The following is a 124350-nucleotide window of genomic DNA, read 5'->3' as shown; positions in this document are numbered from 1 at the left end:
GGATGACTAGTGTCTGATGTAGCTCTGCATTGTGCTAGCTTTGGTTTTTGCAGCTGTATTGTGCTGCTGAATCCCGTTCAGCTGGCAGGCCACTAAGACATCTAGATCCTTTTTGCACATGCTGCTATCTGATGAGGTCTTCCCCTGTACTTGTCTCCAACTTATTGTACCTGTGTGCAGGATTGTACATTTGTCTCTGAATTTCATCTTATTGGTATGAGCCCACTGATTAAGCTTCTCAATATCATTTTGAATCCGGATTCTTCCAGGGTCTTGGCCCCCCTCTGCCTCCAGTGACATCTGCAAACTTATGAGCAGCCTGTCTCCCCCATCATTTATAAAAGTGTTTAACAGCACAGCTAGTGTGGCATCCTCCCACCTTCTCTCCACATTGCCATGGAGTTATTTATTAGCATTCATTAAGAATAGTTCAACCAATTTTGATATATGGGAGACTGTCAAATGCTTTAAAAGCTAGGTATACATGTCAAAGGGATTCCCATGATCTCTGACTAGTCACAATAAAGATGAGTTTAGTTTGGCATAAGTTGTCCTCAACCACACTGGTTTGTAGAAATCATCATTTCACCAAAACATTCTGCTTAATTATATTTTCAAGGTAGTGATGTCAAATTGACCAATGTACTTACTTGGATCCTTGTTTTCAAAGAGTGGGGCGATCATGCTGCGCTTCAGCTTTTGTGGCAGCAGAGCAGCTTGCTCCACTCTCCCTTTCCTAGACCTGGGATGCCCTGCAGGTGCTTGCACAGGGCTGCCTGCACACAGGGATAGGTGAGTGCATCCTGGAGAGTTTGAAAACCGCAGCTTTAATCCATTTCTGCCCAGCACAAAGATGTACACATTTGATCCTTGTTGTGTATATGCAATGTTGGGCTGAAATGGCTGAAGTTCCCATCCATAATCTCCTTCAGGCCATGGGCTGTAGTTCATCTGGTCTTAATTACTTTAAATGAATTTAAGTCTCTAACAAGGTGGTCCTTTGAGTTGTGATGCTCCCTTCCTCACTGGTGCACCTTTCCCTTTTTGGGGGAAGACAGAGGCAAAAGAATCGAACAGTTCTGCTTTCCTTGACCCGAACATACCCAATACATTGTTTTTCACATCCCTTGCAAATGTCAGTTAATTCTGTGCCTTAGCCTTCTGGACATGCTGCTTGCAGGTACAGATTATGCTTCTGTAATGTTCCTAGCTGCCCCCCTCTTCCTCATATACAGTAGAACCTCCAAAGTTTACCACCTCCTTAAGTTGACCTAATTTTCTAGAGCCTTGGGTTTTTCTAGACCTAATTTTCTAGTGCCTTTCCGCCCCTGTATGTTGACCACTTCCCTACGTTGACCAATTCCTCCAGTCCCTTGGGTGGTCAATTTAGAGGTTCTACTGTATAGTTGTCTTGCTTCAACTTTTTAGAAAGCTCTCTGTAAAATAACTCTTTTAGAAAGCTATGCTGGTGGTTTCTTTAGATCAGTGATTTTCAACCACTGTGCTATGGCTGATCTGCAGATGTTCCATGAGACTTTGGTTATTTAATAGTAGGGCAACGGAGAATTTGAGCCCCCTACAGCAGTATGGTGTGCCTTGATCATTTTAGCACCTTGGCAGTATGCTATGAGATGAAAAAGTTTGAAAATTGCTGGCTTAGATGCAAGTCAAGTCAGAACTAGATGCTCTGTAAGAGGAGCCACCAAAGCTCACTACTGTGAACCTTGTCACTCCCTTAGCCCTGTAAGCTGGGATCACTTCCACTGTGCCCAGTTTTTTTGTGAAATTGCTGTGCTAACACAATGGTAAACTCCCATAATAGAACTGTAGTTGTATATTTCTTCTCACCTAGACACCTGACCCCCCCTGGATTTTTGTTCAAAATCTACTCCCCTTTTGGTTGATCTGTTCCTTTATGGAAGGGGGAAGAAGGGTCCTAGTGGTCAGGCCATGCCAAACAGCTATGATTGGCAACAACTCCCTGCACCAAGAGCTACAGGCAAGCAGTTGAGCCTAGGAACAGGTTGTGAATACACCTCACACTTGCAATAGAGGACCTAGTCTCCATGTACAATGCAAACCTTAGAAACCAGCAGTGCACTAGCCAGATTGGAATGCAAAAGTTGCTTGTCAAACTCATGGCCAGGAAGTCTCCCCAACAGACTGCAGTGTTTCCATATTAAAGCACCTTTTGCTCAGAAACAGGTTCACCCACATGGTCTAGGAATGGCCCTTGCATCCCAATTCTTTTGCAGAATGAGGAAGAAACGTTGGAATAAACCACCCAGCACCTCTGATCCCATGGAATTGGTGCTATAGCATGGATGGCCAGAACTGTTCCCCTGGAAGGTGGACAGAACATACCATTTCCAGGCCAGCCTGAGAATCATTGGAGACTGCATTGGCTGCTGTTTTTACCATGCCAGAGCTAGAAGCAGCTTCTACTGATTGGTTATTTCTAGGTGCAGCTTCTGGCTCACTTAGTCCTGAACCTATCCTGTTACTTTGATCTATAGATACCCTAAATGCTTGTACTACTACTATACACAATTTGCTGTGATCCTGTCCATTCCTATATCAAGGGTTATACTCAGGACCAAGCTTTTTTCAACACTATTTTTCTCTGAACTATGCCCCTGCAAGTACAACATAGAAGGTGCTGGGAGATCTTTGAGACTTATGCAAAGCGGTCCTGAATATATGTTTTGCTTTTATCAGGCTTGTTACAAGCTTAGAGAATAAATGCTGCCCTCTTTTGCCAGTGAATTGCTACTACACAGAACTTTAATACATTGCTTTAAATTGTGTCCCAGGGTTAGTTTATGTAAGGTGGTTTTGGGTTTCAGCTGTTACATGCTAACTAGGCCCCCATTCATTTCAAGTTTTATATCTTATTACTAGCTGGAAGCATGTCCCAGTATGGCATAGCTCCTCTCCCACTCAAAAGGGAGTTTTAGCTGTTCATTTCATCACAACCTCGGTGTATTTATAGCAATTCATACCTGACATGGAAAAAAGCAAATTAAAATCTTCAATTAGATCAAATATTTATACACTACTTTAACCAAAACTTCAAAGCTGTTTACACAGAAAATCAATAGATTCTCTAAGTATACATGCACCTTAATACAGATGCTCAGGACAAAGTGTAGGTCATAAGACAACTATCAACTATTATCTTGGTCTCAAAGGTGAGAGTGAACAGGATTCTACTCTGTGCTATTTGCAGGTTAGTGGGTGGGTTTGAGGTTTATCCATTGTACACTTGCAAAATCTGAGAACGTATTTTATCTGAAATAGGCTTTGAAGGTATCTAGAGTGTCAACCTGAGAGTCCAGTTTTAGCAGCAGAAGCAAAGTTCCTTTGTCAATGAGAATGGAACAAAATTAGAATTAGTCTACTTTCTTCCTCTCTATTTGCTACATTACTCCAAGACTAAGTAGGAAAAGGACTAGAAACACCACCTCTCATCTAACCATTTGCTATCAGCCTGGATGTAATGGCTTATAGCTGCTGTTTTCAAACACTGGGAGAGAGTAATAAGTAGTAAGTGCTTGCAGGGGAGGGAGGCAGCAGGCAAGGGAAGGCAGCAACACAATCCCCAGCATAGCATTGCTAACTGCTGCAGGAATTGGGATGTACTTACCAGTCCCTGCAGCAAAGTCCTGGGGGTGCAGGGAGCCCTGCACAAGCTTCTGCAGGGCTCCCCAGCCTGCAGAAAGTGGAGCAATCATGCTCCACTTCCGCAAAACCAGAATAGCAGTGCAATTGCTCCACTTTCACTTTCTGCTGAATGGGGAGCCCTGTGGATGCTCATGCAGGGCTCCCTGCACCCCCAGGACACTGCTGCAGGGACTGGTGAGTACATTCCATTCCCTGCAGCCCTGTTAGCAATGTGATCCTGGGGATCACCTCACTGCCTTCCCCTTGCCCCCACCCCTTATCTTCAGGATTTCTAAGCTGCACAGAAAAGTTCACACAATAGGAGGCAGGAGAGCAAAAACATACTAGAAAGCTCTCACCCATGCTGAGGCACCTGCTCTAAGTGTGCCCCTCAAATACAGTGGGAGTCTGCCATAGAAAATGCTGTCCAGAGAGAGGCCTTCTCCCTGTCATCTGAAATGTTGTAGCCCAATACTCCAAGTAATTTCTTGGCAAAAGACAGGAAGAAAGGCTTCCCACATACAGAGTCTGATAGTGCAGAAAGAGGGTGGGGCTTCAGGGGTGCATCAGCATAGGGGTGCAGCTTACCAGCAAGCACTCTTGCACCCTGTCATGCAGACCTTTCTATGCAACTTAAAATGCCTAAAGATAGCCAGAAAGTTTTTAGCATTGCAAACGCATCATTTCCCTAATAAGTCCTTTCAGCTCTCTCAGTGTGAAGGACCAACAGTGTTAGAGGGAGGCATTGTTTTAGGAAGAACTGTAATTACTGCAAACTGACACCATACAATATTAAGCAGTCTAGTCCCTGCAGAGCACAGCAATCTTTAAGTGTGCTCACCATTTTTATTCATTTTCTATAAATGCTCTTCTGCCTCTAGTTTATTTAGCAGGAGCCCTGCTATACCTTTGGCTGTAATAAAATTCAGTAGCATAGAACTGTAATGTACTCGAGAGAAAAAACTTATTTCTGGAGCTCCTGATTAAAGTGACTCAGTGCTTGAGATCCATGTCTATCACAGCACACACATTTGAAGATCTAAATAGTCAGAGGGAATAGTGAAGAGGTAGCTTCCTTGCTTTTGCTTACAGTACACAAGGCTGCACCAGTCCTCACTGAGCTTTAACAGAGTCTTTTCTACATGTCCCATTTCAAAGATAGGTAATTGTTTTGCCAACCCCCCAGACTGGTATTTTGGTCCTCCAGATTCCTCTCTGGTTCTGGACAGTCATGGCATGGAGATGGAACTTTGATGGGTGGGGGAGACTTACACATACAATATTAAGCAGTCTAGTCTAATCTTAGTTCAAAAGTCTATTTAACCTAGTATTGTAAACTCCAAGCATTTTAGCAGTTAATCATGAATACATTACAAAAAACAATCCATCATGAACTTGGTTGAAACTTCACTGAAATAAATATGTTTAGTTATCTATAGTGCAGTTATGTTGCAGTGAAGCTCCCCCATGTGAACTATTTGTTCTTTATATAGCCTGTTTTGACACACTTGCCCACTGTTACACAAACAGTCAGCTGCCAGTTTATCTTCCAAATTATAAATTTTATGCAGCCCTGTATTTCCACATTATAAATCTTTCCCTAACACAAACAGTTGATTTAGAACTTGTATGAAGGGATAAGAAAAAGTAGCTACTTGAACTGCAGGACAGAGCTGTCCATACACATCATACCACTGGTCACTTCTGCTGTGCCTTTGCCATACTAAAGATTACATTTTCCTTCCCTAACTGTTACCTTTTTTTTTTTTGAGTTGGCTGCCAAACACACCAACAGCTTACATTTCCTGAAAGTAAAATGAACTGATGAAATAACTAGTTTATCATCATTTGACAATGAAGTTTAGTGTAAAATAAATCCGTCCAAAGTTACTGAGACTGACTATAGAGAAGGTCTGACTCCCACGTTATTAACAGACAGAATATTTCAGTCATTGATTTTAAGCCTAGTTCAAGATAGAGAAAGAGAAAGAAGGCGTATCTTCCATGACAATAGCAAAAACTATTAATGAGTCTAGAAGGAATAAATTTATTGTCTTACAAAAATCATTGTCTAGAAATATGGGAATACAAAGAAACAAGGTATTTGCAGTCAGATGCCTGGTGGTCAACAGCCAGTAATGATTAAGAATTACCCAAATGCACAAAACAAAAGCTTTGTAACAGATGTTAAAGCTTTTAACCAAAGAAAAATATTCTTTCAAGCATGTTGCAAGAGATCAAGATTTCATAGTTAACACTGATTCCTTTTCACTGAATATCAATAATACCACTTGGACTAGAAGAGGTGTAACATGATATGAAGAAAAATTAATACATTAAATCATTGTTATAGGCAAATTATATATGTAACATTGTCTTAGTACTGTAGTGTCTAAGGCACTTTCTGTAAATATCAGTTCTTGGCTACAAAACAAAGAATACTAGCTAGGTGAAGTTAACACTGTCCAAAGGAAAGCTGAGAAGGGGGCAGCTCCACTGGCATGTCCATTTACAGACAATGTCCCCATGCTATCCTCTGAGACACTGATGGGCACCAAGACAGCTGCCAAGAGCTTCAGCTCTCATTTACATACACCCCCATCTCCAGCATGTCAGTCCAGCAACTGAGCAGTTGCTGCATGGGGGCAGATATGGAATGTAAGCCCATTTCTACGATGAGGCTTTCCAATTTGCTCTGAGCACTCTGAATATGTAGAGAACCACTAGTAACAGATCTGGCTGCTCTCTGCCAGACATACTACTAACCATGCCTGGAGAGGACATGCATTCAATTAAGCAGCATAAACAGCTGGCTAGTAATGAGTGTCACTTTACTACCCTCCCCAGCCTCTTCACAGTCAATGAACTGATTAAGTCTGTCATAAATGATAGGAAAAGGGGTCCTGCAGATGAGCCCAAAAGAAATGGAAAGGTGTTGCTGTACAAGTAAGCATGCATAGAAATAAGAAGGGGCCAGCTGCCAGAAATGTCTGCTTGGGAATGACATACTAGAGGGAGCACCCTTCTGTCATTTGGTGCTTTAAAAAATGGCTTCACAACGGATACCTGGAAACAAAAGCACTGAACAGATACATTAATACATGTAAAAAGCAGTGGTACCTATATCCAAAGCGGGTCATAGCATGGCAAGGCAGTCAACAGTGTGCTGCAGCTGACTTGCAATGTCTGAGCAAGTAGTGTGCCAGTTTTACCTAAGGCAAGTCTGGGGCCTCAAGGCAATGTGATGGCCAATAAGGCCTTCCTCTTCTTTTCCTCTTGCCTCATTCTCTTCTTCTCCCAGATGCATGGAAGGAAAGTCTCACTAGTGGGAGACACTCTGTACAAAATCGTAGGGCTCTTTATTCTGCTTGGGCAGCCTGTGGCTCATTGATATCACTGCCCTTACTTTCTGCATCATCATCAGAAAGCTCCAGGGAAGCCCCTTCAATGTGCAGTTGGCGCCTCCCAGATCGGGTGGAGGAAAAAGTGATTGGGCCACCCCTCCTGTAAGAATGTACAAAGAGTGATGGCTTGAGTACATGGTCCTTTGCTCAGACAGGGAAACCACCATCCCACTAGGCTCCCCTATGTCATGGTCAACAGCATTGACAGCTCAGTCACAACATTGATTCAAATATTCATGCATCCAACAGAGATGGACCAAAAGTATACAGCTCTGTCTAGCCAATGTGTGTAGTTAGATACCTCAATACACTTCACTTGGGTTCTACGTATGGCTGCCAAGGGGTGCCATTTTTAACTAGCCATCCACTTCCAGACAAACACAGCAACAGCATGTGCTAGTGACCTCACCAAATGGTCACTATTCTTCCATTTTGGTTACTGAATACCATCCCGCCGTTTGAACATGATCCACATCAGTAGTGAGCTATCAAGGACCCAGTTGGGCAGGGCGGGGAGAGAAGGGAGAGAGACTCACAAACACAAAAGAGTAACCAGAAATGAGAATCAGTGAGAATCCAGCATATCCCAGGGGGCTGTGCTGAAGCAGCCCACACTCCGCCCACCCCCTTAAGTCAAGCATTACTCACCTTAGTCTGTTTTTCAGAGTGCTGACTTCCCTGCTAAGTCCCTCACTGGCTTCAGTGGCATCATCCAACTCACGCTGGAGCTTACGGCGTGAAGCATTAGCACGTGTCGCTTCCTCCTCTGCCTCTTCTAGCTGGCGTTTGAGCTGTTTCATCCTAACATTGGCTTTTTCCATCTAGGAAATCAGATATATTTTGTAAAGGAGGAAACAGCCATAAGACACACCAGGTCAAATAGGGCTTTGCTCACACAAACACAATCATTGTGCAGGAATATGCTCCCTTCCTGAGACCTGGAAGGGTCTCATCTACAGAGCTGTTTGTGTTTGCCCACTCTCAAACACTGGCTAACTTGACTGCTTGTACACTGAAAAGAGCTCTTTGCTCCCCACAACTGCCTTGAGGGGCATGTGTGCGTGTGTTAATCAAAGCAAAATCTCATGCCAACTACACATGTCTGCTGGATCAGGATTCCAATTAAGTCTTGCTCACTCAGGAGCCAGGATCCCAGAAAACAAACAAAAATGCAGCACTATAAGAGAACTCATCTTATCATAAAGAAAACAATTGCACTGTTTAAGCAATATGCTTAGGTTACTGGCAGAGTAGAAGAGTCTTTTGGAGGATGGGTGGCTACGAAGAGGAGCTCTTCAATGGAGCTAGCAGTAACTCACCTGTTCTTTATACTGGTCTGCATGGCGGCGCTCATCCTCCACCTGCATGAATACCTCCTTCAACTTCTTCTCAGTACGACGTACTAATTTGTTGGCAGCTGCTCTCTCTCTAAAGAAATTCAACAGCACAGAATCGTACACTACAGTAGCAGAATGAGGCTGGACCAAGTACTAAAAGCACATCAAAATGTGTACTGATTCTAGCTGACGGTGCAAGTGGCAGTGGAGTAGTTCATACATCTGACTGTATATAATAAACCCAAGGTACTAACCCTGAAAATCTGATTGTTTTCAAAAATTCAATTTTTGGGGTGTCCTGGAGTATTTACAGGACAACAGCAATGAAGTTCCAGATCAAAACATAGTCAATTCTCTCTCATACACAAATTTGCTATCTGTGAATCTGCTTATCTGCAAGAGGCAGAACTGCCACCTACCTCTTGTTATCCGGGATTTTGTTCTCGTTATCTGCTAAAAGTGTGAAGGAACACTCGGTGGTGGTCTCGGTGCAGCTATGAGCAGGTAGGTGGGGTGAGAGGTTGTAGGAGGAGGAGAAGAGACAGTGGCCTCCTCATGAGCAGAAAACACCAGCACCACACAAGGGGGAGAGAACACACGCCTATACAGTATACGGCTGACAGGGAGAAGATTGCAGTAATCATGTCCAGTCAATTACGTATATACCATTTTTTAGAAAGTTATCTGGATTGAGTAAATTTTCTGCATCAATTAGGCAGCGATATTGGCCTGTGGAGAATCACATTTGTGTCCATTTCCAGACATGCCCCACTATTTTGGGCACCATTTTGGGGACTCCAGCTGAACCTTCATAACCCTGATAATGACCAATGATGAGAGGGCTCTGGAAGGCTACCAGAGGGCTGCTCTGGGTCTGGGAGAAGCCAGGGGAAGGAACCAAGAGAAAGTTGGAGGAGGAGGATGTGAAGCAACCCCCTCCTCACTGCTGAACTCTGACGCCTCACCACTGGGCCAGCACCCTTCAATGGGATATCCAGCACAGAGGAGGAAATATCAGATGTTGATGAGCCCTCGCTATCAGACTTCAAGATAAGATTCAGGTTATAATGTCAATAGAGCGTATGATGAAGAGGGTCCTCTGGAACCTAACCCCATTTTTCTCAGAGGCTCAGTGATTCAGGATCCACTAAATCGGTATCCATGACGTTTTCCAAGAACCTAACTGTAGCAGATAACAAGAACTGACTGTACAATAAGAAATGGAAGGTATTACTACACCAGTTCTTGCACTGACTCATCCTTCAGATGCATAGCCCCCCTTTCTGAATAACTAACCAATCCCATGATAAGCCTCCAGAAAAGAGATTCTAGACTTGATTGTGTCCCCCCCCCAATTCAGAAATTGCTTTCCCCAATATTAAAATCAAGACTATTTACTTTGCCTCCTGCTCCAGCTGTTCTTCTAACTGCCCGATCTTTGCTTCAAGTGCTGAAATGGTTGCCTTGAACTTGGACTTTACTGAACCTTCCAACTCCTGAAGCTTGGCTTTCAGTTCTTTATTATGACGCTCTAGCTGCTGACGTGCATTCTCACTCTTCTGAGCAGCACTCCGCTCTGCAGCCAATTCAGAGTTCAGCGTGTCAACCTTTGGGAAGGCAAGCACAGTTTAGATAGCTCTCTCTTTCCTACAAAAGCAGATGAAGAATATTCAAGTAATACACCAGGGAGTGTGTGCACACAAATGCACACTGTTTTACCTGTAGTGTGGTTTTGCGGAAACGGTCATTGAGAAGTTCCATGTTGCTCTGTTCCTCCTCCAGTTCCTCTTCCAGTTGTGCAATTCGGGCTTCCAGCCGGCGCTTCTCATCAAGCAGGGCAGATCTACAGAGTTGAGATACGCACTTGACATCACTACAAATTTGAATCAGGAATTTTGAGATAATCACGGTCTGTCACATCATGAGAAAGGTTGACAGAATATTTCCATCACATAACGCCTGCTGTTAGCAAAGCCATCTAATGAAACTTACTTCCCAGAGGCACTGTTGGCAATTTCATCAGCTAGTTCATCCCTCTCCTGCTCTGCATGACGCCTGGCTCTCTCCGAGGCAGCAAGCTCCTGAAAAGATAATAATAATAATATAATAATATACAGTATTTATATACCGCCTTTCTTGGTCTTTATTCAAGACTTTATTCAAGGCGGTTTACACAGGCAGGCTTATTAAATCCACGCAGGGATTTTTACATATTGAAAGAAGGTTCTCTCTTTCAAGAACCACCACATTCAAGATGTTACACTCCGATCTGGTTTTAACATTCTGGCCTCCATCCTCCCACGCTCCGAGCAGATGGAACAGCTCAGCTGCAGCTTGCCGGCTGCTTCAAGGTCGCACGGTGCCGGTGGCCTCGAACTGGCGACCTTGTGGATGTTAATCTTCAGGCAAATGGAGGCTCTACCCTCTAGACCAGACCTCCTGCCCAACAAAGATATTTGTTGGTGTCTTGCTAGGTGTGGCAAGCAAGATTACTTTTAATGTCTTGATAAAGAGCCCTCACATTATTCTATGTCACTAGAGTCTGCACTGGATTAGATCCTCTTAGGATATAAAACATCCCCCCAACCCAAAGTCCAACTAACACATGAACCTGCCTATGTCATCTCCCCACAACCTGAACTGGCTTGACTTTGAAGCCTGACTTCCAGCTCCTTGGTCACAAAAGACTTAAAAATTTTAATGCTTTGCAGATGAATACATTTAGTTCCATATTTCAAACACTCCACAAAACATTCCCACCCCCCAGATTGCATCAAATGCACATACTCCAACACAGGAAAAAAAAAGGTCTCCAAGATTCTGCTTTAAGTCACAGGCTTTTCACAAGTCAACTGGTTGCCTTCTCTAGCATGAACATCCATAATGCCACAGGACCATACCTCTTGCAGTTGAAGAATTTCTGCTTCTAGGCTTTTGAGTTTTTTCTCATTCTCCTTGGATTGAGCAAAGATTTCATCCCTAGATGCACGAGCTTCTTCTAACTCACGCTGATAGTCTTTCATCTGAGTCTGGAATGTAGAAGAACAACCATGTTTAGATCAGGATGAAATATTTGTTTAAAATTTTTTTGTTAAACTAGCCATGCTGCTCAAGTCTTCTCTACATATCCAGAACATCATACAAGATACCTGGATCCTGTTGCCACTCCCTTGCGTTTGGCATTTAGAGACAGATGACCTCTAAAGCCCAGAGGATGCATACAGTCAGCATGGCTTGTAACCTGTTATGGACTTTTCCTCCATAAATCTGTCCAACCCCTTTCAAGGACACCTAGGCCAGATGCCTATGACCACATCATGTGGCAAGGAGTTCCACAGACTAATTACATGCTGAATAAAGAAATATTTCCTTATATCTATTCCAACTCTCACAGTCTAAGCGGCAGTCTCCTGATTCTGGTGCTGGGTGAAGGGGAAAACCCTTCCCTCTATCCATCCAATGCATAATTTTGTATGACTCAATAATGTGCCCCCCTCTGGTGCCCTCTTTCTATACTGAAGAGCCCCAAACATTGTAGCCTTTCCTTGTAAAGGAGGTGCCCAAGCTCAATTAATAGTTTTGGTCACTCTCTTCTGTGTCTTTTCCAGTTTCACTATATCCTTTTTGAAATGTGGTGGTTAGAACTGAAAACGATACGCCATAGATTTGTACACTGGCATAATATTGGCCATTTAAGGAGGGGCAGAGGAAATGTTCAAATAAAGAGAATGGGTTCTAAGGATCACTCCCATGCACATCTTGATTTGCAAAGCAGTTTTGCCTACCTGCAGTTTGCGCAGTTGCTTGATTGCTTCATCACGGGCCTTGTTTGCAGCCTCTATCTGAGATTCTAGGTCTTTCAGGTCTGCCTCCATTTTCTTTTTGGATGCCACAGCTAAGGCCCGCTGCTTCCTCTCATCTTCCAGTTCTGCTTCCAACTCCCTGACCTACAGAGTTAACATGACGCATAAAACACCAAGACAAAAAAGAAAGAACCTCAAACAGAACCCAGTAGCTGAAGCTGCCTGTAATGAAAGATGAGATCCCAGAAAAACATTTTGGATTTTAGGTTACTTAAAAATACAGTACTACAAATTCATGTTCCCTTGTGGGGAAACCATAAAGAGAAGATGAACAATTGTTATTAGTTCTTCCAAAGAAAAAATTATGCCTAATGGAGGCTAAGAAGAGCCATAAGCAGACACAAATCTAAGACTACAAAAAGGCTATAGCAGGGGTCGGCAACCTGCGGCTCTAGAGCCGCATGTGGCTCTTTCAGCTGTCTGCTGCGGCTCCTCCCGGTGAAAGTGGCAAAGGTGTTAACAGGAGGCACCTGTGTTGGGAGGGCAGGCTGCTTCCCTCTGCCCCCTGAGCTCACTGCCCTCCTCTCCCTTCACCCCCACCTGCCCCGCATTAGTTTCCCTTTTCAATTTTGCCCACTCTGCAGGCTTAAGGCCCCTGTTTTTCCCTTCCCCAACTCTCCAGCAGGCTCAGCCAATCAGCATCCAGCAGGCTCCTGGCTTTTTCTGATGGAATGACTCAGGGCCCTTCACTGGCTGACCACCAGCCAATCCTGAGCTGCCCTCCTCCTCAGCCATTGCAAGCCCTTGCAGCCTGCATTTCCTTGAGCAGGTCCCCACTCAGTGCAAGGAGAGGCTTTTCCTCCACAGCAGAGGAGACATCCTGTGTGTCTACTCAGTAGTAAGCCCCATTACAGCGGATGAAGCTTACTCCCAGGACAGGGTGCCTGGGATGGCAGCCTTGGAGCCTGCTCAAGGCCAAGTGAAAGGATGGGTGAGTGGGTCTGTTCGAGAGTAAGCCCCTGGGCTACTCCCAGGAAGGTGTGGAGGGCTGCAGCCTCAGCCCCCTCCTGTGCAGGTCTACTCACAAGTAAGCCCCACTGTAGTCAGTGAGGCTTCCTCCCAGGAAGGTGTGGAGGGCTGCAGCCTCAGCCCCATCCTATGCAGGTCTACTCACAAGTTGTCAGTGAGGCTTCCTCCCAGGAAAGTGTGGAGAGGACTGCAGCCTGAGAGCTCCAACCAACTTGTCTGCTCAGAAGTCCCATTGTAGCCAATGGGGCTTACTCCCAGGATAGTGTGGAGAGGGTTGCAACCTGAGTGAGGGAGGGCAGGCAGGCAGGGCAGAAGCTGGCCTGTGGTTGCCCCCCCCCACCTTTGGCTTCTTCTCTTCCCCACCACTGGAGTCTGTGTCCTTTTTTCCTTCCAGCAGGGTGCCTCTGGAAGGTGGGGGGAGTTCTTTAGTATCCATGTAAGATAAGCAGATGTCATAACCGCCATTTGTATTGGAATCCTGGAAGATCTGGTGAGGAGGTAGATGTGGTGTCAGCAGTGGCCCCTTTAAGGGTAAGGCCTGGGCATCCAGCAGCATGTGCTGCACAGCTGCAGCCACTTGAAGGCAATAGGGCCTTCAGGGATATAACAGGCACCTGAGGAAGGGGGTGTGGGTTGTAGGAGTGCAGGTTGGAGAGGAGACTGACTGGGCTTATTGACTTGGATACTCTGACTGATTTGACTGACTTACTTTGGAATCTGATCTTGGACTGTGACTTGGCTTATTGACTTTGGACTCTGCCCTGGATACTCTGACTGACTTTGTGACTAACTGCGGGAGACACTAGCGTTTGAAGTGTGGCTGCTGTGCCCAAGACCTGCTGAGGACCAAGGGGCTGCTGTAGTGGTGGGAGACTGCTGGCAGGAGAGAGGACCTCTGCAGGTTGAACAGGTGAGCTACCCTGGAGGTGGGGTCCAGCAGGACTGCAGGGCAGAACCAGGGTCATTTGTTGGGGGAAAGAAGGGGAGCTAATTTGCTTAAAGTGGGCATAATTCTCCAGGCAAAGAATGGCCTTGGAATCAGGCAAAACACCATAGAGGACCAGGTGTCTGAAAACACAGGACAAGAATGTATGACAAAACTAACTAAAAGCTACAAGAGGGGGCTACATTATAAAAATGGGACCTATGAGAGCATAAAGGTAAAAAAAACTATATATGCAGTGTTATCTTCATTTTAGATGTTAAAAGGGTTTTGCGGCTCCTGAGGTTTTTTTTTCCTCCGGAAAATGGGTCCATACGGCTCTTTGAGTGTTTAAGGTTGCCGACCCCTGGGCTAGAGAATCACCTGTGGGCTAAAATCAAGATACATTTCCCCTGCTCAGTACCTCACTCCCCCAATATAAAATTGAATTTTATAGCCAGGTTTTTCCACTACAAGCTTCAGACTCTCTTCATTCATAGCTCTTGCGTACAGGCTAATACTGCAGCTTATTAAGTCATTTATAGGCAAAAGTAGTCAACTATAATTGTTAATCTCGTACTGAGACCAAAATGATACTCTTGTTCTTGGTGCATCTGTTCCCAAAATGAGGACAACAAGGCTTTATGTCATCGCTATTAATTCTTCAAAGCAAAATTAAAAGCAATTTCAGATCAACTAAGCAAGAAGCTAAAGAATTGGTAATGACAATGTTTATAATCACAAGCTAAAATTAAAAATTCTGGCCAGTGACCCAGAAATTTGGTGTATTTCCTGATCTGAAACTTGAAAGACACTTTCTGAACACATTATTAAATTGTACAATGAACATATTTAACACAACCCTCATTCATTGCTTCCAATATTCCTGGAACTTAGTGCCTCTATACATAAATCTACCAGAAGCAGTCTATCCAGTGACCTAGGTAGGCCCCATTCCACCTGCACTCCTGTGCGTACATAATTCATAAACTGATCTCCAGGGCATTTTTGAAATGACTGTTCACATATGAATTCACATGTATTTATAAACTTACAATAGTGATAAGTTACAGATTTAATATAAATTTAAGAGTCTAGCTACCTGGTTTACTTCTAAAATACAGCTGGGAATGACAGGACATAAACCCAATGACACTGAAGTATGAAATAATAAAGTAGCATGTGTGCATGGAAAAGATTTTAAGACCTAATAGAACAAAGCTGTATGAGGTTTCATGAGTGAGTGGCTACTGTTACACTTAGATATTCCAAGACTTACTTGTTTTACCAAGAGCCTCTTCTTCTCCTCATTCTGCTCATCTCTGGCCTGAAGGTCCCTCTCAAACTGTGCTTTCATAGCTTGCATGTTCACTTCCAGGCGCAATTTGGCATCTTCTGTGGCCTGCAGCTCATCCTCTAGCTCCTCCAATTGTGTTCTCATCTCCTCCACTTGCTGCTCCAAGGTGCGCTTGGATTTTTCCAGTTCATGAACCTACAGCCCCAGTACATAAAGAACACCCGACCATTTCAGGTATCCTGATAATGGCAACAGAGTGGGTGCAAGTAATTTATGCTGCAGGGAACCAGGGAAGCTTAATTCTCAGTCCCTTGGGGGCTATGCTACACCAGCTCATTAAAAAGTATGCAAAAATACAGTAATGAACAAAAACAAACTCTAGAACTATGAGAATTTATATTTCAATAGTTGGGTACACTGTGTACACGCAGAACTAAAAAAGTCAGTTTACAATATTAGAAGGCTCACCTCTCAAAGTCCATTTTACCACAAAAAAATTAAAGCACTTGTTCAGTGTACTATCAGTTCCAGATATGCAAACAGCACAACACTCACATTTTTGCCCACATCATCTTTGGAACTCATCAAATCCTCCATGTCTGTACGGAGTTGCTTGTTCTGCCTCTCAAACTCTTCCTTTGACTCCAAAGCTTCCTCCAAGGCTCGTGCCAGAGAAAGTGCCTTGGTCTCTTTTTCTCGTGCCTCAGCCTCTGCACGGTCTCTTTCTTCTGCATTGCGAGCAGATATATTCTTCTCTTCTGCCAGCAGCTGAGCATTGTAAATATATGAATAGCTAAATACTGTAGGTTGGATACTTTGATTTTAAACTTAATCCCCAAGATACTATGGTTATTTAATACTTTGGACTCAATGCTGTCAGGCACTTTGCTAAGGGACAACCAACCAAATGCAGGACATCTACCAGAGATTGAGGGCACCTATTCTCTTGCCCCTAGTTCCTCAATAATGACCTTCTCTTAAGGCATCATTAAGATCTTCTACCCATAAAAGGCTCTAGTTAAGCAGCCATACAAGAGCCTTACCTAAGTTCCAGCTGACCCATTCATAGGTGGACCACTGCAAAAGTATTGCACTCGCATGGATAATTTTTAAAGGCACCTTGTATGACATTTCACTGTTGCAAGATTAACTACCAGGGGAAATAATTAACTGATATATGTAACATCAGAAGGAAAGCAAGAGGTTTTAAGTACTGGCATACCTGATCAAACTTCTTCTGCTTCTTCTCCAAGTTGGAAACAATCTGGCGTTGATGATCAAGGTCTACCATCAAATCATCAAGCTCCTGCTGAAGACGGTTCTTGGTCTTCTCCAATTTATCATAAGCCATTGCTTTCTCTTCTAGACGCTGGTTCAGAATTTCCATGTCCTTCAGTAACTTCTTCTTACTCTCCTCTAGCCCTTCAATGGTCCCCAAGTCATCATCAACCTTCTTCTTGGCATCAGCCAACTGAGTTTAATATCGAAAAAAGGTGCTTGTTAGGACTAAAATGGCACATTTTTACACCACAGCCTAGATCTTGCTCGGCTGGCAAGGTTGTTTAGGCTGTAGCACTTCACAGTGCTGGTGGGGATTCATGTGAATGGATGTTCCTTGCATGGAAAGTGAACACATCAATGAGGTGGCTAGACTAGAACTGGTCTCCTTGACATGTCCATTTTCTATAGGCAACATATTTCTTGTTTTTTTGCTGAATTTTCCTCTATCAGCACTTGCAATGGTACGGCCTAGATGCAGATTTACCACCTCAGAAGAACCAGACCCATATTAATTGCAATTATTACACTGCTTGAAAGATTCCCCACTCCACATACTCCAACTGTTCAAGGCATCTGGAAAAAAGGGTCTAACCTTGTATGATGTAATAAAAAGCTCTAGTCCTTATAGCTTCTTTCTGACAATAGTGCAGAGAAACACACCTTAGATTAGTTCAACTGAAGCATAAGTCTGACTGGAGATGAACCACCGTCACATATAGTGGGTACAATGGCCTGTACATTCATTCCATGGTTTCTCACCTGACACTGCAAGGCTATAACCTGTTTCTCCAAGTTCTTCCTGGCCTCTTCTTCTTCTTCCTGCTGCTCCTGCAGATTGTTCTTCTCTTCTTCCAACTGCCGAATCCTGCTACTCAAGTTCAGTTTCTGGCGGGTTTCCTCTTGCAACAGCTCCTGTTGTGGAGTGAAAGGTGCACTCTAACACTTGTCCCAACAGAGATTGAACTTAACCTCATGCAGATACCCTCCAATATGGATTATTTTTGTGCCAAGGAATGGTATGGGGCTGCCTAAGGAAGCAGAATTCATGCTGGTTGATCTTGGCAGCATTACTCATCACAGTGAAATTTGATAATGGGATACATCATTCCAGATCTTAAAGCAGTTCATTAAAAGTTTGTTCCAAAGCTAGAAAGGTCATCTGTTCAATGCAAAAATGGCCAAGTAACTTACTACCATCAAGCAGAATGAGATGTGTCATCTTTCTAATAACAGCAATCACACAAAAGATAAAAGGACAACTTAAGAATTGCCAGAACTTGTCATGCTTGTTTAGCACATTAAAGCAGAAGCTAGGCTCTGCTGGCAAAGACTACATTACAGTCCATCAATTTCTGAAAGATTAAAATGCTCAAAACAATTAATGGATCTTGTACCATGAAGAGCTTTGTTGGTCAGATGTTAGCATTTAAACAAGATATCACAAGAACTGAACCCATTATTTTATAAATGAGCACACAATTCAAAACCTTGCCCTGTCCATTCTGAGCTCTGAGATGGGTTGTTCCCCCACCCCAGGGGAAGCTGGAGAGCAAAAACCAAGGTAATAAAATATGTTGCTCCATATTCCACGTATGAAAGACTCACTATATTACTTGTAGACTTAAAATTGAGTGTTGGGAGAGTTAGGACAGACAAAAGAAAATATTTCTTTACTCAGCGTGTGGTTAGTCTGCGGAACACCTTGCCGCAGGACGTGGTGACGGCATCTGGCCTGGACGCCTTTAAAAGGGGATTGGACAAGTTTCTGGAGGAAAAATCCATTACAAGCCATGATGTGCATGTACAACCTCCTGATTTTAGAAATGGGCTATGTCAGAATGCCAGATGCAAGGGAGGGCACCAGGATGCAGGTCTCTGGTGTGCTCCCTGGGGCATTTGGTGGGCCGCTGTGAGATACAGGAAGCTGGACTAGATGGGCCTACGGCCTGATCCAGTGGGGTTGTTCTTATGTTCTTTTGAGATTAAGGGCCCCAGTTAGACACTTTCAGGGACAACGATCCAGACAGATAATTGTCATTATTCGTGTAGAAGTTATTTCTGTGATATTACAATATACCATAGACATTCTTATTGGGTCAACATGTCTGCTGCTGCTATGAATACCATGTACTGTTTTATACTCCTTTGTTCTTTGATTATTCCTTTTGCTGCTTTCGCTAATGCCATATTCTGTTTTTATATTTATATATTATTTTAATAATGCTGGCTCTTCCTTGACTGACTGTTTTATGGTTAGTTCTATTACGTATTTTTTATGTTAGCTGCCTTGAACACACACCCCAGTAGGGGAAAAGCAGGATAAAAATATTATCACTAAAATACAGAAGCCCAAACTTTACTTTTGCAAGAGAATGCACGTGATTTTTTTTAATATCTGAAAAAATCATGGTGGATATGCAATTTCACTGGAAGCACTACAGTACAGTCTGCACTACAGTGATTCAAACCAGAGAAGGAATGTGCAATACTCAAGATAATGAACTGATTCATTCTAACAATGCAGGCATACCTGTGTATCCTGTAGCTGCGACTCGAGGCTGGCAGCATCTTTGGCAAATTTAATGCCTTTTTTCTCTGCTTCTTCCAGGAGACTTGAGACATTGTCCAGCTCATTCTACAAAGCAAGGAACCTAGATGTAACATATCAGTATGTCACTTGCCAGGGGCAAAGTCTTTTCAGAGTTGTGCACACAGTCTAGAATATCCAAAGTAATATCTATGTAAGGAAACATTTGAGAGAAAATGCATCTTGCAGCAATGTCCCATGGATAACTGTAGTCCTTTAGATGGCACATCGTTTTATGAGGTGATGAGAAATTGCACTGGACAAAGGAAATTTGTCATGTTTTTCCCCTCTGTAACATTACTGAATATTTGAGGGCCACACTTCAGTTATTTGTTTATTTAGACTTTCCAAATGGTGGTCTTTAGTCTCGGCAAGTTATTCTTCTTGCAATTATTTTAGAATGATCCTGTCAAAAAGTGGAGGCACTCACACTTTAGGCACATTTGATTTGGGTTCTGCAACATTTTCCAATGAAATCTCATCTCAAAAGTCAACTACATTGCTTCAAAAGGTTTTAACCCTTCAACACAACTGAACAACAATAAAATGGGACCAGACAGAATATAGTACAGGCAACTCCTACTTCACAATGGTAATCTGTTCTGGAGACACTGTATTGTAAAAATAATCTATTGTCAGCCAATAACACATTGTCTTTTTGTAATTCGTTCCAAGGCTTCAACTTCCACCACAGAACTAATTCCCCTCTCCAAAAAGTGATTTTGAAAGGTGCCTGTTGGGCTTTGTAGGGGCCACTGTTATACTTAAAAATCACTCTTATTGGCCAAGATGCGACTTCAAAGGTTCGCATTTGCATTCACCTCAGCTATATCCTTCCCTCAACACACACAACCACAACATTAAAAATGTTGCTAGCAGCTGTGACATTAGAGCTGAAAAAGCCATTTCAGAGCCCAAACTTATCTTCCCCACCCCACCCCACAAGTGCAAATACACCAAAAAGGAGTATGCTGTATTGGGGGGGGGGGGAGAATCTGGAGGCTTCCCTCTCCTTGATCCTCCCACACTACAATGGGTCGCCTCAGATCTTTGCCAGCTCTTGATGTCTGAAGAGGGAAAATGGGTGAGGAGGCCGCTGAAAGAGGATTCATTGCATGCCATCGACACAGGATCCACTTCCTTCTGCAGACTCCCGGTCCCACTGCTCCTCACCCCTCCCCACCCCCACCTCACCTGCTTTGCTGTCAGCAGCAGGGTCCAGCAATAGAAAGGGAACATTGCCACATCTAGCAGCAGCACTCCCAAAACAGCCATCAACGGAGCACTCTGCACACGATTAGTAGCTATTTGCAAGAGTAGAACCACCACTATCAAAGTGCACCATCTGGTGATCCTGTATAGTCTTGTATTGGCTTTTGCATCAGCTCTTTCCCTCAACACACACACGGACACACGCGTGCACGATATTAAGTGCCCTGCTATAAAGCAGAGTTGCTAAAGCTGAAACACTACTTCAGAGCCTTACATATACACTGACTTTTGCACTGGCACCTTTCCTCAAACACAAAGAAATACAACATTAAATACACTGCTATTGGCTGAGATGCTACCAAACACTTGCAGTCACCGATTGGCTTCTTTACCACCCACAAGATTCAGTTGGTGGCAATCATAAGCCCATTACATAGTAAATCACCTATTGTATAGTGAGCCTTGTCTTGCCATGGAGTGTCCATCATAAAGAGATTTGGTCTGCAAGTTCATCTTAAAGCAGGGACCTACCATTATTTTTGTACACTGAAATTGGGATATCAAACACATTAGTGCACGGGCATGAATTCCAAAACAGATTCAAACAGAAGTGATGACTGTTTTTAATGGGAAAAATCCTTTATTCAAATTGTTGTGTTTTAAATATGTAAAACACAATTACAAAGTTTCACTAGAGCAGATTTTTCTTAAAGCAAATTGTGAAAAGAGGTTCCTGTCCCTTTAACACCCAATGTATGTTATGCAGAGGCTCAGAAGTGTTATAGGCACACTTTTGCTCTATCCTCAGCAATCGTCCTCATTGTCTTTACTCCTCCTTCAAACAATATACTCTAAAACTATGTTCAAGTTATCACAAAATTCAGACTCTGTTCCTTTGTGCAGGGGAAGGAAGTGGCATAGACAGGAAGCATGCATTTAGGGATGAGGCGGCACAACAGGAGCCACAAGCCTCTACCATGAGGCAAAAACAACACTATCATATGCTTCAGTTGCTGTCAACTGAATGCTTTCTGCTGTCAGAATGCTTTCAGTTTTACCAATACCAATCATTTTTGTTTTTTTAAATCAGGCACCAGTACCATCCCAAACAACCATATGTAGGATAATCAGTGGGGTATTTTAAGAGGTTGTTTAATTATGTCTTTTAGCCAGTTCATTAGACTATGCCAGTGGTTGCCAAACTCTGAGCTGCGGCTCCCTGGGGAGCCGCAGAAACCAGCCAGGGAGCCACGGAATTCTCATGAAAAACCTGCTGTTCTAAATAATGTACAGGTTCAACCTTGTTATACACAGATTTTTTATACATGGATTTGGCTCATTATGAATGGCCCCTGCAAATGAGAAGGAATGTGCTGATCCCTGGAGAAGGGGAAAAATGCATCCCTTTAAAATCAGTTTAAAAAACTGCTTTTTACTGTTGTAGGGAGACAGTCATGCAAGGGATTACAGGTATAACCTAATTATTATATTTTTCAAGGGGGCAGAATCCACTGATTTTTCTATCTCAACGCTGATGAGAAGTACCTTAAATTAAAGGAAAGCAGCCGTTAGCATTGTTAATGTGAGAGAGGGCAGCAGGCTGACAATCTATCAATCATTCTCTCACCTCTCCCTTCCCCCTGAGCACATGAAAGAAAGCTAAATGGCACTGATTATCACCCATTCTTTCCCCCTTGCTGGGGCTCCTGGTGAGGGGAGGGATTACTGCCTCTTAGTAAAGCTTAAGTGCCTAGACAGAGACTTTTTGCCTCTGTGTGCATTTCAAAAGATCAGCAAGGTTGTTTTTAAATCATCGGGAGCAAAGGGTCATTGTTTTTTAAAATTGATTTGCTTTAGTGCAGCAAAATATATTTGCTTATATATAGCCCATATAGCGCAAAGGTTTTTAGCCATTCACAGTGTTCTGGGAATGGAACCATTGCGAATAATGAGACTCAACCTGTATAGGATCCTACCCCTGATGAGGAGCAGTGACCAATGGCCCAGTAGGTTAAAGGAGCTGCCAGTCAAAAGTTTGGGAACCACAGGACTATGCCAAAGTAGTGCAAATTAAAATCCTTACCTGCAGCTTGTTTGCTTTTTCTGCCAGTTCTGTCCTCAGCCTCTCTCCTTCTGTGACCTTAGCCTGCAGCTCCTGAACCTGGCCATCTAGCTTCTTCCTCTTGTGTTCCGATTCTGATCTAACCTGCTGCAACACTTTCACTTCACAGGCCAGTTCTTTATTATCCGTCTCCAAACACTGTTTGTTCTTTTCAAGATTTGTTTTGAACTACAAAGAAAGAGAAACTGCTAGAGACTGCCCCACAGACTTTCATTTGCAGCAGTGATGCACCCAACAGACTTTCATTTGCAACAGTGATGCACCCAACAGCTAGGAAATTTTCTTAGCCAGATTCCATTGGAAGTTCACCAGGTTTTTCTTTGATAGGAAAATCTGTTTTGTTCTCCAATTTTACGTTCATATTGAAAAGAGGCAATTGTGAGATCAAACCATTTTGCTATTGCAGTATAGCAAAACTGTTAATCTTTAACCTACTGGTACCTGTGAGCAGTTTCCAGCATCAGGTGATTCATGCTTCAACAAGTTACCAGTGTGATTATAGCCCATATAGCACAAAAGCAGTAACAAAATTTGTCCTATCAACTGAAACTGACTGGGAAGCAGTCTTTGGAAAACAGTATGCAAAATCCTCATACATTCAATTAAATTTTTCACTCACTCTTTTGGCTTGTTCAAGCTGTTCTGAGAGCTCTTCCAAAGCAGTTGCATGCCTCTGTCTAATATCTTGAATTTGGGCTTCATGATTCTTGGTTTCTTCTTCAAGTGCTTTTTTCAGTTCAGCCACTTCCTGCTCACGCTTTGTCCTATGAAACAACCGGAAAGAGAAGGTCGAAATTTCTCATAAAGGAAGAAAATGTCTTTGGAGAGAATGAACACGAACAAAGCCCCGTGCAAGCCAGCCTGTTTTATGAATTCCTACTGTCAAACTCAGGTCAGTTTTACAGCCAGTAAGGCAACCAAAATGATTAAGGGGCTCATGTACCTTCCTTATAAGGTAAGAACATTAATGAACTCAAAATTATAATCAATATAGAGAAAGCGAATAAAGATGTTCTCTCTCAACACTAGAACCAACCAAGGTCACGCAACAGACTGGCAGGAGATTCAGAACGGACAGGAAGAAGCAATTCTTCACACAACATACTGTCACACTTCCTGGTCACACTGGCCAAAATGATTTTTTAAAGGGATTGCATAAATTCATGACGAACACAACCATCACTGGTTACTATCATGGCTGCATACTACCTCCAAGACCAGAAGCAGTTCATCTCTGAAAAGCAGATGCAAGGGTTCACTCTTCTCTCCTGCTGGTGGATGTCCCAGAGACACACTGTTGGTTACAGAAGGCTAGACTAGATGGGTCTTTGGTCTGATCAAGTATGGCTCTTTTTTTTTTTTTTAATCTCGAGAATGGTGTGAAAAGGGTGAGATTTGGTGTTTGTTTTCAGAATTAACATATTATCCCCTGAATAGAACTTAGGCAGCCTTATTTACTGAATGATAATACTTAGTAGCTTAAACAATTGTAGGGGAAATTTACCTCATTTATGGGTATGGACCTAATTTGTGCAAGAAACAAGTGTGGTTTTCCATACAAAGGTCTTCTCAGGGTCAAGATCTTAAATCTAACCATCTTATTGATAAAAATGTCCAGCAATTCATATGGGGAAAATCTAATAAGGTAGCAAATCAGCCTGGAAAAAAGTTGCATTCTCTTTTCATTAAAATGGTTGAGGATTTTTAATATTTAAAAGCCAAAAATAGAGAACTACAGCATTTCAATCACTTTCTGCATTATAAACCTAACGCGTCACTAACCTTAGCTCTTGCTGAGCTGCAGTGGTATCCAGGGTATCTTCCAGCTCTGTTTTCAATGCCTCTAATTCTTCACTCAAGTCTCTCTTCTGCTTCTCTGCTTTGTTGCGCGAGGCTTTTTCTGATTCAAGGTCCTCCTGCAATTCCGCAATCTGAGCTTGCAATTCACGTATTAGTTTTAGTGCATTGTTCTTTTGCACAGCTTCATCATCACCCCTGGAAATGCAATACAAGTTCAAAAATAAGAACAATACTCTACACTCTCTCGGAAAAAGCATAATCATGAGAAGACAAGTTCTGGATTTCCACAAATATGTTTATCAGAACAACCGATCACATGGCTTCAAATGAAGAATGCACCAAAAGGAACTGGAAGTAGCCATAGCCTGGGCCAAAGTGCATCACAGAAGCTTGGTTTTGCAGACAACAAGTAATTAGGGCAGTTACAGGATATCAACAGGTGTTCAATATAGCAGTGTCTAGTTATTCTCTTGTGTACTGTTGGCTCCAGAAAACCAGAGTACCTGAAAGCACAGCACCCCAAGAACTGAAAGCCTTGCAATGTCAAAAAAGGAAGCACATCTTTAAGATGTTCAATATGTAAATATTTGCTTTGATATTCATCCCGTAGTTGTCACATATTGCACAAAAATTCTTGTGACCTACATCTCCGAACACAATGCAAAATGCCTAACTCTCAGACACAACTTTGAGGAGGTCAGGGGTTTCAGCAAGAATGAGGGGCTGGAGAAGATGGCTCATATAAACACAACATTCAAAAGGAATACAATGTCTCTGATGGACACGCCCCACAAAAAACCAAAGTGCTGTAAGAAAGTTGTATTCTTTTACAAGCCAAGTACAATTTTTACAATCATGAATCCATCAAAGCAAGGCAGAATGCTCCCCCCCTTTACTACAAAGTTGCAAAAAAGCAGTACCAGGTGGGGATCTAGTGCAGTGCTTCTCAAGAGCTAGGACCACTTTGAGCCCCAACCTGTAATAAAGAGCCAACTTAGAAGAGCCCATACATCCACAGGCACAGCCAAGAGTTAAGGGTGGAGCTCACAAGCAGAGCCAAGGGCATAAGGGGCAGAGCCCACAGTGAATGCCAGTTCAAGGTATACAGCTTTTCCAGTCCCCTGCCATCTAGTAATACATTATACCAGGCCAACATCCAGACCCCACCTGAGTCACAAGTAAAAATGTAGTCTTAGGGTGCAATCCCATCCTGTGCTGGAACAGGCAAGCCAAGAGGCTTCTGCTGTATCCAGCGCAGGATAGGGGCCATAAGCAAGAGGAAAAATTTCCCCTTGCCCCCGGGTAAGGGCCACTGGCCCCATGGGTCTCCTTTGACTTGAGTCACCTATTGAGGTGGCGCAAGTCCGAGGAGAGCGGAGCAGCTTGAAGCTGCTCCATTCTCCCAGGGAACAGGGGTTGGGATCCAGCATAACTGCCAGATCTCAGCCCCCCTCCTGCTCCCAGATTCCACCCACCCTCCTCCTGCCCAGGAATGCCTCCCTCCTGCCTCCTCCCCACCTCCCCCTACCTAACTTTGCTCCTTGAATCAGCCCAAGTGGGCTGATGCAACCTGCATGGAGACTTGCACTGGCCTCCACAAGCCAGCGCTTCCCTGAGTGCCGGCCTGGCTTCCTCCTGAGGAGCTGCAAACATGCCTTATGGCACATTTGTGACCCTCCTGGGCCAGCGCAAGGGACTTGCACTGGTTCAAGTCAAGGGCTGGCTTGTGCCCTAAAATGCAAAACTCAGCAAGCTGAGTCCAATTACAGGTTATATGTTAAGTCACACATAAATAGGTACACTTGCTGCATACCAAGAACTTATGCCTTAAGTCATCATAAAAGACAAATGTACACTTTTTAAAGATAGGAAATACAGAGTTCCAAAGGACAATTTTGAGAATACATGACAGCAAACAAGATAGAAAAGCTGGACAGAAACTGACTGCTTCAAGCATGCTATCACTGCCTCCTGCCTTCCTCTGACTGAGTACAGCGTGGCTACCCTAAGCCCCTCAAGTGGGCCTAAAAGTGCAGTGAGCAGGCAAGAAGACCAGCAGGGTGGCTGCTGAGCAAGGTCCTCATTCACAACTCTTCCACTCCACCCAAACTGCCACAGTGTGTACACATGTCACTGCCACTTCATCTCTTCTACTTTCCAACTGTACAGTATCAGCATGTGTTTGCTCTAGATGAGCAACTAACTGGGAAGGGTCAGTACAGCCTGGCACAAGCCAAGTGGGTGGTGGGTTCTAGGCAACTGTCTTGTGTTAGTTCAACAAGACGGTGGCAGCAGCAATGCCACACTCTACCCAAGGACAATTGGCAACTCACTTCTTGATCAGGTCACATACAAGTTGAAGACTCTGACCTAGCACACAAGGAAATGGACAATATTTCAGCCAAATTAAATCATCATTAAGATATGAGGATTTTGAATTTAAGGAGCAGTTTACACAGATGTTGGTCAGTAGCAACAGAAAATCAAGCACTCAACTTTCTCAGTAGCACCCTTTAATACAACTTCAACAAGAGCTAGCATTGCCACAAGTTAGAGGATTACCTGGCAAGTGCAGCCTGCAGCTCCTCTTCTTTCTTGGCAAGCTGAATCTTTAACTCCTCAATTTGAGCTTGGAGCTCAGCAATTTGGTCCTGTAGATCTGTAGTTTCACCATCGAGTTTCCTTTTAGCTTTTTCCAGCTCTTGACGAGTCTTTTCTTCTTTTTTCAAGCGCTCTTTAGAGAAAGAGAGATGATATGGGGAATTTTTGCCTTACTGAATGCTATTTGACATCAATCTCAGAATGAATCTGCTAAAGACAAATTTAATTAAAAGTTACCAAATTGTCAGCTTAGAATTTGCTGGACACAGCAGCAGAAAGGAACCAAATGCACATGATGGTCTGTCACTGGAAGACATCAAGTAGCAGAAGCTGCTAGGGACACACTTTGTTAGTGGCACCAAACTAAGATTAATATGAATGAGATCATCAGTGGTTAGTGCAACTTTTGGATCATCTAAGATTATTCTGCAAAGGGAAACTTAGCAATGATTTAAACAAAACAAAGCAATACACAACCTCTGAAAATTTTGTTCATTTTTCAAATAGCACCCTACCTCTTTAGCGTGAATAAAAATCAAATCAGTGTTTTACAAGTGTCCCAACACTTGTCCCAAATAAATAAAATGGATGTTTAAAGAAGGGATGTGAATCCTCAAGATGAAACAGTAAATTCTATTTCTTTGATGAACTTTTGTTCTACTCTGAGGCAACAGAGTAGTCAACACCAGACCAATCCTATCTCATACATTAGGCAGGATACAGATGTCAGTCTCAAGAAACACATTCTAGGGAAGCAAAATGTCTGTTTAATATTGACATGTTAACATGGTGGGGTTATTAGGCTTTTCTGACCCCAAGACTTAGAAATCTTGGCCTCCTGTGTCCAGAACCTCAGAGCAAGACCTTAAGTTACCTTCTTGAGGAGATGGATTGTGCTTAAGTTTTCAGACACACACATAAAACCACAGATTAATGACAAATATGCAAACCACATTTCAAAACGGGACAGAACCAACAGAAAGAAAAGCTTATAGTAATGAGGTATGACTGCTCTGTCCTGGTTGGAGGTGGCAAGGTTTAAAGAAATGGAATTGAAATGGCCCTGGGATATCTGCTGCACACCCACTTGTCAGATATTCCCTCTCTAGATCCAAACATTAGCCTCTGTATAACATCTGGAGTGTATGTGTGTGGGAGAGAAGAATCTGGCCCAAGAGGAATGCTGCTGGTTGGGGTCACACTTTTTTTAAACCATAGGAGCTCTTGAAGCAGTAGTTGAGACAGCTTGCCTGATTTCATTTAAATCATTCTGGTAGAGAGTAGAAAGATGTAAAAGTACTAACAAGTACAACTAAATGATTTAACAAACCAGATGTATTTCAAGTTAATTTTCACTAATGGATATTTAGTTCCAAAAGTTTCTACTCTGAAATGAGACTAGATGGCTCCTATTATTTGTCTCTTCACTATTGCATAGTTATAGCAAATGTTTACAGAGAGATAGTAAATGACTTTGTAATTAGAGCTATGACTGGAAACCACCGAAGTTTACATTTGCACTGAATTAAGGAAGCAGGCAGATGAATCTAGAAGCTGCTGTAGGACCCCACCCTCACTCACCCTAGTATCTAGAAGTACTGCATGACAACTGGTCACAAATATGATAACTTAGAAAAGGCTGAAAATATTGAAGCCCTTAGTTCCATCATAGATTATTATACATCATAGAAACCCCCCATGACACAGAAAGATTTCGTGCAGCACTTATACAAAATACACAGCCCATGGTCTGTAAAAGGAGGACAAAAAGACAAGATGCATTTCATTTTCTTAAGTGGATCTTGCTGGACGGCAGACTATCTTCCCCCCACATACATACTACACCAGGAGTGGCCAACCTTTCAATACTTTAGGGCTCCTGGTCCTTTAACAATTGTGCAGAAGAGGGAATTTCAGCAGGTGTAGCTTGTCATCTGTGAAATTAGCATAAGCTCTGACTTCAGAATGAGTGGGAGAAGAGAACCCATATTGGATACCTTCAACCACCACAGAAAATCAAAAGTAAGTCAGGGAAAGTAAGAAAAGAAGAGTCTGTCTTATTTTTGTTTGCCACTATTGTCTGCTGCAATATGGGCATGAAAGTACCAGTCTTTATTGTTTTCACCATCATCCCAGTGAGCATGAGGCTGGTTACATCCAGCTTAATGCCATAACAACATGAACTATAAAAATATGGCTCATGTCATGTGTTAGGCTGAAATGAGTAATGCTCCCTGGCAACAAGTAAAAAGACTTAAAACTCCTATAATCAAGCTAGTTGGTCAGAGTACTGCGGGCAAGAAGCTATTCCCAAATTTGGACACAAAGATCAGTAAATGTGTAACATTAGGAATCTAACATGAAGTCAAAGTTCTACAACACATCATAAGTTCTACTTTCAAGAATGGCATCTAAATCTAAGAAGAGGATTATGTATACTGTTGATATGGCACTGCAAATATTTCAGGCTATTTATTCCCAAAACATGATCCATGAATTGTGCCAAGAAGGAGAACTGTTATGAACAGAACACTTTGTTAAGAATATTCAGGAATAAGTAACAAAAATAAAGTTTAAGGGCACAATCTTATCCTTTACCTCCCCTGCCAATGCAGACACACCGCCAGAGTGTGTGCTGCATCCTGCAGGGAGGGCAATTCTGGAGATCTCCTTTGGGTAAGAGAACATTTGTTCTTTTACCCAGGGGTAAGTCTCTAGAGTTAGATCTACACAGATCTATACCAGTGATTTTGCTGGTGCAAGTCAGAGTCGACCTTGGAAGGCGAATTGAGAGCTGGAAAGAGGGATGTCAGAAGCACCGCTGCCAGCAATACCACCCCCTTACAGCTTTTGTTCAATTTCCACCTTTTCCCCCTTCACACCCTGTTCCACCATCTCCCCACCAAAACTTACTGGCATGGTGGGGCATGGATTCTCCATTGGCAGGATGCTGTTACTGCTCCCTGCGGCGGCCCAGCTGCTCCCATCAACACACTTTATTTACTATAAAGTACTTTATGCCACTGGAATACTAGTTCCAGTGGTGCAAGGATACCTCAGGATTGATATGTCAGCTACTATGTATTATATATAGGAGTGCAAAAAGGCTTCAATAAAAACAACTTAGAACAGTGGTTCTCGAACTTTTCTGATTATTGTGGCCATTGGCTGTGGCTCCCCATTACAACACCTCACCTCAGTTACCCCCAAAATGGGGATGAAGGTGTTATAATTATACACTAGAAACAAAAAAAACAGCTGCCAGCACTCTGAGGCTGCAATCCTAACCACACTTACCTGAGAGTAAGTCCCATTGAACAAAATAGGACTTACTTCTGAGTAGACCTGGTTAGGATTGTGCCCTGAGTTTGTTAGCAGCACAACTGGAGGGTTTTGGAAAGGGAGGGGGAAGTGATGAATTTGCTGGGGGAGGGGAAGACTTTATTTTGTGTGTATCTGCTAATTGCAAACTGATGCCAACTGAGACCCAGAGACTGTTTGGCTGCAATCATAACCTCACTTTCCTGGGAGTAAGGCCCACTGAACACAATAGGACTTACTTCTGAGTAGACCTAGCTAGGATTGTGACTTTTGTCTTACAATAGCAGCTAACATGGGAAGTAACCCCCCCCCCCCCCCAAAAGGAGGCAGGAGGAAAAAGGGGAATGGCTGAAAAGGAATGGGTATTTTTATTTTTTAATCAATTTTTAGAGACAAAGCCACCAGGAGTGGCTTTTTTTTCTTTTTTGAAGGGGAAGGAAAAAGAAAGGTGAAGCTCCTTGGTAAAGCTGACACAGACCCCAGCCTATGTAGGTCTACTCAGAAGTAAGTCCCATTTGAGTCAATGGGGCTTACTCCCAGGAAAGTGCAACCAGGATTGCAGTCACACAGAGTAAGATTCCAACTCACCCAAAAGTAGATGGGGGCATGCTCACACACACACATACACCCCAGCATGCAGATGCCTCCACTATTCCCCCTCAAGCAAGACGGAGGAATGCAGGCTGAGCTCCCCCCTTCCCAAGTGGAGGAAAGCACTGCACTGCCTGTATTTACTCTTCCCTCCCAGTTTAAAGCCTGCCAGGAACATGCCCTGTGCTGATGAGATGCAGCACCTCTGCGCTGTCCAGCCAGCCTTCTCTCCCACTTCCCCCCCCCACCCTGTTTCACATGCCCTCCCCACCTCACACTGTCCCACCCACCTCGTTCACAGCTGCAGAAAAGCAGCAAGTCAGCAGGCAGCATGTGCAGAGCAGAGCAGCTACAGCCATCTCTCTCCCTGAGATGCCTCATGAAGCCCCTGGCAGCTAGCCACGCCTCCCTAGGGAGGCACAGATTGAATACCTCAGTCTTAGAAGGTAGCAAAACATAGGGAGGAACAGATCAAGAGGCCAGAGCACACCAGTGAGTGGAGTGATCATATTCTTTTTGGCATATTCTAACAGTCCAGTAACAATAAGGAGCTACAGGCAGATACCACAAAGTGCTGCACCCATGGAAGGGGTGAAACACACCTTCTGCGCTCTCCAGCAACCCTAGCACCAGTTAACAGGTCCTATTTCTTTTCAGATGCTAATGGGCACCTTATATTTGCACTCCAATATCAAAATGACTTAGTGCAGCGGTTCTGGGACCCATCAGTGGGTCGTGACTCAATTTTTGGTAGTTTGTGAAAACAAGTTGCTACTTGGTGGGGCAGGGGGGGGAAGCACTGCTGCCCAATCACCATTACAGCCACCTCCCTTGGCATTTAAAAATCAGGCAGCAGCCTCCAGAGCCTCTAAAAAGTTTGAGAACCATTGACTTAGTGGTTCCAGCAGAAAATTGACATTTGGAAATCCAACAAAATTTGGTACAGTACAAAAAAATTATTCTCTTCTCATTCATTGAGGCCAACAGCACAATGTAAATGCATAGTAAGAGTGTTTCATCTTTGAAGATGAATGCATTTTTACAAGAATCATATAGGTCATTGCTCCTCATCTGTGGATTCAAGACCCGCCAATTTGACCCAACATGAGTCATATTCATGGGTCCTGACCCACATCAGGAGGGATGACCTGTAACATCAATTAGACAAAATAAGAAGTAATGCCACTCAGGGACAGTATGCTCTGGGATGTATTTCGTGACTAGAAATTTAGATGGTGCCCTGGCTAATCAAATACTTGGGAATTTTAATTCCTAGAGATATAACACAATTGATCTGATTAAATCTTGACAAGTTGATAAGTGAAATACCACTTGATTTAGACCAATGGACACCACTTAACATGTCCCTCTGGGGTAAGGTTAATATACTTAAAATGAATGTTATACCACATATATGTAATAAACGCTATTTTTCTACATATACCTCAATGTTATATCAATAAATTTTATACCTTGTTTAGAAAATTTTGGGCGGACTCCCCCACACCCAGAATATCCTTTAAAAGAATGCAACTGTCCTTTAAAGAGAGAGGATTCGGACTCCTGATTTCAGCCTATACCACCAGGTTTATTTGCTGGGTTTTTGTAATCGGTGGGATACTTCACAAGCGGAGATATCATCTTGGGCTAGACTAGAAACATCTGTAATTGCCCCTCTGTGGAAATGGATAGCTTTGGAGTCCAAATATGCAAATGTTAAACAGATACCAGTAGCTATAATCTCAGTTAGATACACCTAGAACATGATGGGACAAAAATATAAATTTTAGCCTTATAAATTTGACTCATGCTAAATTAACACTATGGTCTAACCCTGAACTAACGATCGATAAAGAACCTTTTTTTTTTTTTAAAGAGTGGGCCAATAATGCAGTCGTGACTTTAAATCAATTTATTGATAATGATGAGTTTTATATATTTGTACATTTACGACAGAAATATGGATTATCTGATTCAGATGAATGGCAAGATATACGACTGCATTATCTACTAGCTTCTAAATATGGTCCCGCAGCGGTATCCGCCTCACTATCTCCACCTCTTTTGGAGATACTTTTAAGAAGCATATTCAAAGAAGCCAGTTATATTTATCTATAAATATTTGATGTCATTAAATATGATACACAGGTGCTTAGAGATAAGTGGAATGAAGAATTAGATTGTCCCACTCTGTATGAACACTGCAGGATGGTGGTGGAAAATATTACAACCCTATCTATGGATCTCAGACTTCACCTAATCCAACAAAAAATTGTTTTCAGGGTGTATTGGACCCCTCAGAGGTTGTATAATAAAGGCCTTATTCAGGAACCTAGATGTTGGCGCTGTGAATCATCTGAAGTACCCTCATGCACATACTACGGTCATGTCCTCTAATTGTGGGCTTCTGGTTTGAAGTTATTAATGAGATACATATTGTGTTACAATAGCCACTGAAATTCACTAAAACAAAAGTTATTTTAAATTATATACCTGCAGTCTGGAAGGTGAATAAATGGCAACGGTAATGGACTCCATATGCCCTTACAACAGCTAAAAGATTATTACAACACTGGAAGGATCAGTGCCCACCCACGATAAACCAATGGAGGAGAAAACCTATTGAACCTGTTGTCTTTTGAGCATATGGCCTATCAATGGCAATTATTGGATGTATTTGAAAATATCTGGCAGCCATTCATTAGTAGTTTATTTGGCGATAAAGTAATACCTTGATAATAAGTACAATTTCTGTTCCTTTCTCTTTTTTTTGGTTGCGTGGTTCTGTTTGGTGTCTTGGTATACATTTCTCTGTTAAGTTTATAGATGTACACTACATTTCTGCCCGGAAAAATGAGAAATAAAGTTTTTTTAAAAAGAGGACCAACCTGTAGGTGGTCTAAGGCTCAGAGAGGCCATGTGTGGCCTTTTCGAGCCTCAGAAGCCCCCCCAGAAAGCCTTAGAAATAAACTTTTGGTTTTTGAGAAAACCAAAATTCATTGCTAAGGCCTTCCGGGGGCTTTCTGAGTACTGGAGAGCCCACTGCCTGGATGCAAACCTCCATCCGTGGATTTCATTATCTGAGGGTCGTGGCATTGAAACCCTTACAGATGCCAAGGTCAAACTGTATCTGTATTTTTAACATCCTCTTTCCCTTCCAAACAGGGAAATTCAAAGGCAAAAACAGAACGATACTACTATGCCCAACTGAGAAAATGACTATTGGGAAAACACAAAAAATCATGTGAATGCTTTAATCAGAAAATGCTAAATATGAAAATGGTAGCAAGAATATGTCCGTTATTTTGAGTTAGCATGCTTTTGACTTTTACTGACAGCAATTTCAAAGAATACCATATGAAGGCGCTAACCTTCCAGATCTGTGATCATCATTTCCTGCTTGTTCTTTAGTTTAGCCAGGTTTTTGGCCTTTTCTTCTTCTTCAGCAAGCTGTGATGTACACTCTGCAATTCTATCCTCCATTAATTTCTTCTCCTGAATAAGAAAAAACAGTGGTTAATTAGTATGTGCTAGGGCCCAAGGTACTAAACCTGGGGACAACGGAAGAGGCTTCAGAGAGCACAACTTCATAAATACTTTTATTAAAACTAAACTGTTCATTGCTTTTCAATATCATCCTCCCCCCACAATTTTCAGAGTATTTCAGGACTAACTGGGAAGATGCTATGCAAGCACAGCAAGCGTTCTCATAATACTAACATCTGTCTAAATGAGACCTTCATTTAGCAGAAAATAAAGTAAAATGTACACCACTTTAAAAGCATACAACAAAAGTTTATTTTCCATGCACTAATAAAGCACACTTTGAATACCAAAGCCCCAATGTCTAGTTGTACATATTGAGGGATTTTTAAGAGGAATTTTTAAATTTAAGGGATTTTTTTGAGGGCACAAAGAAACTCTAAATTTGCAACGTACCTTAGATCGAATTGGCCCATTTAGAAACACAGAATTGGAACTTACAAGATCATGACTTCAACTTCCTGCCAATGCTGGTTATCCACATATACAACATCCCAAAAATCACTACATTGGGCAAAAGGCCCATCTAGTTCAGCTTCCTGCATCTCACGATGGCCCACCATATGCCTCAGGGAACACACACCAGCAAGATACCTGCACCCTGTTGCCACTCCCTTGCACCTGGCATTTTGAGGTAGCATAAAACCAGGAGGTTGCACACACCTATAGCAGTTTGTAATCTGTAAGGTTTTCCTTCTTGAAGTTTGTCCAGTCCCCTTTTAAAAGGCATCTAGGCTATACGCCATTACCACATCCTGTGGCAAGGAGTTCCACAGGCTAATTACATGCTGGGGGAAGAAAAATTCTCTTTTGTCTATTCTAACTCCCCAACACTCAATTTTAGTGGATGTCCCCTGGTTCTGGCATTTTGCGAGACAGAACAGAAAAGGAAAAGAGTCCGTGACAGAAGGTTATCCAGCCTCTGCTTAAAAACCTCCAACAATGGAGAGCCTAGCACCTTTCAAGGCAGATTGTTCCACTGCCGAACAATTTGCACCATCAGAAAGTTTTCCCCAACATTTAATCAAGATCTCAATTGTAATTTAAAACCATTTGGCCAGGTCCTACCCGCCACAGTAATCTAAAAGAAATGTGCTCCCCATAACAACCCCTCAAATAGTCAGGTCCCTCTTAACTATGTCTCCTCCAAACTAAGCCTGCCCAACTCCTTCAACCTGTTCCCATAGGACATGGTATCCAGGCCCCTCATCGTCTTCCAGACCTGCTCCAGTTTGTCAATATCCCTCTTAAATGTGGCATCCAGAATTGGACACACTGTTGCAGGTGGGGTATGACTAAAGCAAGATACAGTGTTATATACTGGGGGCTGAGCCATTGAATCCACTTACTCTAGAAAGAAGCCATATGTGCCTGAAAATTCAAACTTTCAAAAATTACAACAGAGTACACACTCTTTGCAAGGGGTGTACTCATTACTACAAGACAGTATCATGGTGCACAACAAGGGTTTGTTTTCACTCCCAGTGTGAGAAGTCTGTATTCAAGCACCAAGATAATCAATGGTAAAAGTAATTAGACTCTCTGGAAAACAGAGAAAGGACATGAGCCATAGGATGCCCAGATGTTATACTGCACATATAATGCACAATATTTCATTAGCTTTCCTCTTCAGACATGAATCAACATACAGTAATGAAACGGCTCTTAAGCCAAGATAAGATAGCACTTATTGCTGCTGTTGATCTTACTAAAAGCATAAAGTTATCAATTTGTGTTTAGACATTCATATTCAGAATAACTCATAAGCCTGTCATGACAGCAAGCATACCTTATCCTTAATGTGCTTCAGTTAGAAGGTGTTAATGGGAGAAAAAAATTCAGCCCTAATCATTATAGGCCATCATTTCCACACCTTCAGAAACAAAGTGCAGAGGGGAATCATGGTGCCCTCAATAGATTCTGTTCACATAGTGCATCATTGTTGCAATATTTGCTACACCAGGAAAAATGCATCAACCTACTTTCTCACCTTAAGAAATTTGGAATTTTGGTCCTCTAAAAGTAAGATTTCTTCTTCCATCTTCTTTATTTTGGCTTCAGCTGTTACCTTCTCAAGTTGCAGCTTCTGTCGAGCCCCTTCTTCTTCATCAAGCTGCTCTTCCAGGTCCTAAAAGAGAGCTCATCTCAATATTCTTACTTGACCATGTTCTTCATTGTTTTCACCTGGTCTTATTGAAGAGGACTTTACAAATATTTAAGCATTTTTAAAATTAGTAGCATATCAGGCAATACCTGTATGTGAGCCTGCATTTTCTTCTTTTCATTCTGTAGCACCTGGTTCCTTTCTTCCTCCTCCTCAACTCTGGATTCCAAGTCATGCAAAATTTCTTCCAACTCTTGTTTCTTAGCAGCTAGGCGGGCTCTCATCTCCTCAGCTTCAGCAAAGAGTTCAGTCTCTGCTTGTAACTGCTCTGCCAGAATGTTCTTCTCTTCCAACAGCTGCAAATACCACAAGTCAATATGTCACTTGTCTTATGATACTATACTGCAGTGTTCTCAAACTGTGGGTCGCGACCCAATGTCCGATGGGTCGCAAAGAGCAGTGTGCCGCCATCTTGGAAGCTGGAGGAAGCATCCCGCAAGGGCCAATGGCACTGCCGCTGCCTGCAAATGGGTACCGAGCAGCAAAGGTGGGGTGACTGCCGCCTCAAGGCACCAGGAGCCTTAAGAGGGAAGGCTCCGGAGCGGTGTGGGGGGAGGAGAGCAGCCGGCAGACAGGCAGGGAGGGGGAGAGAGAGGGATGGAAGGAGGGAGGAGGAGGTAGGAGGCTGCCCCCCCAAGCGCCAGCAGCCACTGCCACCGCCTGGAAGGGAGACTCTGGAGCAGCTTGTGGGGAGGGAGGCGAGCGGCAGGCTGGCAGGCAGGGAGAAGGAGGAGGAAGGGGGCTGCCCCCCCAAGCGCCAGCCGCCGCCACCACCTGGAACAGAGGCTCCAGTGCAGCTTGTGGGGAGGGGGGCAAGTGGCAGGCAGGCAGGGAGGAGGAGCGGAAGGAAGGAGGCTGTTCCCCCCAAGTGCCAGCCGCCGTCACCTGGAACGGAGGCTCCGGAGCAGCTTGTGGAGAGGGGGGTGAGCGGCAGGCAGGCAGGGAGGAAGGGGGATGCCCCCCCAAGCGCCAGCAGCTGCTACCGCCTGGAAGGGAGGCTCCGGAGTGGCTTGCGGGCAGGGGAGCAAGAGGATGGGAGAGTGGCAGAGGCAGGGGGCTGCTGACCCAAAGTGTCAGGACCCTTCTGAGAGAAGGCTCCAAAGTGGTTTCAGGGGGGAAGGGAGGGGGGAGAAGCGGAAGAAGCAGGAGAGCCGCCACCGCTGCCCCAAGTGCCTGGAGCTGCCTGACTGGGAGCTCAGATGAGTTTGGGGTTTGCCTCACTCATTGCTTCCCACCCCACTCAGTAGCTGCTCTTTTGGGGGGGGGTGAGAATTTAGAAAGGGATGAGTTGGGCTACAGTCCTATCCACACTTTCCTGGGAGTAAGCCCCACTGACTATAATGGATGTACTTCTGAATAGACATGTCTAGGACTGGGTTCAATGAGAGACTGCCACTCTCAAAGGCTACAGTTCTATCCACACTTTTCTGGGAGTAAGCTCCATTGACTAGAAAGGATGTACTTCTGAATAGACATGCCTAGGACTGGGTTCAATGAGAGACTGCCACTCAATGGCTACACTCCTATCCACACTTTTCTGGGAGTAAGCCCCACTGACTATAAGGGGACTTAGATCCATTATGGCAGCCACTTCCTGCTTGATGACATCACTTCTGGTGCTGGCATAACAAAGAAGTCACTTCCTGCTTGATGATGTCACTTCCAGCCATGACATCACTTCCAGGTCAATGACATCACTTCCGGTGGGTCCTGGACAGATTGTCATTTTAAAAGTGGGTCCCATGCTGAAAAGCCTGAGAACCACTGCTATACTGAAAAATGTTGACAGTCTATGGAAATTTGTTCTGTCTCAGCTATGAGAGAGATTGACACAGTTCATCCCACTCCCAAAAAATGCGGAGGATATAGCAGTCATGAAGTTTCCACAGCTAGGAACAGGAAAGATTTCAAACCCCCACTGAAGAAAAGGTTTTTTCTTCAGTCATATGTATTTTACTTTTCCCTAGAGTTTTTGTTAAGGGTAGGAGAAGAGAGGAACAACTGATAAGAGGGCATGCCTGCTGAAATCACATAGCCTCCTCCTATTTCAGTCCCCTGCTCCAAGTCCATGCTCATGACTCTATCCTCCACTTGTTCTTGCAACCAAAAGCCATACACACAGAATGGAAACTATACACGCATACAACTGAATAGACATTTGGAAAGGACTAGAGCTGTACTTCAGTAGAATCCACCCTGCAATTTTGCACCATATAGACTACATTTAAATTACAGGTTCTCCTTTTCCCTACAGGAAAACTTCTCTTCAGAACTGTTCTTTCCCAAGACCCAGTAAAGTAGGTTTGCCGTATGTTTATTTGCTCACACAGACCTGCTTTCCATCTCTCAACACACTATAATCCCCTAATCTCCTAAAGATGCATCTCCAAATTACAGTAACCAAAGATCCAAAATATGTTCTTTAATACATGACAATCAAGTCATATGCCCAGTTAAAAGTTACAGTCAAATTATTCAATATCATAACATGTTTTGTGACAGAGCTAATAAGAAACAGGTCAGCACTGTATATAGGTTAGGTTAGTAAGTTATTTATTCAGCATGTCGCTTCCTATATACAAACCTGCTGATGTTTCCTTTCCATTTCTTCAAGTTCTGCTTCCACCTTTATCTGCTTCTCTTTTACTTTCACCAGTTCCTCATCCTTAGCCTGAAGTTCTTCCTCTTGACGTGTAACCTGAAGCAAAGGCTTCACCTACAAAGTTTGGCACAAGGCACAACAGAGAAGCAAGCGATGTTACTCTTGCTGCTGAGAACACTGTATTATAGGGACACACACACACACACACACACACACACACACACACACAAATCTACCTTTGTGAACACTCTCCACCACTGCCAATGTCTTAGCTTCAGATAGGCAGCACAATTTCTCTGCAGGACTTTCAATGCACTCAACTGTTGTTGCTTCTTAGCAAAGGCTCTGAAGAGAAACAACCAAAGATTTTCCATCTCAAACAGTTGAGAATACTTGCATGGAACAGCAAGATCAAAATATTTAAGACACCATAACAAAACAAAGTTAAGTGAGGCAATAACCAACTTTTAACCAGGCAGTAAAGAGCCAATTCCATCAGGCTGCCTCTCACAGCAACACTTTTGAAACAACTCAAAGCTTACCAAGGTAACAAGACCGCCATAAACCAAGCTTCATACCAACTAAGCAACATACACTTTTAAGGCATCATGCATTTTTCTATGGATGCAATACTTTCGATTAAGCTAAATCCCTTACCCAGGGAATCCTGGGTCTTCCCTTTAAAGAATATTCAAATACTTATATCAATATTACTATATTCTCTTACTTTCTGGCAAGGTATCCCCGACAAACTGCCTGGAAGAAGATAATTATGTCTGTAATCTTCAGATCCCTTTCCTCCTCAAGATGTGCCAGAACACCAGCTCGGAAAAAAATCTTGCTCTGTCCAATTCTGTACAAGTTGGGATCCAGCTCCAATGCTCTGATCTATGCAGAAGACAACCAGTTCGCATTACAAAAATAGCAAAAACAGAAGTTTTCAGCAACATTAAGAACTGCTACAGGATGGCTTACCATTCGCTCACAAGCCTGCTTTCCATCCATAAAGCCCTTAGGTATTGCATTAGGTGTCAGGATCTCATATCTACAAGCCAAGCAGGAAATCAATAGTTAAGAAACCAACTTTCACTTACTCTGAAGAAACGCTTTGGATTTCTGCCCTAAGTGGTAGAAAACTAAAGATTTTAATTTTTTAATTTTTTTTATTTTGGAGGAAGCAGGTGGAGAAAGAACAGGTTTAATCTGAAGAGGCAGATCTCAAAAGGAACATTGCAGTAAAAGTCAAACTTGAGCATACTACCTCTGTCTAAATTCTTGGAACACTATCCTGTTTGGAAACCCTTGCCGACAAATTCTTATTCCTTCCAGAACACCATTGCAGCGAAGTTGATCTAGAACCAAGTGTGGATCCAGCTTTCCAGCCTAAAGCAAGAGATCAAAAAAAGGATAAAATCAACTGGTAGAATTATTAACCTTATGCTTTTATCTGTATTTGGTTAAAGAAACATTAACAATTCATTAGACTCAAATACCCCAAACATTTGTGTATGGCATGAGACCTAAGTGATATTATACCAGCAACCTGACTGAAAAGGAAAGCAAAATACATCTTCAGTATACTGAAAAATACAAGTTAGCACATACCCTCTTCTCATGGTTTGGAATGATGCAGCGAACAAAATTTGGGTTAGTATTTCGGAGTGTGGCCATCAGTTTGGTGAGGGATTCTTTGTATAGCTGTCCCACTGTACGGAACATGCCCTTCTTGGTCTTGTAAGCTGAGCCAAATGCAGTCTCTGTCATTCCAGTGACCTGATCAAGACCCACAATACGGTCCACTGTAGGAAACAAGAACACAAGATTAAGCATACCTAACATTCTTCAGAAACAGAATCAGCTCTGAAGAGGTAAAGTCACAAACAAATGCTTTGAGTGTCTAATGGTGGAAGATGCCATCTGTGGCAAAGCAGTTGGCATGTATGGATATAGCAGGGTTGAAAGCAACAGACCAGGCAGAACATTGTAGCTTTGGAAATTATGTACTAAGCACAAAGGTCACCATTTTACTGTCTAAATGCTCTAGAACAATTCCTTTTTCGTACATCAAGGAATTTTTGATCAAGTTCTAAAGAGGTGAATGGGAACTTAAAATGAATAATGTGGGATAGTTTATAATAAAGCCAAAAGGATATGACTAAATATATCAACCTTTGTAATAGAAGGCAAACAATCACAGCAACCCTTCCACAATTTCTGTTTAACTCAAATATTATCAAACAGCAAGACAAAAAAAGAGTAAAGGACTGAATTTCATCATAAACATTCTCCCCACAACATAAAGTGAAGTGAACAGACTCATAAATATTGTATGTAGCTGAAGTCTGTTACGCATTTGACATGGACTTGTAAGACTCTTCCTTACAAGCTCTTCAAATTTCTTTTAGGAATCAAGGGGGAGAGGAATACCAGTTTTAACTATATCTTCCTAAAGTTCCATTTTAAAGGAATACATCCTATCAAAATGCTAACCAATGAGAAAATTGAAAGTGGTACACACTTAATACAGTGCTTCACATTTCAAACTTGCACAAGCTCAGAATTGTATAACTTGAATTTACAAACTGAAAATTAGAGCAAGGACAGCAAGGATAATTAAATCATCCAATGAAAGATGAGCTGAAATGTAACAAGTTGCCAACACTAAGCAACTTGATGGGTCACATAATTAGGTATTTGCACAATTATGCCCTAGGATATTTTATGCCAAATTACATTTCGCATGTGAGACTCTGAACTGATACATCTACAGATGTACGCAAAAATAGGCATATTAACCACCAACAAAGTCTTACAGCACCTTAAAGACAACTAATTTTTTGTAGCATAAAGTTTCGTAAACTTCAGATGCATGGAGTGCAATCCTCAGTGGGAGGGTATATACAGTAGACACATGGACAGAAAATTAAACAAGCATGTCAAACAGGAAAAGCAAGGAAACAGTTTTGTGACAATCTTAAATTCATACATGATATAGTATACACAATAAACATGGCAATGACTCACAATTATGTTTATTAAGATAACAGCAGTAATAAGTACACTAGTATTATCACACTGCTAAATTATCACCATTGGACATTACTGCCATGCTTGTGTATACTTTTAAGACCACCACAAGACTAGGACACTTCCTGCTATTTGACATGTTTCTCCCCCCCCCCATATGCCCACACACCCCTACTTGCCTACTACAGATTTCACTTCATACACCTGATGAATTGGATGGCAATCCACAAAAATTTATGCAAAAAAATTAGTCTTGAAGATACCACAAGGCTTTGTTCTTTTTCCTGTCACAGACCACAATTACTACCCCTCTGGAAGAAGCGACAGGAGTACTGCAAAATCTTCTTTCCCATCTTTAAAAACCAGCTAGTACAGGGCCAATGAAGGCTTATTAACACACTTGACAGACAAGGTAAATAATTTTAAAACCTAACAGTTGATGGGTAGGTATCTGCCAGAACAATTCTGTGCATCTTTACTCAGAAGTAAATCTCATTGTATTCAATGGGTCTTACTCTCAAATAACTGTGTATAGGATTGCAGCCTAATTAAAATTTCGTACATAGGGTACTGAAAATAAGTGGTGGGAGAACTTACTGATTTGAACCAAGTACTTAGGGGCATTTACCGCATATGATTTGGCATTTAATAGTATAATGGTACAAATATCAAGCAGCTTCTGAAACACACATTCAGCATGCTAATCAGCACCAAATTCTTAAGATGCAAAAACACTGTATGAAAGCCACTATCTTTGTCTGTATAGAACTCAAAGGAGATACAGACAACATTAACATGTGCAAAACATACCAAGATCAGAGCACTCCTAATTTTAAATACCCAAAGCCATCAGGATTGGTAGGAGAAGCAAGCCTATGTTTCAAAATGCAGCTAGTCACTTGCAGAGCTTCTAGAAGTGCAATACATAAGATGGTAAATTATATGTATGCAGCAGCAGATATGCACTCAAGAACACTTGTCTTGTGGAAAAAAAAGCTAAAGTTAGATGAAATGAAAGGTTCATGCTGGCCTACAAGCAAAAATGATTGTCCCATAAGGTTCAAATCCTGTTTCTAAAAACCTATTCATTTTTTTTCATTCACCTGGTGCATCAGGAAGATCAGTAACATTGTCATAGAAAGAAGCTCTTTGAATATTGTGAATCTCTATAGCACAGAAACAGCAAAAACAAAGAGCAGATACACAAGACAATCCAGTTAGTAAAGAGAATACCATTTAGAATTGCAAGCAAGCTTTAGCCATGTATTACAGGAAGTAGGTATACCACTTGTAGATTCCAAGCCCAGTTTATTCCAGAATCTAGGGCAGCCATTTTCAACCACTGTACCGTGGCACACTGGTGTGCCACGAGTGATCCACAGGTGTGCCACAGGAATTCGGGGGACGGCCATTTATTAATAGGGCCAACTGAAGATGTGAGCCCCCACTGGCAGCATGGTGTGCCTTGTCAATGGTCAAAAACCTGGTGGTGTGCCTTCACTGACAGTACCTTGTCAGTGTGCCGTGAGATGAAAAAGGTTGAAAATCACTGATCTAGAAGTGAACATGAAGGCTGGTGGCTAACTGAAGTACTGGATGAAACATTGCCTAAAATATCAAAGCCAGACTGCAGGAGTATACAAATAAAATTAGTTTTGGACCCTTTTTGGTTTTAGTACTTACATTCTGATTAGTTTCAGGACCATTTGAATCATATGATGTTTGTTTTCAGGTGCATTCAGAAAATCACAAATTCTTTCAGAACATTTCCCCCCCCCCCCCACACACACACACACGCATTTGGGGGTGCTTTTAATCCCTTTATTATTTTTTTACTGGACCAGAGCAACAACTCAGCGTGCAGCCACCCCCTGGTGGCCACCATCTTGAATACCCATACTGCATACATTATTATCCCAGGGTAGTGTGGATAAAAGAAATTGGACAGGGTAAAAACTAAAGTATCGTTTTAAAAATCATCACACGGAAAGTAGTAGTTAATGAAACCCCTTTAACTTAGCAGTGCATTTTATTTGAATTCATTTTTAGGCACAGTCAGTGAGTTTTTCCATTCATTATAAACTTATGCACATGCCTATTATACTGCAGGTTGTTTCCTAAGTTTAGTCAGTCAAGCTGAACTCACAATATAGCCCTGTACATCCAGGAATTTGTTCTCTGAAAACTATGTTGACAGGAATGTAAACAGTTTTCATGCATACTTGGAGACTTTGTGAATCATCTCTAAGGAAGAAATACTGTATGCATATATGCACACTATCCATGTGCTCATGACCCAACATGCACCATGAGCATACACAAGTATGTAAAATTCAGATAAACCTTCTATACCAAAAGGAGGGGTGCAAGGATATCAAAAAATTGAATATTACATGATACAACATATATATCCACTGGGAATATGCTTATGAGTCTGATGCTTTTCAGCATGTACAGTATTTCCAGATCGATGAACCATTCCATAACCATTTCATATTCTGGCATCTGGCTCCAAAATTCTGCTTTTAGCAAATTTAGTTTGATTCACTAGCTAGATATAAGTAAAATAAGATTTAAAGGAAACTAATGTATTTAAGATAATTTTACCCCACTTTTCCAAGTCCCCAACATATATATTTGTACTATTTCAGAGTTTGGAATGGACTCAGAATTATCACACATGTGCAAAAGTTCAAGAACAGACTGCATTTGTGCAAAAGCACTAATGCAGCTGTCTCTAACTAGGAACATCCACTAAAGACGCAATCCTAACCCCTTATGTCAGTGCTTTCCAGCACTGACATAATGGCAATGCAGCTCTGAGGTAAGGGAACAAACATTCCCTTACTTTGAGGAGGCCTCCGTGAGTGACACCCAACTGCAGAATGCAGCACATGTCCCATTAGCACCGCTACGCCAGTGCTGGAAAGCACTGACATAAGGGGTTAGGATTGCGCCCTAAGTCAGAGATCCATAACTTAGAGAGCCAATGTGCCATTATCCAAAGTCAATCAGAACTAGAAGCCAATACAACACAGAGAACTTGTAACTGTACTGGAATGTCAGTAATGTGAGAGTGGTCCTGATCTCGGCTGGAAGCAAGTTCCGAAGAATAGGCACAACAGAAGAAGCCCTGTCACAAGCTTCTGCCCAACCAATATCTAAGGAAGATGGTACCCACCACTGAGCAACCAGTGATGATTTCATGGGATGGATAGACTTATATGGGGAGACAGTCCTTTAGAAAATTGTCTGGAACTTGACCAGCGGCTATACATTATTACATTGTCTTGGAAGTAAGTCAAGCAATACAATACAAGCTTAACTCATTGTGTTAAGTGTTTTGGTTAAACTGTTTCATTATTTGTAGATGTCCTGTCATAGCTGGAATGGTGAAAATATGCAAAAAAAAGTATTTATACACAGAGTTTTATAGTACATTGCCAACATTTTGGAAGGCTAATATGCAAAATTCCTAGACTAGCGCACTATCAGTGAAGCCAGATTACATTGTTTTCATTACCAATAACTGAAATAGCAGCTTCATCATTTCTGACAGTCATGCAAGGCTGAAGCTGGTTTAGTCCTAATGGAAAGTTGGAAGCACAAGTTTAAACTATGATACAGAGATCAGTCTATTCAAAGTATTTCCGGCTAACAAGTTTGATGAAATAGACACAATGTCATGTGGGTAATGTCACACATACAAGTGAACTAATTTATACAGCAGCAATTCAGGTCCGTCCTGCTACAAATTTTGGAAGGGAATTTTTGAGAAACAACCCACTAAGATACATATGTTAAAGTTCCCACACAAGGCTGGGGGGGGAGAGCCTGCAGAATTTATTTGTCATGAATTACAATTGTCTTAAGTACTTTCAGACCAGGTTCTTACCATCCTTCCAAAGTTCTGCAACAAATTTGTCTGAAGACTGGTGCAAAAGAGTAGCCACATTGTCATTCAGAGGGTCCATATTCTTCATAAGCCACTCATCTGCCTTGTAATCCACCTAGATCAAAACAAATAGGGGAAATGCTTGATACTGCAGTATAGTATAATTTTTTCCTCAAGGTACGTCAATGTCTTCTCATATATGAAGGACTCTAATAACTGCAATGCATATCATTCAAAAGACTCGTGATAGTCACTTACAGAATTTAAATCTTAACACCCCAACTCCTAGTTCATAAAGCATAACACAAAACTTTTCAGTTTACCACTGCATCATGAAACAAATGCATCTGCTGTTCATTTGTTGCAAGGAATCCAGGTCTCCTCGAAGAAGTAACTATTTTAGACATGTGTCTCCCAGTGAACAGGTCACAACATATCACTGCTAAGAGTGGGGTAGTTTGGTCTTACCTATGAATTCCCCTTCTCAGTGATTCCAAGGTGGTTTGGGGTGGCTTAGCCCCAAGAAGAGGGGCTTCCCACAAGGAACCAGGCAGAGATTGCCAAGGGTAGGAGCTGCCACTGAGGGGATCTGGAGCCCTCTCACAGCAACAGGAAAAACCAACAACAATGTACTGCGAGTGTTGGGAAGGAGGATAAAGGAAAACCCACTAGACCCAAGCCCAGTTCCCCTAAATTGTGCCCACTAAATCAGCCTGGGTGAGTAGACTGAGCAGCACAAGAACCACTGAGGAGAATTCATTTGGTAAGACCAAATGTGCCCATTCTCCATTGAGTCCAGAGTGGCACAGTCTTCTTGTGGGATATACCCAAGTGGTGCTCTCCTAAGGGCAGGACTTACTCTACAGACCTTTTAGCACCTTCACTCATATCCACCTCACAAAGACAGTTTTGGCTAGTGCAAAGGAATGTATTCTGTAATATTTAGTGAATATCTTCATCAGAGTTGCAGACAGCCTCAAGGGTAGGATAGCACTTTTAGGTTGAGGAGGCAGCGACCGCCTTCACCCCCAAATGATGCTACATTCCCCCGGGCTTTATACACTATGTACCCGGGATGGGAACTTGAGTCATGCCACTTGAGTCTGAGTTCTCCTAAAACAAGAACCCCACCCCATCTCAAGTCTCAGGCCACTGTGAGTCATGTGAGTCACTGTGAGACATGAATCATGAATGTGAACAACTTGAGTCCAGGAGCCTGGGTGCACTTGCTTATTTTTTTGGTGCATTAAAGACTCTGTGGGGCTATCATTCAGACCAGATGAGCAACAGGGAAGTTCCAGCCAGGAGGCAGGGAAGGATCAATATTTTGGTTTTGCATCAAGCAGGAGGCAGGGAGGAGGCAGGAGCAGGTTCTCTTGTACATCTCTGAAGGAAGTAATAATCATTGAACAAAGGTGAGAAGGAGAAGCCCAAGAGATGGGGTGGGGTTCTTGTTTTAGGAGTGGCTGGAGAAACTCACGGGGGGGGGGAGATCCTGGGGAAGCAGGGGAGAGGCAGTTCCTAGAGATCAAAGAGAAACTCATGGTTCCAGCAGGCTCAGTGACCAGTTGCAATGGGACTACTTTGAGTAGAACTGCAAAGAATTGAGTTTTATAGGTAACTGCCTCCCAGCTACTGCACATGACTTGCCGCTTCTATCCCCTCGCACAGTCCATCCAGCCCCCTCCGGCCTTTCCCAGTCCCTTTTGGTCCATATCCTCACATGCCTGCATAGTGCTCCTTCAGGAGTTGTGATGTGCAAGGAGGTTGAGTTCATATAGAATTGATTGTTTATATGCACTGTTGCTTGAACAGCACTACTTTTGTTTAGTAAATGAAATGGTGGTTGATTTTTCCATGATTTTTCATGCCTGAACAGTGCCACACGTTGCTTCACAATACAGGCTGAGTCTCATTCGTGAGGGTTCCTTTCCCAGAACTCATGTGTTTGGCAAAAATCGAACTATAGCAAATCAATCTAAAAAACAAAGTCCCTTTGCTCAGGTGATTTAAAAACAGCCTTGCTGTCCTTTGTGATGTTAAGATAGAGTCATTAAGATGACAATCCAACAATCAGTCTCTCTCCAGGCGCTTAGAAAGGATTATCTTTCTTTCACATATTCAGGGGGAAGGGAAGGAGTCACTTGGAGAATGATTGCTGGATTGTCAGCTGGCTGCCCTCTCTCTAACTATTATAAAGGACTGTTTTCCTTTAATTTAGAGGACCCTTCTCATGTTGAGATAAAATCTCTACAACAGTAAGAAAAGCATTTTAAAGAGGTGCATTTTTCCCCTTCTCCAGGGATCAGCACATTCCTTCTCATTTGCAGTGGCCATTCGTGTTGAATCAAATCCGGGTATAAAAAATCCGTGTATAACAAGGTTGGACCTGTACACTCTGACTTGAATCTAAATGACTCAGGAAGTTCTGGGGGAGAGTTGCTAAGGGCATGTGGTGTGACTTATGCACAAGTCAAGTAAAGGGGCCGGGGCTAGACTCAAGCCTCTCCACGGTGACTCCAGACCTTCCCTGCTATGTACTCAATGAACCACCTAGAAAAAAATAGTGGGTAAGAACATCTATGACCCCAATCTGGAATGTCTAATGGAAATAAACATCAATTTTGATTTCCTAAAGTCCTCGGTTCAAGAGAGGTAAAAGCTAAGGGCTCAGTGAACACCTAAAGTGTTCCAGCCGGGGATAAACCAAATTGGAGTAAAAAGGTAGAAATTGCATTTGAGATATATAACCTGGAGTTAACTTTGGGAATAAAGGATAGGTCTTAACACAACACTGCCATTATGAAAAATACAGTTCCTTATTTACAGACATAAAGAAACATCAGAAAATGTTTTAACAGTTGTAGGTTCATATGATACCTTTATCTCTCAGCACCATTGACAGAAGCCAGCCATGTTAAGTTATACACCCCAGTTGGTTGAACATTTTCTAGAACAGAGGTTCTCAAACTGTGGGTCGCAACTCACTTGGTGGGTCACGAGAAGCTGGCGGACACCATCTTGAAAAAGGGCAAAATGAAATGGGCAGCGCCAATTTGAAAAAGGGCAGACCCGGGTAGCACCATTTTGAAAAAGGGCAAACAGACCCTTGGGGGCCCCATTTTAGGCTTCCAGGCACAGAGTGAACAAACAGAAAGAGCGGCTTGCACATGTGCAGGGCAAGCAGCACGCTGCTTTTCCTTTGTGAGTGTGCTGCTGCCCAGTCCCATTCGAAGGAGAGGAAAGTGTGCTTGGAGATTTTCAGGTGCATGCTCCCTCAAACTTGGGGAAGCAGGGCCCCTCTGTTTGGCTGCCTTTTAACCTTGGGCAGGCAAGAGGGAGTGTGGAGAGGCACCCTGGGGTGGAGCCTGTGGGTGGCAGCAGAGGATGTAGTGCCCTCACCTCTCCCGGCTGAGCCTCTCCTCTCACCTGGTTGAGTGTGTTGGTCCCTGCTCCATCACCAGGTGTGCCTCGGTGGCCCTTGCCTGCTACTGGTGGTCCTCGCATGCCCCCAGCCCACCCTTCTCCATCCCCCTGTGAAGCTGCCCCCGCTGCAATGCAGACCCCTCCCACATGGCATGGTTGCCCCCCACCCCTTCCTCCCTCTTTTGAGCATGGAGCCCAGTCCCCCGAATGCTTGCATCTTGCCAGCAAGGAAATCATGGAGACCCCCTCAGTCATTGCACCTCACCACCTCTCCCATCCACAACAAGCGAGCGCTCCCTCCCAATGTAGCTACCCCACTGTTTGGTTCCTTTTAGCAGCTGGGAGAACAGTAGGGCATCCCTATCTTCCTTCTTCAGCCCCCCCCCCCCACTTCTCTGATGCACGCCATTAAAAGTAGTCAAACAGATACGATACATCTCTCCAAGTGCCTTGGTCATCTCTTCTGCACTGAGCATATGTCTGAGAAGCCAAAGACAGGGGGTTGGACTAGATGACCTTTAAGGTCATTCCATGATTCTGGTGATCTTCAGGGTTGTATGTCAAATTGGCTGAAAGTAAGCACTGAGCATATGTCTGAGAAGCTACAGACAGGGGGTTGGACTAGATGACCTCTTACTTCCCTTCCAGCTCCATGATTTTGGTGATCTTTGGGGTTGGATGTAAAATTGACTGAAAGTAAAGTCAGAGTGTGTGGCAGAGAAGCATTTGGAATCTTCAGGGTAATTTGTGAAATGGGGTGCTTTACTGATGATGGGAATGGTGGTGGTTGTCCTGGCAGCTGAGTGAGATCAAAGCCCACACTCCTTGCTTGTATCTCTGGTTCAATCTTCAGAGAACTATAGCTCTGCCATGGTCTTTCACCATGGCTGAACCTTTGTATTTCTTCCACTTTTCCCTCTTTCCCTGTTCTATTCCCTTTCCACTACTGCCAAATCCCCAGCTTCTGAGCTAGAATATTTTCTCTTGTTATTTACAGTTTTAGTTCTTAGGTAAGAACAGTGATGTCACTTCCTGCTTGATGACATCACTTCCAGGTTGATGACATCACTTCTGGTGGTTCCCAGACAGAATGTCATTCTCAGAAATGGGTCCCGGGCTGAAAAGGGTGAGAACCACTGTTCTAGAACACAACATTGGAGATGCAAGAAAAGAACCTTTTGTCTATCCACATAGGTTTATGCAGCCACTGTGGATTAGGACATCCTGGTTCTTGATTTGTGCCTTGTGAAACCTGACTGTTCGGAAAATGATCTGGAGCTTGAAAAGCTGGTGCTCCTCACTGCCTTGGAAGTTGTCCAGGGTCTTATGTGCCAGGGTCCTGAGGAACGGTTCCTCAGCCACAGAGGCTGGCATTGGAGAAAACCTAGATTTTTGCATGGTTCTGAATTGGAGCCCTAGAGTTCATGCAGTGTTTTTTTTTTTTTTCCCCTTTTTCTGAGAGACACACCACTGCAGTCACACTTGTATCTATAGCTGACATCTACACCAGCTGATGACTTTTGCACCTGGAAGAAAATAAGCAGGTGCTGGAGGGCCTAGGCCCAAACCATGATATTCTGGCATAATGTGAGTGTTCACTGGAATGCAGGCTATTGTTGCACTCACTGTCTCCAATCTAAAATGGTCTTTTGCTGCAGCCAAGGCAATCTCTGTACCTTCCCTATCAATTAATGGGGGTGGGGGGAAAGGCTCAGTGGCTCTGGCTGCTCCATGCAGCTGTTAAGGTAGGAACCCTTTTGGGGATCACTAGAAGCCCCTTTTGGTGATCTCCAAACATGTGACCCTGGCTGGCTACCAGGAAGGCAGACAGAGCCACCCAGGAACCACTAGAGAAATTAAGCTTTCCCAGCTAGTAGGAACACTGCAATTTGGAATGCTGTCTCAAGTATGTTTAAAACAAAGCGCAAAAAAAGAACTTTCTAAATATCAGCCCTGGTAAGTGTTCCAGACTTGCTTCTAGCAATGTGAGAATGACAAAGAGAACACTAAGCAGCAAGGCATCTCCAGTTCCTGCACTTGGAATTAGCCAGTTCCAGCTCCCATTCAAATCCTCTTTTCATAGGAGGAGTCAGATTCCCCCACCACTCTCAGACTCTTTCCTCAAGGAGAGCAGAACAATCCCCATCCCCATTCATTATATGCAGACTAAATATCAAGGAACTGGATTTGAAATGAGTTTGAATTGTAAGGGTATCCCACAAGGACTAAAGCTGGGTAGAGATACATTTTAAACTAGTCTGGATAAGCACAGGGAGAATTCATTCACAAAGCAATCACATTTATAAGTTACATTTATAAGCATCAAATAATTTCTCTTTAAAATATCACAGCATATGGAGCCAAAAAGAACTTACAGTTTTGAAGCAACATGTTCAGCTCCTCAGTCCTATTTAAGACCAAAAAATCTCAACTGGTAGTAATTATTATCCAGAATCCCAAAACATACTATCTCAGAGTCTCCCTCACTGGGTCCTCTTGAAAACAGGTGATTGCATAGTATTTAACTCTTACCCTTCCTGCATAATGAATGATGCAGAAGTCTGCCTTGTCCTTCAGCTGCCGAGGTTTTTGGAATTTGGAATGAGTACCCTGCTCTTGGACCAATTTCTCCACAAAAGTCTTATCAGTTGCTTTAGGAAACCAACATTCTTCATCCAGCAGAGCCAGTACACCAGGGGGATTTGCCTAATGAATGGTCGGACAAATAACAATATTGCTTCTTTTTTAAACACAAAAATGAATATATTTTCCTTTACATGATCAATATTTTCACCATGTAACTGAAACAATGCTGAAGCACAAGAGCACAAGAATCTAATTCACTTATTAACACTGCTGCACATATGATCACATCATGAATATTATATTCAAGCACGTTTCCAAGATTTTGACAACTCTACTACATACAACTTTACTTTTCAATACCATCAGCCATCAAGACAGAACAAAGACAAAAACTAAGGAATGAAAGCTATTTGAGACAAAACTCACACTGGAAAAAATGAGGTTCCCACAATTTAGTTAGACCCACAAAATAAAGTCTGGCATGAGAATAAGTTCACTTTGAGCATCTGGTAATGTTTCCAGGTACTAGCACTTTGTTAATAAAGTGATGTATAAGTATTACATATCACAAGAGCAGAACTGCTTAATTTGCCAACAGAGAAAAGGTAGACAAGCTTTGATAGCAATATCCCTTTTTCTGATACTCAAATCAGCAAAGTTTGTGAAATTTCTTATGATAAAAACATCTTGGTTGAGAAAGCTACCAGCTGTAAAAAAAAAAAAAAAAAACTTACTGGTCTCTCTATTAAATCAATACAGGGTTGCAGATCTAATCCAAAGTCAATAAAGTTCCATTCTATGCCCTCCCTTTGATACTCCTCCTGCTCCAAGATAAACATGGTGTGGTTGAATAACTGCTGCAGCTTCTCGTTGGTGTAGTTGATGCAAAGTTGCTCAAAGGAGTTTAACTGCGGAAAGTATTGAGAAACAGTTACAACTTTCAGTGTTTTTACAAGGCAAATTCTTTAATGGGCACTTGACCAAAATACAGAAGTGTATGCACAACAAGGGGAAAAGTCAGCCATGCTCATCACCAGGTACAGGCCCCATTTTCATTGAGAACTTAAAGCAGGGTTGCAACGTTCTTCTGCATAGTCCTAGAGTCCATGGCTGTGGAGAGATGGCAGGTCACATTCATCCCTATAGCTGCAATAGAAGACAAGTGACGCCCGCCATCCGCTCACAGACATGGCCTCTAGCCCTACTGCTGCTGCTTCCTCTGCAGGCCCATGAGCCACCCAAGATACCAGTGGATGCTGTGGCAGCTCAGCTGCTATGCGACATGTTTTATTCATCTTCATTGAATAAAACAGGCCTACAAAATTGAGGGTCAGAAAAGTTTTTTCCAAACTTTATGGTGGTTTGATATGAATTTGGGGTGCCAATTCAAAAAATGGCATCCATTTTGCCCTATCATGTCTAGTTTTGGAGATATAGTATAGCCTCACTAGTGAATGGTTCAAGCAGCTTCTTCATGAGGAAGCCATGGTGTAGTCTTCCTCAAGAGGAAGCTGCTTGAACCATTCACTAAAGTGGCTATACTACATCTCCAAAACTAGACGTGATAGGCCAAAACGGATGCCATTTTTGGAATCGGCACCCCAAACATACCCAGGAATTCGTGTAACGTTTAAGGAAGCAAAATGTGTGTTGGCCTGTGTAATATGAGATGCCCCTCATTTCCCAAGGCAAAGGATGGAAATAGGTGCAGATCTGAGTGCAGGAAGCAACTGACTGGGGAGCCTGTCCTGCCTCATTTGCAGCTACCATACTGGCCAGAATAAGACACGAGGGCTTGCCTAGCAACTCCAACATGTTGGCACCAGCCACGGAGGGTCCCCATGTGAAAGAGGATGAAGGAGGTGGCAGTTGCTGCCTTCTCATATGCTCCAGAGCCAGAGAGGGAGGGTGGAGAAGTCGTATCTCTGGCCTATAGCACCCTGCCTATGCCTGCCTACCAGGCCACGTTTACACTGCACAGGTACCAGAGACCATCCCCTTGTGCCAGGAACCAAGGAGAGGCCCAGATTTCCACTCTACCTTCCTTAGGCAGCTCCCTCTGCCTTCCTTTCAGGCCCTGCAAATGGAGAAAATTGACTGCTGAAGGGGTAGCAGAGTTGAGGAACGGACTGGGAGCAGAGAGGCTGAATCACCAGGTTAGCCCACCCTAACCAACTCTCTCTTTTTATGGCTTGCAAAGTACAAGCCAAGATTATGCCATCTTGATGGAGGAGGCACCTGAAGCACCTCTCCTCAGACCGGGAGCCCCAACTGAACCCATTACCACAGCACCAAGCCCACCAATCCTGCACCTTCTTGCCTCACAACTCTTGCCAAGAGTATCATGATTCTAGTTGAATGCAAGCCCATGGGCAAAACAAAAATATGCACCAATGAGAGGATGCAGCTCAGACATGGTGTAAAACCTGCAATAAACTTTCAGCATTTTAATTTGGATTTGCCGGAGCCTCTCATAATTGTAAATGTTATGTAACTTTAGTACACACATTTTTGTAACTTTTTGTATACATAAATTAAATGGTGGCTATATTCAAGCAATAAAAGATGTACAGTAGTAGCTACTGGAAGTTTGTTTTAATACCTCAAAAATTTCAAATCCAGCAATATCCAGGATACCAATGAAGGAAGCACCCTGTCGCTTGGTCCTATCCAGGGCTTTATTTATACGGTGAACAAGCCAGCGGAAAAGGCGTTCATATGTGGCTTTTGCCAACGCCTCCACTGCAAAGTCTGCCTGAAAGTGCAAATGGAAGTTTAAGTGACAAGAAAAAAAAGGAACATTAGAGTATATAGCACACTAGGCAAACAAAAGCAGGTCAATACAATTAATTCTTTGAATAGAAAGAAAACTAGCACAAGTATTCCCTAATTATAGAACATGTCAAAAGGAGGTCAGTCACATTCACCTGAAACCTACACCTGAATGTTGTACAAACTAAAACAGAAGTCCGCTCCAGAATGCATGGCAACTTGTATTGGGGGTTTCTAATTTTATAAAACCAAACACAAAAAATGCATCCCATTGCTGAACCTTCCCATCCAGCATGCTAATGCTCAAGCTAGGAGACTCGATTCCTTATTGACCACTCCAAAGCTGAAGCTCAGTTGGAAAATACTGGTGGTTGCTACCTCTGAAAAAAGATTATTCAACACCTTCCAGACTTCAGGCAACTTGAGCCTCATATGCAGCCTTACTACAAACACCAAAGGCAAAAAAGAAATAGTGTAAGAGTTTGTCAGCTAGAAGTTAAGGACTACTTTGTCTGCAACAAGGTTCTCCACATCACAACTTACTTGTTCTTTGGTCTGCGCTTTCTGGACATAGTCTCTGCCAACTTTTATGCGCGGAGTGAGTATTGCTCGAGTAAACTCCATTACATTCATTCCCAACAGGTGGCAGAGTTTCTGGGCAACTGCAATTGGAACCATGCAGTCAGTTAACAGCATCCCTCCTCAATAACTGGCTGTAAGTATTAAAAGGAAGCGCTCCAGCAAAATGTTTCAGACTTTCTATTCCCAGGGGACCTCTTTCAGTGTCAAACTTCTCATTTTCTAATTGGGTCAGCCACCATCCCTTAGCCTACAACTTAATTTACCCCACAGTACTGTTGTGAGGATATGGGCAGGACCACATACACTGCCTGCCAGGATGGTGTTCTATTCTGTCCTTGAAGATCCAGGTTCAAATCCCCGCAGAGCCACGAAGCTTCCTGGGTGACTGGGTCAGTCATCTCGCAGCCTAACCTACCTCCCAGGGTTGTTGCGAGGATAAAAGGAGGGAAGTATGTACATCACCCTGAGCTCCTTGGAGGATGGGTGGCATAAAAATGTGAAATGTAAAAAAAATGCTATGAGAACTCTCTCAGAAATAAATAAATAAATAAATAAATAAATAAATAAATAAATATATTCATTCCAACTGCAGTAGCAACTTGCCTGTTAATGAATCCACACCAATCTGCCATGCAAACCCTTCGTGTTGCAGTGGTTTCTGGGGTGTGCTCTCAGGTACAAATTCAGTTCACATAAGCCAACTGAGCCTCAGTGCCATTTAGCATGCTTCAAGCAAGCACTGCCCTATGGCTGCACCAAGTAGAAAACCATTTACTATGGTAGGCAAGCTGACTTTCACAGCTTACCCATCATTGATAATTTTGTTATTGAAAGAACCCTTGTTGAGGTCAACTGAGACAACTTTCTTGAGTATCCCACCACTGAGAATGTGGGCCTTCTCCACCTCAGCACCCCATCTGTGAAACCCTTTGTTCCTGGATGTGAGGCTGTCTCCATATTTCTCTCTAGTCCAACAAGGGCTGAAGACCTTAATTTTGTTCAGCTTTGGGGATGAAGCTTTTGTAACTGGTTATGATTGTACTGCTTTGCTATTCCTTATATTAATTGGGTATTGTTTCTGTGGCTTTTTTTGATTGATGCTGCTTGCCATTTATTTTTGGTATTACTTTGAACATTTTTATTGTATGGTTTTAAATACGTTATTAGACACCTTGAAAACCACCCTATTGTTAAGAGAAAAGGCAGGATATAAATAAATGTACAAAGCTTGTAGCCAGAACTACACTGAGATTCCAGGTTAAAAGGAATTCAAAAACCAAAGTAGAAGTGTGAGAAAGTTCTTAATGTCCTCACTGTTTTTCTTGTATTAAATCAGTGCCACAGAACACCAATAGTATTAAATGATAAAGTCAATCCTATGTATGCAATCTCGCTGTTTCAACAATCACTTGTTCTAAATATAGCATCTATGCTCTCAAAAACCACGCTTGGTTCTAGAATCACTGTCCCTGGCAGCACCACCACTGCATACCCAAGAAAAATAAAACAGATGTCAGCAACATTCCATTTTCACTTAGAGTTTTAAAAACTGCACTGATAAGCGCTTAATGAGATTACAGCTCAAATGCTTTTTCATAAGGTACCTTGGTATAGTCCAAGAGGATTCTGCAAGCAGTCTTAATTGTTGTACAAAGATAACATGATCAAGAAACTTGTAGTATTCAAATATTGAGTGTTTTTACAGTCTTACAACGCAATCCAATCTTGTGTTGGAACAGGAAGGCCAAGAGGCCTGCGCTGTATCCAGTGCAAGATTGGGGCCTGAAGTGGCTCAGCTGGAGGCAAGGGGAAACTCTTCCCCTAACTCCCAGGTAAGCCACCACAGCCCCAATGGGTCTCCTCGGACTTGCACAATCTCCAGAGGTGGTATAGGTCTAAGGAAAGCGGAGCAGCTTGCAGCCTCTCCATGCTGCTCAGGGAATGGGGTTGGGATCCGGTATAACTGTCGGGTTCCAGCCCCATCTTCTGCTCCCTGTCCTCTCCAGACTCTTGTGTTGGCTGAGCTTGGTCAACACAATCCTCCCTGCCCGAGTCAGCACGGTGGCTGGATTAAGCATCCAAAGGCTGGCACATGTCCCTGTACCGGCCCAGTCAACTCTCAAGAAGGAGCAAACGTGCTTTACGGCACGTTTGTGACACTCCTGGGCCGGCACAAGGGACTTGTACTGGTCCAAGGCGCAGTCAGGATTGCACCCATAGACAACTTTCTAGAAGCTTAGCAAAAACTATTACTTGTGTACTTTGCAGTATTTATGCAAATACCATTCGCTTGTGAATAAAAGCTACTAAATTCAATATGGCTCTATTGCACATTACTCATTTACCTGTATTTTCTGGCATAGATGCCTGGTCGGTGTTTCGCTCCTTCTTGAAAGAAATATTGCCAAACTGTAGTACCGACGATACAACTTTCAACATGGCTGTGACAAACACAGAAGAAAAGCTGTAAGACAAGCATTCTAGTTCAATAAAGAAAGTGAATTTGATCAAAATAAGAAAAACAGTGTCTGCCCTAGACAGGCCACTTCAGTTATAGGTCTGTTCATATAATCAATATAATATTTCCATTCATTTGGCATCGTTAATTCTGCTAGTCATAGAGGAGGCAATGAACTAAAAATGGCACTGAAGTCTTATCCCTGCTACCACTGGGAATCTTGCACTGTTTCTGGCTTCAAGTTTTTACTAAGCACTTCCCAATGCAATTTTGATTCTACCTCCAGAGTTGTAAGCTACTTTGCACTAATGAAAGTCAAGAAGGTGCTAAATTCTGCACTTTTGTGGGATGGCATACAACACTGGAAAGAATGCTCAACTTACTTTACGTCTTTCATTCAATAGTAGAAATGTATGGGAGAACAGACTACAACAATCAAAGCCTTTTCAAAGATACCTAAGATTTCATCATGAGAAAAGCCCATAATATGCATGGCTTCCATCGTCTCCTGAAAGTTATCCTTGTCTTGCTGGCCAGGAATGGGTATGTAGCCATTGGATAAGAATCTGTAGTTGTTAAATCCTTCAAGAAGCAAGTCAGCTGTGAGAAGTTAGAGAGATGAGATAAACAGATTTTAAGAGATTCAAGCCTGAATAAGTAATCTTCCATTCATTCAAGTGACCACACAAAAATTATGGCAGGCCAGCATTTAATTTCCTAGCAATGGGAAAGTTTAAATAATTCAAGACCAGTTCTCCAAAAATTACAGCTGGATTTTATTTAAAAAATACTAATATTAATGTCCTTAAAAACTACATTAGGTTCACACTGGACTGGACACTTAGCTTTCCAGAAACAAACAATATTTTGAAGAAACATACATTATCTATTACTATCTCAAAATAATATCTATAATGTTGATGACGCTGAGAGAAGATTGTGTTCTAAAGTGAAAAACACCATACTGCTTTGGTCTAGCCAGCAGCGGCTTGGCTTTCTTCCCAGCCTGAGTGCACTCTTCTGTCCAGTGTGGGTTTAGCAGTTGCTGCCAACACTCCAGCTGCCCTGCTTGACACTCAAGTGCTTCCATCCAGTTGAGGACTCAAACTGTATAAAGGCTTTAGACTGCAATTCTCAGTTTGCTCTGTCAACATCAGTCAGCTGCATTTCAGCAAGGCTTGCACTCATGGAGCATTCCAAATATAAAACTTTTACACTGGCACTGCTTCAAAGCTCATTACCTAGAAACTCACTTGCATTACTCTGGAGAGTGCCACATAAATAGTAGCTGTAGAATATGGCTAATTTTTCCTTTACATGAACAAATAAATACTAAGCCAAAGAACTAATTCAGCTTCAAAACTTTGAATAATGAAATCAAAGTCCTAATTTGCACTGACTTACCTTTTAAGTGTTCACCTGCTCCAGCTAGCAGCTGATAGAAGATATGAAAAGTTCGTTCATCTTTAGCCTGACGAACTGCACGTGACTTTTCCAATAAGTCTGAGCCAAAGTAGTTAAGGATTTAAATGGACAACTATGTGCCTTGTATTAAACAGAAAGAGGTAGCAGCATGACCCAAACCACTGCCCAATGCTGCCTTGCCACCTTTACACAATTTTAGAAGTACCCAATTTTCATGCTGCCTGAACAGATTCTTCAGCTGTAGACGTGCAGGACGTCCGCATTTGATTTAAAGGAACTGCATGAATGAAGGAGCTCCTTCATTCATGTAGTTCCCTGAAATCAACATAGAAATCCTGCACTTCTGTGTACAGGAAAAACACAACACACAAGAAGAGAAAGTGAACAGAAAGTCAATCAGCGTGGGTTGCTTCTGCGACAGGCTGGTGGGAGGCAGAGGCAGTGGCAAATGCAGGGTGAAAGACATGCCCAATCTACATACTGATACTGCCACTGATGTAACTCATATCACCTTGGCTACTCCAGAAACAGCAAAATATTGTGATTGCATTAATATTTTTGTCTTCTTGCACATCAATTTTTTTGTTGTTGTATCTTTTAAAAATAGCATTGGAAATTCTCAGCATGGAACACAGTTCATCAAATTAGCAGTTCTAAAGTCAAGAGCATCCAACTCTTCAAAATATATCCACCATGGACTGCCATGGACAGCCTTCCAAACAACCCCGGTAAGCTCTTTGGTCCATGGGGGTGCAAAGCAACAGACTCACCTAGTGGGCTGCCACTGTTCCCAGTCAAGGAAAAGACAAAGAGGACTCCATACTTCCTTTTTCATCTGCTTTACTTGTGCACTGCCTTTTGAAAATGCAGTGGTTAAGTACAAAGAAATGTGGTACAGTCACCAGAATCTGTATTTTTCTCTTTTCCTTACAGCCCAATTGTAATCAACTTTCCAGGAGCAATGCAGCTATAAGGCAGCCCCAACGTAAATCAAACATTACTTCAAAGAGGTCTCCGTGACTACCCCACCACTGCAGAATGTAGTATGTGCCCCATGGGCAAAGATGCATTGCTGCTGCAAAGTTGGTTAAGGCTGAGCTGTTATGCTTTCAGCTAGATGTTGGGTTGCAGAGAGATGCATCTAGGCAGAAAATCAACAGATTTTTCCCCATCTCTTGCTAGATATGCCTGCCCAATGCATCTCTACAAGGTAACTGCTTTCCCAAAATGCCACCTACAGTGCATGTATTATAATACACATTCAAGCAAATTCTACAAATTCTGCTGCTTTCAGTCCTCTGGGAAAATCTGTCTTCTTCTATTTAGACAGTTAAGAGAACCTTCTTGGCCCTTGACCTGAAGAAAAGGTTGTCACTTTCCAATTCTTCCTTGCTCCATGTCCTCTATTTCACCACATATCCTTGCCTTTCAATGCTGAACAGGCAACACTGTTAGTTTCGGCCTGAAAGTATCCCTCCAAATGGTGTTAATTTTTAGCTACTCTCTGCTCTGTAGGCAGCAGCCATATTCATTGAGGGTTCTATATAACATATCAACCACTTTCCAACAGACAAGCACAACCTTAATTACCAATACAATTAATCACTGAGAACATTTGTAATCTAATAACTCAAACTACTTATCTTTTTCAAAACAAAAAGAACTTACTCTAAAACTTAATATTTTGAACACACACCTAGGGAATTATTTGTGACAGAGAAAGTTGCAAATATTAGGAAGGTCCTCAAGATTCAGGTAAGGTTTTAAATTGATGTATCTCTTATTGCTCAACATAATTGCACCAAATTTGGAGTAGTGGTAGAAACTGACTCAGTTACTCCACAAGTGGATGGAGTCAGATTTTATGACCGACTGCATGTTCCAGGATTACAAAGGTCAAACACATCTTTTTTGACTTCCTTTAATATAGGCACTCCTCTGCCTGTATAATAATGTCAAGCCATTATCACAGTTTATCAAAGACTGCTGAAAAACAGGATACATGTTTCAATGTTGGCCCCAACAATATAACCAGTAACATCAAAATTTATTCTGATAAATTTGCCCTGGAAGGAACAACAGATAAGAAAAATTATCACCCTTGCAAATTATTTCATTCACATTTCTTTGAATTAAGAATTACATTAGCTAGTATAACTGGCATTCAGATGTATCTGTGGAAACCTACCTCCGTTCTAGCTACTTAAATTAAATCAATGTTTTAAAACATTTCTAAATATACCACAACTTCACTCAAAAATGCATAATGCATTTCTCCTTTGGAGGAGAATCTCTCCCTTATCAAGTCAGAATTTTAAAATCCTCACTACTGAAGATTACTTTTACACAAAAACCAAGCACCATCTGGAGTGCATTAAACTACTCATTACAAAAATACTGCCAGAGTCATTGGAGCTATTACATTCACAACATCAGCACAGACTTAAAGAAAAAATGTAATAGAAAACAGATGCAGAAATTTTTCACAGAGAAGAGCATTCAGTGTACTCATGTCCACAAAGGTTTACGAAAACAGAATAGTGAGCAACAAATTCTGTTAAAGATAATGTTCTTCAGTGGAACTTGTTATATTTGAAATAACTGATAGTTGGTCAAATTGTATGGTACCCTAAGATAGGATTGTACCCTATACCAAATTATGAGATGTAACCTAGACCCACCCAATTAAAAAAGGCCTTCCCTCATTCACTACTGACTTATTCCAATTCAATGTCCGTTACTAATTTAAGGGGAAAAAAGAAACATGAACATTCCATTTGCTTATTTTTTTTAAGCTAGAAACACACCTCAGTGCATGTGGAACACCCACTAAAATATTTTGCACAAGGGGTTCTTATGTTGTCCATGGATGAATGAAAGGGCCACAGAAAGATTCAGAGTGAACTGACACCTAGCTCTCTCTCTCTCTCTTCTGTATAAGAATTCTCAATTGCAGTGCTGCTAACTTACCAATCCAGGTTTAGAATGAAACTAGGTATGCTCCTAACCTCCTTGAAACCCCAAATATAACCAGGGCCCTCAAAGTGAGTATAGGAGCATACACAGTATTGTTTTCACTTAGGCTGGCAGCGGTCATACAATGTCACAGCTTGGTAGAGGTGGGTGAGAAAATTCATGCAAAAAAGTGGATACACAACTGTGGTCCACTCCCAACGCTTGAACTACATTGTACAGGTTGAGTAACCTTTATCCAAAATGACCTGAGACCAGAAGTGTTTTGCCCTTGAGGGGGAGATTTTGGATAAAGGCCCATTAAAGCCCCTTTAACACATTTCCAGGAAAAACTATTTTGAGGTTTTTCCTTCCCTCTCCCCCAGGCATTCAGTGGCAACCTTGCCTACCCACCAAAAGCAAATACCATCAGAGACTCCCCCCTTCCCTTCAAACCTGGCTCTGACCTTCTCCACCAGCTCCTTCCTGAGGTCTGGCCCACCTTCCAGTGGAAGCCTCTCTCTGCTGCCTTCATCAGTCCAGGGAAGGCCACTCAGTCAGCCTGCACAGCTTGTTCAATTGCACTCACTCTCCAGATGAAGAAGCAGCAGAGGACAAACAGTTTTCAAAGAACACCCCCTTCCTCTCCAATTCACTCCCATCGGTCCCTTGCAGCATGCAGTGGGGCATGGAAAACGTAGTTCTCATTGAGAAAAAAGGGTTTCTTAATGTTCAGAAGAAGTTTTGGATTTTGGAATACCCTGGATTTCAGAATTCCGGATAAGGGAGACAGGCAGCCCAATACTATTGATGGTAAGTGCCAGCACAGTAGCCGCATCCAGCCCAACAACTGCCAGACCAGGGAAGCACTGTACTGGGTGGTGAAGGGAGGGCAGAAAGAGGGGGAAAAGTCTGTTTTGAGATGGGGTGGTTCAGGCCCTGGGTCAACAGAAGAAATCTCCATTGTATCCTAACCCCCTTCCTGGGCCTGAAAACACTACATCAGGCTACTCTATTCTGCACCAGCAATTTAGCTACCACAAATCCAAGAAGCCCCACTGATCAGTTGTACATGGAGTAATAATAATGGTATTTAGGACCACCTTTCTGGCCACTGGATTGCTCCTTTGGCTTTATTCAAGGTGATTTACATGGGCAGACTCTCATTAAATCCCTGCGAGGTTTTTTTTAGTGTTTGTTTTTTTTTTACAGTAAACAAGGAAGTCCTGTCTTTTAAGAACAGACTACTTTCCAGGTGAATCTTTTCTTGTCTGGCCTTCATTCAGATGTATCACCTCCCACACTGAGAAACAGCTACAGCTGGCTTCTTGTCTCCCAATCAAGAGCACAGCTCAACAGCTTCAAAGCCTCGCAGCACATGGAAGCTTCTGGTGTTCTTGAACTGGCAACCTTCAGATGTTGCCTGTGGGCTTAACAACAGCTCTACCCTCTAGACCAGAGGCGCCCAAACCCCTGCCCTGGGGCCACTTGCGGCCCTTGAGGACTGCCAATCCGGCCCTCAGGGAGCCCCCAGTCTCCAATGAGCTTCTGGCCCTCCAGAGACTTGCTGGAGTCTGTGCTGGCCTGATGCCTACTCTCAGTGTTGCAGCCAACTGTTTGATTTCTTGTGTGAGCTGTGGGACAAGAGCTTCCACCACTGCTTGCTGTTTCACATCTGTGATGCAGCGGCGGCAGCAAAGGAAAGGCTGGCCTTGCTTTGTGCAAGGCCTTTTACAGGACTTGAGCTATTGCAAGACCTTCATTCGTTCATACAAGTTCCATCTCTAATATATTCATTTATGTAAATTTATTCAACTTTGAAATTAAATTAATTATTTTTTCCCACCCCTGACACAGTGTCAGAGAGATGATGTGACCCTCCTGCCAAAAAGTTTGGACACCCCTGCTCTAGACCAGACCTTCTGCCCCAATGTTCCCTTATCTCAATGAGATCTCCAGCCTGCTCAATTTCAGCACTGGATACAATGTGGGCCCTGCTTTGCCACCGCTGAATAGGAATGAACTGTCAATCTGTATATAAAAGTATCAAAACTATACCATAGTGGCTTGTCTGAGCTACAGAGCAAGTCCACAAAAGAGATTAAGTCTGACTCGGTTCCTGCTTTCTGCCATCATGTTATACAGGTGGGTAACGTGTATGTGCACAAAGCTTATTCTTAATATTAAATTCTTGTATCTTTTAAAATACATTAATGTATTTTTATTTGGGGAGAATGGCACTGAACTGGTGGTACTCATTTAAAGTACAATGCATGAAACTATAATGAAAGCAAAATTGGAATTTTAGCTGTAAGCTGAGTAGCTGAAAACACCCTTGGTTATACAGATACATATAAGATGGCCTGTGATGTTTGTATATTTGAGTTAAAACCTTATGAGGGCCAAAAATTGTCTAGTTTTGTAACACAAGCAGCTCTCTTGTGTTACAGGATTGTTACAGGATTGTTTTTCCTGTCCTATCTGGAAATTCCAGGGAATGAACCTGGGAGCATCTGCATACAAAGCAAGCTCTCTACCACTAAGTGACGACCCTTCTCCTTAAGTGTTAGAAACAGATTTCATTCCAACATGAGCTCAATTTCTATATGTTTTCAAAACTATTGAGAGAGTTTATCAAGTTTATAAAACTACTTACAAAACGGGAGGAATTATCATTTTTTACAGTCTTTGCATTTCCAAAGGATTCCAGGATGGGATTGGCCTGTAGAAGCTGACGTTCCAGTTCACCCTGAAAATACATACACACATACAAATAAAGTTATGCTAATCCAGTAAAGAGCAACATGCTTTCCCAGGTGCCGTTTATTTTCCGTTGTTCGATTCCATGTCTTCTCACTGCAGCATCTTCAATAGGCTTATTGCTAGATTTGTAAGCAGTTACAATTAATCTATGGTAAAAATAAGGGTAGTTGAAAAGTATGGTATTAAACAATGAATGCAGAAGAAATCAAATGAAAGGGGCTAATGAATAAAGCACAGGATTGACAAAATCAACCATCTTTCTTATAAAAATTATTCATCATGAATGACATGTAAAGACCAAAAAGAAAAATATTCAGCAAAGTAGGAATTGAGGATTTTTACTAAGCCACTATAGAAGGCAAAGTAATTTATTGCTAATTTCATGCTCAATGAAACAGCATCTACAAATTTACCCTGTTGTTTTGGGATGGTGTGACCACCATTAAGTGCCATAAGCAGCTTAGCTTGCCCATCTTTACTCTGTTTTCAAACCTGAGGTCAAAGGAATCACAAGTACGTAAAGACAAAGTCAATTTTGTGTAATTCTTTTACAACTCAAAAAAGCTGCCAGTTCCCAGTTCAGACACCTCAGGAAAAACTCTTACACCTTATTGTTTAGTCAAATACCTGTGTATATCCATTAGCCCAGTGAAGAGATAAGATTGTGGAATGTGTGATATTGCTATCTGCCAAGTCAATAGAGAGAAACACAGAATGGAATTATGTCTGGAATACAATTGCAAAATTAAAATTAGCACTACTAAATGTCTGCTTTTTCCAGGCAATCTGTACTAGTCACAGAACATATATGACCCTTCAGCAGAAATACTATCTTACAACACACATCTCCTCTGTAAGCATTGATTCAGCTGCTTCTAAATCCCAACTAATATTTCCCACAAGATCAGTTTTGTTTTGGTCATATTTAAAGATTGTTCACCATTTTTGCCTATTACATTTATTGTCTGTTATTCTTTAAAACTTTTAAAGAAATGAACAAATTTCTCTGCCTTTTCCTGGCCTCAAGAATTTCTGCTCAACCTGTATAGATTTTTTTTTAAAGATTTTGATAAAACTTTAGGAACTTTTAAGTCTCATTAATTTTGACGAAAAGGGTTTAACTAACTACTTAGCTCTCCCGTTGCACCCAACGGACTTAAATGATAGACATTAGCTGGATGGTAACCTACATTTTCAATTCTACAGCACGAAGAAATGTAGTGTGATGTCAAAGTGACATCACCCAGCATTTGAAATTTAACCACAACCTTAAGTATTCTACATCAACAGAACTTTAGAATAAAATAATGTGAAGAAACTCACTGTCAATTAGCTTGATGAGTCATGATTTAAAGCCTTTCATACAGGACAATACAGTATATACATGACTGTCTAGCATGCCTCAACTCTGTGTGGCAGGTTCTCACTAGCTATGTCTTCAAAAAAAGATTATTGGTTGAATTCTAGTAAATATCTTCCAGTTGAAAGACAGTACAAAATCAGTCCATAAGAATACAAAATTAAAAGATCAGCTAACTTAAAAAGGTCTGATCCAACAACAAAAATAGTCTTAAGAGTTGTATAAGAATAGTATAAAAAAGATGAACTAATAATGGACTCCATGGTTGAATTTTGAAAACCTGCAGGAACATCTGATCAGAAATAGGGTTGATTTCAGTTTGGACAGTTAAGTAACTATGCAAAGAAAAATCCTTCCATAGAATACTTGATCCTAGTCCAAGCCCACGATCGTATACGAGTGTTCTCCGATAGTTTGTGCTTTCAGCCGTCATCAGCAAGCAAAACAAGATCTCAGATTTCACTGAAGACAGAAATTTGTTTCCCCTAGAATTATAAGAAATGTGATGTTTAACCTGTATATAATTTAAGTCTTTAAAATAAGACCTGAAGCTCCCCAAGATAGATCCCTCATTTATTATAAAGTCCCAAAATGTCTGGCAAATGTCTAGTTTGATTTTTAAATTAAGTCCCTAAGGGCACAATCCTAACCAAGGTCTACTCAGAATTAAGTGCTATTTTGTTCAATGAGGCTTACTCTCAGGAAAGTGTGGTTAGGATTGCAGCCTAAGTTTTAAACTAAGGCAAGGTTATCTGCACTGCCTGTCATATAAATTCAATCTTGGAAAAAGCATCGGAGATACTGTGAAGGTGCAAAAACATGCAATACGTTCATGCAAATCAACAGTGTAATGACAGATAAAGAAGAGAGACATTGCTCTCTGCACCCCTGTGATTTGACTCGTAAGAGTGAGGTGAGAAGCTGGGACAGCTACATGCTACTCACATACAACAGGAATCCACTCTGTAGTTCAAAATGACAATGAAACAAAACATTAACGCTTATGAAATCTACAGAAACATACTGGGATTCACAATATTTGTACTGGTTCCTAAACGGACACAGTTACTACCTCAACTTGTTAGACAATGCTGGAACAATGTAGCAAGCACCAACTCTTTCAACTTCTCCTCATGCCCTTCCCCAAATTGATACTATTCTTAAACTAAATAATCTCAGGGAGCATAACAGCAGCACCCATGATAAAGCAAGGATGTATTATTTCTCTAGTTCAACTACATTCCAATAGAGCCTATTCAGGTTGTACTGTAGAGTTCTGCTCCAGTTGAACTCTGGTTTTGCTCACAATAGCCTGTTAGGGGTAAACTCAGTTACCATACTGAACACTTGTCCACAACACAGAATCTATTGCTTTCCTGTATTTTCATAAGGAGCATGGAGTATTAGTCCTTTCATGCCAGTGGAACCAAATAATCAAGCACATTACACTCTCATCAGTCTACAACTTTGCAAGTCATAGCTGTTTCCATTTTTAGGAAGAAATTTTAGAAACTGCATTTCAGTCCACATTCCAACAGAATTGCTGTCAAAATTTCTATGGATTCCATTAGATAATTTTAGTTTAGTTCAACACAAGTCAGTGTATTACATTATTCAATGCATAACACAGTATGGCCTAGGTTCATTTGAGGTTTTTGGGGGCAGGGATGGAGAAAAGAAAAAGGACAAGCAAGGGCAATCTGCTGTGGAATTCACATCTCTTACTACACCCTACACAAGCCTCTATAACTAAAAACCAGTGTAGTAACAGTTATACAGTCCCTACTCCCAAGAAGCGTAAAGTTCACCTTTGCCCTGAATTTCAGGAAATTCCCCAGCATGATAGCTCTAAAGATTTTTCTCATAAAAATCAGTAAAGTACTGGGCAAGAGTGCCTAATACAAGCTTGGAGAATGCATAGCTCACTACATTGTTATAACTGAGCTGTAGACAAGAGTAATTTCATTAAAAGATATACATATATATGCAATAATAGTGTTTACCATTAACTGCATGCATACAACAGAAGTTACTTATATGCTTAAATTGGATGTTGAAATGTACTCTCCTAAAAATGTAAAATGAGAGAGCGCAAGATTAAGCCTATATGAAGTTCAGAAGCATAAAGGAGGACACTTGCCTGATGTTTCACTGTCTTAGGTGACTCGGGCTGTTCATTGCAAACAAACAAATTAACATGTTAGCAAGTTGGGTCTTCCCCCCTCCCATTATTCCATCTGCAAGATTTTACCTCCATATAAATACTGACATATTTTCATTAGCCATTATATTTGTAGCAACAGCTAAATTTTAACCAGACAGGATTAAATTTTAACCTTCCGGATCAAACACAGCTGAAAAACAAAGAGCATAATCCTGTGCATACCTACCCAGAAGTAAGTCCCATTTATTTTAATACAACTTAATCCCAGGTAAATGTGCACTGGATTGCAGGCGAAGAGTACTCTTCTATTCTTATTTCATCATTTAGATTTCACTGTAATAAATGGTCTGGCACAAACTCATATAAAAAACATAGATTTATAAGGAACAAATGAAATGAACAATAAGGAACAATTGAAACACAGCCTCTCAAGTTTTAAACGCAAGTTTTCTAAAAGGCTGTGTCAAAAACCCTGGTCAGGGTAGAACATTTGCTCCCTCAGACAGATCTGATGACCATATGTTGAATCCCGGCATAGGCATTTCCCCAATTCCAATGTACAGCGAAGATCTCCAACATGCAAACATGTTTGTATTTACAGGAGATGTTCTCTTTTTGAGATGAGTGCCATCTTTTATACATACAGCAAAATCTAAGAGAAAATGTAGCAGATACCAAATATGTGAAGCTTCATAATGTGTGCATCAGAAGCCTACAAAACTTTGGAACATTTTCTAATCTTAGTTTACAATAGCACACAATATCAAGAAGCTTACAAAATAGCACACCACCACGAAAAAAATTCCCAGAAGTCTAGCAACTAAGGACCTTATATTCCTTTCTTTGTTAAATACTTTTCATCAACTTGAATTACATAATACATAAACAGTATTAAATTAGAGCTATCAAACTAAAACTCCATCACTAATGCAAGCATTAGTGGTTGTATTTAAAAAATAAATGATGCAAAATTTTACCCTGCACTTCAGTGAACTTGGGCTAGTTTAGTTATTTGATTAATCAGTACCAGAATCACAGATATACATTGCACCTTATGGTCAATAGAGATGCCAAATATGACAAGCATTTTCCTGTTAAATACTGGCAATTATCAGGGGTATTTTTATATCATGACCACCAATAAGCAGTTTAAAAACAAGGAAACCATACTCTTGTCAATTGTACCCTGAAGACAGCAAAATTTCAGGAGTCAAGGGGAGGGAGAGTTAGCATTACTTCAAATGATAGTGCTCACTCTGTTTCCATGGTGAGCAAAGGCTAAGTTATGCAAATATATGCTGAAATTTACATAAATTGCAAATAGCTTTTTAGCACATGAAAACTTCAGACAACTCCAAAAACACTGTTTTCCAAACTGAATATCCTGATTTAATTATGTTCTAATTCAAGTTTTCCCATAAAATATTATGATAGTCAAAGAGTACATGCAGAGGTACCAATAATGCAGCAAGGAATATATTGGCATGCACGTGTGTGATTATGTATACCCTACACAGAAATACTGCACAGACACATGTACACAGCCTATGAGATCTTGTGAACGCAGATCAAACTATCCATTATCAGTGCTTGTGGTTGAGTATTGACCAAAACTACAAGGTCACAAACACAGCACTATTCCCACCCGCCCCCAGGAATAAATGTCAGATTTTATTTACACTCAGCCATTCATATGCAAAAACTTGCATACACATGCTTTAATTGTTTCATTTGAATGTATAGTAAGCTAAATACTGCATTGGGATATGGGATTAAACCCTACCAACAGCATGTTACACAAGACATGGAAAAACTTTCAACTTGCTTCAGAATAAAATACGTATATCACATGAATCCTTATACTAACAGAATGAGCATCAAAAGACATTTTAGTAACCAAAAGCCAGTATAAAGATAGAACAGAAGCCTGCAAAGAAAATTTCACTAATAAATTGTTTTATCAATGCTACAGAAAGAGCTGATGGTTTTAGATTTTTTCTGGGTCACAAGCTAAGTGCATGCTATATTGTTACATGCCAAAATACAAAGTTTCAAAGAACTACTACCATTTTGAACTGCAGCAAATTACTGTGTAAGTGTGGCAATTTGACATTTCTCTCAACTTGGCACTCAACCATTTAAGATATGAAAAGCAGAGTACAACTGTAATACATCTATTAGGTGAATAATCCAGACCTCAACTTGGCACTCAACCATTTAAGATATGAAAAGCAAAGTACAACTGTAATACATCTATTTGGTGAATAATCCAGACATGAGCACCAGGTTTATAGCCTGGGGAAGATGGTATAGAAGACTTCTAAATAAACAAACAATACATGTTCTCTCACGAACAGAGAGCTCTGCCAAAGAAAGGCAATGAGCCTAACTGGAGTGCTTACGAACCATAATTCCAAGCTTAAATGGCCTATTTTTCCATATCTGGGGCTCAACAGAAGCCATCCTCTTCAGAGAATTAAACTTACTTGCAGCTTTTGAGAAATACAGACTAAATTATAAAATACTAGGAAAAAACTTACAGGAATATTGTGGTCCTTTCTTCCTTTGTGAGAGGAAGCAACATGTGCAAGATACTGAATAACTTTCTTGGTGTTCTCTGTTTTCCCAGCACCTGATTCACCTCTGCAAAAACACACATAGTTAAAGCTACATTTGTGGAAGAGGAACAGGAGGTTCGTATTCACCACAACTCAACTACCCAAATCAAATTTTTAAATATTAATGTTAAAACAACTGATTGGTACTTTTGCTTTCTAAGCATCAGAAGTAGTACAGTTAACAGTTGGCATTTCTATAACTTAAATAAGGTTATTTAAATAATTGCAGTAAATTAGATATTGTTGGGGCTGGGAACACTTTTTATTGGAGTACTTTGAGAATTTTGATGCCCAAAATCATAAACAAACTCCAGTGCCTCTGGTCACAGTTTAGGTTCTGAACATCTTAGGGCAAGAAGAGAAGTGACAGGCAATTTACATGACTACTTCGTCTGGTAAAAGATCATTACAGTCCTTCATATGCTTTGAAATCTTGTCTTATTTTCACAATCCTTCTGTGAAACTGCTTACTGTATAACTATTTTGCAGGTGAAGACAGCAGCCTAATATGGGAAATCATAAGCCTACAAAACTGAGGGTCAGAAAGGTTTTTCCCAAACTTTATGGTGGTTTGATATGAATCCAGGGTGCCAAAAATGGCATCCGTTTTGCCCTATCACGTCTAGTTTTGGAGATATAGTATAGCCTCATTAGTGAATGGTTCAAGCTTCCTCATGGCTTCCTCATGAGGAAGCTGCTTGAACCATTCACTAATGAGGTTATACTATATCTCCAAAACTAGACGTGATAGGGCAAAACGGATGCCATTTTTGGAACCAGCATCCCAAATATACCTAGGAACTGGTGTAACATTTAAGGAAGCAAAATATGTGTTGGCCTGTGTAATTTGAAGCTTGTTTTGCAAGCTACAGTGTGTTAACTGTAATTTCCCATTAAGTCTGAATTCACGGGCCATTGATAAGCCAGTTATAGCCATTCTTCCACTTCAAGAGCTTAGCAGACAGCAGTAACCTTATGATGCTGAATCCTAAGCAGACAGGAAACAAAGCAGACAAGGAGCTCTAAACCACGTATATACCTGGAAGTTCAAAAAATGATGTATGCTCTAACTACAATTAGCACAAATCATGGTTTCTTATTAAGTTGACCTAGTCAGTAGCCAAATAAAATTTGAATGGTAACAATGTGCCATAATGATGTGTGTTAGCTAACTGAAAAGGATAAAAATCAAGAACAAGGAGCACTAAGCATCTTGCCTCAACTCTGGAAAAGAATCAACCCAAATGTTGTGGTTTCTCACAAGAGATGCTCAAGCTTAAACTTTAAGCTTCTATGAGAAAATGGTTTTATAGGTGAAAAGGTTCCATTTTTGAAATGCAAGTCCTCATGCAATACATAATGTGCAGTGGACCTTTACCTTTTGCTGGTATGGGCAGAAATTAACTTTCAAGAACAATGGTGTAGAGAAATTACCTCAAACTTAAATTCCAGTTTGGGATAGAGGATAACCCTGATTATGTGGGGAAAAGCAAGTAACTTAGCCTGGACAGCCAATTCTGAACTGCTTGCAGCATTAGAAACTGCTGTAAGGAAAACCACTTGAGAGAGTGTACACAGTGTATGCAATTTAATTAATAAGAAGGCAAAAGCTGTAGCATTTCTTAAAAGAAGCCTGTAACAGTTCCTTTAACATCAAATTTAAGTTCCAAGAACAAAACTTGTGATTGGAGGAAAACTAAGACTGTTTGCCCTAAAAATCTCAAAATATACAGGTACATGGAGATTCTTGGTCTGGTCTAGAGCCTCCATTAGCCCGAAGATAACATCAGAAGGTCGCCAGCTCACCAGCAGCTCCCTGAATGGCTGAGAATGGCGAGACCTTGAAGCAGCTGACAAGCCGAGCTGAGTGATTCCAGCTCCTCTTGGAGTGAGCAAGAAGTATCTTGGCTGCCCTCCATGTGAGAGATGGAGCTGCTTGTCAGCCTGCATGGGAGAACTGGAGGCCAGAAGTTAGACCAAACTAGGAAGATCCATTCTGAAATGTTGTTGGTTCTTGAAAGAGAGAACCTCTATGACTGTAAAAATCCCCTTGAGGGATTTAGAAATGCCTGCCTAATATTATAATGCCTTTGTACAAATCGATGGTAAGGCCACACCTGGAGTACTGTGTCCAGTTCTGGTCGTCGCATCTCAAAAAAGACGTAGTGGAAATGGAAAAGGTGCAAAAGAGAGCGAATAAGATGATCACTGGGCTGGGGCACCTTCCTTATGAGGAAAGGCTAAGGCGTTTGGGCCTCTTCAGCCTAGAAAAGAGACGCCTGAGGGGGGACATGATTGAGACATACAAAATTATGCAGGGGATGGACAGAGTGGATAGAGAGATGCTCTTTACACTCTCACATAACACCAGGACCAGGGGACATCCACTCAAATTGAGTGTTGGGAGAGTTAGAACAGACAAAAGAAAATATTTCTTTACTCAGTATGTGGTTGGTCTGTGGAACTCCTTGCCACAAGATATGGTGACGGCATCTGGCCTGGATGCCTTTAAAAGGGGACTGGACAAGTTTCTGGAGGAAAAATCCATTATGGGTTACAAGTCATGATGTGTATGTGCAACCTCCTGATTTTAGAAATGGGCTATGTCAGAATGCCAGATGCAAGGGAGGGCACCAGGATGCAGGTCTCTCGTTATCTGGTGTGCTCCCTGGGGCATTTGGTGGGCCACTGTGAGATACAGGAAGCTGGACTAGATGGGCCTATGGCCTGATCCAGTGGGGTTGTTCTTATGTTCTTAAACCTCCTTGAATAAAGTCAGAGGAGTAATCTGACGACCAGAAAGGTGGTATATAAATACCTAGTTATTATTATTATTATTATTATTATTATTATTATTATTATTATTAAGAGTGGATGTTACCCTAAGCTACCATCTGTCTCTAAAGCAGTGGTTCTCACACATTTAGCACTGGGATTCTCTTTTTAGAATGAGAATCTGTTAGGACCCGCCGGAAGTGATGTCATGACCGGAAGTGACATCAAGCAGGAAAAATTTTTTAACTATCCTAGGCTACAATCCTGCCCACACTGACCCAGGAGCAAGTCCCATTTACTATCATTGTTAAAAGTGTATACATAGTAGCTTGTTCAAAGTACATGTTGGTAACATTTCCCCAAATGCAGTCACATACCATGGTAGCATCAAGTCTAATATATTAAAAATACAATATTGAAATGAATGGGGACCCACGTAAAAAGCTCATAACCCAACTAGTGGGTCCTGACCCACAGTTTGAGAAACACTGCTCTAAAGTATTTGGACTGAGACTCTTAACTACTAAATCTTTGAGAAGTCTACAGCATGCTAAATTGTTGTTTTAGTTGGGAATAGCTACTGCAGTTGACACTGAGAGACAAAAATATGTTTTTCAGCAACATGTAAATTATCTAAGACAAGTGAATCTATAATGTAATTTGGACATTATAGATTCACTTGTCTTAGATCATTTACACGTTGCTGAAAAACATCTTTCCAGAACAGCAAACACTTAGTATGCTCCCTGCTTAGATGTTGTGGCGCTGTTCAGGATATACAGATTGAGACCACTCACCATACCTTGTTAAAGTATATTTGCCTTTACCCACTGTCTTAGAAGAACAGCCTAGCATTTTCAGGAAACAAGTTCTGCAAGGCTAATAAAGAGCCATATGAACCTACTGCCAGTCAATTCTTGGAGACAAAATGTACTCTAAAAGCCACCAGATCACTATATCAGTATCACTATATCCACAGATCACTATATCTTGAAGCCACTCCATTCTCCTTGGGAACAAGGGTTGGGATCTGGCATAACTGCCGAACTTGCGCTGGGACTTACGCCGGCCCAAGTCAAGGGCTGGATTGCACCCTAGAAGACCTAAGTGGTATCATTATTCTAACATTCTCTCTTCTCAAAACTAGGCATATCATTTAGGTGCCTCATGTGTCAGTATGAAGCAGAACAGCGCCTTCAGAAGTGATCAGACATGGAGTCTTACATAGGAGAAGAGAGGGATAGTGGTGAAAAGTAGACAATGGTCTATGAGAAAGAATGAATTCTTTACTATGTCAACAATAGTTATAGATCAAGAATATTACTTGGGACAAAAACACTTGAGTACTATATACTCTAATTTTGCCTTTAAACTCCTCCCCCAAAGCTTCTGTGATGTCTCAGCATCATAAAAGCAGTAGGCAACTTGCTGTAGCAGATTTGGCCTTTTTTTTTTTTTTTTAACAGTGCCATTATGGCAGAATGCGAAATTGCTGCATTTCTGTCAAGATCCCCAGAGACAAAGTATTTTGGTCAGGTCTCTGACTGAAATTGTCATGTATTCACCAACTCAGCAGCCAAAGCTCATCTGCTGAGGTAAAAAGGTTGGCTGGGAAGGCCAGATAGTCCTGACTTTAAAAAAAATCAGATGACCAAGACATTAGCAAACCTAGGTTTAAGTCCTTGAGTAGGAATACTTTGAACAGCCTCTAGTTTGTGCCATTTCCATGTAATGGTGTCAGACTTGCTCACCGGGGTACCATTCTAGAACTAGGTGGGGTACCATCTCTAGGACACCATGAATAGGTAAAGATAGGAAGGTATCTAGCAACTTGCATTCATGGATTTTAATTTTGTTTTACTCATCGTAACCTTTGTGTCTGCTTCTAGACCAGCAACTTCACTTTCCTGTTTTCATTCCCTGGTTGCTGTTGAACTGTACTCACTTGTGCTTTTTTCCCATCCCCTTTTGTATTCCTTCATCCCTCTTAATAAAGAATTTTTAAAAAGAGTGCCTGCTGGTTTCAGGTTCCTCAAACAGTACATTGGCCATACTTTCCCAGATCACTCAGTTCTTGCTATTGCTTAATTTTTAAAGGGATCTATAATGCATTGGGGTCCTTTTTCTAAGCAAGAGGAGAGGCTTTCTCCAAGGTGGCCTTTTCCTGTAGGGTTTCTCTCTCAGTTTTGGGTGGTAGCAGCAGAAGCTATTATTTTTCCCCAAGTAACTTCCAGTTTGACCAGCAGGCTCCTGGGGAGGAGGAGGAGGAGGAGGAGGAGGAGAGAGAGAAAGGGCCCCCACTAACTGTTGGGCACTGTGCCCATTTGATCTTCCTCCATCCCACAATGCTAAACTAGTGCTATGGGACATAAAAAAGCAAGACTACTATTCCCATAGACTGAATATTAGGGATTAAAGTGGCAAGTTAAGCTCCTACCTAGACAGCCGGGGATACCAAAAGATAGGTCTAGCAAGTTTAAAAGTTGTCTTCCATATTCAATTGGGAGACATTATTACAGACCCATTTTGTGCAAGTGAACTGTTTGGAACTGTTCAGAAGCCTGTAAACAAACTAAAGACTAAAACATATATGCAGTTTTCTTTTTTAAAAGTTTACTTCTCCTACCATACTACTCTATCTGAAATAAATTCAGTCATCAGTGTAAAGCCACAGCAGATTCAGAAAGCTTGGATGTTTCTCTGCAAATTCAGGTATCCAACAACAGAACTCTATCTGAACAAAGACTGGCAAACTAACATTAATACTCTGTCCTCACCATGGCTCCAACTCCAATTATGTTTATTTTATTTTTTTTTAATTTTTCACATTTTTATACCACCCTTTCTCCACAGAGCTCAGGGCGGTGTACACAGCTGCTCCCCTCCTTTTGTCCTCACAACAACCCTGTGAGGTAGGTGAGGCTGAGAGAAAGTGACTGGCCCAAGGTCACCCAGGAAGCTTTGTGGCTGAGGGGGGATTTGAAACTGGATCTTCCAGATCTAAGTCCACCTCCCAAATCACTATACCACCCTGGCTCTAAGGCTCTCACCATCCTGTTCCCCTCTCCCATGTGCTATTAGAGAAAAAAATTGCCATAGGCAGCCAATATAAGATCTTTTTCTAAGGTACACTGTATGCAGCGGGAACTGCACAATCAGGGACAGAAGCATAGAAGAGGCAGAGATCTACACTCCTCTGTTTTTCCCATTTTATGTACCTTCTCTCATATCTTTTTATAAACCAAAAGAAACAGACACAGACCAACTCAGATTCCCAGCAATGTGGAATTTCCAGCAATGTGTAGTTTGGTTCTGACTAGCCCTGAACACAAGAAATGTATTCAGAACTTAAGTGTCAATAATTACAGGGTCACATTTTCTGCCCCTTTCCAGGGTGAGAGAGCACTGAGGGGTTCCTCAGGGAACCCCCAGTCTCCAATGAGCCTCTGGCCCTCCGGAGATTTGTTGGAGCCCGCACTAGCCCGACGCAACTGCTCTCAGAGTGAGGGCAACTGGGACAAAGAGGACTTTGACCTCTTGCGTGAGCTGTGGGATGAGGGCTCTCTCCACTGCTTGCTGTTTCACGTCCATGATGCAGTAGTGGCAGCAAAGAAAAGGCCAGCCTTGCTTTGTGCAAGGTCTTGTATAGGCCTTGAGCTATTGCAAGACCTTCATTCATTCATATAAGTTCATCTTTAATATATTCATTTATGTAAATGTATGTAAATTTATTCAAATTTTAAATGCAAATTAATTCTTCCCCCCCCCCCCCAACATTGTGTCAGAGAGCTGATGTGGCCCTCCTGTCAAAAACTTTGGACACCCCTGCACTAAGCCAAAAGTAACTTTCAGCACCAATGGTTAAGACCTACAACCCACGGCATTCCAAACTACTCAGTATAACATTTGAATATCTCACCATTAACACTGTTCATAGCAGTACAAGAGTCTATCTTCTGCCATATTAATAACTTGACCATTAATAGAAAACAAAAATTTTAATACCCAAGTTCGTCTTAATTACTTAGGAAAAAACAAGTCCAAGAAGCTGAAACACATTGAACACCAAATAAAATTAACTAGACCAAATACACAATTGCAGTCATTTCTAGATTAAGGTTGCAATCCTAACCACACTTTCCTGACAGTAAGTCCCATTGAACAAAATAGGACTCACTTCTAAGTGATTGTGCCCTAAATTACTTAAGGTTTTTTCCTTGTATGAGGATGAATCTCTCTACTTTGAAAAGTAACTTGAGCAAAGTTCTATCAGAAATCACACTCCGCTTTGACAAGCAGAGGAATTTCAAATATTTAGATGAGGGGTGGCAAATGCTTCATTTACAATATTGAGCACAGAACACACTAAAGTTAACACAAAAAAAGAGCATAGCTCTACAAGTGTAAATAAGTATCCAGTTTGGTAAAGAGTAGGTTCTACTTTCTTTTTATGAGGAGTGGGTGGACAGTGGCAACTGAGTCGTCCCCCCCACAGTATATCGATGTCAGATGGCCAGCTACACCAAAATTTCCTGGATTATTAATAGCTCATAAAAAAGAAAATTCCTCACACACTTTTGAATCATTCCATGATATATATGGATATCCATAACTCATTAACAAGTAGTTAGACTTGCAATGTATTGGAGATCTAGTGTCAATTTTCTCATTAACCATATACAGAGATGCACCGACCTCTATCCTACAACATTCTATTCTTGGAATACATATTTTGCCCTGGTTTTACTGAGTGATGAACCTGTCTAGAGCTCTGATCCTAAATAGGCAGTATGCAGCCCACATTAGTTGCTGCATTGCCTACTTTTGCTACAAATCTATATGCATGCTATAAGTGGTTTCTAAACTTTTTCAGCTGGCAACTCTCTTGATCTACTGGGCCATTGGCTATGGCTCCCCATTAGGGCTACAATCCCATACATTGTATAGAGTGGCGGGTTTTTGCAATGATTTTGCAGTTCCCCTGCCTAGCTTCCACACCTCACAGTCTGGGAACCACAGCCATAAGGGAATATGGCACCAATTTGAACCACTGGGAATAGGTCTTACTCTCCCAAGAATTTAAAAAGACAGAGCCAGGGTGGTGTAGTGATTTGGGAGGTGGACTTAGACCTGAAAGATCCAGGTTCAAATCCCCCCTTCAGTCATGAAGCTTCCTGGGTGACCTTGGACCAGTCACTTTCTCTTAGCCTCACCTACTTCACAGGGTTGTTGAGGACAAAAGGAGGGGAGTAGCTCTGTACACCGCCCTGAGATCTTTGGAGGAAGGGCAGTATAAAAATGTGAAAAATAAATAAAATAGTAATGGGATTATATTTATTGCACAACAGCCAAAATAAAAATCCACCATCATGACTCTTGGGTCCACTGGATAGTTCTTGTCCTGCGCTGAATGCCAGTTGTACAATACATTTAGATTAACAGCCTACTATAGCAGAAAAGAGTATGCTTGGGAGGAATAGCCAGAGAGCAAAACAGGCAAAACACTAGCAGTCTCCCCACACCTGGCTCCCCCTTCCTTCCTTCTCTCAGAAGTTTGTCAGTGGGAATTTGGAGATTTGATAGATCTCTGCTGTCACCACCAAGGCAAGAAAAGTCAGACAGAGAAAAGCTACTTTACTGATCAGGGATGAAATTTCTAAAGTGGCTTCTAAAATTGGGGAAATTCCACATACACAAAAACCAAAATCAAAACAGCAGTGAGAACTGGGCAATCTGGGAAGGCTTGGCTAACCTACTCTCAGTGAACTGATGCTAGACAGTAATCAGTAAAAATGAAAAGGTACTTATTCAAAGGACTGGATAAACAGAAAGCTAATCAAAGCTTATTTACTTACGTGCAAAGAATGGATTGGTCCTCACGATCTGTTAAGGAAAAGAAAAGGAGCAAGTTATGATTAACATTTTTCTATCAAGAGGCAGCAACTGCGGTAGACGACAGGAAACACTGAAAATTTGTTTGAAGTTTAAAGTTATCTAGGATGGTGTATCAAATCTTCTAAATAGTTGTAAGGATTTTTCTTCCCCAACTCCATTAGATGTTTTAATGACAATTATGAAAAAGCTAAACGCAGGTAGTGAACCAGAAGCATTCATCTGCCAAGTCACGCAAGTAAAGAATCTGGTGAGGGAAGCAGCAAGATAAAGTCAAGAAGTCAGAGAAAGATAGATATATATGCTAGCCCAAATTACTTCCTGGATACTTGAACATCTACCCAAACACCACTTCAAAGTGCACATGCTTGCAGATTTTTCTCACAAAAAGTTACTGCCCCCAATAATAACCTGGTCAGTTAATCTATAGAAACTATTACCACTCCCCATCTTCCCCATGACTTGTTCTGGTTCAAGAACAGGAAGATGAAATATTTATCATCAGTTAAGAGTGTCAGTAGAACTGTTATGTATCAGAAATTGGAAGTATACGCATTGGAAATTGAAGACATCAAAACAAGCATGAAGGAGCCAGACCTATCATACACTGTATTTGATTGCTGTGATGCATTCTTCATAGTTCCCCAAAACTTCAACTAGTACAAAATGTAGCTAACTGATTAGTGTAAGTTCCTGTGATCATATTACAACAGTGTAGCATCTAGATTGGTTACCAATTTGTTTCCATACCTATTACAATTGCTGGTTATTACTTTTAAGGCCCTAAATGATTTGGGCCCAAGCTACCTGAAACTACCTGCACCCTTCAGCACTATTTGCCTCGCACGTTTTTAGTAATAGAAGGCCCCAGTTATAACCAATGGTCCATCTAATCTGAGGTGAGTGCACAGAGCCCAACTATGACTGTGCAGGGATGGCTCTAGAGCACTCAGCGATGATGTCTTTGTCATCACCAAGCAGGAAGATGTGGCTTATAAGGAAGGCTGGTTACAAGAATTCTTTCAGTTGAATATTTACATGGTTAACATTAAATTCTAATTTCCACTGGTCTGAAAGAAGGCTTTAAGCATTTAAATAAATGCAAAGCTGGAATAAAGACTTCCAAACCACATTACAGCACTGTCCAGTTTTACCACATTTTTCCAAAAAGCGATTACTAGTGCAATTTATCAGATTTTGACGAAACCATCATTTTTCATCATTCTAAATTGTCTTGTCTTGTCTAAAGGCAAGGTGTCATAAAAGCTCTTTCCATTTAAATAGGCTGAAGTTTAGTTTCTATTTGTAAAAGAATTGGCATCTTGTAAAACACATAGAAAATAAACTAAGGCAGTGCCTTTTGAGAATAATAAGTAGAAATAAATGCAGCTGTTAAGTATCACTTTGACATTCATGGAATGCAGAAATATGATTATGCTACAACATAAAATATTTATAGAGCTGTTTGTGTCTGCAGAGCTAGGGGAGGACAAGTTAAGCATCATTTATTGTGTATCTCAGCCTAAAGAAAATTCAGAAAGACTAAGAATGTTTTCACTTTACTTTCTACCAGCAGTATCAGACTGCAATCTCCTTGGCAAGATTCAATGTGTTTCCATCCAAGGTCACAGAAGGCAGATATAGGCAAATACCATATAAAGAACATAAGAACATAAGAACAGCCCCACTGGATCAGGCCATAGGCCCATCTAGTCCAGTTTCCTGTATCTCACAGCGGCCCACCAAATGCCCCAGGGAGCACACCAGATAACAAGAGACCTCATCCTGGTGCCCTCCCTTGCATCTGGCATTCTGACATAACCCATTTCTAAAATCAGGAGGTTGCGCATACACATCATGACTTGTACTCCATAATGGATTTTTCCTTCAGAAACTTGTCCAATCCCCTTTTAAAGGTGTCCAGGCTAGACGCCATCACCATATCTTGCGGCAAGGAGTTCCACAGACCAACCACACGCTGAGTAAAGAAATATTTTCTTTTGTCTGTTCTAACTCTCCCAACACTCAATTTGAGTGGATGTCCCCTGGTTCTGGTGTTATGTGAGAGTGTAAAGAGCATCTCTCTATCCACTCTGTCCATCCCCTGCATAATTTTGTATGTCTCAATCATGTCCCCCCTCAGGCATCTCTTTTCTAGGCTGAAGAGGCCCAAACGCCGTAGCCTTTCCTCATAAGGGAGGTGCCCCAACCCCGTAATCATCTTAGTCGCTCTCTTTTGCACCTTTTCCATTTCCACTATGTCTTTTTTGAGATGCGGAGACCAGAACTGGACACAATACTCCAGGTGTAGCCTTACCATAGATTTGTACAACGGCATTATAATATTAGCCGTTTTGTTCTCAATACCCTTCCTAATGATCCCAAGCATAGAACTGGCCTTCTTAACTGCCGCCGCACATTGGGTCGACACTTTCATTGACCTGTCCACCACCCCCCCCAGATCTCTCTCCCGATCTGTCACAGACAGCTCAGAACCCATCAGCCTATATCTAAAGTTTTGATTTTTTGCCCCAGTGTGCATGACTTTACACTTACTGACATTGAAGCGCATCTGCCATTTTGCTGCCCATTCTGCCAGTCTGGAGAGATCCTTCTGGAGCTCCTCACAATCACTTCTGGTCTTCACCACTCGGAAAAGTTTGGTGTCGTCCGCAAACTTTGCAACCTCACTGCTCACCCCTGTCTCTAGGTCATTTATGAAGAGGTTGAAAAGCACCGGTCCCAGGACAGATCCTTGGGGCACACTGCTTTTCACCTCTCTCCATTGTGAAAATTGCCCATTGACACCTACTCTCTGCTTCCTGGCCTCCAACCAGTTCTCAATCCATGAGAGGACCTGTCCTCTAATTCCCTGACTGTGGAGTTTTTTCAGTAGCCTTTGGTGAGGGACCGTGTCAAACGCCTTCTGAAAGTCCAGATATATAATGTCCACGGGTTCTCCCACATCCACATGCCTGTTGACCTTTTCAAAGAATTCTAAAAGGTTTGTGAGGCAAGACTTACCCTTACAGAAGCCATGCTGATTCTCCCTCAGCAAGGCCTGTTCGTCTATGTGTTTTGAGATACTATCTTTGATGAGGCATTCCACCATCTTACCCGGTATAGATGTTAGGCTGACCGGCCTATAGTTTCCCGGGTCCCCCCTCTTTCCCTTTTTAAAGATAGGCGTGACATTTGCTATCCTCCGATCTTCTGGCACCGTGGCCGTTTTGAGGGACAAGTTGCATACCTTAGTCAAGAGATCTGCAACTTCATTCTTCAATTCCTTAATAACTCTTGGGTGGATGCCATCAGGGCCCAGTGACTTATTGATCTTTAATTTATCAATGAGGTCTGAAACATCTTCTCTTTTAACCTCTATCTGACTTAACTCCTCGGTTAGGAGGGGCCGTTCGGGCAGCGGTATCTGCCCGAGGTCTTCTGCCGTGAAGACAGATGCAAAGAACTCATTTAATTTCTCTGCCATCTCTAAGTCTCCTTTTATCTCCCCTTTCCCTCCCTCACCATCCAGAGGGCCAACCGCTTCTCTGGCGGGTTTCCCTTGCGGGTTTCAAGAATGCCTCTGCCCTTGTAATTTGGGAATTGTTGAATCAATCATACACATTCTTTTTTATTGTCCTCGGCACACTAGATCCCACCACACTTACATGACTCCGCTTTTCGGCAAAATGAATGGGCTTTCGGATGATGCAAAACTGAAGTGTCCCCTAAATGACTGCTCACCAGATGTGCTAGAGGGAGTTGCTAAATTCTTACTTCTAGTGATTTCTAAGCCTTCTTAATGTAATTTGTCAAAAATATTGATATTTTATGTTGAACTGTAAATGTATTATTAGTAATTTAGTAACTCCGTTTTTGTAAACAGGATTAGGACCGATTATGTTTGCTTTTATGATTTCTTTATCTATGCCTAATAAAGGTTTATTCATTCATTCTTCATCAGACTGCAAATAGAGTCAAAAAAATGAATTTGGAGCCAGAGGCAAGACCCTATAGGACCCCAAAATATGGGCAATTCAGGCTGGGCTTTTTAAAGAATTTAACAAATGGGAATAATGAAAATAAATGAAATGCAATAAATCAATCAAGACCATTTAAACTAGCTGAAAGAAAGCACTGACAGAGGTACCTGAAATGCTGAAAGATGAGACTTTCCATAGTGCCTGGAAGGTTCAAACTTTTCATGCTAATTCACTATGCCAGCCGCAGCTACAACAGAGGTCCACACAATACCATGTCTCTGGACAAAGGTTACTGATCTAAACATCTACATCTAAATGATTTAAACATCTTCTACTATACTCCAGAATCACTTATTTGTATTCCTATCATTCCACCATCACTGTTTAGCCATAGGACAACACTACCACCATCACCAAAAGCCAGCAAACTGAGGACAAGCTGCACCCAAGTCTGCCAAGGACTTCCACTTTCTTAAAGGGACATCATAATGGTTGTATATTTAAATCAGTTCAAGACAGGACTAACAATGAAAACATAAATCACTTTTCTTTCACCACTACAAAACTAGGAAATTTAGAAGATTCTATGTACTAAGCATTTAATGCATCATATTTAGATTGTCCAAGACATTTGGAAAGGAAATACTACAAAGCATAATCATGCTGCCCAGCCTTCAAAAATCAAACTGAATGACAGGATAGTCACTGAATTGACTGTTAACAGCAAGTGCAGCTAAAGCAAATACAATTGGCCTGCATCTTATGTGCACTTTACTTACGCGAATTGAACTACACGTGCTTGGCAAACAAAAAAGACAGAAAAACAAAGGTTCAAATAAAACGGGCATTCTGCCTGCCATTCCACTTACTAAATACTTGCCTCAGAGCAAGCATAGATTAGAACAGTGTTTCTCAAACTGTCTTGACCCACTAGGTGGGTCGCGAACCAATTTCAGGTGGTTCCTGAATATTCATTTTAATATTATTAGACTTGGTGCTACCATGGTATGCGACTGCATTTGGGGAAATTTTATCGACCTGTACTTTTAACAAGCTACTCTTTTTTAACAAGCTACTCTTATCATTCTTTTAACAATGATAGTAAATTTTACTTACTCCTGGGTAAGAGTGGGCAGGATTGCAGCCTAGGATAGTTACAAATTTTCCTGCTTGGTGATATCACTTCCAGTCATCACATCACTTCCAGTGTGTCCTGACAGATTCTCAATCTAAAAAGTGGGTCCCGGTGCTAAATGTGTGAGAACCACTGGATTAGAGAATGAAGCTGCTGGTCCCTTAGTTGGTCTCAGTTTCTACCTGCCTCTCAAGATCGTATGTACGTATTTTTCAGATGCAATGAATGTTAGAGGTAATTTTGAGTATAGGCAATTCTAGCTTTATGCTACATCCCTGGAAAATAACACTCATGTAATATCCAGGCCCACTAGATTCATAAGTCCCTTCTAAAACAGACGCACAACAACAGTGGGTGACAGTATACACACTGGCTCCCTGAGTTGCCAATGGCTGCATCGGTACTTTTTCACAAATTCAGAATGTCCTTTGGTAGCAGTGCTAGGCTGCCAAGTACCAGCTCTTTGGACTTCTGTATGTTTCAACTTGCATACAGACCTCTGGAACATAATCAGTAAGTAGATTGGGGACTTTGAGTATGCATTCAACCCCACTAGTGGGGGGAGCAGTCACCAATTCTGTCCCTACTTCTAAATGTTTGTACATCGTTCTCTCCTGTTTTGTCTAGACTTCTCCTGTTTTGTCTAGACTTCTCAGTTTCTTTTTCTGTCTCATTGTTTTATGCCTCTCTATCAAGCATCCATGGTCTGTTGCTTCTTTTGCTTTTATTTTGGAGTGGGTGTGTATGCATGTATGTAAAAATAAAAAAGCTTTGTGTAACTCACCTCTGCCATGAATGAGTTTTTTCCCCACAGTTCTAATACTTCTTACCTTTTATTGGTTGCTAGTGTAATTTAGCATCATGAGTAAGCCTGTACATAAGTACACTATAGAAAACTTTTTTAGACAAGCTTCTGAGTTCTTGTCTTTTAAACAACTTTTAAACATTTTTTTTTTCTACAGGCTTTATGAAATTGCTGCTGATGTTTTTTTATTGTATCCTCTGATTGCTATTTTTAAGATGCTCTTAATTGTGATGGTTTAAATGCTTTTAATTTGTGTTTTTAAATGTGATTTTATGATTTTGTATTTCTAGATATGTTGTAAGCCACCTCGAGTCCCTTCAGGGAGAAAGGCAGGATAGAAATACTGTAAATAAACAGTAAATAAAACAGATGCTAGAATTTTTCCAGTCAACCTTTGAATACAACAAAGTATAGCATGTAGCAGAAGCAACCCTGCCAGGCGTTTAATTACACAGGCCTAGTTATCCTAATTTGAATTAACTGAACCAATTAAATTCCTATGAATCCACCATAAAGGCATGCCCCTTAGCCAATCTTTTGGGGCAGAGAAAATGCTAGTAGGTCTCAAACGAAGCAGGAAGGTTTCTGCTCTATTCCTTCCAGCACTCCTCCTACCAGGAAAGGAGCCTCTGGGACTCGCTCCTGCCTCAGTGAAAGAAATGGAACATGAGTGTTAAGTCCTGCAACACTTGTATGCCTTATGGTGAAAAGAACTGGCTTTAAGGTTTGATGGGTGTTTCAGAGATATCCACTTACATTGAGTTAATAATGATCCACAACTGCAGTCAATCTAGTGTTAACATCTCACGTTAAAAACACTCACTAGTACTGCAATATGAACAAATATTTTGTGGGGAAAGGGCTACAAGTATTTATATAGTGGGCTTTTGTTTGTTTTAACACAAGTGCTCAGAGTACTTAAGTGCTCATAGTATTTTAAAATCTTTATAACCCTGTAATGGAGGCTAGAATTTAATTTCAAACATTTTGGGTTTATTGATTCTTCAGCGAAGATCTCAAGTGACAAAACCTAACAGAATATACAGGTTTTTTTCAAATCACTGCTCTTCCTATTTACTCTATAGTCCCCCATTTCCTTCAAGTACAAGGGGCCCCATTTCTGCAGAACCTGTACCCACCATTTCACTTATCTGCAGATCGCTTATTTTAAAGAGAGGCAAGATGGATGGCACATACTGAGAAAATACCCAATTTCTTAGGTTCAGAAAATAACAGAATATACAACCTTAGCATTGCCTATCCTACAACTTGAAATAAGGGAGAAGACCCAACTCCAGCTAGAACACACTAACAAAGTCCAAGACTTGAGAATGGAAATGGAAATACCCAGTTCTCTGCCACTGAAAGTGAAAGGGTAGAAGACAGAAGACCATCTACAGTCTCCTAGCATAATCCCAATTTACCTTCACTCTAAACTGGATATAAAAGCAAAGAACAATTACCATAGCAGATATGGGGGGGGCTGTTTGCTGTATCTGCCATTCCTGATCAATTGACATTCATTTCATTCAAGTTAGGTATCCTTGACTGGAACACTTAACAACATTTCTCAACCAGTGGTACATGTAACACCACTGGTACCCGAGTTGCTGTCCAGTTCTACATGAAGCTGATCCCCCCTCACTAAGTTCTGCTTACACCACCCAAGTCTTCACTGCCCAAGCCATCATTCTGGAAGATCAGCTTTTGTCTCAGGCAGACTTCTGCTCACCAGCCAACTGTTGGCAGTGATACAAACAATGAGCTGCTGGCCAGTTAGGGCGCAAAAGTTTCCCACCTTCCCCAGGAGATTCCACATGGTGGACCAGAAGGGGTGGGGTCAAAACCGATGTCACCAGTTTTGGTGATACTTAAGAAAGATCATGAGAATTGGTACATTGGGAAACAATGGTTGAAACACACTGATCAAGCAAAAAGCCCTACATAATCATCATTATGGCAGTGAGGACAAGGTGCTACTACCATCCACTTATTCACAAGAGGGAAGTACCATTGTTATCACTTTCCACTACTAACTAGACAAGCAGCTAACTGAATTTCTCTTAAACAATACTACTTCATCCCTTAAGTCACAATACAAAAATTTAAGGCATATGGCAGTTACCCTTTTTAATCCCACTATAATGCAAGACACTCATGCATGTTGGGTCCTGCTTGCAAAGTAGTTGCTACTTCTTAGATGAGGAATGTGATCTTCATGTGCTCAGCCAACGTGGTCAAAACAGGAACAAAAACTATGTGAAGCTTTTACTTGTGCACTTCGTATTGCATATATTCTCTTGAAATTAAAAGAAGTCAATTGTTTCAGCCTTCCCTCCAAGTGAATGCGGGAAACGGTTTCATCAGAAGATTAGTTAGAGCCCAATTAAAGTGAACAGACTTAAGTACTGAAAATTTGGGGCTGAAAATAATGCCAAAAGTACACATTGAACTTGTTATGCCATCATTGAACAAATATAAGGTTACAATATTTCACATCTGAACCTCTGGGGTGTTAATATTTTGTTGTAATTACATATAGCTTACATATGCCTTTGCATTTCTGGAACACTGGAGTCACTTGCTTCAGAGCACCTCTGAAGTGCAGTGTGCTTCCTATATTGTGGTCAATAAGTATACCCCTCCATTACAAACAAAACAATCATTTGTCCACATTCACCTGAAATCAAATACTTATTATTTGTTTTACAATTAAGACTTAATTGGAATCTAAATTGGAATCTTTTCACCTAAACCTCTCATTCAGAAAGTGTGTAAGTAATGGTTGAACATTAAAAGTAATACTACTTTAAAAGTAGTACATTACTACATTAAAAGTAATACTACTTTTAGTCTCTCTCACATTACCTCTATCACAGTTCACTTCTCAGACAAGGTAGCAGTTCAAATACACATAGTAGTTGAACAACTGAAACTGATTAAGGCTGGCTTTTTTCATTCACATTCATTGGGGTGTTGTGGTTCATATACATGACAGGAGACCTAGATCAGCATCTGCTCAGCTATGAAACCAAATGGACTTTCTTGAGCCAGTCACTCTCCTGCATCTGCCTAGTAGTATACCTCAGATTCTAGCCCTGTTCAGGTATTCAGCTGCAACCAGAACAGGAAGGAACACCCTGGCAAGTCATAGCTGCATACTGTGGCTCTGTCTCCAGATTTCTCTACATTCATTGCTTGTCTACAGAAGCATGTGGTGAATTCACAGGGAATTTCTCTCCACACTCTAGAACCTCAGGATTTTAAGACAGAAAAATTCCCAAAGCTCAGCACTTCTTGGCACACAAGCACCGAGTACAGGAAAAGCAAGGGGTGTCACCATAGTGTATGTCAGGGTGGGTAGCGTTGCAAGCCTATGAGCTCCTATTCCTTCTCTATCTGAAATTATCTGAACACTGCTGTTGTCAGGATAACATGAAAAAATCCCACATAAAGTACCTTCAAGTCCTTGTAGAAACACAAAATTTTTTCAGCTCTTCTAGAGATATTCATACATGAAGCATGTCATTAAAACCAAGATTTGCTCTGTGCGAGTGTGTTAACAAATGCCAACTGCTAGACTATCAAAGTGAATTGATCATGGCACCAAAACTCATGATCCAAACTTGGAAATGTAGTTTACAAAAAATTCATTCAACATTAAAATATTTTTGTAAATGTTTAGATTCCATCTTCTAAAGAAAGAATGACCAAGACATATACAAACCCTTGAAAAGTTATGCCATTGTTTATAGTAAGACAGCTATTACTGTTAAATCTATGCAGTTACAAAACTCAGGAAGACTTGTTTGAAAACTACTCATTCTTAAATTAGGTTTGCTTATAAAAAGAATAAAAGTTCTATTTTTATTTATGTTCATAATACAAAGTGCTTTATGGCTTATGTATGCACAAATATTAGCTAGTGAATGTCTCCACAGCCTACGTATCTATACTAAGAAGGAGCCAACTAAATTAAGCTAAATAGTATCAAACAATGCAGCTCAGTAAGAGTCAAGCAAAGGTCCTGTGGCTTACCCAGGCAGGGTGAAGTCTGATGAATCAAGGGGGAGGCCCTCCCCTTGGTGTTCCTCAGATCATGTGACCCTGTCCACTATCAAATGGAAGACCTTCTGTTACCAAAAAGGGCTGTTTTGTATAGGGGAATAATTACACTGCCCTTATTGGAAACTTCAGGACCATAGGCTGGATAACAAGACGGCATAATGCAGAGAAATCCCCTTTTAGCTTAAGGAGGAGACTGAAAGAAAGATAACTTTTAATAAAAGATCATATTTTTATTACAAAAACACACAGGTAAACATAATGCACATGAAAAATGATGAGTCTTGGTCCTAGTACTTGCATCTAGTGTACCTAGCTTTATGGTGGTTGCATGTGAAAAGTATTTGGTGCCTCCGAGGAAATTAGAAAGGGAACGGTTGCAGGGAAGGATTTTAGGGGTCCCTGGTCTGCCAAACCCAGTTGCTGACTAAAGATGGGGAGAGAATGGGAGAAAAAAAGGGGGGGAAGAAAGGAAAAAGTCCCAGATGCGAGATAGTTACCTGACTTGTAGAGCAGTTGGATGGGGGGGGGGGGAGTCCTGTGGAGGACCCTCTGACACAGAGGAAGAGCCAGAGAGAGAGCATGCGGGCAGAAGCCCTCTCTTAAATAGGGTTTTTCCAGACCTGGAGCTGACCTAGATGACCTGGATGTGACCTAGAGCTGACCTGGATGTGCTTGCTTACTACCACACAGTGGGGTACTTGGAATATGTAAAACATTGAAAGGATTATCAGCAAAATTCAATAGGGTCAAATGACTGTCTTCCTAGCTGGGGGAACTTACACAATACATAACCCAGGAAAGCAGTTCAAATTTGCATAGAGTACTTAAGCAGTGATTGAGTTAAAACAATACAATGAATAGGAGACACTTAAACAATGATTTACTATGCCAGACTTCTTCCTCCTAGAGAGGTGGAGGTTGTATCTTCCTAGAGAGGTGGAGGTTGTATCAGCTTGTGACTTGACCAGAGTTTTTGGAAACGTGTGCTGGGAGAGGTGTGGCCTGCATGATGTTTTAGTAACATAACCAGATATAAAATCACAACTAAAAGGCAAAAGGGGATTTTCACGTAACACTTCCTACATGCAAAGACTGAGCCACCCTAGAACCACTGAGGAGAATTTACAGGTAAAACCAAGTTTCCCCATTCTGTTCTGTATACTTCTGAAATTTCTCCTAGTTCTCCAACTCTGAGAAATTCTATACCAAAACAAAGGTTAACAATAAGCGATGGAGTCCAAAAATTTTGGCTGGACTTGATAAGTAGTAATTATTTCTAGTAGCCAGCAAGGTCAAGCTCATCATACTCTATAGTCACAAAATGGACAAGGCCTTTGAAACCAGAAATATCACAGTTTTAGAACAGGATGCATAGTTAGGAAGAGGTCAGTTAGAGAAAGTAGAGAAATTTCACCATCAACCAGATCCTCAGTTTTCTTCTATTTTGATCAGATAGTAGATACAGGATGTTCCTTCCCAAGAATTATATTTTTATATTCGTTCCCACCACACTTTCATTCCCTTCATGCAGGCTGTATACACTGAAAAAGCTTTCATGTGCAAGACCAGTTCCCATATGTTGGGCTACATAAAGAAAGATTCAGTGTTTGACTGAATTCACTACATTACACACAGCTGATATAAACCAACTAATCCCCAACACTTGTTCTACTTCTTACATATTACAAAGGCACAATTCACTTGATGATGCCAGTTCTCCCTCATATGCTAGAAGCTAATTGAGTTCTAATGTTCAAGAAGATGGGTGTCAAACTTCTTCCATTCATGGTGCCTGCTGAGGGCCAGAAATGACATAATTTAGTATATGATGGCCAGGAATAAGCACTTTGCTCTCATGTAGGAACTCATTAGCTGCAAGTGACAGAAGGTAAAATATGCAGATCTTGATCATATTGTGAAGATATGGGGAAGTCGAATTATCAAGTGGACCACCATTTCAGCAGTGCCAGCTGAGAGGTGCTCTGCAATGTTAATGCCTCAGCACAAGTGGCACTGCTGAAAGGGCAGCCCATGTGATAATTGGGCTTACTGAGCACCATCTCCCTCTCACCCCCTTGATCTGCACCTTTTCCCTTGCTTTCTGAGGCCTCCTATCTCCCCCTCCCAGAGCCTTGGCAGAAGCAGGACTGCTGAAAGGGAGGCACCAGGAGACCCAAATAATAACATGGTGTGGATAAGGAGCTGTGTTTGGCCTGCAGGCCTTATATTTGACACCCTGTTCTAGATCATTCAATTTCATAGAAGACAACTGAGACAGATGCAGAAGTTTAAGTGAGCAGAAGTGAACATGGGACTTTAGTGGGATTGGCAGTTTGACCAAGGCATAACTGCAAACCATTCCCATATAATTAAAAAGTGAGAAGAAAGACAGAAACTCATTTCGCTGCTCTGGAAGCTTTAAGTTATAGCAAAGATTATGACAATATAAACAAAAGGATTGGTTTGTTTTTATTACCAGTGTACAGGAGATAGGTCAAGCATATAAGATCAACACAAACTTGTTAAATCTGTGATTTTAGCAACCCTATTTGAGTGAAAGTGAATTCTACAAAAACCAAAAATTTGACAGTAAAAATGAAACCTGACAGGCAACAAGAGTAGGTGTATGATTAACCAAGGGGTTCCCAAACTGTGTGTCACAATGCCATGGGGCATCGCTGGCAGAGAAACCCACAACAGAGCTTTAAATGGTGGTAGGAGGCACAGCCTGGTGGGCTGAATGCCAATGCACAGTTTTCACACAATTTGAAAAGCCAGCCCAACTGCCCACCCAGAGACTTCTACCACTGTTTAAAGCTCCATCATGGGTCTCCAAAAAGGAAGTAACAGGTGATCATATCTTTGCCAGTCACTTCCAGGAACCATGCAGTGAGTTTGCAGCACAGGGGGGAGGTGTCATAGACTGAAGAAGATTGGGAAGTGCTGGATTTATCCAATTCTATGACAGTTTCTGTTTGGATGGAGCTTGTGGCCAATACCATCAAGTCTGCGCTAAATATTCAAAGCCTAAATCTGCAACATTTAGGTCTACCCCAGGGGCCTACAAACTACAGCCTGTGAGCTAGATCCAGTGTGCTGGAATAATCTACTCAGGTGCGGCAGTGGTGAAGCCTTGCCATTCCACCTTGCAGCCTCCAATCTTCGCACCCAAACTTTGCAGAAACATGCAACAGGCAGCTGCTTCCCCAGGAAACAGGGGTACAGAGCCTTCTGGGGAGATCTACAGCAGAAGCACCTGCCCAGCACAAATTCTGCAAAGACAGGGTGCAGAGACGGGGAGGCGGAACAGTAAGACCACTACTGCCACACCTGAGAGTATTTTCTCTGTGCACTGCAGGCCGTTGTTTGGAGGGCCCTACTATGGCCTTCAGGGTGCAGAACATCTCATTTGCCATCCACAGGGAACAATCTGAAATTACTCTTTAGCTACTATTATCTAGACTACCTCCTAGCACCAGTCCAAGTTAAGAGACTCTACAATTTGGTAATTTTGCAGTAATATGAATATAAAATGTAATTGACTGATTTTCATTAATACAAGTTAGCTTCTTTGTTCCCCCCTGTAAATACTACCAAAGTTCAGTCATTACCAGTATTGTCTGAAGTTAGTTTTCTCCTGAAAATTGCTAATCCAACCAACAAGCCTATCTGAAGATTCCCCACTTTTCTTCCTAACAGAGCAAGCAGCTTACATGACTCTCAGATGGAGGATGAGGCAGAATTTCAAGGATAGCTGCAGCAATCAAGCATCAAACACACAACAATGCAACTCAGTCATAGCAGCCTTTAAAACTGTCAGATGACAGGTTGACACAAACATCACATTATTCAGAAGTACCTACTTCCCTGTAAATTAAATGGCCTTGTTACACAGAGGGCAGCCTGCCTACTCCAATCATGAAAGAGTGCCCAATAATAACTGGAGTCAGATACAGAGAGGGCACTGCTTTTCAGTGCTCTTCCTTTGATCTACCAGGATCAACAACTGTAGTTAAATAATGACAAGTGCCAAAGTACAGCAGCTGCCAAGGGTTTCATTCTTCAGATCTTTCTTCATTTGTTAAAGACATCACAAAGGAATATAATCCAAGACCATTGTCTAAAAATTGTTTCTCAATTCCTATTGAAAAAGCACAGGACGAAAGAATTCTAACATTTAACATTCTGCTATTGACAATCTCTTAAGTTTTAAGACAATTTAACCATTCGTAAGAGTTATGACTGCTACTTCACAAGTGAGATACTCTAGGAACAAAAGAAGGGAAGTAGCAGCCGTAACGAGGAGATATAAGTGTATTGTACCAATAGGAAGATGACTCCCAGCTCCACATTTAATTTGCAATTCTTTCAGGTTTCAAATGGGCAAGAAATCCAAAGCTGTTACAACAAATCAAAGCCCACTATTCCGATAATGTTTATGGTCATTCTTCCTAACACGTGTAGGACAAACTGAGCACCTAATTCCTCATGCAGCAAGGGCAACAGAGAGAAGAAGCTGAACATAAGTTCTTAACATGTTATTAGTACCTCTCTGAAAGTGCAGAACACTTGCTTTCCTGTTGATGGCTACAGAATTTGATTCTTCACCAGGAGGCAAAAACATGCTTATTTTTTAAGACAAATTTCTTCACATTTATCCACTATGTTATGTCAAATAAAACAATTTCAAAGAAAATATCAGCTGAAGGTATACTTGAGTAATATGATGGTTGTTGGGTTAGAAGTTAAGGTAGGTATACTCTACAGCAGTGATTTTTCAACCTTTTTCATCTCATGGCACACTGACAAGGTACTAAAATTGTCAAGGCACACCATCAGGTTTTTGAGAATTGTCAAGGCACACCATGCTGCCAGTGGGGGGCCTACATCCCCCCATTGGTCTTACTAATAAATTACCTCTCCCCAAATTCCTGTGGCACACCTATGGACCACTCACGGCACACCAATGTGCCACAGCACAGTGGTTGAAAATGGCTGCTCTACAATGCATACTTTTGCTGTTGATATTTGAACACTTCCGATATACAAATGGCACAGACAACCCTGTGTAGTAAATCAAGTTTGAGGATGTCTCCCAGACATTTGCAATGCACAGCTGGTAACCAGAACTGAAATATTTTCATTAATCTATACTAGCAGCTTTAGATGAGGGTAAAGATCAGTCTTGAAAATAGCCTCTTAGCCTGGTCTCATGCAGCAAGCAAGAATCTGCTCAAATATGATTACTACTTGGTTATTAAACTTTTATATGGTACTTTCTGGGTGTACAAAGCGCTTCACACATATTGATGTTCTTGCACCAACCCTGTCAGTTGAGTTTTATCCTCTTATTGCAATGAGAGTTGAGAGGAAGTGGCTTGTTTATGGCCACCTAGTGAGAATACAAGATAGGAGAAACTCAAAGCAGGGAAGTTCCAATTTGCAACTTACTATGTCACTACACCACTCCCGCTCTAGCAGGAAAGCTTTTTATAAAGTTTCACTTTACTCTAGCTGCTTAACCACTCTTCTTTCCCCTCTTACGCCTAAGCAACCAATTCATTCTTTTCTAGGGAGATCTTAAACTCTTTAAAGCTAGAAAAGCAAAGACAGACAACTACATAGTCCTGCTTTTCCTATAAGGTGCTCACAACACAGTGTACAAGGTGTTATTCACACATCCACCTCCAATTTTACCCTCCCCCACAAGGTATGTTAGGCTGAGAGGTTCAAGGCTGCCCAGTAGCCCAGTACCCAAGTAGTTCAGACATCGCCACACTGCTGCCCATGGCAGAAACACAGTTCTTACTATGCATTTTTCTAGTCTACAACTAGAACACTCACACTACAGAAGAGTCTGCTGCTCACCTGTCAGGTACCCCCCACCAACAGAACACAAGATCAGAACGAAAAAGCACAAATTTTTAAACTGCACACTGCTTTCCACAACCTAACTGATACATCTATCAAGAAATCAAAGACCACACTAATCTCCCGTGCCCTGATGTGAAGGGTGCCTGTCTAGATGAAAAAAATCATACCTCATGTATTGCTTTAGGATTGTCAGTCCATTCCCCAAGCTTCAGGGAGAAGCACAAAAATTCAAAAGCTATATGCTAGGCAATGCTTGCCCTGACAGACAGGAACTCCTAACATAGGGGACTGCCTATATCAGTGGCAGTCCTCTCATTTTCAACTAAGGGGTACCCATCTGCTAGGTAACTTCAGAGTCAAATATCCTAATACAGTGTTTCTCAAACTGTGGGTCGGGAACCACTAGGTGGATTCCAATTCATTTCAATATTTTATTTTTAATAGATTAGACGATGTTACCATGGTATGTGACTGCATTTAGGGAAATGTTACAGACCTGTACTTTGAACAAGCTACTATGTATATGCTTTTAACAATGATAGTAAATGGGACTTACCCCTGGGTAAGTGTGGGTAGGATTGCAACCTAGGATAGTTAAAAATTTTCCTGCTTGATGTCACTTCCGCTCATGACATCACTTCTGGGAGTCCTGACAGATTCTCATTCTAAAAAGTGGGTCCCAGTGCTTAAGAACAACCCCACTGGATCAGGCCATAGGCCCATCTAGTCCACCTTCCTGTATCTCACAGCCTCCCACCAAATGCCCCAGGGAGCACACAAGACAACAAGAGACCTGCATCCTGGTGCCCTCCCTTGCATCTGGCATTCTGACATAGCCCATTTCTAAAATCAGGAAGTTGTACATGCACATCATGGCTTGTAACCCGTAATGGATTTTTCCTCCAGAAACTTGTCCAATCCCCTTTTAAAGGCGTCCAGGCCAGATGCCATCACCACATCCTGTGGCAAGGTGTTCCACAGACCAACCACATGCTGAGTAAAGAAATATTTTCTTTTGTCTGTTCTAACTCTCCCAACACTCAATTTTAGGGGATGTCCCCTGGTTCTGGTGTTATGTGAAAGGGTAAAGAGCATCTCTCTATCCACTCTGTCCATCCCCTGCATAATTTTGTATGTCTCAATCATGTCCCCCCTCAGACGCCTCTTTTCTAGGCTGAAGAGGCCCAAACGCCATAGTCCTTCCTCATAAGGAATGTGCCCCAGCCCAGTAATCATCTTAGTCGCTCTCCTTTGCACCTTTTCCATTTCCACTATGTCTTTTTTGAGATGCGGCAACCAGAACTGGACACAATACTCCAGGTATGGCCTTACCATAGATTTGTACAACGGCATTATAATACTAGCCATTTTGTTCTCAATACCCTTCCTAATGATCCCAAGCATAGAACTGGCCTTCTTTACTGCCGCCGCACGTTGAGTCGACACTTTCATCGACCTGTCCACCACCACCCCAAGATCTCTCTCCTGATCTGTCACAGACAGCTCAGAACCCATCAGCCTATATGTGCATCCTTTATGTGAAGTTTTGATTTTTTGCCCCAATGTGCATGACCTTACACTTACTGACCACTGTCCTAATGACATGGTGCATTCACACAGCATTAATTCTGATTGTTGCATCCCACAAGCTTTCATAAGAGGTTTGCTAGATCAAGCTGAGGGCTTGTCCATTCCAGCTTCTTGTATTGCACACTAGCACATCAGATGCCTCTGGGAAAACACACAAGAGGCACACAATATCCTCTTGCCAATCCCTCACATCTAGCATTTACAGACAGCCTCTCTCTAAAACCTGGAAGTTACCTACAGTCATGATTTCTACTCTGTGATGGATTTTTCCTTCATCAATCTGTCCAACCCCCTTTGAAAGGCATCTAGGTCAGATGCTACTGCAACCATCCTGTGACATGGTTTTCCATAGATTACGCACTGCATGAAGAAATATTTCATTTTGTCTGTTCTGTCAGTCAGTTTTAATAGATGTTCCCTGGTTCTGGTGTTATGCAAGAGGGAAAAAAACTTCCCTTTATCCACCGCACACATAATTTTATGCATCTCAATTACCTGTTCCCTCACGCACCTTCTTTCTAGACTGAACACTGTAGTCTTCCCTCAAAAGGGAGGTGCCTCTTACACACAGATCATTTTGGTTGCTCTCTTCCACAACTTTTTCAGTTCCACTATATTCTTTTTAAGTTATGGTGACCAAAACTGGACATAATATTCTGGAAGTGGCCTTACCATCACTTTGTATAAAGGCATTATATTGACAGTTTTAGTCTTAATCCCTTTAATAATTACGAGCATGGAATTGGGCTTCTTCACACTGGATTGACACTCATTGAACTATCCACCACCACCCCAAGATGTCTCTCCTGATCCACTATAGCTCAAAACCCATTAGTGTACACATACTAATGTTTATGCACACTTCCCCCTTTAAGTACTCTTGCTATAGAGACTTTCACTTATACATTCTGCACATATTAAGACCATCCCTCTATATGCATAACAAGATTTTTGATATAAGGTACAGGAATAGTGGGGGAGGGAAAGGACAAAGTCTCTCATGGAGGCAAGACCTACCACCTGTTTTACCCAACAGGTATGCCTCCACACCACCTGAGATCCAGAGATAAAGAGAAGGAATTTGCTTCACATATCCATGAAGGTGTTTCCTGGTCACCAACCATTTCGTAAACCATATGAGGACCAGCCCTCTTATTCCCTGACTATGGAGTCTTTGGCGAAGGACTGTGTCAAACACCTTTTGAAAGTCCAGATACATGGACTCTCACCCACATCCACATGCCTGCTGACCTTTACAAAGAACTCCAAAACATTTGAAAGGCAAAACTCACTGTTACAGAAGCCACTGCAATTCTTCTTAGCAAAGTTTGCTCTTCTACAAGTTTCAAGATTTACCTTTGATTAAGCTTGCCACCATCTTACCTCTAACATTCTATTCCTTATATATTTACTGACAATTCTGAAATGTAGTGCATAGCGAACACTGCATATAAAACATACAAGTCTCTTACCTTGCAACATGCATCTATATGCCGATTCAGATATTGCATATATATGTGGAGGCATTTCATGGCGTTTCTTTCCTCTGTACATCTCAATGATGTTCTCAGAATAAATTGGGAGATTCTTGTAAGGATTTATGACTACACAGAAGAGTCCAGAGTACGTCTACAGAAGAAGGAAACACACAGTTAGTTAGCTGTTTACTGTACATTCATACATATGCACCATGGGGGGGGGGGGGAACAAAACTGGGAGAGCTCTTGAACAAGACTAGAAAGTTAAAATGGAAATTAATATGGAAGTTTAATGGGTTTGCTTTTTCTATATGAAAGATAGGGATTAACAATTAGCAGCTCCTGGGCTAAAGCCAGCCCTCCAGTTGCAAACCTAAAAAAAGGGTGCAGAGAAGGAGTAACAGTGACAAAGGGACTTGCCAGCAACCCACAAGGTTGGTTTTTGGCCCATCAGCTGTTTTTGTCTGAAACTGACAAACTGCTTGAGCAGACTCACAAAACAAAGTACACATCTAATGCATGAATTCACATTGTATTAATCACTGGCTGCTGATTCAATTCCAAGCGCTGGTACCTACCTTTAAAGCCATTCATAGCTTATCTGAAGAACTGCCTTCTTCCACACAATCCAACTTGCCCCCTTAGGTCATGAGAGAGCACTCTTACAGGTGCCCCCCCCCCCAGAGAAGAGGGGGTCATGGCTAGAGAAGGGCTTCCTCAGCACTGTACCTAGGTTGTGGAATGCCGTTTCTGAGGATTCGTGAGCTGCCTCACCTTGATGGAACCAAGAATACTTAGTTCAATTAGCTCATAGTTTGGTCTGAGGGTTTCATTAATATTTTGTGGCTTCCATGTTATAAGCCAGTTGTTCTCACACTTTTAGGGAGAATTACTCCCTCAGTAATTTTTTACAGGGGAAGAGCGAGGGCAGGACCATGATCACCAGGTTCACATACCTAGGGGGAGCACTTTCACTTAGTTAGGGCTGCTGGAGGCTGAAGGACATGCGGGGAGCCCCATGTAGCCCTCCACAGGGCTCCCCAATGCTTGGAACATTGCAAAGTAAGTGAGTGCAAAGCACTTCCTGGTTGTGATGCAAAGAGAAAGTGCTTTGCACTTGTTTATTTTACAACATTCCACACATCGAAGAGCTCTGCAGAGGGCTGCGCAGGGTTTTGCGCACCTCCTAGAGCCTCCAACAGCCCTACCTAAGTGAAAGTACCCCTTCGCCCCCCCCTTGGCAACTCGATCCTGGGGGTTGCATCACTGTCTCTCCCCTTCCCCCAGCCCTTAAAGGGCCCCACCTGTCTGAGAACCACTGTTATAAGCTATGATTGGTTGCTGCCTGCATGCTGTTTGCCCATGCTGTTCGTTAGTCATTTTAATGAGGTAAAACAGGGGTGTCCAAAGTTTTTGGCAGGAGGGCCACACCATCTCTCTGACACTATGTCAGGGGCTGAGGGGGGGAACAATTAACATTTAAAATTTGAATAAATTTACATAAGTTTACATAAATGAATATACAGTATTAAAAATGAACTTATATGAATGAATGAAGGTCTTGCAATAGCTCAAGGTCTATAAAAGGACTTGCACAAAGCAAGGCTGGCCTTTCCTTTGCTGCCGCTACTGCATCACAGATGTGAAACAACAAGCAGTGGAGGGAGCCCTCATCCCACAGCTCATGAGAGAGGTCAAACAGTCACCCTCACACTGAGAGCAGTTGCGTTGGGCCAGTGTGGGCTCCAACAAATCTCCAGAGGGCCAGAGGCTCATTGGAGACTGGGGGCTCCCTGAGGGCCGCATCAAGAGGCCTCGATGGCCGCATATGGACCCAGGGACGGGGTTTGGGCACCCCTGAGCTAAAAGAACAGCCCTGCTGAATCAGGCCACAGGCCCATCTAGTCCAGCTTCCTGTATCTCACAGCAGCCCACCAAATGCCCCAGGGAGTCCACAAGACAACAAGAGACCTGCATCCTGGTGCCCTCTCTTGTATCTGGCATTCTGCCATAGCCCATTTCTAAAATCAGGAGGTTGCACATACCCATTATGGCTTATAACCCGCAATGGATTTTTCCTCCAGAAACTTACCCAGCCCCCTTTTAAAGGCATCTAGGCCAGATGCCATCACCACATGCTGTGGCAAGGAGTTCCACAGCCCAACTACACACTGAGTAAAGAAATATTTTCTTTAGTCTGTCCTAACTCTCCCAACGCTCAATTTTAGTGGATGTCCCCTGGTTCTGGTGTTGTGTGAGAGGGTAAAGATCATCTCTTTATCCACTCTGTCCATCCCCTGCATAATTTTGTATGTCTCAATCATATCCCCCCTCAGGCACCTCTTTTCTAGGCTGAAGAGGCCCAAACACTGTAGCCTTACCTCATAAGGAAAGTGCCCCAGGCCAGTAATCATTTTAGTTGCTCTCTTTTACACCTTTTCCATTTCCACTATGACCTTAATGAGATGGGGTGACCAGAACTGGACACAATACTGGCCTTACCATCGATTTGTACAACGGCATTATAATATTAGCCATTTTGTTCTCAATACCTTTTCTAATGATCCCAAGCATAGAATTGGCCTTTTTTACTGCCGCTATTAGCTATTAATTACGGGGTTTTAGTTTCATATTGTATCAGATATCCTAAGTACTTTTAATTTTTTTTTCTGTGTTCTTTAAGTCCCTTTGAATTACCCATTAGGAATCAGAAAAGCAGAATATAAACACTTCAAATATTAAGCAATCAGCACATTTAGTAATGTCTCCTTATCAGCGTTATATTTTAAAAAGTAATGTTATTCTCAATTAATTCTTTCCTGACTTGAAAATGGTACAACACAACCAGAAAGTTTACTGCTTAAAATCTGAGGCATGGTATACCACATCCAAAAACCTAGAAAACTAAACCCTGTCATAGTGAACACTACGGTTCTCAAGGAAAATTTTGTATAACCTATCACAGTACTGGGCATGCATGCACCTGTATCAGAGTACTGTGTATGAACACACCTGTGTACAACCTTGCCAAGACTACATTGTAGCATTCCTACTTGGGCAATGACCTGCGCTCCAGGAAAAGGGAACTACAGGTGGACCCTTGTTATCTGTGGGGGTTCTGTTCCTGGAACCTTCATGGATACCAAATTCTGTGTGAAACCAAACCACGTGGGGTCCACTGAACTCCGAACATAACCAGCACCTTGTTCTGGTCACGTCTGGAGCTGTTCAGAGGCCTGTGGAGGCTGCATGCAGCCTCCAAAGGCCACAAACTGGCTTTGAGAGGTCTTAGAATGGCACTTTTGGAAAACCTAAAGTGTCATTCTAGGACCTCTGGAGAAGTTTCTAAAGCCTTTGGACACTGTGCACAGCCTCCTTGGGCCTCAGAAAGGCCCCCAAAAGCTTCAGAGGCCATTTCCCCAAAGCACGCAACCTCCTCAGGCCAGAATTGCCTCCAGAGATCCTAGAAAGGCATTTCTGGATTGCGTGAAGCCTCCAAAGGCCTCAGAAGATCCTCCGGAGGCAAGTAGAGCACTGCTTCAGTCACCTCCGGAGACTTCGGGTTGGACTGAATGTGGCTCAACAGAGGGGTCGGGAGGACCCACACTGAGCCAAATCCATGGATGCAAAATCCACAGATAAGAAGCTCAACCTGTACAGGTTTACCTGTACCGGTAGATTACCCCTTATCCAGACTATCCTGAAATCTAGACATTTTTGTCAAACACATTTTTAAAAAAATTTTGTAGTGTGAACACTAGAAGGTCTTGTACTCATTCCCACGTACAGTGCAGGTTAAGGCTGAAAGTTCCGTTCTCTGCTCTGTAATGTGTACTTGTACAGACGCTGACATTTCTCAACATTTCTCAACATTAACTCAAGCAGTGATTGAGTTAAAACAATACAACGAATAGGAGACACTTAAACAATGATGCCAGACTTCTTCCTCCTAGAGAGGTGGAGGTTGTATCTTCCTAGAGAGCTGGAGGTTGTATCAGCTTGTGACTTGACCAGAGTTTTTGGAAACGTGTGCTGGGAGAGGTGTGGCCTGCATGATGTTTTAGTAACATAACCAGATATAAAATCACAACTAAAAGGCAAAAGGGGATTTTCACGTAACACTTCCTACATGCAAAGACTGAGCCACCCTAGAACCACTGAGGAGAATTTACAGGTAAAACCAAGTTTCCCTTGGTTTATCCTAACTGAAGCTTCAGTCAATCTAGACCTCTCATATCCTCTGTAGCCACTACCTCCTAAACATATACCCTCTCGCCTATCACTTTCTCATGTTTCCAGAACTCCTCACAAAAAGCAGACACACACTATCACAAGTTCCCATATTAAACTCTAGACTTAAAAAAGCACAATGCACAATATTATATGGGTTACATAGCTTATCCTGAAAAATAAAGAACAAGTTCTCATGGTGCTGATATTAATTCACTGCGTACAGTAGTATTTCTGTACAGAAATACAGTAGTGTTTGTGCAATAGCTCCTCTTGAAAAAAATACATGCACTAGATAAACCCCATTTAAAGCTCTAGAGTGCCCTCTTGTCTTCTCTTATAAAGGAGGAGGGGAGGGGGGAGGGGACGGCCCAGTCCAGTGCTGAATTGCTGCCAGAGGGAGCGCATTGCTGCCTCTCCAGCAAGAATTCTAGGCACCCCTCCTCCATCTGGAGGAGGGTTTTTTTTTTTAAACAGAGCTGGTGGATCTGCCAGCTTCTTTCCCTTTAAAAAAAGACAAATAGGCAGTGAGAAGGCAAGGGTTGACATTCAGGTCATTTGCCCCACTTGCTCCCCCCTAGGTTCACCACTGTATCTCTGTAGAACAGGGGTGTCAAACTCGTTTCATACAGAGGGCCAAAGTTAGCATCCAGGGCTCTAGCTGAGGGTCGGAAGTGATGTCATTAAGCAGAAAGTGACATCATTAAGCAGCTAATGGTCAGAAATCAGACCCTGTTCTCATATAAAAACTCATTAACTGCAAATGACAGAAGAGAAAGCATGTAAATCTTGATCATATTTCAAGATTTGGGAAAGCCCAATTTTCAGGGGAATTTTCAGTGTGATAATACTCCTGGAAATCCAGTTCCAGATAAGCTACCATGGTTTATGCCTGTGAAAATTTCAGTCTTCAAAGGGTAATCCCACACAGAGCACAGTATAGTCCCAAAATTTATGGGTTAAAGGAGCATTGCCAATTCACTGACACCAAGAGGGTCCAAGATATCTCACCTAGTAGAATTTACCCAAATCAGTATTACAACTAAGCTCCTGAGCACAGCTGTGAATTTATTTGCATACCAAAACTTCAACCTAAAGAACTGGGGGGAGGGGGGCAAGGCACTCAACCCTATTCAAGATCACAGGATTTGTCACCTATCACCACTAGCATGTTGTAGTTCAGTTTTGATTGGCTCACTCACTTTCAACAATCCACCCTGGATCAACACTGAAAAAGTATTACAAATTTATTTGTAAAATTTATGCCCCACCAAGGGCACTCAAGGCAGCTTACAAACATTTTTGCCACTCAGTCAGAGGACTAAAACAGCCATGTCCTTTACCAAATTTTAACCAATAAGGCACATTTGTTGGCTACTACACAGTCTAATAAAGGCCAGCCAAATAATTGCTACTTACATAAATGAGCCCAGAGTAGTATCGGTCCTTCAAATTATGCAGAACAGAGGCTTCATTCAAGCAGGTTAATTCTGCCATGTCTTCTACTTTAGAAAACTTGGGAGGGTTCATCTTCTGAATATCATCTTTGTTGACTACTGCTTTCTTTCCATTCTCAGCCAGTTCAACCAGCACTTCATCTCCTCTTTCTTCTTTGATGCTGGCAGCTTCAAAGCCATGACGCTCTGAAGGAATCCACACTAGTTTTTTAGCAGTCCAGTCAGCTTGTGTAGCAGGATTGTAGACTACTGCCCTGTCCACAAAGAGGTATCTCTCTGGGTCCTCCTGTCCAGTCCTCTGTGCCATCATAACGTGGTAACTGTAACCTAGTAAGAAATGAAAGCAGAAATCACAATCATTAGAAACCAATGAACATAGATCGTCTTATGATTCACTAAAAAGTACTCCATACTTACATACTACACACATAAGCTGTCATTAGATGTAATACACACACTAGCTAGCATTAGATTTACAATCTCAAAATTCATTTGAAAAAGGATTTGCAAGACTCTGCAGAATTGTATTGCTTATGGAAGCAAAACATCCTGTGAAACTAGGCCAGTTATGGTGGTTAGGTTGGCTTCACAGAAAAATAACACTATTCTGCAATGCTGTTCACTAAGAGCGGAATCTGTAGCCCACTTAAGAGTATATTCAAATCTGCTTCGCTCCATTTTCTTGATACATTAATTGAGCCTATGGCAATTGAGTCTGCTGCAGATTACCAGTTTCTTTTCACCAAACATACACTTTTCCTTCTTTACAAGTCTTTTACTGTACAGATTTTCACTAATACATACTGCACATATCAAGACTATCCCTCTTTATCCATAAAAAGATTTTTATATAAGCTCCAGGAATGATGAGGGGGAGGGAAAGGACCACGTTTCTCATGAAGGCACGATCTACCTCCCATTTTACCCAACATGTACACCGCCACACTACCTTGAGCTCCAGAGATAATGGAGGCATTTGCCTCGCATATCCAAGGCATTCCAAGAGGCTGGACCAATTTAGGATTTCTCTCCCTGGTCCCCTTTCTCAGGTGAGCTCCTGCAGGCTCCAGAGAAGTACTCGCTACCTGATGCTCAGTGCGCTTCCACTCATTCAAGGCATATGCATTACACATTCCCTTGTAAAATGTATGTTTTTTCTGCTGTAATTCTACAAATTATTGTGAATGTGTCCTGAAGAACAGAAGAAGATTAAAGAACTCATGGGAAAATGGAAAAACAGGTAAAACAGAAGGGAGTTGCTTACAGCTTGAAACAAAAGCTTGAGGTGCTAAATCTCATTATGTGATGACTGAATATCTGAAACATTTTCATTGACCTTAACACTTTACACGATGCTGTGTAATGTTATTCTATTTTCTCATGCCACACAACTTTGTCCTTATGTTACTAAGTACTTAGGGCTTAGGTATTCAATCTACATGTCCCGCTTCCTTAGGGAGATGTGGCTAGCCTCCAGGGGTGTCGCCAGGCATGGGGGGGGGAAGGGGCTGGGCTGCTCTGCTGCACGTGCTGCCTGCTGACTTGCTGCTTTTCTGCAGCTGTGAATGAGGTGGGTGGGGCAGCGTGAGGCTGGGAGGACACTGAAACATGGTGGGGGGAGGTGGGAGAGAAGGCTGGCTGGGCAGGCGGAGGTGCTGCATCTCATCATGGAGCTCTCTCCATGTGCAACCTCGCCCCAAGGACTACATTTCCCAGTGTGCCCCTCACCCTGGGCATCCTGAGATTGGTCAAGGCTGGAGGAAAGAGTTTGGAGGTACTGCATCTCATCAGCACAGGGGCACTCCTGGCAGGCTTCAAAGTGGGAGGGAAGAGTAAGTCCTCCACTTGGGGAGCCCAGCCTGCTCTTAGTGTCCAAATGCCCCAGCCTGCATCCCTCCGTCTTGCCTGAGGGGAACAGGGGTGGCATCTGCATGTTTTTTGTGTGCGTGTGCGTGAGAGAGAGTGTGAGAGAGAGGCCCGTCTACTTTGGGGTGAGTTGTAATCTTGCTGGGTGTGGCTGCAATCCTTTCTACACTTTCCTAGGAGTAAGCCCCATTGACTCAAATGAGGCTTACTTCTGAGTAGACCTACATAGGCTGGGGTCTGTGTCAGGTTAACCAAGAATCTTCACCTTTCTCTTTTTCCTCCCCCTCCAAAAAAGAGAAAAAAGCCACTCTTGATGGCTTTGTCTCCAAAAATTGATTAAAAATTAAAATCCCCATTCCTTTTTAGCCATTCCCCTTTTTCCTCCTGCCTCCTTAGGGGGGGGGGGGTACTCTGTTGGCTGCGATTGTAAGACAAAAGGCACAATCCTCACTAGGTCTACTCAGAAGTAAGTCCTATTGTGTTCAATGGGACTTACTCCCAGGAAAGTGGGGTTAGGATTCCAGCCCAACAGTCTCTAGGTCTCAGTTTGCATCAGTTTCCCCTCCCCCAGCAAATTCATCCCCTCCCTTTCCAAAACCCTCCAGGTGTGCTGCTAACAAACCCAGGGCGCAATCCTAATCAGGTCTACTCAGAAGTAAGCCCTATTTTGTTCAATGGGGCTTACTCTCAGGTAAGTGTGGTTAGGACTGCAGCCTCAGAGTGCTGGGCAGCCTTGTTTCTAGTGTATAATTATAACACCTTCATCTCCATTTTGGGGGTAACTGAGGTGAGGTGTTGTAATAGGAAGCCATGGCCAATGGCTACAAGGATCAGGGAGGCACAAACAGGAAAAGTTTGAGAACCACTGACTTAGGGTGATCTTGAAGTGAACTTGGAATGGCTTTAGAATGAATTAGAATTAGAATGAATTAGAATTTTTCCTACTGAAATTAATATAATTTGTACTTATCCAGGTTTTTACTATAAGGGTTGTTTTCAGGAACATATTAAATACATATAAAGAGAGAGGGGTATGTACAGTACAGGTATAACCTAATTAGCAACAGATTTTTTTTTTACATGCGGTTTTATCTCAACCAGATGAGAAGGGCCCTTAAATTAAAAGAGAGAGGGCAGCAGGCTGTCCATCAATCATCCTCTCTCCAGGCACTTAGAACAGCTTCACTGGAAGGCAACTAACCCCTCCCTTCCCTTTGAGCATGTGAAAGAAAGACAATCACTTTGCTCTGGGTGGTGGGAGGAATGGTTCAGAGTGCAGCCTTTCTAAGAGCCTGGAGAGAGACTGATTGATGGATTGTCTGCTTAATGACTGTCTTACATCATTTGAGGCAAGCAAGGCTGTTTTTAAATCACCTAGCAAAGGGACATTGTTTTTGTTTTTTAAATTGTTTTTTTAAATGAATTAGCTTTAACCCCACTGAATAAGGAGACTCAACCTGCATTTGCTATTGTGAATAAGGAGATTCAACCTGTATTTGCTATTTGATGGTCATTTCTTTTCCATTCTTACACCAAAAACTAGCACCACATTACATTTCCACAAACACCAGTGCCAATTCATCATGATCAGGACACACTTCAATAGCCTCAGTGTATTTATTACACACTTGCTACCAGGTAAAGCATTTTTTTCCACTTGATCCCAGCACTCATTTCTAGCTTCCAAAAAAATGATGCTATACAGTAGGTATCTGATGCAATTAAAAGAATATGATATACATAAAAGCCTTCTAGGGATCACAAGGCAGGGAAAGCAGGTTTTGCCAGGCTCCAAAACAGATACTGCCGAGAGCTTATGAAGAGGCAAAACCAGATTCACAAAAAGAATTTAATGAAGAAATTTTTCAATTGAATTCCGAGAAAGGACTAGGTGGTTGAGTTCTGAAAGGAGTCATCTGGATAGCATACCAGCAACAATTTGCTGGTATCACAATCTAAACTTTAGACCAAGAGTTCGAGTAAGGTGCCTATACTTGAATCTGTTTTGTTACAAGTATCAAAATAGCTAAGGCAAACAGCACAATTCATGAACTGCATTTAGGTAGTGGTGACAAACTGCAAATTAATGAGCAATTGCAGAAAGGAACCACAAGGCTATCTATAATACAAGTCCAGCCTATTTATACACAGATTTTTAATACATGGATTTGACTCAACACGAATGGCCCCTGCAAATGAAAAGGAATGTACTGATCCCTGGAGAAGGGAAAAAATGCACCCCTTTAAAATCAGTTTAAAAACTGAACAGTCCTTTAACAATAGCCTCCTTAATGAGAGAGGGGGGCAATTGGCTGAAAACCCATCAATCCTTCTCTCTCAAGGTGACCCCTCCCTTCTCCCCCAGCACTGAAAGAAAGGTGATCACTTTGCACTGGTGAAGGGAGGGACTGAGTGAAGCCCTTCAGGACGACTGATTGATGTATTGTCTTCTTAAGGACTCTTATCTCGCATCACAAAGGTCATCAAGGCTGTTTTTAAATCACCAGAGGAAAGAGACTTTGTTTTTCAAAATGATTTGCTATATTGCATTTTTTGCCAGCCATGTGAGTGCTTGAGTACTTGGAAGGAAACTCACAGGAATGATGAGGCTCAACCTGTATTATGTTATGGAATATATAAGCAAAGGAGTATTTTCAAAGGATTTAATTCAGCAAGTATTTAAAATACTGTATTATGAATTCTGAGGCATGAGCCATCCCACCAAGCAGTGTAAAGTCACCAAGAACCTTAAAGTATACATTTATTTATTTATATCCTGCCTCTCCTCTGTGGAAGAAAATGCCCAAGGCGGCTTACAAAGCTCTATAATAAAGTACAAAGAATCATAACAGGTAAGAAAAAAAGCATTAAAAACATTAGTTTCAACATTAAACAGTGAAATATTTTAAAAAACCAAAGCAAAACCTAACACATATTGTTGAACCACTGGGGGAACAAATAAGTTCAGGGAGGCAGTCAAGTTACAGCAGCAGTTCAGAGGCACAGAGAGCAAATATCTACTCAGCAGCTAAATGCCAGACAGGTATGCTTTGAGCCCTTGCCAGAAACCCATGAGGAAGGTAGTAGTTCTCAATTCCCCTGGAAGGGAATTCCATAGTTGTGTTGCCGCTTACAGACAAGAGTTGCACTGGAGCTGCTACCCCTCTCACGTATGACAGGTGGCACTTTTAGAAGAGGGTGGGTTGGAATGTATGGAAGAAGGAGGTCTTTCAGATAGCCTAGACCAGGGGTGTCCAAACTTTTTGGCAGGAGAGCCACATCATCTCTCTGACACTGTGTTGGGGGGGGGAGGAAAAAAGAACTCATTTACATTTGAATAAATTTACATAAATGAATATATTAGAGCTTATATGAATATATATGGAGCTTGAATGAATGAATGAATGTCTTGCAATAGCTCAATGCCTATAAATGGCCTTGCACAAAGCAAGCCTGGCCTTTCCTTTGCTGCCGCTGCTGCATCACAAACATGGAGCAGCAAGTAGTGGAGGCAGCCCTCGGCCTGCAACACATGCAAGTGGTTGAACAGTTGCCCTCACTCTGAGAGCAGTTGCATCAGTCCAGCACAGGCTCTAGCAAGTTTCTGGAGGGCCAGAGGCTCAATGAAAACTGGGGGCTCCCTGCGGGCCAGATTAGGAGTCTTCGAGGGCTGCAAGCGACCCCCGTGCCGGAGTTTGGGCACCCCTGGCCTAGACCCAAATCATGGAGGACCTTAAAAGTTAGAACTATCACCTTGAATTGGGACTGGAAGTGAATGCAGCTTCCAGTATAGCTGCTGAAGTTGTGGTCTAGCCCCCATGACCACCCAAGCCACCACATTCTGCACTAATTAGTTTCCAAACTGCTTTAGAGGGCAGTCCCACATACAGCGCGTTACAGTAGTTCAGTCTTGAACTTACTAAAGCATGGATTATCATGGCCAGGTTCAGAAGGCTCAAGTATGGTCTCAGTTGGCTGAACACACTTTAGCAACTACTGTCACCTTGTTAGAGAGCTGAGAGTCCAGGAGAACGCCTAAGCTGCACAGCCGCTCTTGCAGAGGGAATGCAAACCCATTCAAAGTAGGTAGATAATTCAGTACCTACATTAAGGATTTACTGACCTCTGTCTTTTCAGAATTGAATTTCAACCTATTGGTTTCCATCCAGTTCCCAAACACATCCAGATAGTGCTCCAGGACTACCACAGCTTCCTCAGAGCGGGATTGCAAGGAGAGAGAGTGTTGGTGACACCCCACTCCAAAATCCCAGATGATCTCCCCCAATGGTTTCATGTAGATGTTAAAAAGCATGGGAGATAGGATAGAGCAGGGGTGTCAAAGTCATTTCATACAGAAGGCCAAATAGCATTCATATGTGCTGAGGGCCAAATGTGATGTCATTAGGCAGGAAGTGATATCATTTAAAAGGTCATAACAAAAATAGCTTTAAATGACAGAAGAGGACGTATCAAATCTTGATCGTATTTCAAGATATGGGAGAGCACAATTTTCACATGGGTTGCCTTTTAGTAGAAAAAACTCAGCACTGCTCAGCAGTTGAGGGCCAGATAAAAAGCTTTCGCGGGCCACATCCAGCCCCCGGGTCTTATGTTTGACACCCCTGGGATAGAGCCCTGCAGCAAACTATAAGGGCCAGGGTGTCGAACAGGTGTCTCCCAGCATCACCATCTGATTTCTGTCAGACAAAAAGGAATGGAACCATCGAAAAGCAGTGTCCCTAAGCCTCATTTTGGCCAGCTGGCCCAGGTGAATACCATGGTTGATGGTGCTGAAGGCTGCTGAAAGATCCAATTGGACCAGCAGGGATGCACTACCCCTTTCTAGTTTTAATCAAATAGAATTTAGTTTTAATCAAATAGAATGCTTTCCGCAAAGCCATATAATGGCAACATTATTGTCAGTACGGCATTTACACCATCAGACTACGAGGTTAACAAGACACTATATAATCTTGGCAAAAATAATGCACTATATTGTTTCCTCCTTGTAGTGCAAACTATTACATTCAGCCATTGGTACAAAAAGAAATGGTCAACCAAATTAAAACAACATTTAGTCCCTTTTGTGAATGAGAGTATTGACTGTGCATCATGCACATACATTTTTCATGGAATCCTTTCCAATTCAGCATTTTGCTAAGTTACCCTATCTACACTGCATTCAGTTGACTTAAAAAAGCTGCACTTTCATAAAGGAGTCAGCTAACTCACAATTCTCCTCATTGCATAGTATACTGTCCCTCACAATATTTCCTGCACCATCCAAACCACTCTCAAAAGAAAGCAGTACAGATGCAGCATCAGCGCTGTGTGGTCACTTTGTACCAAACTGTTCTTCACACACAGAAATAGGCTGCATTAACATGCACAGGTAAACCATAGGTATCTCACTGCTTACAAACACAGTGCAATGATCTTCAAAACCTATTTTAAGAGAATTGAAAACAGTTTTCTATATAGCAAGGTCCAACAAAGATGTATTCTAACAGAAATCATCCCATCCAACTTCTAGTGGCTACGTTGACAGCATGTCAACCTGATAAGTCACCAAACAAATCAAAACAAGTGTGAAGTCATTCAATCCACCAGAGGGCCATGAAGCAGCCTGCCTCACTTGCTACAGACCAGTAGAACCCAAGACCAAGAGCTGACTACAGCATGCACAGTAAAGCCAGCCCAGTGTTTCAGAAGAAAAACTGCTCACAGAGCAGGACCCAGAGAGGGAATAATGGTGGCTCCAGTTGAATCCAGAACCCAAATAAGTCACCAGTATAGTAGGAACCATTTACTTAAAGGATTCTATAGACAGATTTGATTGAAACAAAGATGGCATTCCTTTGAAAGGAATAATTGCCCAGTTGCTACACAGTACTAGGAATGGCATCCTTTGGGGAAACTCTACACTCCATTTTGCCTGTATTTGCTATCATTTAATAAAATTGCTGAATATTTCTTTTTCCTTTTTTATGTACAAGCCATGTACAGCTCCTGGTGTTTTTCAAATACATGTAACTGCGTCCCAGAGTACCAAATCTGCAGCAAGGAACTAACATATCAGCTGCGCCCCTATGGAGGAACTACATAATCTAGTTCCCAGCACAAAGCAAATAAGGAACCACCATGAAGGTCCTCCAGGGTACAAATTATCATATTCACATTTCTTGCTCCCCAATGGGTTATCTGGAAAAACTAAGCAGTCTTAATCTGTCAACAATTAGGATAGGAGCTCTGCTGTTTGCTGCATAGAGAACCTCTCACCAGGCAGTTCTCATAACCAGAGACCGCTTATCAGGCTGACCATTTCTGAGGCCCTTTCTCAAAATAGTCATTTAGATCCTACAAGCCACCATACCAGGATCCCTGTAAGTTTCATTTCACAGCCTCAACAAAAAGTGATAGAACAGCAAATCAGAGGCAGCAAATGGAAGAGGGGGAGGTGGCAGGGTGACCTCTTCAGACAGCCTTAGAGTCTTAGAAGAACCTTCCATGAAAGGACAGTACAATACTTTCATCAATGGATCTACAAAGACGAAGCCATTTGGATCATTTGAGGTGAACTGGTCAGTGGCTTTAGTGTAAACTGATGCAAGTTTGGAACCAGCGCCTACAGTGAAGGACAAAAGAGGTGTATAGCAACTCCCAATTCTCACTAGGGATGAAAGGTCACGAACATCACTCATGGTTGTGCAGCTAGACCAGCCATTTTCAACCGGTGTGCCACGAATGGTCCACAGATGTGCCGCGGGAGTTTGAGGGAATGTCATTTATTAGTAGGGCCATTGGGAGGATGTGATCCCTGGGCCAGCAACACAGTGTGCATTGTCAAAAAACTGATGGTGTGCCTTGATTATTTTTTTTGCACCTTAGTGTGCCTTGAGATGAAAAAGGTTGGAAACTGCTGGGCTAGACCTTAACATGCCAGCAGATTGTTCTGGGAGGCAGTGATGAGGTACCACCCTGAGACACCCCCCCCCAACAGTCACACAGGCTGGAGAAGAGGGAAGCAGCTCCAGCCCCAAATCTTCACAGGGCAAGGCAAGGGGGAGGATGTCACACACCCTCTTGCTTTGCAGGCGAATGCGGTGCTCCTCTGGCACTTGCAACCCCAGCAAAGCTCTGCTGCTACACCCCCTGAACAAAGGGACACGTGCTCTTTCTGCGACCCGGCCCTGAAGACAAGACAGCCCTGAGAACACGCGAGCGGTGGCGTAGCTGGAGGGGGCGGCGCACTCGGGCTGGCAGTGAGGCGGGCAAGCGGCCCCCCCTTCGGAGCCATTCCCGGCGGGGGGAGCAAAACGGAGCCGTACGGGGGAATGGCTCCGAAGGGGGGGCCGCTTGCCCGCTTCGCTGCCAGCCCTAATGCTCCGCCCCCCCTCGAGCTACGCCACCGCTTGCGAGTACCACCCGGCGGGCAGGGCAGGCAGGCAAGAGAAAGGGAGGGACGAAGGGGGGGGAAGGAGAGGGAGACAGACGGGCCACCGCAGGCAGCAGCAGCGCCAGCGGGAGACACAGCCGTGAGGGGAGGGGAGCTCAGCAGTCGCTTCGTGCGCCTCACGGCGAAGGGAAAGGTGAGCGGGCTGGGAGGAGGAGGGCGCTAGACCAACGTCCAGGGGGACACCAGCCCAGCCCAGCCCAGCCGAGGCCTCACGACCCTTAGCGCCTCCTCCCCCTCCCACCACCGTCTGCGCGTCCAGGCGAGGCGGGAAACGGTGGGTGGGGGAGAACTGGACCCACAGCGACGGTTGCGGCAGAGCCTCTCCCTTCCCCCTCAGCCACTCACTCACGCGCCTCACCTGCATCCAGCGCGCGCGCCCGTCTCTACTATTCCAGCTCGTGCGTTCTATACGGAGCCCCCTCGCTCGCTCGCTCGCGCGCGCGCTCCAACCGACTCCGCACTAGACACCCCGCCCCCGCTCCCGGCGCCTTTAGCTGTACACCGAACACTCCCCCCTCCCCACCTCTGCTCTTGTCCCCGCCCAGGAGAGGAGGGGCAAAAAGAGCTACCAAATGTCTCACTTGATGCCTCACCCACCCATCCACATCCTCCCTCTTCGCCCATTTGCTGTCTTGCCGCCCCGCCCCCAAGCCAGCCTCATAGCAACCTTCGCAAGCTTCAGCATCCAAATCCCCGTCTCCTCCCCGCCCCCAGGAGGCGCTGATTAGCTCGGCTTCTTTGTCTGTCAAGAAGAAGCTACGCTCCCAATGGCTGGCGCTGGATGCCTGTCACGAGAGAACAGGGAGGAAGGCGGGACCCGGAGAACAGCGTGTGCGCGGCTGCTGGTATCTACCGCCTTCTCCGCGCGAGGTCAAAGCCTGCACGGGCCGGAAAGGTGGCGCGTGACGCCCGGGTGAAAAGGGCGCACTCGTGCTGAACTGGGGAACAGAATGTTGTGTGTCTGCATGACTCCAGCCGCGGGTCGCGTGCAGCACCCCGCCCACTTGCACTGCGTGCATCTGCAGCCTACTCTATGGAACTGCAGCGACTGCACCCGCCCTCTCCCTCCCTGCTGCTGGGTGGTGGCATTGTGGTGCTCCCGGCTGACTGGCGTGATGCGTGTGATGCGCTAGTCCTTGCATGAGACCGCATGAAGCGTTGCGTGGGAAACAGGCGTTGCCAAGGGCTCCAGCGCGCCTGTGCATAGAACAGCCGTCCCCCCTGCAGGCCAGTGGCGCTGCAGTTTGCCAGGGAGACCCTGCATTGGCCGCACCCTTAGGGCCCCCCCACACCCCAGCTTCTGCCCACCTCCTTCATGCCCACCCACTTCCTCCTGAAAGAGGCTGCCCTCTTGCAATGAATTGGGTTGCTTCAAACAACACCCCTTGAAAACGCCCTTTGCATTCTAAATCCTAAAAGCATAAGAAGAGCCCTGCTGGATCAAGTCTAGGGCCTGTCCATCCAGCCTCCTGCATCTCACAGTGGCCCACCAGCTGCCCCAGAGGGCACATAAGGCCACAACAGACCTGTGTCCAGGTCCCCTCCCTCACACCTGGCATTCTGAGGCAGCCCACTTCTAAGATGGGGGGGGGGGCTGCACATACACATCAGGGCCTGTCACCTGTGGTGGATTTTCCTCCAGAAATCTGTCCAGTCCCCTCTTAAAGGCATCTAGGCAAGGTACCATCACCACATCCTGTAGCAAGGGGTTCCACAGACCAACCACACGCTGAGTAAAGAAATATATTCTTTTGTCTGTTCTAACTCTCCCAACACTCAATTTGAGTGGATGTCCCCTGGTTCTGGTGTTATGTGAGAGTGTAAAGAGCATCTCTCTATCCAGTCTGTCCATCCCCTGCATAATTTTGCATGTCTCAATCATGTACCCCCCCCCCCCAGGTGCCTCTTTTCTAGACTGAAGAGCCCCAAGACTGTAGCTTTTCCTCCTACAAGATACTTGCATTTCACTGCCACTCCCCTGAATCTGGCATTCTATTTACCCTCACACCTCTCCCTCCCAACAAAGACACCAGACTGTGGCTTGGGTTTAACTTATTACATAATTTATTGTCTATAATTTTTTTATCTTTATTATCTTGAACAAAAAGCGTAAACTGGATTTCTCCAAATGCTCCTATAAAGCATATTTTCCACTATTGAGGGACTGGATAGGTTTGTATGCAATGATGTACACTTCCACTTAAGAACCTCTGCCTGCCTCTCTGACTTGACCTCAGCACCATCCTTCCCTTTTACAACCCAAAATTTCATTCATCCTCTGCCAGGTCACATGTTTACCACCAATGTGAAAAATTACATATGTTGTGTAACCAGGCAATTGTGTTTTTTTTCTGCTCAATTACAATTTATCTAACCATTTTTTGCAATCATCTATGGATATTTTGTAAGCTGTTCTGTAGATTGAGTTAATCTCTTTGGAGATACTGGTGATTTTCAGATGTAACAACAGAAGTTATGTGTGTGTGTGTGTGTGTGTGTGTGTGTGTATACTGTACATAAAAACATTTTTTAAATTATGTAAATAAAATGGCAATGATCATGACTTGTGACCTTAGCTCCCCCACAGTGTGATTGGCTTGTGTATATGTGCGTGTTTGGAGAGGACTTGAGGTCATTGTGAGAGTTCACAGGACTAATTGGATCTGGCTGTTAAGGAGACTGATCAGGTGAAACCCATTAGTGGAGCTGTGTGTTTTCAGGACTGAAAAAACCATCAAAATTCTGCACCAAGAAAAGCTGAATTCTGTGACCTCTATCCATAATGCAAATGAGCAGATTTGAATATGTGCATAATTTATTGTGCTGTTGCTAGTCCTGGGAAGTGGTAAGGAACTAAACAGAATCTCAATGCACTTATCCTTGTAAATCCTATTCAGCTCATATCACACCCTTTTTCTTGAGATTTCAACAGGTGTTTGTCCACAAATTTGCAAGCCTATATCTACACTCATATGGGCTAGAAATATGGGTTTTCTTTTGAAAGAAAGTTAAAAAATCATGGATTTCAGAATGCTAGATTGTACCCAAAGTGTCCTATTGAGAGTATGGAATTGTTGAACATACTTAGTGCTACCTGTTAGAAGTCCAGGTAATGAGAAAGAAGAACCTGAAAGAGAGAGTGGTCCTTCACTGCAGTGGATAAAATCCAGCAGTGCAATCCTATGTTAGAAGTAAACTCCACTGAGTTCAGTGGAACTTACTTTCACATAAGCCTGTTTAGGATTGCAGCTCAAGATGCTGTAAGAGCAAAGAGATTGCTGACAACCACCCCTCTTCAAAACAATTGATTTGGTTGTATGCTTTGCTCCCCTTGGAAATTTTTGATCTTTTTATTAATTGCATCTATATTCTGTCAAGCTGCAACTGGTTTACAATTTAAAATACACAAAATAAATACAAAAAATAAAACACCAGAATTGACTTGGGCCAATCTTTGCCAGTTTCTTCATGAGTTGTTGGCATAAGAACCCTGATTTGGGCTTCTAATTGATGGTTCCACTTTGGCAAAAGGAATGATGATGGATTTGAGGAGGGAATAAACAGGTTTGCTGCTTCTTATTTGGATTTCAGAAATTATGTTGCTCAAAGGTCAAATTCTGTTGAGCGGTCATCAATGAGAAAAGCAGAAGTGGAATGTTGAGTAAAACATATGGAAAGATACAAGGGCTGACTGACCAGATACAATGGAGGACAGAGTGCCTCTACCTTTAACCATTCTATAGTACAGGGAATTTTGGCAGGTGCAACTCAACATGTAAGGGTTTAAAAAGCTGCACCTGCCAAAATTCCCCCTACTATAGAATGGTTAAAGGTAGAGGCACTCTGTCTCCATTGTATATGATCACACTATACAAGGGCTACTTAAGCTCTTTCTAGCTTGTTGTTCTAGCTCTTTCTAGGGTTGTTGAAAGAATAACAGATAACATCTGTTAACCATTTGGAACACTTCAAAGTCTATGCTAAGTACTGTATCTGGGGTGGTTCCATGGGTAAGGCCTGGTGGGGTATGAGCTGTGGGCCTATGCCTGACCAACCCCAGAAATGGTAAGGGTTCACTGCTGCTACTGATATTCACCACTGCTGGGGGGGGGGGGTGCTTGCTAGCTAGCTAGCTAGCTCATGTAGCTGCTTTTCACCAATTCCCAATAATCCAGCCAGGGCCCAGTAGGGACAGTTATAAGCAGGTGGTGGCAACAGCAGCAGTCATCACAGAACCTCCTCTGTGCAGCCACCCATAACTATAAAGGCAACTGTGAAGGAGGACATCTATCTGCTGCACAGTTAGCACTTCCAGTTGTGCACTATCATAAGAACAGCCCTGCTGGAACAGGCCATAGGCCCATCTAGTCCAGCTTCCTGTATCTCACAGCAGCCCACCAAATGCCCCAGGGAGCACACCAGATAACAAGAGACCTCATCCTGGTGAGCCCTTGCATTGGCATTCTGACATAGCCCATTTCTAAAATCAGGAGGTTGCACATACCCATCATGGCTTATGACCTATAATGAACTTTTCCTCCAGAAACTTGTCCAATCCCCTTTTAAAGGCATCCAGGCCAGATGCCATCACCACATTCTGTGGCAAGGAGTTCCATAGACCAACTACATGCTGAGTAAAGAAATATTTTCTTTTGTCTGTCCTAACTCTCCCAACACTCAATTTTAGTGGATGTCCCCTGGTTCTGGTGTTTTGTGAGAGGGTAAAGAGCATCTCTCTATCCACTCTGTCCATCCCCTGCATAATTTTGTATGTCTCAATCATGTCCCCCCTCAGGTGCCTCTTTTCTAGGCTGAAGAGGCCCAAATGCTGTAGCCTTTCCTCATAAGGAAGGTGTCCCAGCCCAGTAATCATTTTAGTCACTCTCTTTTGCACCTTTTCCATTTCCACGATGTCCTTTTTGAGATGTGACCAGAACTGGACATAATACTCCAGGTATGGCATTACCATTGATTTGTACAACAGCATTATATTAGCCATTTTGTTCTCAATACCTTTTCTTATGATCCCAGGCATAGAATTGGCCTTCTTCACTGCCACCACACATTGGGTCGACACTTTCATCGAGCTGTCCACAATAGTGCTGAGTTTGGACTGGGAACCAGGCAACAGACAGGTGAGAGTTTTCTTCTTTGAAGCTGCTGTTGAAGCTTCAGTGGGTAGCATGAAGGAGGATCTGCTACCCAATCCTAGGACATCATGGGGCACTCATGTGAGCTGGCACTCACATGCGCTTTCCAAAGCATAGGAGAGCATACCATTGAGAGGCCCTTATAGGGCTCTTGTCCCAGGGTTCTACAGAAGCTGGAGCTGCAGTTGCTAAGTATTATACTAGGCTTATTCATCTTTTAGGTCTAATCTTGAAAGCACATGGCTTACCTAAATATTTCAACGTCATGCTCCCTTACATCTAATGTCAATGCATTTTTTTAATGAGGAAAATTGAGAATAGGAGAGAAAGAATGGCAATTTAACAACATTAAATATTTTTAAAAAGAAAGACACGTGAGGTGAAGCGAGGGCTTTTCCCCCCATTTTGATACACACATAAATTATAAATATTTTAATAGTCTTGACGTGGATAAGTAGGAGTTTTCTGCTGTCTCCAGTTGGAATGGAAGCTAGCTGGATTTAATAACTAGATAGAGCAGTAGGGAGGGCAATAAATGCTTCTAGTAATTCCCTGTAAGAATGATGTGGTCATATATGGTAGGGTAAAATGTTGGCTGAAGAAGACCAAGCAAAATTGGACCAGAAAAGACTTTCAGTCCCCAGTTGTATGCACATTTCCTTTTTGACACACTCCAGCACTGATCTGCAGATCTCGGAGGCCACTAGCAAAATCCCTTTGGATTTTCATTAAATTTGAAACTGACAGGGAGAACATTTGGCTTTAAGGTCTTTGAAAAGCATGAGGGATCCAAGTTTTGTGAAATGCCTTTTGCTGAGTTATGTCTATAGCTTTTGTGAAAGTGGTGATCAGAGTTTATACTATGTACTCAGAAGACATAGATCCACCTGCAAAACCCTACTAACTTTGTGCATAACATTCTGTGTTTGTGCCCAACCAAACTGGTCATTGTGTCTACATTTCACATGCAGAGGGAGGGAAGAAGTTGAACCTGTGTCTGTCTTGCCAGGTGTCCCTGAGAAGACCAAGGATAACTAGTACTTTTACCAGTAGTGCATGCCCCAAAGCAGATGTGATGGAAATGTGAGTGGGAAGCTTTATATGACTGCATTTTTGAAGAATGCCTCTTGGAATATTGTTCAGAGTTAGATTTTCCTCAGGGATAATTAGCAGGTGATCGATCATTTGACTTTACAATCCCAACCCAGAGACACTGAACTATCAAAGTATGTTAGGCTGCAGTCCTTTACACATTTTCCTGCTAGTAAACTCCATTGAGTACAGTGGAACTTTCTTCTGAATAAACATTCATAGGATTGTGCTGTTAGTCACCTGAACATCACAGTGTTCTTTGTGTTGCAAGTAAAGTAAGAATTTCTGAGCCATACTTTTCCAAGGTGATAATTAAATAATTCTCCAGATGTGTGGTTAAAAGGAGAATATGCCAATAAAATAACACAATTGTGAAGGGAGAAATTACTAATAAAAATAAAATACATGACAGGCTATATAAACATTAACGTCTTAAATAGTCAATATGTTTGAAAAAGGAACAAGATGCAAGTAAAAATAATCTTTCAGGAATGATATCAATAGAATGCTCTTGTTCAAGCTAGCACTTTTAGCTAGTTTTAGCAGTACACAGATAGGATTAGAAATCTCAGTTGCACATCAAAGTGTTTGGATTATGGGCTAGTATGTAGATGTGGACTGGGTTATTACTTTCCTGTCATTATTATGCACAAATTTCCAACTTTAAAGCTGTATGTTCACTTTTATGGAGGAATTGTGGTTGTGATGTCTAGTTAACCTCTCCTACTTTGAAAAATCTCTGATACCTATATACATTCTTTATGCTCTGTATAGATCTGAAAATAGCCATCAAACCACATAGCATCAGCTCACTACCACCCAGTCCAGCCCCCACCCACTCTTTCTAGGAAGGAAGGAAAAAGTAAGTGACAGAATCAGCCATCAGACAGAGTTCTTACAGGTGTTATTTGTTCTGTGGAAAAGAACTAGTTATCTAGTCAATCCTGCTGTTGCACTTTTTGTGGTTCCTCACATAAAGTGTTCTCATAGTAACTTCATGTGCCCAGCAATGTGGAGTCATACTCTTCAATATTGTCATACCAGTTATAATAAACCTGGTTGGAATTGTTCTGGAACTGAACAGGAATAGTCTGACCTCATTACATTGTGGAGAATTCTGTAGAGGTTAGAAAAGGACAGAGGGAGTCAGGATTCTTGGCTCTCCTATTACTGAATAGTCATAGAATCCATCCGAGTCACCTCACTTCTCTGTGCAACTGGTAGGGTCTCTTTCTGAGGTCTTGAATCATCAGTGTTAATTCAAGTTTATGTGTAAAGTACAGGAATGTTTCTCTAATGATTATACTATTTTTGTCTACTAAGCTTGGGGGCATGGAATTTTGAGCTTCTTTTAAAGGAGGTTTGGATGACCATTTTTGGATACCATTAAAGACATTCAAATAAATTGTGCTGTAGTGTAGAGGACACATATCTGGTGGCTTTGTTATCAGAAAAAAAGTAAGAGTTGAAGAAAAAAAAAGATATTCCATAACTGATAATTTCAGTTTGGAGAACACACAAGTACATACAGACATACTCACTCACTTGTATGTTAAAACAAAGTTATTCATGAAAAAGACTTAAAGCAAACCTTTTGCTGAGTGTTTGAATTAATTTCTCCTTTTAAGGTATAAAAAATTTCACACAGGTTACGTCAACTTTACGTTTCAAATCAAGCCTGCCCCAGTTACCTTTATTTAATGTATCAAGGGAGAAAGGTTTGAGGCATCCTCCTGGGTATTTTAAAAGATGAGGTCTGTTATCTTTCTAGTCTTATGCCCTGTTCCCCTCCCCCCCCCCAAAAAAAAAAAAAAATTCTCATAGCACCTAAATCAGGAATGGAAAGATTGCTTCTTGTTCAGCCAAGGGTTTGCACAATACTGATGAGCATTTAGCAAAACTGAGGTCAGATCATCAAAAATAGCACACAGAACTGGCAGGGAGTGAGTCAGGGTAGAAGCAGAAAGGACCAACCAGAGCATGGAATTTCACTAGAGCTATTTGTCAGTGGTAGAGAGTTGCCTATTGTTGGATGTCAGCTGCCCAGATTTGAACATAAATGTCCAGACAGGCATTTCCATTGAGTGAATACAGCTAATGACATTACATGTATCACTAGCATGCCAGGCCTACAGAGTTCTCCAAGACAGTTCATTTTTCCATGTTTTGTAATGGACATGCCAAGTGGCCAGTCCTTTGACTGTACTGTATTTTATTCTAGACTAGGTTATATAATTTGCTCATAGTAAATTTGCTGGCTAAGGGATTCACAGTTGGCCCAGATCAGTTCTTAAGCTCTATAATTACAAGATCTGCAGTGATGTGTGCATTGATGATTAGGATCTGAGATGGAGCATTGCAGAACCTATTCACCACAAGAAAAGTTGCAGTCGAAAAGGGGTTAACCCGATGCACATTGTTTAAGTGACTATTAGCCCAATCCCAAGTCAGCTACCACCATTGGGACAGGCCATAAGGCATATTGCGGCAACACGGAGGAGGTGGAAAGATCTGCACACATCAGAGGCCAGTGCCTGCCAGAGAAGGCAGGTGCTCTGGGGGTCAGCAGAAGGGCAGGTGAACATCGGAATGGAGACAGAGAAAGGGTATTATGGGGTGGGGGAAGGTCAGTGAGAAAGGTGAATCAGGCCCAGGACAAGGCAGGATCATTAGGGTCGACTCCCACCATATCCTATCCCGCCTCCCAGGCCTGATTTCCTGACATGGGGCTGCTTCGACTAGCACCAGCAATTTTGCTCTTGTGGGCCAGAGTACCCCCGAACAGGCTGCTGGGCTTACCCAGGAGAAGAATGCCCCCTTCCCTTGTGAAGACGTCCAGCAGCTTCTGTTACCATGTTGGATGCAGTGGAGGCTGCACTGGCACCACAGCATTGCAGCGCAGGACCTTGGTTAGGATTAGGCTGCAGGACCATAAATAAATAAATAATTTAGTCAAATGTACAGTAAATACTCAGTAGCGTAGCAAGCCCGGTGCAGATGGGTCGGGCTGCCCCTGCATCATTCTGCGGGTTTGCTGCGCTCTCTGCAGGGAGTGCACAGCGCTTGCTTCTGCCTGAGTGCTTGGAGTGGCAAGCGGAGCAAAGATGGGTCCTGCGGCCCACCCCTATGTCTAGCTCCAAATTGGAGCCATTCCAGATTGGGGGGGTGTCATCCTGATGCAGGGGGGTGACATGACAGCATCATCAACCCTGCTCCTGACACCAGCTGGCCCAGCTGCACTGCTGTTAGTGTGTGTGGGAAGTTATCCAGAAATACTGGAGTCTTATTTATATATTTTTGTGTTATATAAAAATTTCAGACTGGGTGTGTATCATTTGTTTCAGTTACATTGACCAGTACTAGATTAGCCTTGTTTGTTGAATCTCTCCAAATGCCTTTATTGATCCATTTATTTTATGGGTACTGTGCTTGAATGAGCAGGCTGTTGTAATCTTGTTTCCTAAGGTAGAAGTCAATGCACTTTTTTTTTTTTTAATAAGTTGCTACTGTATTGATGCATCACAGGCAGGAAAAATCTAGTTTTTGTATAGGTTGTGATTGGTACAAGTTAAGTTAGTAGAGTCCATGAAAGCAGAGGACACAGGTCATTTGGCTGAGTAAAATGTCAGTTAGGAAAAGAGCATGCAGTGAATTATTGCAACCTGTTAATAAATGATATATAAAACTTTAACTCAGAGCAGAATGATGAAAGATTAATCTGCTTGACAATCACAGTATTATAAAAACAGGTTTCTGTCACAGTTTGGAAGTAGAAGACTACTACAGAATGGAAAATTCCATAAAGCTTCTAATTGAAAAACAGTGAGATAAAATATTTTGACCTTTAAAACAAAAAATGAAAAGTCTTGGCATGTATAAAGGATATTTTTCTGTTGGCTTAAAGCACGAAATGCAATGACATTATCATTTTGAAGATTTCATTGCAATTTGAAATATGAGTATACTGACTTGGGTCTTCCAAGTAGGAAAAAGGAAGTGTAATTCCTGCCAAGAAATGGGGTTTGGGGAAGAAAGAAAAAAGTTTGTTCTGATAAATGCATGATCTTGGACAGGAGAATTTTTCTTGCTAAATATTTCTACAAGTCCTAGTGGATTTGCTTCTTTACCACAACAAACTGTGTATCCTCTCTTTCACAATGCTTTACAAGCAGAACTCTTCTCAGCCTAAAAG

General features: G+C 42.3%; 1 protein-coding gene across 3 annotated transcripts; it reads right to left on the bottom strand.

The window, feature by feature from the left end:
* Nucleotides 1-5690: 5690 nt before the first annotated feature.
* MYH10 (myosin heavy chain 10) lies at nt 5691-114378 on the bottom strand. 3 transcript variants are annotated; one of them, XM_066614714.1, is made up of 44 exons: nt 114275-114378; nt 104557-104921; nt 98902-99058; nt 79938-79965; nt 71230-71332; nt 68666-68695; nt 67471-67488; nt 65059-65151; nt 61453-61516; nt 59430-59528; nt 58482-58625; nt 57913-58008; nt 55529-55647; nt 54816-54968; nt 52948-53121; nt 52160-52333; nt 46202-46316; nt 43410-43472; nt 40885-41078; nt 40541-40662; nt 40255-40324; nt 40007-40167; nt 39516-39624; nt 39262-39393; nt 36767-36973; nt 36504-36641; nt 34342-34465; nt 27020-27191; nt 24440-24652; nt 23277-23421; nt 22619-22825; nt 19267-19371; nt 17496-17648; nt 16678-16926; nt 16011-16223; nt 15438-15650; nt 12190-12351; nt 11305-11433; nt 10397-10485; nt 10124-10247; nt 9803-10011; nt 8387-8495; nt 7716-7888; nt 5691-7167 (listed from the first exon to the last, which is right to left on the bottom strand). In XM_066614714.1, exons 2-44 carry the CDS (start codon nt 104902-104904, stop codon nt 7023-7025), a joined length of 6045 nt encoding a protein of 2014 aa, XP_066470811.1. In that variant the 5' UTR covers nt 104905-104921; nt 114275-114378; the 3' UTR covers nt 5691-7022. The 3 variants fall into 3 exon arrangements, with proteins under 3 accessions (XP_066470811.1, XP_066470813.1, XP_066470814.1); XM_066614716.1 differs by lacking the exon at nt 43410-43472; XM_066614717.1 differs by lacking the exons at nt 43410-43472; nt 67471-67488; nt 68666-68695.
* Between the last annotated feature and the right edge of the window lie 9972 nt (nt 114379-124350).

This window comes from Tiliqua scincoides, chromosome 2, assembly GCF_035046505.1.
Source record: "Tiliqua scincoides isolate rTilSci1 chromosome 2, rTilSci1.hap2, whole genome shotgun sequence".
Classification (NCBI taxonomy): Eukaryota; Metazoa; Chordata; class Lepidosauria; order Squamata; family Scincidae; genus Tiliqua; species Tiliqua scincoides.
This window is presented reverse-complemented; position numbering and strand designations above follow the sequence as displayed.

Excerpts from the sequence above, each read along its gene's own strand:
- MYH10 (XM_066614714.1), bottom strand. The coding sequence starts at position 104,904 with ATGATGGCACAGAGGACTGGACAGGAGGACCCAGAGAGATACCTCTTT. Across the intron at positions 10,486-11,304 it reads AAATTCTTCAACTGCAAGAG|GAGCTTGCTGCCTCGGAGAG; the intron begins GTATGGTCCTGT and ends TTATCTTTTCAG. Across the intron at positions 8,496-9,802 it reads CAGCTGGAGCAGGAGGCAAA|AGAGAGAGCAGCTGCCAACA; the intron begins GTAAATAGTCTT and ends GAATTTCTTTAG.